The sequence below is a fragment of the Salvia splendens genome, chromosome 21 (genome assembly GCF_004379255.2).
Source record: "Salvia splendens isolate huo1 chromosome 21, SspV2, whole genome shotgun sequence".
In the NCBI taxonomy this organism is placed as follows: Eukaryota; Viridiplantae; Streptophyta; class Magnoliopsida; order Lamiales; family Lamiaceae; genus Salvia; species Salvia splendens.
Window position 1 is genome coordinate 3278544 of NC_056052.1, and position 144179 is coordinate 3422722.

Sequence of the window (144179 nt, forward strand, 5' to 3'; positions counted from 1 at the left end):
TTTTATCCTCCTACCTCCCCACCTGCAGTGGGGGCGCCCTATGGCGCGCCACATCATCATTTTTTTAATATTTACAAAATACATACGAATTTAAAAAAACTAATAAATTAAAATACGAATTTCAAAAACTTCATTTCATTTAATAAAAATTAATATATTACAATGCGAATTAAAAAAACGCAAACTCAGCGACGGCGGTTACGAGCCCACACTTCTTCAATCATGTCGCTCATGAGCTGCGCATGATCCTGTTGGTTGCGCATCGAGGCCAGTCTAGATAGAACCTCATTGAAGCCTAACGGTAACCCTCTATCAGGTGTCTCGATCGACGTGTCAGACGAGCTAGATGCACGGTCATCTTCATTCCAATCGGTGATGCTTCCGCCTTCATTCTCGACTATCATGTTGTGCATGATTATGCACGCATATATGACATCGACGATGACTTCCTTGTACCAGGAACGAGCCGGCCCTTTCACAATTGCCCACCGTGATTGGAGCACACCAAATGCCCGCTCGACATCCTTCCGCGCCGACTCCTGCTTTTGCGCAAATAAAACCCTCTTCTCACCAATTGGGCAGCTGATCGTCTTTAGGAAAACTGGCCACCGTGGGTAGATGCCATCGGCCAAGTAGTACCCCATATGGTATTGGCGTCTGTTGGCAGTGAACTCAATGGCCGGGCCGTTGCCGTTACATTGCTCGGTGAAGAGGGTGGACAAGTTGAGGACGTTAATGTCGTTGTTCGACCTGGCTACGCCGAAGTAAGCATGCCAGATCCAGAGTCGATGGTCAGCGACGGCTTCGAGGATCATCGTCGGGTGGCTGCCCTTGTATCCACTTGTGAATTGGCCTCTCCACGCCGTCGGACAATTCTTCCACTGCCAGTGCATACAGTCGATGCTCCCGAGCATCCCAGGAAACCCATGCGCCGTCTTGTGCATCTGCATCAGACCCTGGCAATCAGTGGCAGTCGGCTTGCGCAAATATGTGTTGCCATAGGCCTCTACTATCCCCCGACAAAAGCGCTTCAGACACTCGCGGCCTGTAGAATCCCCGCAGTGGAGGTACTCGTCAAAAAGGTCCGCCGTGGTGCCAATGCTAACTGACGAATAGCAGTCGTGCACTTTTGCAATGGTGTAAGGCCGGGTTTGCCGATGCCGTCCTCCCGAAACGTGAAGTATTCATCACGTGAAGACAATGTCCGAACAATGCTGAGAAAAAGGTACCGCGACATTCTAAACCGGCGGTGGAAAACAGTCGGGCCCCATCGTGGTTGATCGGCAAAATAGTCTTCAACCAGACGTCTGTGAGCTTCCGGGTGGTCGCGTCGGACATACGTCCTATGTCGAATAGGCCAATGGACTTGCTCAGCCGCCGCTGCCACCTCCTCCTCCTCGCGCTGCATTGCCGCATAGCATGCCGCCATGGCCTCTTCAACAGCTGCATCTAATGCTTCTGACGTTGAACTACCGGACTCAGACGAACTAGAACTATTGGTGTCGTAGCCGAGATTCATTTTGGTTGGATATTGAGAGAGAATATGTAAAGAGATAGTCGATATATTCGTATGTACAAATGAATGAGAAACGAGATTTAAATAGAAAATAAAAAATGCGTGCCATTCACCGCGACCATCGTCCGCGTAGCCCACAGTGGGGCGGACGATGGCGCGGACGATTGCCTATCGTCCGCGGCCATCGTCCGCGTAGGCCGCAATGGGGCGGACGATGGACATCGTCCGCGCTATACTCCGCGCCCTTAGTATAGGGCGCGACGATCGTCCGTGGCCTATGTCACGGGGCGGACGATGCGCGCCATCAGGCGTGCTATCGTCCGCCCCATTGCGGATGGCCTAAGACAATCACTTGACTGGACTAAACCTTCGCCTAAGTCACATAAGTTTCAGATTGTTTACTACTAACCAAGGTAATCGCCAAACTATATATAGCTCCAAAAGATTTCTTAAGATAAAAGCCCTCATGTTAAATCTCAAGCCTTTGAATAAAACTGACTTATCAGTTACTCAATAAGAGACGTAATCAAATGCAAACTCTATATTGTACAAATTTCAAACTATGATGTGGATCGTTAGAAAATATCAACAGATAACAAAATAACAGCAACAAAAATGTTAACACAATGTCAACGGTTGATGCTGTGTTGACAATGTATTGACATTTTTTGTTGCGGTTATTTTGTCATATGTTAACATTTTCTAATAGTCCAAATCATAGTTTGTAGTTTGTACAATATATCGAGTTTGCATTTTATCGTTTTAAGGGATATTTACATTTTTCTCTTCTTTTTTATTCTTTTGCCTCACAAACTACAAGAATGGACCAAACTACCTAACGAAAAATTTGACGAGGCATGCAACTTTTCATTTTAGGGGATTTTTTCATTTTCCCTATTTTTTTTCTCTTCTTTTATTTCCCTTTTTCTTTTTCTTTTTCTTTTCCCTCACAATACAATAATTGGCAAGTTACGGAAAAAAAATCAGTTTTTAATTCTTTTTTAATCACAAAATAGAAGAATGGACCAAACTACCCAACGAGAAATCTCAGTTTTCCAAAACTAAATTCTCCCGTTGGGTAGTCCATTCTTGATTTTGTGAGGGAAAATAATAAAAAAAAAGGAAAAATAAGAGAAAAATAAAAAAATCCTTTAAAATGAAAAATTTGCATGTCTCGAACCTATATTTTGAAAGACATGCGAATTTAATCTCCAAAACTGAAAGGCTTACGAATTTAATCCATAATTTTGAAATCTCTTAATTTAAAACTGCCTTCTAAGATGCCTAAAATATTCTTTATGGGCTTAAGAGTATTTTCCTCCTAAATAATTCAAAACAGTAAAAAAGTAGCTCAAACGATATTACATCGAAGTTAATGAATTTAAGATAATATTTTCAAATGTACTAAAATTGATATTTTGATAAAATTGACGGACCAAAAAACTATTTCCTACATAGAAAAACTAACTGAAATCGAAATAAAAATTTAGGCATGTTATTTTTGGTAAAGAAAAAATAAATAAAAAAAATACTATTGTCGAAAGAGTGATGGAACAACAGCCGTGGGCCCGTGATTGGTTAGAATTGGTTTGTATAATTGCAGATGGCATTTCTGTACACACAAACACATCATTATTCCTCTTCTTCGTCCCCACCACCAACCGCCAATCTCCACCGCCAGAATGTCCTTCGCCGGCATGATCTCACCATGCCTCTAATCGATCTCGCCCTCCGTCGCATAACCACCAATCGGAACAATTTCAGATTCAATCAAGCCACAGAATCCTTCTCAATCGCAGGACAATACACATCCACAAATCACCCCGCGATGGCCGACGAAACGAGCAACAAGGATGCCTCGCAGTGGAAGGCCGATACGACGGCGTTTAGCGTCGGTAAAAGCACAGAGGAGAAGGAGAAGACGCCGGAAAAGTCAACCCCTGCCGTTCCGCCGCCGGAGAAGCCGTTGCCGGGGGATTGCTGCGGCAGCGGATGCGTGAGGTGCGTGTGGGATGTGTACTATGAGGAGCTGGAGGATTACAACAAGCTTCAGAAGGCGGATTCTTAGATTTCGTGACAGGTTCTCTGGATTAGTGTTGATTAGATTTGTTTTCCGAATTGTTCGATTGAATGGTGATTGATGAGTCTGGTTTTGAATGTTTTGGAGCTTGCTATGGGATTCAAATCCCTAATTATAAAGATGAAAAATTGGCTTGGAGTTCATTTCTCGTTAGCGGATGATTTATGACACCGAGTTAAATTCAATTTAGGAGTTCTTCTTTTATCAAGAGAATCTAAGTTATTTGGAATCATAAAAAAGTTGCAGAATTAATATAGAACTAAAATTGGTCATGAAGCACAAATTGATTTACGGCTCTTCAGCTCTTCAAGGTGAAACATTAGTAATAAAGTAAGTTTTTGGAATTGAATCATCAAAAAATAGCATGTTAAACCCGTCTCAAAATTTATGAATATAAACCTCACTGATTTTGTTGTGTTCTGGGAGATGATTCAGAGACCACTACCCCCAAAAATAAAATGATTTAGACCCACAGTTGTATTGGGATCTTTTCCTCAGAGGGAGGTTCCTGCCCCCTCTAGATTCTCTGCTGCAGTGGTATCTTTGATGCTATTCTTCCTCCCAATCAAGATGAATCTGCAAAACTAGTTGGCCGCCAGTCGGATTTCTTAGCACTGAGTATCCCTTCTTGGTTCTTTGAATGGTTTAGGAAGACTTCCCAATGGAGGGACTTTAGAAAGTCTACCACTTCTGCAACTGTGCTAGATTCATCGCGCATGATCAATTTGCCTCCTGGTCTAAGTAATCTGTCAATCTCTGCCATGGCAAATTCCAGTTTACACCTAGAAATGACTCCGTCATTCAGTATTCTCGGCCTGCATAAATAGAAATGCAAACTGCTAGGATGAATTAGAAGTACCTCTTTTTGAGATTTGAGAAAAGATGATCTGCATGTAGGAGATCATAGGTCCTGGGATATGAGCTGAATGATTCGCACCAGTCATGATATATCCCAAAAAGGCCTCGTTCGTAGATTATGGGAAGTGTATCTGGAGAATCTACATTCACCACATTCAAAACCCACAAGTTTTGGTCCTTCAGTGCTGCAGCAAATCTGCAAGCCATTTTTTTGGGTCAGTTTTTCCATGTTGATCCTTCAATACAAATATTATAGCCTTAGAATGTTTTGAATTTTGTGTGAAGCAGCTATATTTAATTATTTACCCTCCGTAGACTGCTCTCAAGTCCATCACATTTCTTACTTCGGACCATTTAATACCCAAATCATTCATGTACACGGTGCTGACCACCTTTTGCCAGTGTTCATAGTCTGATACAAAGTCATCTGGTGCTGGTTTTCCATAAATTCCCATTTTAGATTTGTTAAGCCAGTATGGTGGTGTCTGCAGCCGCTCAGGCCACTCTTCTGGCCATTGCGAGCCTCTCTCGTTTTCTTGGGTAGGTATCTGGTGCATGCATGACTGCAAAGGTATGTACCTGAAAAATATCATTCTACTTGCAATCACACTCCATTATTATTTTCTTAGTAAATGTATAGGAATATCAGATTATTTTTTCTACTCACCATGCTGCATTAGGGTCGTCATCAGTTTTGCACATCAAGGGTTCCTTTTGCTTTCTGCGATTATAGCAATCATTTGAGTCTGGTTTCTGGTAGATAGCAGCACCAATAGAATTAATTTTGTCCTTTTTTATTGTTACGAGCTCCCAACACATGGAAACTGTTAGGCGAGACATTTCTACAAAGGGAAAAACCAAAGATAATAATTGAATATGATTCATGAGAACATGTTTTGAAGTTTGTAATTTGTAAGTGCATCCTAATTTAGGATAGCAAATCTACCTTTCCATATCTGTACATCTTCTTCTAGCTTTTGGTACACTGGAGTTGCTGACCACACAAAGTACCCTCCAGGGCGTAGTACTCTGTTTAACTCCAGAAGTAGAGAACCACCTTCAGTTAGATACCAAATTTTAAGCCATGACTGGAGCATGATAGAATTATTGTAAAAAATAAATGCCAAGCATAGTTGAAAATTAACCATCCACATGCCAAGGGACTCTGCAACGTGCACAATGCACAACGTCAAATACTCTACTAGGAAATGGCAATCTCTGAGATCCCATGACTGCAGATATTGCTGGTATGCCCCTTTCAAGGGCAAATTGAACTTGGGCCTCATGTTCATCTTTTGGGGCAAAAGACATTGTAAGAACATCTCTGTCAAACAGATAGCCTCCAAAGCTAGCTACTCCACAGCCAACATCCAACACTACGTGGCTGTGTTTTCCCCATGCAATATCAGGCACTGCCTATACAAGATTGTGTATATCAGCTTCATTATGATTAATCATGACTTTTTAAGTTGCATGGCGTTTATGATAGTTCATGAAATCTTTTACCTCCTGTATAAAATCAATGTAATGCAGGGCTCCGTAAATAAATTGAGTTCCACCACCTGGGAAAGTGAGGAACTCCCCAGTCACCTTTACCCAGTTCTGATGCCCTTTGTATTCTGCCAGTGATGTGTGAGGTATATTGTTGTACCATATCTGCATCAGTTTACTTCCGAAATCAGGAGCAATAGCAGAGACGATTTCATGATTTTTTATTTTTATTTAGATGATCATTACCTTATCTCTACTTTGAGGCCAGTCGATCCTTTTCTTATACCCCTTTGGCAGGGGAACCAAGCAAGTAGGAGCGTTGGTTGGGCAATGCCTCTCGCGATGCTCATGGTGTGCCCTGCTGTGTATGTTTGCTACAACTTTCTCGTTGTCCAAACAAGGTATGTAGTCTGCACCCTCTGTCACATTGCACAGCAGCCATGTGTATCCATGGTTGCTATTATCTTTGCCATTTGGTCCTCCGTTTCGTCTCTCCTTTTGATTCTCAGACTGGTTTGCTTGAGTAGTCCAAGAGTTCTTCGACTCAGTAGATTCTTTGGGTATCTCAATGCTGTCTTCACTTGTAGTTGAAGCCTCATTGTTCTTGTTGGAGGTCTCTTCATTCATTTTCTCGCTTACTGGTTTTACCTTGCCCGTGTCTTCATCCAAAGAATCATGCTTAACTTCTTCAGATGTTGTCTGTGCTTTAGGCTTATCTGTTTCCTCGGAACTACTGCCATCTTGATGCAAATGTATGGGCGCCTCGTCGTGTTGGGTTTGAGCATGACTTGTTGCTCCATTAGGATCTGTCGACTTTGCTTCTTTCCCTTCTTGTTGCTTCTGTTGTTCTTCTCCCTGTTGATCTTCGTCTATTCGCCTCTGCTGATCTTCATCTGTTATTTCATTCCCTGCGGTGTTTGAACCTTGAGATTCAGATCCACCTTCAGCCGATACATCCTCTGCACCGTGGTTCCCATCATCAGCTTCAATTTTGGTTTCCGAACGTTGATTTCCTTGTATTATCTCTTCTTTTTGAGTCATGGAACTTTCTTCGGAGGTTTGATTCTCGAGCGCTGCTTGCTTCTCTTGCTCTTCCACAGCATCGCTGTTATCCCGTGATTCTTTGGTGTCCTGATGATCCACCTGATCACCAGTCTGCGTCTCGTCATTTTCAATCTTCGTATCTGGTTCGATCACAGCTTCTTCATTACTTTCAACCTTCGCCTCTGGTTCAATCACTGCTGCTTCATGATTTTCAACCTTCGTCTCTGGTTCAATCACTGCAACTTCGTCATTTTGAACCTTCCTCTCTGGCTCGATCACTGCCTCCTCACCATTTTCAACCTTGATCTCTGGCTCGTTCTGGCGAGTTTGTGGGAGCGCGCTGGAGTGATGGTGAGTATGGCCGATGGAGGATAAACGCGTGGGGGTTTTTTCCGTTTTGGCTGGCGCGGTGGGCTGCTGCGACGGTGCGAAGGAATGGAAGGTGAGGATGAGCCATAGACCTAAAACAGATAATCCAACAAAGGCTACGATTGAGGATGCTGCTGAATAACTAGATGTTGCTGAGGGTCGTTTTGTGCCGCGAGCTTTCACTAAGGCCATGATGCCTGTGTAAATCAGAGAGAGAAGAGAGAGATGAAGGAAATCGATGAGGAAAGTTAGTTTGATTTGTGGAGGAATGTTTGCGTCGAGAAAGAATGCTCCAAGATCCACTAGAGTAGGACTAGGAAATTTGTTATAATTTCCATGCAAAATATAAGTGTTACTTTCACAAAATGTATATTTTCACACATTTATACTTATTGTTTATTTTTGAAATTACTTTGTTACCCTGACTTGTATCGTTCTTTTACTTGCAAAAGATTAAAACCCTAACCCCAATGGCCCCCCACATCTTGGCCCGACAGTATTGTGAGGGATGTTCAATCAGAGTACGAAGTGACCGCTATGGGGAGGGCAGTTAACCTACTGTCCTACCAGAAGCCCACCCCTCCAATGACTCGCACTTGTGCGTGGGAGTCGATCCTTGCCCATTCTTGCAACACTGTCTCTCCAGAATCAGCTGCCGCTGTCCCAGCAGGCTTCCTTTCCTTTTCTGTTTCATGTCACCTAGCTTGGCGAAAACCGAGCTCAGTATTAGCTTGAAACAACAATATCCAACACAAAACACAAATTCGGCTTTCAATACAATTTGTACATTTGTGAACATACAATTATTCAAAAATGGAAAGAAAAAAAAAAGCACTCTAGCGTTTGCCTTTGGAATAATTCTATACTAATCATTTAAATCAAATTTTTAATCCTTGTTCCTATTCACTTTCTCTATATTACACATTAGCCCATAAAATCAATAATATTACATATAATTAAATATATTATAAAAGTCAACAATTTAAAAAATCAAAATGAATACAATGAAATACAGCCCAAAGCAAACTCGACCAATTCTCCCCCCCTAAATTAAAGACTAAAGGCTCATTTTGGTCCTTAACATATTGCGATTTTTTTTATTTTAGTCTCTAAAACATTATCTTTTGAATTAGGGCTGGCAACGTGCGGATTGGGTCGTTATCGGGTCAACCTGATAATGACCAACCCAATAAGGCCTAACCTGAACCCGACCTGTTAAAAAAACTGTAAATCCGAACACGAACCCGACCTGCTACCTTCAAATCCGAACACGACCCGCACCCGACACGAACCCGTTATCGACACGATATAATATGGGTTGACACGACACGATAACAACCCGAACCCGATATTACACTATTAAAACCTAATATTACACGTTAAACCTTAATTTTAACCTAATTTACACCATTAAAATTCATTTTATACTATTTAAACCTAATTTATAAGAAATTAAAAAATTAAATTAATATATATTTTTTTAAATAATAATAAAAATAATAATATTATTTCTTAATGGGTTACCCGTAGCCGACCCGCATCCGACCCGAACCCAACCCGAAATTATCGGGTTCTTAATGGGTCAACCCGATAAGGACACGGATCCAATAAGACTTGACCCCAACCCAATAATTTCGTGCGGATTCGTGTCAGATTATCGTGTCGTGTCGAAAATTGCCAGCCCTATTTTGAATTATTCGGTCCCTCACAAATAAAAACGGGTCACATTTGGTCCATTTTGGACGGTTCCGTCAAAAATTTGACGGTTCCCCCCTCCAGCATCTCCGCCGCCAAGCTCCGCCGTACCATCACCTTCGGTCCTCCTCCTCCCTCTTTCTATCTCTGTCATGTCATTCTCTTGCTCTTTTCTTCTCAATTAGAAGTTCCAAATTGAAACATTGCCTTCTCGGTGTCATCCCCCTCTGCCTCAGAATCGATTTCGCGGCACCCTCATTTCTCCTTGGACATGCCGGCTTCCGACTCCCGGTGTTCTGCCGCTGCTGCTCACCGTCAAGTCGTCGTCTCGGCTCCTCTCCCTCTCCCTCGACCCCTCCATCGACCACCTCCCCCTCGTCCAGGCACCCTCCGCTACGGCAACCTCCCCCCACCGCAGTTCCACCTCCTCCTCTCAAATCGTGGTTGCGGCAACACCGGAAGGCGTCGTCGTCACTAATTTTGCCGGAGAAATCGATCGGATACACCCCCGATTGCGGCACCTGCAATTACCTATTTCTGACTTTTTCGAAAATCGGTCAATTTGGGGAAGCAGTGGAGGTGTTGATAGGGATGGGGAGCGCGGGATGCGTCCCCGATTGCGACAGCTACGGGGGATTGATTGCTGAGTTGAGCGAGGCGAGGAATGTGGACGCCGTGGCGGAGGTGGTGAGGGAGATGATGTAAGGAGGGGGTGAGGCTGAGGGATGATGGAAGGTGGACGCCGTGGCGGAGGTGGTGAGGGAGGTTTAGGTTAATTACATATTAGACATTAATAAAACATAATTATTAACTCTTAATCCGGTCAAAATCGAATTAAAATTCGTTGACCATTAAATTTTTGACGGAACCGTCCAAAATGTGGACCAAATGTGACCTGTTTTTTTTTGTGATAGACCGAATAATTCAAAAGATAATGTTTTGGACCAAAATCAAAAAATTGCAATATGTTAAGGACTAAAATGTGCCTTTAGTCTAAATTAAACTCAAATTCTATAATTAATACTGGTATTATGTGGCATGTTCAATAAAATTAACATAATGTAGTCCATTGCTTTTTTGTTTTAAAAAAAGCATAATTTAGCCCATTCCCTCCCCTAAAATTAAACCCAAAGTTTTAATTATGCTCATGCTCAAATATCCCAAAATAAATAAATAAAATCACACTCTAAATTAAAACACTAGCTAGTGTGATTCTTAGATCTACTTCTTCCGGGTACATTTATTTCTTTCTTAAGTTTCTTCATTTTCTTTTCCTTGTCCTATTTTTAAAATACAACAAAAAAATTAGACTTAAATGCAATTCTCAACATTTCTTTATATTTGTGAACGCTACAAACGCAGATACGCATTTTTACTGATCAAAAGTCCACAATTTTACGTTTTTGCGTTATGCTTTGGTATAGGATTAGAGGAAATTTTTCAATGCAAAATGTTTTTTAAGTATCTATTGAAGATGATGAAGCCAAAACGTGACATCATTTAATATAATTAGAATGACGTGATATCTTCCAAGGTTGAAGTATAAATTACTTCAAAAATTAAACACGAGACATGAATGTGATTTGTGGTGGGGGCAACCGCTATCGCATTATGGTTTACTCAAATACATACTACTTCACGATTTGTATTGATTTTGAAATCAACGTATATGAAATGTGTGCATGTTATCCCATTATAGTAGTAAAGTACTCCACCTTCTAATTATACTACTATCATATTACTAACATTACAAAATATTATTTTACTAAATTTGATTTTTTTTTATTTCATAATTACCTATTATATACATTGTCTCACATACTTTACTTTGCCTATTATATAAGTACTTACGTATTTAAAAATGCACTATCTATTTATTTATATATCCATCTATTTATTCATATATAAGTGCACATAGTTGCAAATTTGGTTATACTTACAAAATTTATGGGATATCTATTTATTCATATAAAAGTGCACATAGTTCAGTGTTTCAAAGACCGATATCCCAAAATTTATCTGTTTATTTTAATTTTAAATGTTTTTTTTTATTTTAAAACTACATTCAATGTTTGTGAAAAAATATAAAACTTCGTCAAAAATTTATGGAGTATTTTTTATGACTAATATTCCTTTTAAAAATGAGTATTGCAAAAATATATGAAAGGGCGTATAGTAGATTAAATAAGAAATTAACCACTCATGAAGCTATATTCATATGGTGAAATTGAGTGTTATGATTGCACTAAACTAGAGTTTCATCAGTTCTATACTATCACTAGTTATGATATACAAATGTGAGCAACCATATCTCAATTACTTGCTTCATTTAAAAGCGTTGTATAGTTAGGCCACGAACCTTACAAAAAGTAATTAAAGATGAGATTAAAACCTCAATTTTTACCCACTAGCCGTATAATTAGCTACAATCTACATGATTAATCTAGGCTCATAGATTAAATGATTAATTAAATACACTGACCAAATAATTAATTGTTCAAAATTATTGAACTTTGCCCGTACCTAAAAAAAACAGTAACAACCAGTCAACCAAATAACAAAGCGAAATTGCGTATTAATATTTAATATATTCAGGGATAGAGATAATAGTAGGAGTATTAGGAATAAATTAATAATATCCAAACATTAGATAGTACATGTAGCATTTCTGTCTGATTCAATGATGCTTCAATGCTCGGAATTTTTAGTAGTAACATAGGTTGAAGCGCTTTTTTGACGGTTGAAGATATTTTTTTTATTATTTCTCCGTCCAATTTAGTCCTAGTTTATCATTTTTAGGGTATCCACTATGTGGAGCCCGCAGCTATAGCCGCGGGTTGGGGCGGAGGGCGGGCGGCTATAGTGGAGAAGTTGTCCGCCAGCGGGGCGGACACCGAAATGGGGGCGGTAGGGGGCGGACGGGCTTCAGCCGACTCCGAGTCGAGGACGCGGCGAAATGGGGGCGGACGTGGCTATAGGCGCGGCGCCTATAGTGGCGGCACCGACCGCCGCGGCTATAGCCGATTTTAATTTTTTTTTACATTTTAATTCACCTATAAATACACCCCACACCATTCCAACTATACAGCTATAAAAATTTCTCTCACTACAATTTGGGGTCGGAAATGAACAATTTGTGGAGAGACAACTGAAATGCTCTGATTCAACAGGTGCAACATCAGGCCGCCCAGGAGGAAGCGGCCCGTTTGGCAGAGGAGGCGGAGAATGCGGAGGATGCGATCCCTCGTGCCATTACTCATCGGCGGACAATCCCACGAGACCACGTCGGTGCGCACCAGTGTCTAATGGATGATTACTTTGTGGATAACCCCGTTATCCACCCGAGATATTCCGCCGGAGATTCAGGATGTCGCGACGGCTGTTCAACTATATAGCAACGAATTTGGCGGAGCATTACCGGTGCTTCACCCTCCGGCGTGATGCGGCTGGCCGGATCGGGCTGTCTACGCAACAGAAGTGCACCGCTGCAATCCGGCAGCTTGCCTACGCCGGAGCAGCGGACATGTTCGATGAATACCTACAGATGGGTGAGACGACTGGCCTCACGGTGCTTAGGCAGTTCTGTAAGGGGATCCGGAAAATTTTCGGTGGGGAGTTTCTACGGAAGCCCAACCCGGATGAGTGTCAGCGCCTACTGGATATGCACGGTTCGATGCACGGGTTCCCATGAATGTTAGGGAGCATCGATTGCATGCATTGGGAGTGGAGGAACTGCCCCGTGGCATGGAAAGGCCAGTTCACTACTGGATTCAAAAGCAAACATCCAACAATGATTCTGGAAGCCGTTGCGGACTACCGTCTGCGGATCTGGCATGCGTATTTCGGTGTGGCAGGTTCGAACAACGACATCAATGTTCTTCAGTCATCGCCGCTCTTCAACGAGGAGTGCCGGGGGGAGGGTCCAGAAATCAGCTTCGTAGCCAACGGTACGCAGTACAGTAGGGCCTACTATTTGGCAGATGGGATATATCCGCGATGGCCCGTATTCGGGAAGACTGTCCGCCAACCGGTTGGACCGAAGAAACAATATTTTGCGCGCAAACAAGAGAGTTTTAGGAAGGATGTTGAGCGGGCTTTTGATGTCCTCCAATCGCGGTGGGCTATTATACGGTGTCCGGCACGAGTTTGGCACGAAGATGATGTCGTGAATATTATGTTAACCTGTATCATATTGCATAATATGATAATAGAAGATGAAGGCTTTGCGGCAGAGCGATGGGTGCCGGAAGAGGGCGCAAGTACAAGTCACGGTGTTGCCTCCGCACCGATCCAGATGGGCGTACCACGGAGCAATGAATATTTGATCCAACGCTTCGTTGATATGCGCAGGACCACATCACATAACACACTGCAGGCCGATATTATTGAAGAAGTGTGGGCACGTAGGGGAGGTGGTGGCGCAGTGTAAACATGTTAGTGATTTGTACTAGATTAAATGTAGTGTATAATTTTAATTTAGTGTGTAATTTTAATTTTAATTTTAATTTTAATTTTAATTTTAATTTTAATTTATTATTTTAATTTTAATTTTAATTTTAATTTTAATTTTAATTTTAATTTAATTTTAATTTTAATTTTAATTTTAATTTTAATTCTACTTCGTGTAGTCGTGTTCTTCTAATTACGTATAGCCCGATAAATTTGTTCATAATTACTTGAAACATTATAAAATGAAAGTTGATTATAAAATTTGGGGGCTATTGGAGGTGTCCACTATAGTGGCGGACACAAAATTTTGGGGCTATGGACAACAAAACTGGGGCTATGGACAAAAACTGGGGCGGGGCTATTGGGCGTGTCCGCCTTATAGTGGACACTCTTAAGTATTGTTGAAGGGAGAGTTCATATTCATTCTTGTATATTCACAATGAGAATAGGTATACACCTAAATAGGCAGAGGATATTTTACATATGGTAAGATATTAACATGATTCACCCTAGTTATAAATTAGGAAAGAATAATCGTAATTGATCTCGTGATCTTCGCATATCTTCTGTGATTTCTTCTAACACTCCCCCTCAAGTTAAGTAAGTGGATTTCTCATTCTTAACTTACCCAATACTTCACCAAAACTTCTTGCATCTACAGCCTTCTTGAGGATATCTGCTAACTGGTCCTTTGAACGAACAAATGGAAGATCTATCACTCTTGCTTCTATATTTTCCTTGATGAAATGTCGGTCTACTTCAACATGCTTTGTTCGATCATGTTGTACCGGATTTTCAGATATACTAATCGCTGCTTTATTGTCACAAAAGAGTTTGCACGGCTCCTTTAACATCAAGCCAAGTTCTGTCATTAGCTTCTTTAGCCATAGGATCTCTGTCACTCCACTTTTGATCCCACAAAATTTTACTTTTGCGCTTGATCGAGCTACCACCTTTTGCTTCTTACTTCGCCAAGTCACCAGATTACCCGCGACGAAGGTAAAGTACCCTGCAGTCGATTTTCGATCATTTGGGTTCCCTGCCCAATCTGCACCTGTGAACCCATGCACCTCCAAGTTCCCGTGGTTCTTGAATAAGATCTCGTGCCCTGATGTCCCCTTCAAATAGCGCACAATTCTCAAGGCTGCTTCCCAGTGATCAACTTGCGGCTTATGCATGAACTGGCTGACTACTCCCACGGCATATGCAATATCAGGTCTAGTATGGGAGAGATAGATAAGTTTACCCACCAGTCGTTGATATCTCGTTTGGTGAGTGAGTTCGGCTCTCAGTCAGTCGAAGACCATGATTCTGCATCATTGGGGTCTCTGCGGGCTTGCAATCTAGCATTTCTGTTTCAGCCAAAAGATCCAAAACATACTTCCGTTGGCTTATAAATATTCCCTTCTTGGATCGCATTACTTCAATGCCCAAAAAGTATTTCAATAGGCCCAAGTCCTTCATCTCAAACTCGGCAAATAGGTTCTTCCTCAACTGCCATATTTCTTCCTCATCATCCCCTGTAAGGATCATATCGTCCACATAAATAATCAGACATGTAATCTTCCCTTCTTTCCTCTTTAGGAACAAAGTATGATCTGAATTACTCTGTTTGTATCCATACTTCTTCATTACTTCCATAAATCTTCCAAACCATGCCCTTGGTGACTGCTTCAAACTATAAAGCGTCTTCTTGAGCTTACACACCTCTCCTGCCTTGAATTCCCCATCAAATCCTGGCGGGGCTTCCATATAGATTGGTCGAGTCAGCTCTCCATGCAAGAAAGCATTAGTTACATCAATGGAGAACAGTACACGGATAGTATTCATCTTTGCTACAGGTGAGAAGGTCTCTGCATAATCGACTCCATAGGTTTGAGTATAACCTTTTGCTACTAACCTTGCTTTGTAGCGATCAATCGACCCATCTGGTTTCCTCTTGATTGTGAATACCCAACGGCACCCCACTGGTCTAGATCCTTCTGGCCTCATACACACTTCCCACGTTTTGCTTTTCATTAGTGCCTTCATTTCTACAAGCATTGTCTCTCTCCAATGTGGGATTTTTGTTGCCTCTTTCGCCGTTCTAGGAAGCTCTTCTTCCTCATTTAATGCCGCCATAAAGACCCTTGCCATTTCTGTCAGATTTGCTGTTGCCAAATTCGCCACTGAATATCTGTTTTTCTTCAAGATACGCTCTGGACGGTATCTTTTGGGTGGAATACCCCTGTGCTTTGGTCTGGGAGTATTACTGTCTAGTGTCCCCATCAATAGCAGTATTCTCCGTTGGTTCTGCGTCAGAGTCATTAGAAATATTTGTACTATTGACCTCAGTTTCAATAATTACCTCAGATATCACTGGAGGAGAACTGTTAGGTATGGGTGACTGAGGAGGCTCTGCCGGCGACGAGACAGGCTCAACGGCAGTACTAACTGTCTCTGTTGGTTCCGCAGCAGATTCGCTTGGTGATGACACAAACCAATTTAGGGGTCCACTTGACCTATCATCAATAGTTCTACTCTCCCCCTGACCACTAAGATTGGTATAGTAGTTCTCACATTCCAAGAAATTACAGTTCATGGTCGCTATGATCTTCCTAGACGATGGATCAAAGCACCTATGGCCTTTTTGATTTATTTCATACCCCAGAAAAACACATTTTATAGCACACGTGGAAAATTTTGTTCTCACGTGTTTGGGAACATGAACAATAACAGAGCATCCAAAAATTTTAAGGGGTAGGGTAAGAGGTTCAGGTACATCGGCTAGTGAGGATAAAAGCTGCAACAGAGTTTTCATTTTCAAGATTTTTGTAGGGAGACGGTTCACCAAATAAACAGATGTAGCAACTGCCTCAGGCCATAAAATATTTGGAACATTAGAGTAAAAAAACAAAGCACGAGTTATTTCCATAATGATCCTATTTTTCCTTTCGGCTACTCCGTTTTGTTCGGGGGTATATGGGCATGAGGTTTGGGGAACCAACACTTTATCCACGAAAAAATTTGACATTTCCCGATTGACAAACTCTCTCCCATTATCAGACCTAAGGACCTTTATAGCTGTCTGAAATCGAGTCTCGATTAGTTTGTAAAAAAGGATAAATATTTCATAAACTTCAGATTTGTTTTTTAAAAAATATACCCACGTCATTTTTGAACAATCATCCACAAATAATAAGAAATATCTAAAACCATGATCACCAATAACGGGCGCGGGGCCCCAAACATCAGCATGCACAAGTGAAAAAAGACTCTTAACACGAGTTTCAGTAGACTTAAACGATTTTCTATGACTTTTCGCCAAAACACTAGATTCACAATCAAAATCCTTGAGATGTGAAAAATTAGGAAAAAACAGTTTAAAATAACCAAGAGATGGGTGACCTAAACGTCTGTGTCACAACCAAGTGTCTCGAGTTGCATATCCGTGAGCCAGCATTGCGGCACTGCCTTGGTGAGCCATCTCATCAACATAGTAGAGGCCTTGACGCTCAGTGCCACGCCCAATTATCCTCCTCATCCTGATGTCCTGTAATACACAAAAATTGGGATGCATTAGTAATGTACAATTTAATTCCTTCGTCATGTGGCTAATAGACATCAACTTATGTGACAGTTTGGGAACATAATGACAATTCGACAGTTTTAACGTCGGTGAGATCTCAATTGTTCCACTCCCCTCTACTGAAGTAAATTCCCCATCCGCAGTTTGTATCTGGCTTTTCATAGTGCCACAAAAATTCACAAAATCCTTTTTATCATGTGTCATTGTATCGGTCACCCCACAGTAAAAAATCCACCTGTCATCTTTCTTTTTAGACTTATGTTGTACAGCACATGCAATAGGTAGTTTATGCAATATTTCAAAACTGTTGGGGCTAATAGATAAATCATCACATAGCATGGGGTTCTTTTTCGGATTAGTCAAAGTATGGGGGGCAGATTGCATAATATGGGGTTCGGTTTGAATTTTCTGGAAACTAGGAGGATTAGGCTTAAAAATATAATATGGGAACTGCCGCCCTCTGCTCCTTCGATCAGACCGGAAAACGCCGCCTGCCCCACCTCCTCTCCTCGTCTGCCGCCGTCGTCGCGTGTGGCTCCTCCGTCCGCGACTCGCCCACGGGCGATAGTCTCGGCTCCGTCGATTTCCTCCATTCTAATGGCCAATTTTGCCTTCCCCTTTTGGCTCTCATCCCACCACTCCGGAAAACCGATCAATTTGAAGCAGGTTTCACGGGTATGCTTTTCATCCCACAGTTTGAGCACCATAATTTGGTCTTGTCGGTTTTGGCTGCTCCGCGGCGGTTGTTGGGGGCGGCGAGGTTCTGTCCTGGACGGGGCGGCACTGGTTGAGGAGGAAATCTTGTGTTCCGAGCTCCAAATCCGAGGCCTACTCCATTCGCTGCGCCGGTTGGCTCGGGGTTTGCCGCCGGCATGATTTTCAGCCGTGTGGCTTCCCTTTTCACCCATTCGTACGCGACGTCTACTGGTGGCGCTGGGCTCTCCTTGAGGATATCCCTTCTGGTTCCTTCGAATTGGGAATTCAGTCCCGCCAAGAATTTGTATAACCTTCGGGTATTGATGATATTTCGGTACTCACCGATTCCTTTGTCGCAATAGGTGATGGTCTTGGTTTGGCATCGATCAATTTCGATCCAAACCCCGTGCAGGGTTCTCCAGTAGGTTTCCAGATCCATGTCCCCTTGGACGATCCGGCTTGCCTTGTCTTCCAAATCGTATATCATATACGAATCTGATGTGCTTTGGTACGTCACGGCCAAGCTCTCCCAAATCGCTTTCGCACTTTGATGATGTGCGAAATCTCCGACGATCTCGATTTCCATATTGTCCACGATCTACGAGAAGACAACTAAATCGGTCTCCTCCCACTCCAAATACTCCTTATCGGTTGGTTTTGGGGGTTCTGGCACTCCGGTGATATGCCTTAATGCCCTTCTGCTCCCAATGGCAACTCGCATCAGTCGAGCCCATAGTGGATAATTTCTTCCGTTTAGCTTGAATGCTACTGTAACATTCTTGCTTGCCTTGAGTTTGAGTTCGATGGATTTAACGTCTTCTTCTTCTGACATTTTCAGGTCTCGGTGGTCCTCTGCCTTCTAGCCAGGACAAGGTATATGGCTATGATGAATCTATATTCTGAGCCTCTGCTCTGACACTATGTTGAAGGGAGAGTTTATATTCATTCTTGTATAATCACAATGAGAAGAGGTACACGCCTAAATAGGCAGAGGATATTTTACATATGGTAAGATATTAACATGATTCACCCTAGCTATAAATCAGAAAAGAATAATTGTAATTGATCTCGTGATCTTCACATATCTTCCGTGATTTCTTCTAACAAGTATTCTTTTAGGAGTCCTAGTTGAAATATTTCACAAATGATAATAAATCCCATATACCACTAACATTTTTTTCCACTCACATTTTATTATAAAACTAATATATAAAAGTATTATACATATTTCACTATTTTTTTCACCAACCCTCCTTCACTTTTCTTAAAACTCGTGACGAACTTAAATAGGACTCCTAAAGTGGGACGACGAGAATAGTTAAAATGCTCGAGTCTTAAGAAAGGTGAACTTCAGAAAACAAAGTAAGCAAAAACGCAAACTATAAGGAAACAAATACAACCCCCAAACACAGCAGGTAGGAAAAAGTCAAAAATCCAACAAGATTAAAAGGTGCTCGCCGCTCGGAACCATTGCTGGAAGCTTACCCATTGGCTTAGTCTTTCTTCACGACCATTTCCTAATTTCCTGTATATAATCAAGATATACAAAAGGGTCAGTAAATTTAGTCCACTTTGATAGCATAATAAAAATCCATAGAGTTTCATCATATATCAATTGGTGAAAAGAGGACTAACCATAAGACTTATATAGTTGTTTCAGTTATTTCTTTTCACTGATCTAGGATATTGTTAGGTTTATTTATATTTCAATTGCCAACCTTCTCCCTTAAACATTTCAAGGTGAGTTGTGTGGAAGGTTGGACTTTTTTCTAATTGTGTTGGATTATCCCTTTATTGGATTGATCCAAATTTAAAGTCTTGATATTCAAATTACAAGTTGTTAATCCAGTCAAATTTAAAAATTTGATGACTCCATCCAAAATGGACTAAACCCACACCGTTTTCATTTGTTCAGGATGCAATAATTCAAAAGATAATGTTTTTTTATTAAAATCATAAAATCGTCATATATTAAGGACTATAAATGACCTTTAGTCTAATTTAAATTGTTATAGAGTTAGAGAATAATATGTAGATAAATACGGAGTATATAACTATTTTTGATCGAAAGTTTTGTTAGCATTACATAAAAAGAAAAAAAAAGGACAAAAATGAGTGAGGTCCAGGCACTGAGGCAAAAGCGTAAGCTAGACTTGTCATTAATTACGTACAACGATAGCTCTAAACTACAATAAAAAGTGGACAATATATACATGGAGTATTTTTTTAAAAAAATTCTAACACTCCAATATCTGATTTCTTAAAATTCAATACTTTATTAGTACACGTAAGTACTAAATTTAGATGAAACTTACAAATCAGGACACACTTTATATAGATAAATAATTTATGAATTTTTAAAGGGTTTAGCTATTAAATACATTTACTCCACGAGTTAATCTTTTAACACATACACTAAAAGAAGATCACATTAATTCAAAGAAATTAAATTAAGGGAAGTAGGGTTAGGTTTGTGCTTATAGGCAATAGTCAAATTATAAAAAATAATTGAAAACTGTAATTAATTAATTCAAACGAAATTTTCTACCTAGTGCAGACCAAATTACAATAATAGCATACAAATTGCGATTAATGTTAAATATGGAGTGGTGATCTATCTAGATAGGATGGATATGATCCACAAATTTGTAGATTTGTGTAGCTTGCTTTGTTGGGCAAAGCAGCTCAATAATTCTCAACTTTTTTTTATTGGCATAACTAGCTTTATTAATTTTACCATTCAATTGCTTCTCTCTCAAAAACAAATCCTACAATTGTGAAAATTGTAGTAGCCACCTAAATGCCTACCATTCTTAGCATGGGATCAAAACTTTAATTTCAAAGTTGTAAAGTCAAAACTCAATTTGTTTGTTTTGATACTCAATGTTGGTAGTGACGTGTACGAAGTTTTTGATAGAATAGATTGGTCGAAGCAAAGAAACAAATTACTAGTAACTAAGATGGATAATTACCTTGCTAGAGCATCCCCAAGAGGGAAAGGTACGTTGAGAAAGTATATTAAAAAGGAAATAGGGTAAATTAAAAAGGCAAACAAAAATTACTAACGTTTTACCTTTTCTATCAAGAAGAGGTAAAGATACATTCTCAAAATGAAAGAATGTATAATACCTCATTAAATACACTTTCCATTGGAGCATGAAATTTTACTTTCCCTTGGAGATGGCAGTTATTCATCTTTACCTCATTAAATACACTTTCTCAAAATGGCAGTTATTCATCTTTACCTCACCATTTATCCTTTCCCTTGGAGATGCTCTTAGTGAATAATTAAATCTACATTTATTTTTTGGCTTTAGATGATTTAGTATTTATATGATGGAGCTTAAATAAACTTTCAGATCCCACGAAATTTCATATCAATTAGACAACAATGTAATTAGATCTTTAGCCCAAATATTTCCACAAAATTAAGCAATGATTTTACTACAGATAAATATAATCACATTACCTATTTATCACATACACAACTCTAGGTAGTGTGCTTGTTTGAGTAAAAGCTAGATACATATTGTACTCTACCTAAGTAAGACTAGAAGCATGGGGAAAAAGGTATATTCAATTTTTTTAGAATATGATATATTATGCACCTAGCTAAGTAGATTGTAATTCTATTCGATTGATCTTATAGTAGTTTTCAAATCAATTAAATAAGTTATTTACTATATATTGTGTATAGTATAACAGGTAGGTGAGCAGATAAAATCTTTTCCTTTCCGTAATTGGTTATTGATTATATGACTCAAGATTATCATCACATATATATTATTCTACACATATAAAATGCACTATGATATACATGATAAATTGTTGTATAAAGCATGATTTTTAAAGCATGTGTGCTACGAAAAAAATATGCAAATTGACTTTAAAAATATCAACCCAAGCAAAATTGGCTCAAAAAATACAGTTGATTTATGAAACCCATGTAGTAGTTATTAATATTTCGATACAGAAAAAGAAGTGGATTCGATACATAGTAACGACCTATATATAACATTGGTATTTTGTGTAATTATTTTATGAGAAAATTAAATAAATATGTGGGGGTCCAACTGTTCAAATGTTTTTAATATGCACAGATAAATGTCTGAATCATAGGCAACATACGCAGGTCGGCGGAAATCCGTATAAATTACTCTCTTTTAATTTAAGACATGTAAAATAATGAAAAAAAAATTGAATGTGATTTTTATATTTTTATATTTTTATAATAAAATTAATGTGAGTGAGATAAGTTAATGAGATATTAATTCAGTTATAATTAAAAATAATAATATAAAGATAAAATATTTTATTGAAGATATTTATTGGTAACAAATTGTGATATATGGTAGACAGAAGGAATACTATTTTTTTTATGGTTTAAATTCATAGAGATCAACTGCTTAAATGACCTATGTACCCCTCAGTGTTAAATAACCACAATAATCAATTCCTTAATTTAAATTAATAATTCTTAATTGGTTCCCTCAAAATCACTTAAAACCCTAATTATGAAAATAATTGACGAAAAGTTTTAACCATTTTAGAAGTCACCGTTCTTGGAACAATGATGAGTAAATAAGTTTGCATAATTGAGCACTGTTGATTAATTTTCGTGTTTATATTTAATCACCGTAAATTATGTTGTTTTTTGAATTTTTTTTGTGCGTTTGAAATGAAACATGGCTCTTAATTGTCCTTGCTGCGAGTGATTTAAGTCTGAAAAGAAAAAAAGAACAATGAAAAACAAACAATAATGGAGCTTATACTTGTATGAATTAATGTTATGGGAAGAATAATTAGTGATATTTATTGATGTATCACTCCACCAAATTTTCAAAATTTCCATTATCACACCACACTTGTCTGCGTTTTAGTAATAGTATAAAAAACACTTATTTGGTAGCAATTAATTCTGACGATTAATCGTGAAAAAAATGAACGTTAGTAACATACATTAATTCGTTCAATTCAAAAAACTACAAACGTCAAAATTTGAACGTTGGTAATTTAAAATTTTAATTTTTATTAGAGATCTTGATCTTAACTAGAATCAAGCCAGATTATCTCCCATTCTCCCTGTAAATATTTGAAGCATTCAATCTATTTGTTGCTCCACATTTTCTTCATTAATTCATTTCATTTTTTATTTGATGGATCTTGGTTACTTCTTTAAATTGTTTTGGAATCATGGATTTTGTCGGTGTTTATAGTTTTAGTCTTTTAGAGCTTTGTTGGTTTGATGACATTCGCTTAGCACATAGTACTATAATTCATAACAAATATGTTTTGGAATAAAAATTATTTCCTTATTTTCTTGCAATTTTTGTTTGGTAAGTTTGTATGAATTGACTGGATTTATTTTAGCTTACCAAATTTGTGCGCAAGGATTTGATAAGCACAGTATGATTTATGAATATGCTAAATTGATACTCCCTCCGTCCACGAATAGGAGTCTCATTTCTTTTCGGCACGAGTTTTAAGAAATATTAAGAAAAGTGAGTGGAAGAAAGTTAGTTGAATATGAGTCACACTTGTATATATACATTAATTTTAAATGATATGTGAGTGGAATGAGTTAGTGGAATGTAGAGCCTTATTTTCATTTATCGTAATTATTGACCGGGACTCCTATTCGCAGACAGACGAAAATTATAAAAACAGGACTCCTATTCGCGGACAGAGGGAGTACTACCAAACTTGGATATTATGAATTCAGACGGTGCATATCTAACAAATGCAAGTTGATATGTATTAGTATTAATTTATACTTTGCACACAAAACTCGGGTTTATAATAAATTTGGTATTAGTTGGTTGATTTCGTATCATAATTATTAGGTTAGTGGGTCTTATATATCTACTACTCTATCTGTCCTATTAAAAATGAAACATTTTCTAAAATAAAATAATATTATCTCTATTTTTTAATCTTTCTTACGTTACTCTCTTTTTATTAAGTTACAAAACAACACTACATAAAATTTCATGGTGAAATCCAAATATTTCATATTTTTTGGGAAGAAGAAAGTATGAACGAGTTAAATTCGATTTAGAATAAATTGACTGAATTTATACAAAAACTATCATGGTTGGTAACATTGAAATTTGAAATGAATTGACCGATTCTATAGCAAGATTACTAGGTTTGCAAGTATGGTAAGCCCGATACAATATTAACTGAGTTCATATCATGATGAAGCATATTACACTATATATATTTAAACTAACGGAACATCTCTAATAAATTGAGATAATTTTTAAATACTACTTGAAAGATTAATAAAAATACGTATTCGAGGAAACTCTGAGTCAAGTAATGAAATTGCCTTTATTTAAAGAAAGAGGTCAAAAGTGTAATCCCCTTACTCCATCACAAAAAAGGACCAAACAAAATAATTTCCAACACTTATTATCAACATAAAAAATAAATAATTAAAATCGCTCGAATACGATTCATTTAGTGTGTCACACTCGCATATTAATATTCAAACAGGACCAAAAATAAAAATTACTAGCTCTCAAAAAACATAACTTCAATTTTTTTAAAAAAAGAGAGAATAATATAAGATGCAATTAATTAGATAAAAATGAAAATAATTAGAAGGAGAGTGTACAGACATAAAGCAGCGGGTTTCACGGACGAGGTTGCAAAAGCTGTTTTACCGACACGTGGCATCACTACCAGCCGTAGATTCTCATGCAGATGCACACCATCTTTAGATCACTCCGAGTTGATGATGAAGACACTATTTAGCTCTTGAGAGAGAGAAACAGAGTCAAAGATAGAAAAAAAAAAGAAAAACAAAATTGGTGGTGGCAGAAAGAAAACAAAAAAAAAAAGAAAGCAGTTGCTTTTGGGAAGGCCATGGCGGCGTGGCAGAGCTGTAATTCTGCGTCTTTAATGCAAAATTGAAGAAGCCGATTTATCATCAATCGCCTCCCTCCTCTCTTCAAAAATCTACAAACCCCTCTTTTTTGTCTCTCCCTCTCTCTCTCATAAAACGCCATCCATTCCAATTCCATAAAATTAAAATCCTCTCTCTAAAGAGCTTATTGTTATGTTATGCCGTCTTGTTTAATTTCTCCACATGCAAAAACTCGGCAGCGGTACGATTGTGTCTGATTCGGCCAGAAATCAGAAGCAGTCTGCCTCAAAACCCACATTTCTACACTCCCCAAAACAGCAACAATTAAAGCGTGCTGCTTCCTTATCAAGGCTATGGATGCTCCTCACTCCCAATTAACCACCGCAAAAGCAACATCGACAACATCATGGCCGGCTTTTTCTCACTAGGCGCCACCACCCGCCCCGATCAACAAACCACCACCACCACCACCACCACCACCAACAATAATCCAGAAAACTGGTTTTTATTCCGAAATGAAGAGGTTCCTTCTTACAAGGGTTTCGAGCTCTGGCAGCCCCAGCCCTCGAATCCCCTGCAGCAAGCGGAGAATTTCCTGCAGCGGGAGGCGGTGAGCAGTCACCCGCTGCAGGATCTGTACGCTTCTGCGGGGGGACTGGCGGTGGGGCCCAGCCAGCAATCGCCGAGATCGGGGTTTCTGATGATGAGGAGCGGCGGGGGAGGAGGGATCAGCTGCCAGGACTGCGGGAATCAGGCGAAGAAGGACTGCTCGCACATGAGATGTAGGACCTGTTGCAAGAGCCGAGGGTTTCAGTGCCAGACTCATGTGAAAAGCACCTGGGTTCCCGCTGCCAAGCGAAGAGAGCGACAGCTGCAACATCAACAACAACAGCAGAGTGGTGAGAGGGAGAGGGAGAGGGAGAGCTCCAAGCGCCACCGGGAGTCTCCCAGTCCACTTGTGTGCACTCGCATCCCCTCGACCACCACCACTGGTAATAGAGAAAAACTCACTCAGAAATCAGAGATTAAAAAAAAAAAAACTGTCTAAGCGTCGTGTCAAATAATGCAATTGCGTGTAGCTAAGAATCCGACTCCGTTTCACAAAATCACATCATTTTTCTCTCTACTTTTTTCCAATCCATCACTGTTTTCGGGTATTCCTGACATAAGATTGACGCGAAATCAACCTCTTTCTCTCTCTATACGTGTATTTGTACGCTCAATTTGAAATTTTTGATGAATTAGGGTTGGAATTGGGGAATTTCCCATCGGAAGTGAGCGCGGAGGCGGTTTTCCGGTGCGTGAGAGTGAGCGCAATGGACGACGCGGAGGAGCAATTCGCGTACCAAACCGCCGTCAACATCTCCGGCCATGTCTTCAAGGGAATTCTCTACGATCAAGGCGGAGAAAGCCAGTACATCGCCGGAGAGACCTCCTCCGACGCTTCCGCCGCTCATCAACACCTCAATTTGATCACCGTTTCTTCCGCCACCGCCACGTCAGCCCCAATCACCACCACCTCCGCCGCCGCAGCAGCTCCTTTCCTCGATCCTTCTTTATTTCAGCCGCCAGTTAACAACAGCTTCGTCGCCGGTACGCAATTCTTCCCACGACCCCCAAGATCTTGAGAAATTTCCACCACATTTAATCCTCTCTCTCTATCTCTATCTCTATCATAGTGTGTTTGTTGAAAGGGGAAATTATTGTACTAGAGAGACAAAAAGAAGCAGGAAACGAGGGGATTGTGTTTGATTTTTAGTTCATATTTCGATGCACATCTTCAAATTCTATCTATCTTCTTCTTCCATTTCAATTTACCATAAAAAAATTGTTCCTATTTTTCGCTCTAAACAAGGGCTTGTCGTTGTTTCCTTTTCTGTTTATTTCTATAATACTATTATTTTCTCCTCAGATTACGCCTTGTTTTTGCTTGTTTGAATTATGGATCTGACTAATATATGTATATATCCAGCCATGCAATAATTATTTTATTAATATTTGAAAATTTGTGACAAAACATGTGATTTTGGGGGGTCTTAATTTGACATGAATGTTGTAAGCAGAAAAAGCTTTCTTTGCGTATAGACATGCATGTCTGACGCAGCTTCAGGTGCATTGAGAAAAGAAAAATCTCGAGGGTTAATGTTTTTTGGGAATTACAGTATATATTTATATATGTGTGTGTGTGACTGTGTGTGTAGTGCAATAGATTTTGTGCTTTCTGCAGTTTTTTTGTTCAGAATGTGTCTGCCCTAGTATATGTTAGTACTACTCCCTTCTTTACATTTGTCTTATCTCATCTCACTAATATAAAAATAGTATTCCTAAGTTGAGATTTCTGATACAGGCAGAAATATTCTCCTTTTTGGTCATCATATATAGATTTTCACCCTTGTCAATTTTTTCTAATTGAGACTTACCAAATATTAATGGAGCATGCATAAATGTCATGAGCTGTGGTAGAATTATTATAGTAGTAGTATTGAATTCATTTAGGAGAGTAGTCGGTTTTGCTTGGTACAAGGCTATTAGAATGAGAGTATCGGCAATTGAGCACGCACTATATCGTGCTCAAATAGCGTTCCCCGTGTTGGGTGGAATTTCTCTATCAACTTAGATACAAAACCATCGTAGCCAATGCACAATTGTTGCAAAAGTTAAGCTTCAATAGTTTGTATCTAGGTTGTCGGGCAAGATCATAGACTTCAGACGTATACCCTAGCTACTAATCTTCGTATATTTTAATTGTGTTATTTTCGTTGTTTTAGTGGTTGTGAATAGTATTATTGAAGAGCACGTACGTAATATAGTGCACTAGTGCTCTAGAGTTGTTGATGCCTTAAAAAGATGATGAAATTACAATCCTGTCCAGTCTTAGAAATAGTTAGCTAGATATATGTCTTATGATTTGGAAAGAAGCCTAACAAATTTTGAAAGAATATGTAGTAAATTGGTAATTCAACAGCTCATCACATTCTCATTAATGGTTGTTAGGCACCTCTATTTTTTTCCCATGTGCCCATTCTCCTTCTTTCTCAGTTCTTGGCGAAATTAAGGTTGGAATTTAAGTTTGTCTGTTTCCATAAAATGTAGGCTAAAACAGTCGTCTCATGATCTTATTGCATTCTTTACTGGCTGTCTAGAATTCATGTTGGGAAAAATAATTGAAGAATATTATATAATGTGACATAAGTTCTGTTAGTTTGAAGTTTGAATTGAAATGAGGCAGATTGAGAAACAGCATGCATTTAGGGTCAAATGATTACACAAGGTTTTTAATAGACTTCATTTCAGAAACTGATAGTTCATTTTTTTTCCGTTGGGTCTTGGGAAAATAATTTACTTGAAGAATGCAAATATTAATTATAGCAATATGTATAATGCAACTATGTTTCAAATAATATTTTTATTTTTATATTTAAAATAATCATACAGTGACGTTGCGAATTCATTTATGTGAACTATATATATCTACAATTATATGTATGAGACTGTAAGTAGTTGTGGAGTGTATCTTTGTTCTTTGGAGAAATATTTATAAATAACTATCGACCTACTACTTAGAGGATAACGCTTCACCAACTGAATTGTGTTTCATTGTCCCCGATTACTATACTTTTATCCCTGAATATGAGTCATTTGTTTGCACATAAATAAATTTTACTTAATTAACTAAATTAGGTTGTATAAATAATGTTTCTTCTCGTGATGCAACATTCTCGCATGAATGTTTTGAAATTCGTGAAAAATAATGATTCAATTAGTAATTGTAAACGGCTGGATTTAATGGAGCAAGGGTGATTATTAATTCTAAGTCTCGCTAAAGACTTAGTTCTCCTTTAATCCACACCCTCTATACATCGACATACAAGTATAACAACAAAATGACATCATTATAAGTTAAATTATAGATTTACTATAAAAGTTCATGATCAAATGAAACAACAAAATGACATCTTTTATGCGTTTAAATATCGATTGGAAAATCGCTAGCTAGATCAAAATTCTGCAATAAGATATTGTTCGTATTTGATTAGATATATGCATATATATAATGAAAATGTAGATCATGATATAGATCGTGTCCTCCCCATGTATGCATGTAGGGGGTTTACTCTACAAAATTGTGGTGGGCCTCACATTTTTGGAAGAACCTATGAATTTTATTTCGAGAAAGAAAAAGAGAAAAAGAAAGAAAGATTCGACAGAAAGTATTCTTATAACTTCATATATATAGATTAAGAGGATAGAAAGAATCTCAATAAAGTGACTTTTGTATGTATAATAATCTCGATAATTTAATGTCATTACAATTCGTTTTTTTCACTAATCATCCTCTTTAACAAAAAGTTGTGTATATCTTGTGATTTAGTTGCAAACGAAATTGCTATTTTTTTAGTTAGTACTATTGATCGAAAATTATACCCCAATTTAGGGAAAACAGCCATCTTATATTATTTGTCTTGGAATGTTCAAAAATCGAAAGAAATAAGCATGTAGCACACGTCAAATTCTCATATATCAATCAATATGATTTCGTAGTTTATCAAGAACATTAGGGTTGCTTTGCGTTAGTAATTATACATGTTAACAAATTCTTGGAAGTTTCCCTAGTTAGCAAAAGGCTTTTCTAATGGTTCACCATGATTTATCGACGATCTCACTATAATTTTTAAATGTATTTCATCATGTTTCACTTTAGGAGACATGATATTCAATTAGCTAGATAGGGATGATATAATGCTATAACATGCGTTCATTTAAATATAATACTAACAAATACCATGGTTTTTCTTTTTGTAAAAAAGGGAGTTTTGAAAATTTTGTTTTGCCTCTTTTTTTTATAAAAGCTGGAGGAGAGAGAATTCAAGATCAAACCCTAGCCTGTTATTTTATAAAGATAAAGACAAAATATATTAAAATAAGTTACTAAGTTGTAGTACTATTAATTAAGTGAAGGCTAACTTGTTGGGGCTGAGACCAAATACAGTTACATGCTTCATCATATAGTATAAAATAGTAGTACTGGTTTTTTTATATATAAGTACAATAATAACTTCTTTGTTAAGAATGCTTCATATATTTACTTAATTCAATATCTTTTTATAATGATTTCATGTATATATTATGATAGTGATTTCTTTATGACAATCATATAGTATTATACAAAAAAATACCATTAAGTCAATAAATAGGTCCACATCTACCATCCAAGGCCCAATTATTTTAAGATAGTCCTTAATTAACCTCTCACATGTGATGGAACGTCATAAATTAAAATAATGCCAATCGACTTCCTATTTTTGGGGTGTATCCACGATGCAGTTTGAGTAGGTATATTAAAAATTATATAATTAATCATTAAATTATCTTGTAATCAATATAAGATAAATCATTAGTAAAGCCACACAACATTAACTTGAAGAAGTAGAAGATAAGAATCATTAGGGGGTGGGGAAACGGTCGGTTCGGTTCGAACCGAACCGATTAGTCGGTTAATCGACTCCCTTTTTTTCCAATTACGAGAACCGTAACCGAACCTTTAGTCGGTTCGGTTCCTTGAGGAACCGATCGGTCCTAACCGACCGGTTCTTTGGTTCCACCGAAGGAGAGAGCATCGGCGTGGAGAGTTGGACAGCAGCCACGTCGAAGAGAGCAGCGGTGTGGAGAGAGCACCAGTCTCGTTGTCGCCGGCGTGAGAGAGAGCAGTAGCCTCTCGTTGCATCGTCGGAGAGAGCAACGCAGCGAAGAGAAAGCAGCAACCTCGTCGTCGCCAGCATGGGAGAGAGCAGCGGTGCCAGTGTGCTACGAGAATTTAGATGAGAGAGCTCACGAGATGTTTGAATTGACTTCATTGCAAACACTAGGTAATTTTTTCATGGAATATAAGTCGATGTACCTATATCAATATGAGAATTTTAAGTTATTTGCTAATGATCCATATTTATCTAATACGTTGAAGTTCCAATTTTAATAAACAAAGTAGCTGTCAAGAGATTGGTTATTGAATCAGAGAGATGATTTGTGTTTTCTCTTGTTTGAAATGCATACAAATTATAGGGATATAGAGTTTGGTTTCTATCACAACATTGTTTTTTTAAACTTGAAAGGTGTAGGGTTTAAGAAATTAAAATGAATCTACAAAAAATTAAAATTAAACTCACTAATCGGTTCTTCAGTTCTAACCTTTCGATTCTCGGTTAGAACCGAGAACTGCCTAAATCCTAAATTTATTAACTGGGACCGAACCTTAACTTAACCGAGAACCGAAAAAATAAGGTTCGGTTCTCGGTTAACCAAGAACCGAGAACCGTTTCCCCACCCCTAAGAATCATTATTAATCTTTAAAAAAATAATTTATACATGCAAGTATATACAAATAAGTATAGGATAATGACCAAAAAGTTTATAAACATTTAGCCAAATTTGATTATAGAAATGTTTGATAAATATTGCAATAATGATCATATTTGGATTTATACTAGCAAAATAGACATGCCTCGGATTTCTCAAATGAAAAATTATCATTGCATGATTTTTTTTCAAGATCATTAACTTGTTTCCTTGAAAAGAAATAGATCATCTTACAATATCTTTCTAGTTGTCGGGAGATTTTTTGCATGTCTCAAATTAAAATTAATTCATTTTATTACAATTAACTCTATTATATCTAATACCCTCTCAACTACGTGGAGTGGCCGTAATTATTTGGTAAATGAAATAAATGTTTGTAGGAGGTGAATTAGGGTTTGACCTTTTTATATGAGGAATGACTATAAAACAAAGTTTCTCAAAGTGAATATTTGTTTGTTTTGGTAGTTCCTTAGCATGTTTTTGTCAAGAAAAGAATGGAATGCCCACTAAGTGTTGTGGTAGTGGTAACATATTGCCGAAAGTTAGGGAATGATGTGATTAAAATTACTTGCTTTACCGATGACTATCCCTTCAATCCGTACATAATGCTTTATTTTTTGTAATTTCATACTTTATCCGTTTTATTATTCATTATATCACATTATTCGGATGACATGTTAGCTCGCGACAAGAGGTCATTGGTTCGATTGCCTTTTTTTTGGTATGTAACAATGTATTTCGGGCTATTTCCACAATATCAAAATTACGTACACGGTATCTTATGACTATTCATCTCATCTCGTATTATATACTATCATTATTATCTTGTCCAATGCACTAATTGAACTAAATATGTTCGAATGTTCAATATTCATCAGTAACTTTATAAGTGTATAATAAATATAGTGATGATAAACAATCAAACCAAATTTTATACAACCAAAATAAGGTTATATTAATAATTTGATATATTAATTATATATTAAAATAATAAATATAGTAAGTGGACAAGTTAAAAAGACTTATTAGCCTTTAACCTCATTTTTTATTTTTATATTTGAATTTCCTTTCTATTATTTTTAAAATTTGAATTAAAGTATGCACTAATTATGGTTCCAAAAAAGTAAAAAAATTATACACAAATCATAAATATATGACCACAATATTATGTACTTTTCATGTACTATATATACATCCATATATTTTAATTAAATACATAAATAAACCTATTTTTTTAAATAAATAAATTTTTGGTCGTACAAAATTTGGTCACTTAGATTTGTTTTAATAAATACTCCCTCCGTCCCAGATTAAGAGTCACTTTTTGCCATAAAAGTCCGTCTCAGTTTAAGAGTCACATTTAGAATTTTCCATATTTGGTCATACAATTTTACCCCATTCTTCATCAAAATTACATAAAAATGCCATTCTCTACATTAAAATAAACCAAAATAAAAATCAAACATTTAATTACACACTCTACCATCTCACTTCATTTATTACACACTCCAAAAAGTCAAAAGGGACCCACCTTCAACCAACTCACTTAATTAATTACACACTCTACCATCTCACTTCATTTATTACACACTTCAACTATTTCTTAAAACCCGAGCCATAACAATAAGTGACTCCTAATCCGGGACGGAGGGAGCAATAGTACAAAATATTACTCTCTCCGTCTCACACTACTCGCACCTTTCCTTTTGGGCACGGAGATTAAGGAATGAGTGATAGACAGATTCAACAATTACGGCTGTAGGTATAAATTGTTACTAAAAATAGAAAGAGTGCAAATAACTTGAGACGCCTAGAAAGGAAATAAGTATAAGTAGTGCGGGACGGAGGGAGTATAACTATAGATCTCAAGTATGATGACGCATGACTTGAGTCTCATCTCAATTTACAAACTGAAAATCCAAACATGGATAGAGAATCATGAATTATCATATATGGCAGGAAAAGTAGTGTCTATGATCATCAATCTAATGATTTCTATAATGAAATATCTTGTTATATTATGTATTGTCATTGCAAAAGTATTTTCTTGGATCCAAGATTTCTCGAGCAACAAAAAGGAGGCACCTCGTATTCGTAAACTCCGCTACTATTCGTTCTTGGTTGCGTAAAATATTAAATCTACGAAATTATTGAATATAATATTAAATCTACTTCCCTTTAGCTTTGTTGTTGCTTTCTGCTTTTTGTCTTTTTGCTGTATCTTAGGGTTAAAAACTGCGCTGGAATAAAGTATTTTATACAATAATCAAATTAAAGTAGTGATTGGTCGCCCTAATTTTTATGAAGATTGATTATTGATTGATGGTGAATTGGATACACCATACATGGAAATGTTATGTGGCCACATTATGGCCGGCCATAATAGGATATTTTGGTCAATATACATACCAAACAATTAATAAAATCATAAAGTTATTCATATATTCTGATTTAAAAGGAGTTATAGATATCAAACAATTAAATTATAAAATATAAATCAATAAATTAAAGTTTAAAAAAAACTGAGTGGATATCTAACATAAGAAACGAAAATGAGCTACATATTCAAAGTTCCAAGATGATTTGACGACTTAGTCTTTTATGTGTATTATTTCGGGACAAAGGGTAAATTATTCTTAGATAATTGTTACCGTATATATGCCCTACATTCCTATGTTTCTTGGGTCGATTTTAGGATTGAATTGTACATATATATATATATCTATCTAAAGTTGAGTTTTTATTAGAACAATTTTGTTTGATTTCCGTTTAAACTAAAGTGTGTCGACTTAAAGCTCTCAATTAGTACTACTTCTAAGTGGGAGGTGACGAATTCAAATTTGACCCTCAAATCTTGTAGTAATAGAAACAATGACATATGTGAGATAATGAGAATAAAAGGTTCATCTGGGTTCACCGTGCATAAATTGATGTAAAAGCCAAATTAGCTATAGCATCATTTTGGTCTGATAGCTAATCTGGCTTGAAATGAAGATGTCGGTGAACAAAACTACCATACATTTTTAGTTTCGAGTTAAAACAAAACTACCAAACGAAAAGCTTCGAATTAAGAGGTCTTCATATGCACCACCAAACATTAACCCAAGATGAAAATCTTAGCACACCAAGATAACACATCACGATTTTAATCTAGTCATGACTTATGTTGCCTCGACTATCGAATGGGTGACTAACACCCCACGACTTTAAACTATTTTGATGGTCAAGATAGGACTTTAGTCCCAAACAACTCGTGACAATACATCGGCTAATCCATAGACGTATGTGGTGGTCAATTTTTAAAAAATATCACGTTTAATACTTTTAAAATAATAATTCATCCATGTGGATTGGTATTGATTGTTCACCAATGTGTATAAAGTCTTCAATTGAAAGGCTAATTAGGGGTATAGCTTAGCTAGACACTTGTTTAATAGTAAGAAACACTAATGATCTAGCTAGAAATCAATTTCCCTTTTAAGAGAAAAGAAAGCAATAAATAAATGGTCTAAGTAGACTTGCACTTGCCCAAGATAGAATACATATGACGAGAAATTCAGCAATGAATTGAAATGATTTATATAATTAAATGGGTGAAATACCAATTTTGATAATTTTAGACAAAGGTTGGATATTGTGGGCAGCATGTGGGATGCAATCCAGCTTTATATAGTCACAATGATTAGCTCGATACTCCAAATGTTGAGACGGGGAAGGCCATCTCAAAAGGTGTGGGGTACTAAATAAATTACTAGTGCATAATTTTAAGTTATTTCAAACGAATTATATATTTTATTGGTGTCTTTTCGAAAGAATTATAGTAGTTGTAGTAATAAATTTTATTGGTGTCTTTTCATAAGATTAATAAATTTTAGGGCAAATGAAAAAAAAATCATAAAGTTTGATCAAATTCTGGTTTATTTCACAACATTAAAAAAATGATCAATTATATCTGATATTTTTTAATAGTCTCATAGCAAAAACTTTCATCATGCTATATTTCTAAATTTATCAACGTAACGTGTACGTATAAAAGTTAAAGACATAATTGACTAAATATATTAAATGTCGTTGTTTACATAAACGAATGTTTTGTTTGCATGATATTTTTTGTTTACCAAAAGCATTCATAGTTTCCCACAAATCATTAACTATGAGACAATTAAGAAAAATGTCAAAGTTACGATATAATTGACCATTTTTTAAAGTTGCATGGTTGACCAAAATGTAACCAAACTTCGTGATTTTTTTAATCATTTACCTAAAAATCCATCCATCCCAATTTTGTGTATAACACACCAATGCTATTGTAGGCTTCTGCAATGGATTGTCTCATCTAATTAGGCTGTAAACTTTGTTTATTCTACCAAGGGATCAATTGAAAGATTTTATTCAATATTCGATCTACTAACAATTTTAGATTGATTCTTGTCATGTGATATTCTTGACTTAAATCTTCCTCATTTGAGATTCTTACTTGGAAACGTTGATTTATTACAAAATTTTCACCTTCATACTTTTTTCCAGTGGCATGAACATTAATTCCACATATGCATCAAACATAGAAATTTGGCATGTTACATCTAATCTCCAAAGGCCAAACTAAATTGGGTATTAAAAAATTTACAATAAATTGAAGGATTGACATTATTGCAATATTTGAAATATTCACACATTACTTGAGAATTCACCAAGTAAAATATAGTACTACTAATATAAAATAATAAAAAAAAGGAAAATAAATCATTTAACCACAAACACTAATGTAAATGAAACCAAATCATCAGAAGCTGGTATGAAACTGGTGTATTCAGGTCAATCAAATCAGTAGGCAATTACTACACAAATTCAATAACTTAAAGAAAAAAAATGAGGAACAAGTTCACACTAGAGACATGATATCCCTCCACACTCAAATCACTCTAACCATTTGAAAACAGAGAAGCTGCATCGGTCGAGATTCATATTTTCCTTTGTAAAAGGGGAAAAATGAACACAACTTGAGCTTCATTCATGGCTTTGCTCTTACCAAGTCCATGAATCCACAAACTATCCTATACTGTCATACAGGTTCTCCTTAGGCACCTGTACAAGGTCAAATCTACCTAGCTTTGCACGACATCGGGAATGAAATAGCTGCTGCTCACGAATCATAATCATAAATACTCATAAAAAAGCTACCTTTAGTGATATTTCCTCTAGTATCTCACTTCTTTGCTCGAGTATGCTGGTTAGTTTGAAGGGGCGCATATTGCTTCAACGGAGAGTCGCTTTAGCACGTTAGGACATGGATCTTGCCCGAAGTTACTGTTGGATATGGTCACAGTGCATCTCTGCTGCCCAACGCACTTCTGCAAGGTTCAAAGAGATCAAACAGTTTGAGCATCGGATGACATAGATAAGCCCATGCAATGTAAAGAGAAGACAAAAGTGTACCTTCTCTAAAATGGCGTACGAGTTCGAAGCATGGCAAGCTCCTTGCTGGAAGTTTCCACAGGTTCCAAGAGGAGTTCCAAAGCTAGCAAACTTGATGGTAGAAATGGATTGTCCGGGAGCACAGCGGAGGTGAACCTTGGGTTTGTGGAACGCTTCAGGTCGCCCGTAGCTTTCTATTTGCCAGTTCTTAAAGTTCGGGTGATACTCAGTCATATCAGCACAAACGCTGGATACTGACCTCTTGACAAGAGTGATCCTCGTGGGATCTCCACCAAGTTCTTCAAAAAGTACCAGCACATTTTGGGTCGGTTTTAGCCAAGAACGCGGTAGATGATACCTGCAGGAGTAGTTTTTCAGTCTTTACTCGTAGCTTCTGATTCGTATTACTTTGTTATGCTTTTGGTAGTTAGTAAAAGTCCAATCAAGACCTACCATCTTTGAGTTGGTTGCCCACACCCTTGTTGGCACTTGGTTGGCCGGAAACTTCCTGCGTAATTACATCCGTTGCAATTACCAGTGGCATAAGCTGTCCAGTATCTTCCCAGACTCTGGCCATTTACCCACAATTGGCCTTTGCCCATGCTACTCATGTCCAAAGCCAATGGCTCATCGCCATCGGGTGCTTCAAAATAGGCCTGCGGAGTTTGAATAGAACAAATTCATGATCCACATCTCTTATTTAAACCAGTGTGGTGTCTATACTTTCATTGAGATTTTTGTCAAATGTACCTTATGCCATGTCAAAGGCTGCTGCTTCTGGGCTATTAGTGAACCTTGCATCCACTCAACTGAGGAGAAACTGTTTGGAGAGACGAGATCCATAGCTTCTCCCTTAAGACCGACCTGGCTCAGGAGACGATCATCAGTCTTTAACCTTAAAATAAGGACTATAGTGGAAAATTATGGCGTCTCGTATATATACCTGGTAGGTCCATTTTGCCCAGGACAAATCCAATTTTCCACGGTCAAGTCCAAGCAAAGCAACAGGACCTAAAATCCCAGTGTTCCACGACTCATAATGCCCACCGACATTCTCCAATAAAAAAGATGAAAATGTCAGGATGATTTCACAAAATTTATTCAGAAAGATTACAAAAGTCATAAATCATAATGTAACCAAATCACATGTTTAATAGTTGAAGTAGCTATTCATTCACTCTGATTGTTTGATATACGAATGCGTCTATTAAGATAAATGATGAAAAGCACTAACTGGCAATCCAACAGCCACACTCAGGAGACTAATCTTGTTAGATCCAGCAAGAAAGTTAACTTTTCCCTTGAACGTAAATCTCCTGTTTTGCCTCGTCCCAGAAGCAGAGCCTGGACAACAGAATTAGCAGGACAAAAAAACTTAGCCTTGTGACAAAATAAAGAAATATAACATGATGGGTAAAGCCTTGAAAAATAACAGAAGCAGATTATCTACCAGAGAGCTGTCCATTCACAAAAACATGCAGAGCATGACCAGTTGACTGAACAATAAGAGTCGGGAGCTCCCCACCAAGCAGAGAGGACTCGGATGAACCAATATCAACACTGCAAACACAGAGAAGAATGATAGATACAGTTAAATCTACCATAAATATTGCATTAGGTATAAGAGTTTCAATTATATCGGCATAACAATTGTATACAGATTACATTATTTGAGCTATATGCTGAATTTATTGCTTTCTTCAGCCTCCAGATGATTTGTAATTACTGTGGCCAAGGCGCCAAACTAGAAAATGTTTCAAGTATTTTACAAATGATAAGACGCAGTTGACTCAGGTGGTTCACTAGCCATGTTTAACTTACCTAGTTGTATACCAGAGATAATCAGTAGCATCTCTTGTGACATTTATCTGCTCCAAGAGACCAACAGCAGTGAATGTTGATCTGTCATCAAGAGACGTTAAATCTTCATTGAAAGTTTCCCAGGAGAACACTTCTTTGTTAGTTGGCTGCATTTCCATTTGTGACGTTTGAACTCCAACCTGTGGTACACGCAATAAAATCTCATCTCAAAGGGAGCAATTAAGAATAGGAGATACTTAATTGCATAAAGTAATAATGCCTCTATGAGAATTGGCTTATCACTGTACGAACATTACATACCTTGGCTGTATTAAAGACAACATTTCTGCAGTCAGGTAGGATGCTAATGGACCAAGGCTGAAGGTTGTAGTGCATGTTATTGAACATAACTCTTGCCACGGACTTAGTATCATAGTTAGAAAGAAATGCTGCACAACCGCCCGATTTTGAAGTGTATACATGAGCCTGAAAGAAAAAATCAATGAATATTCAGAGGACAGCTAATGGCAAGTGCATGTGGCGTAAGTATATTAGGAGGTAAGAGGTAGACACCTGTTGAAGACTCCCTAGAGAAGTCACTGCGGGATCTGCTGAAACTAGAGCTTTCTCACATAATTTAATAGCTCTGTGCAGTTCTTTCAAATGACCGTATTTAGGTTGTCGGATCAAACCTGTCAGGTCAAAACACCATGCATTGAGTTTATTTGCTAGTTTCAAATTTGAATACAACTCAGAAGGACATGGGCATAATATTCACCACCGTGTTGTTTGTGCCTTAAGCACAAGCCATACAGGAGAAAGCCTTACTAAGAGAATAAGATCAACTTGTTTTTATTATAAAACATTTTTAACTAGGCTCCTCTCCTGATTATGTACAAAGATTGAATGAAATTGTGAATGCGTTTTATAAAGATTTGGATATTTACAATACAGCCTACAAAGATTATAGCATTTCCAAAACACTATGATTCACTCACAGAATAAAGCATGAACTAGAATTATCTGTACCATATTCATCTAGTGGAGCATCATAATCGTAGCTTGTAGTAATGAAAGGGCCTCCAGCAGAGCGCCCAAAATTTGTGCCTCCATGGTACTGTTTACAAAGCACAATTGTGTGCCCTTGTTAGTTAACTGCCATTACTACTTACTAGGAAGAATGAAGATAAGGCATTGGTCCATGAAACCAACCATGTAATAGTTCAACAATGAGCCTCCCTTCTGTACAAATCTAGCCACAGCAAATGCTAAATCTTGAACAGGCCTCTCGTGAGTTGGACCACCAAATTCTGTAAACCTAATTGTTGATGAAACAGACATTATAAATGACCGAGCCCGAGCTTTTTCATCAGGTAAGCAATGAAAACTACAAGATGATCTATTTACCAGCCACTCCAAGCTTCGGTCCACATTGTTGGCTTGTAAGGTTTGTTGGGGCTGAAAGCATCGCAATAGAAACCATTGCATGTGTTAATCTGCCAACAACAACAGGATAGAATGATAAACGGCCAATCGGCATTGCTTCAGAACTCATTTACGCACACAATTCTTTTTTTACTCTCTTCTATTACTAAAAAAAGTATTCTGTCTAGCACAATAAATTCCAGTAAAACCAATTAGTTAGGACCATCGAGCACTGGAGGAAAATGCTGAGTTTTGCTTGAATAATTTTATACCACGGGATCTGGGGCATCTTCTTCTTTGCACATCACCCATGGTACACCAGTGTCAAGTGCAACAGCCATATTCGCAGCCCAAGTAGCATATTTAAGGCCAGGAGCACCTAGTAGTTTCGCTTGTGGCCCGTACTCATTTTCAATCTGTGTATAGAACACCCAATGGACTTATCTCAGAATATATGACAAACTAAGACGTAATACGAAAACCAACTAAGAAATCGAGACACAGAGAAATTATACAAGTGAAAAAACCACACCTGAGACAATATAATGGGTCCACCCTGTGATTGATACATTTTTTCACTCTTCATGAGATTCACAATTTTCTCAGTAAACCCTTTCATAGCCATCTGCAACAGTATAAACGTAATGCAGCTCAATAACAGTAGCAATCCTCAACAACCTTTTTCAAAGGTCATATTCTATCTCTCCAACTCCTAAAACAAATTAAGAAGTACAGAAGCATTTAATAACCTTGAAAGGCTCATTATCAGTCCTGAAACTGATCCCAGGTACATATTTCAGCCACACTGGAAATCCCCTGCATATACACAGCAAGAGTATTTCAAGATACACAACACACAAAAAAATAGAAAAGGTAACACAGTATCTAACACTTCAAGGCTAACGCCTGAAGCCAAAATGCTGGATTCAGTGACTGTGTGAGATTGTGTTTAGATCTACACAAGATTAAAGGAATTGTTACCCAAAGTTCCATTCAGCACAAACATAAGGCCCCATACGGAGATGAACATACAGCCCTGCTTTCTTAACAGTCTTCACAAACCTCACAAGATCATATCTTCCTTCAAAGTTATACTGAACCACACGCAAACAACACAGAATTCCCACCAAAATTACACCAAGAACAGAGGGAAAAATCACAAAAAATGAAGAAGAGAGAGAGTTGTACATTGCCAGGAGAAGGCTCATGAACATTCCAGAACACATAAGTATCAATTACATCCAGACCTCCCTCTTTAGCCTTGTTTATCAGATCTTCCCACATCTGAGCACACAAATGCAACCTCATAAATTCATCAAGAAATCTCAAAAGGGGCAAAAAAAGATTGCAACTTTACTACCTCAGGAGTGCTTCTTGGGTAGTGAATGGAGCCAGAAATGAGAATTCTCCTCTGGCCATTGATAGCCATAGCCTTTCTGTCATAAGTCACACTGCATTCCACCATCCCACATCCAAGGAACACCGCCATGCAAGCCCAGAAAACCCATTCCAAGAGTCGGCTAGGCTTCATGGCTTCTCTCTCTAACTCACACCTCCCTCCCTCTCTCACTAGAACGGCTCGCTCAGCTCTTGCAAAATGTGAAAATTGTTGGGTTTACGAAGCCGAATCTAAGGAAGAATGTGGGAATGTGGCTAGTTGGAGTGTCGGGAAGCAGAAGAAACTGGGGATTTTAAGATTTTTAGAGATGCAGTTGGAAGGAAAACAGTGCTGCGTTTTATATATACAACTTGTTGTATGTATAGAAAGGGAATTAATTAGTCTCTGTTTACTGTGTGTGAACGCAGCACTCATTTCTCTTTTGTTTACACTTTTTGGGGTTTTTCATTTTGGGGTTTTGATTAGGAGTTAAGACTTTAATTTTTCATAGTGAATGTGGCGATAGAAAAGGTGAGGAATAAATTTACAGACAGATTAGATTGGTGAATAATTTTAAAACACAGCATTAATTAATTAATAGGATAATCCGAGTGATAAGTAGGATTTGACTATTGATTAAACTTTAAAGTGTAACATTCACGTTCCCGTTGTAGGCGCAGTCCTGGATTTCATGAGACATTATCAAGTGATTTGTTAGTAGTCAATTAAAATTAGCATACATTGCGCAATCTGTTCGATTTTCTTTCTATATTCACTATTTTAAAGGAAAGTGTGATTTTCTATTCTATTAGTAGTAGTTTCCTTCTCGTCATTTCCCTACATCACGCACCAAAAAATAAATAATAGAGTACTAAAATAACTATATATTTTTTCAAGCTTTACCTGCCTTAGTTACAATAAAAAATAACTATATATAATTTGGGAAAAATTCTTTCGAAATAAATTTCATATCACAGTTTTATGCGGAAATGATGATAACATGGATATCATTTTTCTACACATTTGGTAGAACTTTCGTATCCCACATTGATTAATGATTAAAAAGCGACTGAAGGTGTCTATTTTAATTTAATGGTAAAGTGTTTAACGTTTGATGTAAAAAATTTCTAATTTGAGTCTATTGTGACAAAATCATTGCAAATTATGTTCATATTTTACTAACGAATAACCGATAAAATGAGATTAAATGTATGGATATAATAAGAATGAACAACTATATAAATCACAAGACATAGAAAAACATAAGAATGATTGCAATAAATAAAGATATAATAAAGGATGAAGGATTTAGATGGATTGGGTTTGGATGGTGAAGCCTCACCGACGGAAATTTAAGTTTCATAAATAAATCCTCAAGAAAAAGAAATAAGAAGTGTGAGATGATATAATATTAAAGGAAGGTGAAGAAGCTCAGATTAATGCATGTGTTGAGTTTGGGGCCAAAATGGCAAATTAAATTGGTCCACCCACCACTCCCCAATCATCATAATGTGAAATTGCATCTTCTTTTTTTCTCTTTTAATTCCATTTTTAAAACAAATTCTTATGTGCCCTTTTTCAGTTGTTGAAGGTGTGTCGGTTTCATCACAAATGAGACACCTCAACTAATCTTAAGAGCATCCGCAATGCCGCCCTTCCCGGCGGACGTCGGAGAGGCTTCAGGGAAGGGCGCGCGGGACGTCTAGCATTGGAGCGGAGAGGGGCGGACACCCCCGTGGCTTGCGGACACGGGAGGGGCGCGGTCGTTGCGGGACGTCCGTGCCGACGTCCGCCATTGCGGGGACGCGCGGACATCCGGCGCGGACTTCCCATTTTTTAATTAAAATTTTTTTTACTATGTATATTTTTTTAAATAAAGTGGTTGCAATTTCTCCGTATTTGTGTTGAAATTTTAATTCCGTAAATTGTTTAATTTGGTGAATTTGTGAATTTTTATTATTGTGGAAAGTCCGTCGGGGTATCCTTGGGGATGTCCGCCACTGTGCAGTGGGATGTCCTTATGACGTGGCAGTGCAGTAGGAAGTCCTTAGAGCATCTCCAATAGGTTAGGATCAAATAGCCCTCAAATAGCCTTCACACTGCCACATCATCAGCACTACAATTCTCCTGCCACATCAGCTTGCCACATCAACTGGACATCAAATAGCCCTCACATAGCCTTCACACTACCTATCCACATCACTAATAACAATTATATAATTTAATTTACACTCGTATCAACATACGGAATTTAATTTACGAGACAAATACGGGAAATTCGAATAATACTATTAAAATTTAAAAAGTACATTAATTTTAAAAAAAGTACAATAATTTAAAAAAAGTACAAAATTTTAAAAGTACAATTAAAAAAGTACAATATTTCTATATGGAAACATAAAACATTCAAGAATGTCTCTATAAAAGAGAGACAACCTAGAATGATTTTTGTCCCACATCGAATGTGAAACATAAAACATTCAAGGATGTCTCTATAAAAGAGAGACTACCTAGAGTGGTTTTTGTCCCACATCGAATGTGGAACATAAAACATTCAAGGATGTCTCTATAAAAGAGAGACAACCTAGAATGATTTTTGTCCCACATCGAATGTGAAACATAAAACATTCAAGGATGTCTCTATAAAAGAGAGACTACCTAGAGTGGTTTTTGTCCCACATCGAATGTGGAACATAAAACATTCAAGGATGTCTCTATAAAAGAGAGACAACCTAGAATGATTTTTGTCCCACATCGAATGTGAAACATAAAACATTCAAGGATGTCTCTATAAAAGAGAGACTACCTAGAGTGGTTTTTGTCCCACATCGAATGTGGAACATAAAACATTCAAGGATGTCTCTATAAAAGAGACACAACCTAGAATGGTTTCATAATTCGCAAGCCCATTAAATATATATGGGCTATTACGAATTTCTTGTATAAATTTATTTGTAAAAATTGTTTTTAAATATTAAAAACAATTTTCATAAATAAATAGTATTTTTTAAATTTTTTTTTAAATTCGAATTTTTAAAATTCGAATTAAAAAAAATTAAAAATTTGACGCCGGTTTGACGCCGATCCGAGACCTACAATGGCGCCCGTGAGGATCGGCGTCAGCGCGGGAATCGGCATGGCGACGCCGATTTTGACGCCGATTTCACCGACGCCGGTTCCAATGGTTCGGCGTCAAACGGGCGTCGGCGAAAAATTGGCGTCGCGGTGGTGACGCCGGTTATTGGAGATGCTCTTATGATGTGGCAGGAGGTGTTTTTGGGATGTCCGCGGGGATGTCCGCCGGGACATCCGCACCACTGTGGATGCTTAATATCAAGATAATTTGGTGTCAGAAATCAGAATTTGTGTCACTTTCTTGTTCTCCATTAATCTTCACGGGTTCCCTTCTCCATCAAACACCTCTTTATACAACATATTACATATTTTTAAGAGATACCCTTTTGTGAAATTATGTTTTTTTATCAGTTTTGGTTTGCATTTTGTGATATTCTTGATTGAGAGATTTAATCTTTTGTAAAAGTTACAAACATGTGAACAAATTCAGATTAGCTCAACCAATACTTTTGGAATCTTACACGGGTTTCATGGATTACTAATTCTTTATTGGAGCTTGAAACTTTTGAGATGAAACCACAATTCACGCCTTAGTAATTTTGTTGCTTAAATCTGATTTTAGCATTTTAAAAATAAAATATATAATTAAATTTTAATTTTCTTAAAAAACAATTGAAATACCACAACAATCAAATATGTTAGTTGTCATCTGATATGGACCAAATATAATAGAAGATCTTATTTCAAAAGACTAGTCTGTTAGGAGAGAGATCTCGTGCAGTTGTTCTTACAACCGATGTGGAGCATTGAGTCCGTAACACTTGACCCACCTTTAAAGGCCCAACATCCTCGTTGGTTACGGCTGGTTCTTTGCTAGATCACTACTTCGTGGGCCTCCACTTTGAGTTCTTAGTGGTCACGACAACATTGACCACGGTGGATTCTTTGCCCGGCCAACGTGCTTATGTATACAATGGAACATAGGTGGCATGTGTTTCTCTATTGCATCGTCATGCTTACATTTTTTTTTATATACTTAAATAAGCTATTGGTATGTTACCAAATTCTTTCTATTTGATTTTTGGCTTGCGTAATAGTAATTAAAAATTTAAAAAAATAATACTCCGCACTAGTTAAAAATTAAACAATGCTTTTTGAATAGCCAGACCAATCAAAAAACGCCAAGATTGATAAAAGGCAAAGGAAGGCAGTGACTTTAGGTGGGAATCCACTTTATAGTTAATGATTAGATTTCAACTAATGGTGATTTAGTGAACTAAAATAGGTGTGGGAGTGATGATGAGTGAGAGAGTGACATAGTCAACCAATTAAAGAATCCTAACTAAGGTTCATATTAATTAATTAGTTAATTAATAAACTTTGGATACTAGTTTATGCTCCACTTTAATTTCTTTGTTGGTGGGAATGCTTTTCCCATATTCGATTACACTTTCTAAGCTTTCAATGGCGCCATCCACGGAAATTATAGAGTTTGTGGGTACGACTAAAATGGGTCGAATCCTTTTTTTACCCACCCATTGACTATTTATCAAATTAATTTTGGGAAAATTATGATGCAACTAATTAATTAAGTTTATTTATTAAAGCTACCAAAGTGCAAGTTGTACCACGTTAATACGTTTGACAATTTAGGTTTTTTAACAAAGGATACGGTTTCCTTAATTACAAGAATAAGAAACAATTTGTGCAAAACTAAGAGCATGTTTGATAGAGATGATAGTGCAAAATATTAAAATAAGACAGACTTTGAGATAAGAATTTAGTAACGTTGTTTGGTAGATTTGATAAACAAATAAGATAGGATCCCATGAATTGATTTCTGAAACTGATCTCCAATTCACAAACAACAAGAGTCAAAACTCAGAGATCAACGTTTATGCTCAAAGTCACTATCGAAATTTGAAATGGAACAAAAAGAATCAAAACATAGTAATCGGAACTTCTGGGTGTCGAAACCCATAAATCGCGCATCGATGGCGAACGCGGGAAATCCAACTGAATTTCACTAAGCCGAAAGTGAAAGATCATGTACCATTTTTTTGCAAAAGTGAAAGATCAGATACCAGTTTACTCAATTAAAAAAAGCAACAAGATACTAGTACTACTTTTATTTTTATCAACATTTTATTACTATTTAAATTTGAACTCATCATGCCGTGTCGTATCAATTAGGATGAGTTCATGTAACTTTCGTTCTTTGTGTCATGTCTATGCTTTTATAAACCTTATTGGGTTCAATTCGTCTTAATTAAGTAGGTCATGTATATGACTTATGTCTTTGATTGATCTTATGTTATGACGATGTACTTACATCAACATGATGCCCACAAATTGTTATTCCTATGTAAAGGGACAAAAAATCGAAGGGAAATAAAAACAGTGGGGCTGCCCCAATTGGAGATTTTATCAATATTCAAAAATTTAAAAAACTTTTATCAAGAACAAAATCAAACATAAGAATGTGTTACTTCCTACTGGAGTATGGAGTAGCTAGTTGTTATGCGCATTAAATACCACTGTATTTATTATGATATCTAACCCACCGAAATAAATTTGGGGCTACATACATACAATATTTAAAGTCAGTAGGGAAACTTCTGAAATAAATTCAATTCTCAACAATGTTACCGAATTCACAGAAATTATATTGCTCTTGAATTTTACATGTTCCTCAAGTTTTCTCGAGCATCATATAGAAGTTGGGAAACTAGTGAAGCTTATAATTTTCCTACTATCAGATAAAAAAAATACCTACTTTATTACTAGTATACTTTGTGCATGGGAAAATACTTGTTTTGTTACCAAAATGTAGGAAATACTCAATTTGACTAGACTAAACCTAATGCAACCGTCATATTAGTATACTTTTCAGACAAATTCTTAGAATTTTTTTTATTTACAAAAAATCCTTACAAATGATCAATTGTTGTTACACATGCTCATTTGTTGACAAATTAAAACGGTAAGTTTCTTTTGAACGGCTAATCCAATTTGCGACTCTCTAATCCTCAAAAAATGGATTAGTATAATAGTATTGATTTGTAATGATTTCATGGATAAATCAAAGTACCTAACCATTTTTTTGAAAAAAAAAGAGAAATGGGTATTTTATGTTTTTATAGAACTGTTATTTTTTTTATAGAACTGTTACTTATAATAACTGTTGCCTTAAAAAAAAGCATTTTCTCCTTCCCAGATTAGTTGAGCGTATTTCATTTTATTCGTTCATTTTTTTATTTTTATCTTTATTTAATCCACTAACAACAATTTCCATAAATTTCATGCACAAAGCAAATCGCCTAAACACGGATGGGGTATTAGCTTAATTTGGATTTGTTGAGTACAAACATATCCCATATAGAATGAGTGAGGGAAGTTGGAAGGTGTATATAATTTCAGTCAAACCTCAATTAGTTTGATGCCTTTTAAGAGTGACCCAAAAACAAATCCGTGCGAGCTTGACCCAAAGCGGACAATATCAAACTAATGTTGATATTATTGCAGTTGTCGATCCTAATAAGTGGTATTAGAGCCTAGGTGGCTTTGGGTCGGGCCCTGAAATCCTAACAAGTGGTAGGGTCGGGCCCTGAAAGACTCAGGTTAGATTTGGGCCCTAGATGACCCAAAGGCTAGGGCTGGAATGGCCGATGTTCGTGTCGTCTGCTTTCCCGATGTGATCTCGGTTTGATGACCCAAAAATAAATCCGTGCGGTCTTGACCCAAAGCGGACAATATCAAACTAATGTTGCAGTGTCTACGATCATAACACTATTAACGTAAGAAAAGATTAATTTAAAAGAGTGATGATAAACAACCAAATTTTGTACAACCATAATAAGATTATATTAGTAATTTGATATATTAATTATATGTTAAAATAATAATGTGGTTAGTGGACAAGTTAAAAAGACTTGATTAGTCTTCAGCCTCATTTTTTATTTTTAATTTTCATATTTGAATTGTCTCTCTATTACTTTTCAAATTTGAATTAAAATAGCATTAATTACATTTTTATGGTTCAAAAAATGTAAAAAATTTATACACAAATTTGATGCAAAACGTATGGAGAAAACAGATTGAACGGAGAAGTAATCAAATAAACCCTAGTTTATGAGAAAACGAAATTAATATTATCAAAATCAACTGTGTCCAAAAACAAACACAACGCTATTTATAAGCGTCTAGAAACCCTAGAAATTCAAAAGGAAATAAAACGCAAAATAGAAAATTAAAACTAAGTCCGAAAAAAATAGTAAAATGTCAAACGATGTCAGATGACCAAAATCTATCGTCCATCATTGCGACATGTCGCATGAGTTTGATTCCAAATCGCGATTCGTATGCACCGTGCGAATTTCAAGTCATTCTAACACCGAAGGTTGTAGCCCGATTTCTACGTTTGAACTGCATCACAAATCATTAATATATGACCATAATATTATGCACGTTCCATGTACTATATATGCGCCTATATGTTTTAATTAAATGCTTAAATAAACCGATTTTTTCTAAAATAAATCAATTTTTGATTGTATAAAATTTACTGAATTTAAAATATTTTAGTATATCTCAGGTGATTTTTCAACAAGGTTATCGATTCTATTTTTAAGAATGACGTAGGATTTACCCATCGACAGTTACACTAAGTTACATCAATGCCACACAAAAACGTGGCGACCGTAATTAAAGGAATCAACCAAAATCCAAAATAGTGTTTGCATATGATCAAGAACCCCATCATAGTCGTCATTGCTTTATGAAATTATGAGAGATAGAGAGTAATTTATGTAATGTTCAGTGGTTTCATAATTTGGTCCCTAGACATTCTAGACAAAAACATTTTTTACAATAAATTCTTAAGATGTTAATGACTAGTACTAATTGTCTATGTACTGTGATTGAAATAAGTACTCCCTCCGTCCCGCACTACTTGCACGTATTTCCTTTTTGGGCGTCCCAATTTACTTGCACTCTTTCCATTTTTAGTAAAAATTTTCACCTATAGCCGTCATTTTTTACTTTCCTATACACTCATTCCTTAATCTCCGTGCCGAAAAAGAAATGAGCGAATAGCTCGGGACGGAGGGAGTATTAGTACGTACAAAAAAAGGGTAATGATGTGGTCTATCAAAAACAGAACAGTAACTAACTTCTTTATTACAAGATGCATGCCAATGAGTAGTGTCAGTTACACAACGGTTAGAATTATTCATCATTCATGTTTTTGTCTGTTTTTGGATTATTCTCATTGCACGTTATGTAGACATGCCATCAAACAAACATCACTTCTGTTTAACTGTTTATGTATCTATGCGTAACAAATTATAGTAGTTAGCATGAGTTTTAGAAAAATTAGACATTCATGGGTGTGTATTAATGTATTATGATGATGAATTGTGTCTAAATGACAATAAGTGAAGTATCCATTTAGTAGTTAGTGGTATAAATGATATAAATGTATGGCATGCCATAGGATTTGCTAATTAACACGCATTTAATTTCTCCACCCATTTCTATGACAAAAAATTCCCTAGTCTAGGTATACCACATGGCAATAAATGACGTGGTATGCCCCACCAATATTATGTTGCCAAATGGAAATACACATGGCATCTACTTCCAGCTAGAAGCATAAACAATTTGGAAAGAAAAATGCATTTTCATTTATTAAGGAAACTATCCCTAATGATATGCATTTTCTTTTAATGTGTATACTAAAATTAAGAAGATAAAACTTTAGTAGACATAATTATGTAGTATATTATAATTACTTAACAATAAAAAACAAATACTATAAAATAACCAAGAGAAGACTAAAATATATATATAAAGAAATAATCTATTAATTATAAAAATAGCCAAAAACATATTTACTTGACTAAAAGTAAAAAAGATGGAGCTTGCGTATATACAGTGTGTGTATATATGCTTATATATACTCATATGAGAATTGTAAAAGTTTCCTTAAAACATCATATTATACCATTATAAGCATTTGGCCATGTATGCTATATATTCCCATTTGGCAAAATAATATTGGTGGGGCATACCACATCACATTGCCATGTGGTATACCTAGACTAGGGAATTTTTTCTCCATTTCTATTACTTAATTAATTCTTTTTTTGGTGACCCTTAAATTCCCTAATTTATGATTCTTGGTTCTAGATCATTCATTATGTCAACAAAATGGAGAATAATATGAATAAGTGCCAAAATCTATACAGTGCTTTTGCTTTTTTCTTTTTTGGTAACCCAATAGACTACAATGATACTGATGTCCTTCTAAGAGTTAGGCCCAAATTACACCAAATGCTATTATGATTTGTAACATAAACTGTCTGCAGTTTAAAATGGCATATAATTCTTTCTTCCTTTGAACTGCATGTGATTATGTGAAAATATAGTACATTATCCATGTAGTTTGGCTGTTTGGGTCATTTCTGGTTCGTCTCATAACAAATCATAAAGTTTCATTTTTTTATAATTATCCCACAAAGAAGTTTTCCCGCAAATACGAAGCTAAGGTGATACAAACATGTATTTCACTACAAAAAACTGTCAATTTACCGGTGAAAATTAGTAGCAGATATAGTATGTTGCTGATAGTAGCAGATTGGGGGCGGAATATCCGCTAGTAATTGTACTAGCGAAATTAGTAGCAAATTTATGGTGGATTTTGGTTCCTCAATCACGGGTCATAATTAGCAGCGTATATAGCAATAGATTGATAATCACTAGTAAGTAGCAACGAACAAATGTTGCTAGTAATAAATTACAGACAAATTTTGTTGGTAAACATTTACCAACGGAATTACAACGGACTCATTTGCACTGCTAAGTAGCAACAAACAGATTTCGTTGGCAATAAATTACCAACAATATTGCAGCGGATTAATATTCACTAGTAAGTAGCAACATACAAATGTTGTTGGTAATAAATTACCAACAGAATTACAACGGGCTAGTTTGCACTGCTAAGTAGCAACAAACAAATGTCGTTGGCAATAAATTACCAACAATATTGCAACGGATTGATATTCACTAGTAAGTAGCAACAGACAAATGTCGTTGGTAATATATTACCAACGGAATTACAACGGTCTAATTTTCACTAGTAAGTAGCAACAAATAAACGTCACTGGTAATAAATTACCAACAATATTGCAGCAGAATGATATTCACTAGTAAGTAGCAACAGACGAATGTCATTGGTAATAAATTACCAACGTAATTACAACAGAACAATTTTCACTAGTAAGTAACAGCAGACAAATGACACTGGTAATAAATTACCAACAATATTGCAGCGGATTGATATTCACTAGAATGTAGCAACAGACAAATGTCGTTGGTAATAAATTACCAACGGAATTACAGCAGAACAATTTTCATTAGTAAGTAGTAATAGACAAATGTCGTTGGTATTAAATTACCAACAAATTAGCAACAGTAAATGGTCAGTGACTAGTTAACAACAAAAAATGCACTGGTAATAAATATTTAACAAAAAGTTGCAAAATATTACTTTCGTATTTTAAAATAGCAATTATTTCTGTTTTAGTCCGTCTCTTAAAAATATAAACTTTCTAACTTTCTATTTCAGGGAATCTTTAAGCCTCTATACATCAATTTATTTACCACTTATACCACTACAATAAAGTGAACCCCACAATCCACTAACATTAATTCCGTTACTTTTTCTTTTGCTCTCTCTTACTTTACCAATTTTTCTCTTCTTGTCTTACTTTATCAATTGTGCATTAAAATCTGTGCCCTTTCAAAAGTTTCTATTTTTCCAATTGTGCATTAATCCGTGCCGTTTCACAGATTTCTAATTTTAAATACGGAGATAGTAATTAATAATAACTCCAACTTATATTATTATTATTATTATTATTATTATTATTATGTGCGTTAATTTAGTATAAATTACTAAATATTTATAATAAGTAGAAATTTTCTATCATACTCCCTCATCGGTATACAAGTGATTGATTTTCCCTTTTATGTTTGTCTCAATAATGATTGATTTTCCTATTTCACAATAAAACAATATTTTTGTTTCTTAATTATTTTATTCTGTCTTTATCCCTCCCACTTTTATTCTCTCTCATTTAATTCAATAGTATGATTTTCTAAAATCTACTCTCCAAGAGAAACCAATAATTTATAATAGTCACATGACATTGCTAATGAAATTTATTATAATAGTCACAATACAAGTCGATAGTGAAATTTATATTTTGAAATCTATTACTATTAGTTAATTATGAGTTATGTATTCTATTTCTTTCTCATTATTGAGCTTTTTGAATAAAACTAGTAAGGTAATTATGTACATGTATATATTATCTTAATTGGTAGTGACCTTAATTTACTAATATTTGTGTAAATTGTAAATTTCAATTTTTTTATTTATACTATAATTTTTTTTATTCTAATTGTAAAAATCTTGATCCAGATTAATGATCTACATTAAAGTAAATCAAAGTTGATACATTGGGGTTATTCGGTTGACAACTTAATCATAGATGGATTGTCATGGCAACCAAACGACACCATTATTATATAGTATAGCATATTCCGCAATATTTAAATCACAAAATAAATAACAATCATTCAAACTATATCCTTAAAGTCATCGAATTATTAAAAATAAACTATAACAAACTAATAACAAAATAAACTAAAATATTGAATTAATAAATTATTGTTAAGAGGAGAAGTGATTAGTGTAATCTACTTATAATAGTAATTTAGTAATACTCTACGCAATATTTATTTCCTGTTATTTAATTTAGTAATACTCACGCAATATTTCCTTTTATTTGTTTTATAGGGCTCATTCCATCTTATCACTTCCTTCTCTTGTTTTTGTGTTGAATTGATGGATAATAGTTAATTAGTTATCGTATATGCAGCTATCTATGTATCTATCTATTTGTGTGTATGTGTTGAGAATTGATGTAGAAATGAACAGTTTTTTTTGTTTTCAAAATTCTGATAATTCTGACTGATATGTTATGTTTCTATTCCATCTCTGCAAACTCCAAATTTTAAATCTATCCCTGAATTTCAATTTAGTAAATACACTTCACACATACCATACTCCTTGTTCCAAGCTTCAAAGAACTGAATTTGTTTGGCTGTCATTCTTATACTTAGTAGATTTCTAATAAAAGAGAAAGAAGAGCAAGTTAAAGTAGATACTGTACATCAGCATGCTTTTAGAATCTGCTTTTGATAGGAAGTTAGGAACTACTAACTAGGTAAGTATTGAAGAAACATAGTACTCTATTATATTTGCTCAACTTATATTGGTGCTTGGATCCTTTTGATGATTGTTTTCATTAATTTTAATTTTAAAGATTTTTCAGGTACAACACATTCGAGTAGTAAACCAGCATATATGGACAAAGACAGAATTAAGTGTCCGTGTAGGAAGTGTGATAATAAGTTGTATAAACCAACAAACGAAGTTCGACTTCACGTTTATAAGTCTGGTTTTGTAAAGAATTACCACGTGTGGAGGTTCCAAGGCGAAAAATCAAGCCAGTCAAATAGGAATTCTTACATGGAAATGAATAATGAAGCACCTGGTGCATACCATGCAATGGTTTTAGAGGCTGCAGGTCCTCATTTTAACAATGATAACACAGAAGAGCCACCTAATCTTGATGCACAGCAACTTTATGATATGTTAACTGCTGCCGATAACGAGTTGTGGCCCGGTTGTAAGAAGCATTCACAGTTGTCATACGTGGTTCGACTAATGAGTTTGAAAGCAGAGTATCATTGGCCAGAGCGGTGTTATGATCGGGTAACAGAACTAATCAAAGAGGGGTTTCCAAACGATGATGATTTATTGCCAAATAGCTTTTATAGCACGAAAAAATAATTGCGTGGCATAGGATTACCTGTAGAAAAGATTGACTGCTCCCCAAATAATTGTATGATATTTTGGCATCATGATAGTGAGTTACAACTATGTAGATATTGTGGGGAATCACGCTATAAAGAGCAATATATCGATTCTACAACGGGGAAAAAGAAGTAGGTGGCAATGTCAAAGATGTATTATTTTCGTCTAACTTCTCGATTGTAGAGACTGTATGCATCAAAAGCTACAACAGAAGAAATGTGTTAGCGTGCTTCCATCAACTGATGATGGAGTTATGAGACATCCCGCAGACTCTCCAGCATGGAAACACATCAAGAGTATTTTTCCTGAATTCGCGTTAGATTGTCGTAATGTGCGACTAGGTCTTTCAACGGATGGTTTTCAACCGTTTGGCCAATCAGGGAAGCAATACTCTTCCTGGCCAGTTATTTTAACGCCTTACAATCTTCCTCCTTGGCTATGTATGAAGGAACATTTCATGTTCCTCACTGTTTTAGTTCCTGGGCCACGTAATCCTAAAGATAAGTTGGATGTTTTTCTGCAACCATTAATAGATGAACTGAAACGACTATGGGAAGTGGGTGTGCCTACCTATGACATTTCCTTGAAGCAAAATTTTCAAATGAGAGCGATGTTGATGTGGACCATAAGCGATTTTTCAGCATATTCTATGTTGTCTGGATGGAGTCCCGCTAGAAGATTAGCTTGTCCTTATTGCATGGAAAAACAATGATGCATTTACGTTAGAGAAAAGCGGCAAACAATCATGGTTTGACAATCATCGAAAATTCTTACCTACGAATCATCCATTTCGAAAGAATAAAAAAGCTTTTCGTAAAAACAAGATGATCTTAGTTGGACCACCGGAACCAAAGTCTGGAGTAGAAATCTTAAATGAGATAGATACATTGGGTCTAGTAAGAGTGATGGATGACTACAATGACAAGAATAAGATTGTATCAAACCGTGCTAGATCTGGATGGAAGAAAAGAAGCATCTTCTGGGATCTCCCTTATTGGAAGGAGTTGTTGATTCGACTTAATTTGGATGTAATGCATGTTGAAAAAAATGTGTTTGATAATGTATTTTATACTGTGCTTAATGTCCAAGGGAAGACTAAGGATACATCAAAGTCGAGAGAAGAGCTGAATCAATATTGTGCAAGACCTGAATTAAAACGTAATGGGGCAACTGGAAAGTTTCCAAAAGCTTCATAAACCCTTGACAATCGTGACAAGAAAGTCTTGTGTGAATGGGTCAAGGGTCTTAGGTTTCCAGACGGGTATGTGTCTAACATGGGTACATGTGTTGAGTCGAGGAAGGCTAGATATACTGAGCCAGATGGACCTAGCACTGGATACAATCGAAATTATGGAGGCTCATCATAAGTCGCAGCGAAATCTCAAAAGTTGGTAAGTATTATTTACATATATATAAATTCATATAGTACATTTATTATTTGTAGTAATGCTAGTATTATTTTATTTTGATAAATAGGCGGCGGAAAAATGTACTCCTATCAGTGACTGTGCATACGAAACATTCATGGTACACCACAACAAAATGGAGAATTCACCTATAAGAAGACTGCAGATTAGATGTAAGTTATATTATAATTATGTATTTATATTATATAATTCACTTATTATGCGTATAACATGTATTATCATTCACATTAACTAGGCAAGAGTGAAAGAAATTGTTGCCACCCTAGGTGAAGATGCCAATACGAATGAAATCTTTATTAATGAGGTTAAGCGAGGTCGGCTCGAAAAGAAGAGAAGGATGGTTGGAACGGGAGACTTTGGACCAAACCTCGTTGATAGTTTGTCTGCATACACTACAGCAGGGACAAGCCAACAAGTAGACCGTCAGTGGCAATCTGAGATGGGACAGAAATTTAATGCAGAGCACGAGATGCGAATGAAACTAGAAAAAGAAGTGAAGTTGATCAAAGAAAGGATGGATCAATACATGACCCAGCAGTCCCAGCACTCGAGTCACTCTACTGCCCGGTCTGGTCGTGATGATTCTACATAATTAGGAGATTGTTATCTGCTTTTTAATTTACAATCTATTATAATTTAAACTCATAAACGTATCAGACTTCGTGTTTTTTTTGGAAAAATACATTATTAGTTTTTTGGGTTTTAAATACATTATTAGTTTATCAATTATTATTGTTGTCTACAAATTGATGTTCATTATTTGATAATTGTTGGTTTGTTGTAAGTTGTTTGTTTTAATTGGATAAGCAAAGGAATAATTGAAACAATAATGTGTAACTTGAACTTAGTAACGAAATACCAATTGGTGATTTTTTTAAAAAATTATCAAATTAGAGGCGAATTGGGCTTGCTGCTAATTCGTTACTAATAAATAGTAGCAAACTTAGTATGTTACTAAATTTTTTGCATTGTATTTAGCACGAACAATTTTAGGGTGGATTAGTGTGTTGCTAATTCGTTGCTAACAATTTGTAACGGACTAAGTTTGTTCCTACTTTTTTCGATCCCTTTTTTATGCCAATAATTTAGGAGCGGACTTGGAGCATTGCTAATTCGTTGCTAACAGTTTGTAACGGACTAAGGTTGTTGCTAATATTTTCGATCCCTTTTTGATGCCATCAATTTAGGAGCGGATTTGGTGTATTGCTAATTCATTGCTAACAATTTGTAACAGACTAAGTTTGCTGCTAAATATTTCGATCCCTTTTTGATATCAACAACTTAGGAGTGGATTTGGTGCATTGCTAATTCGTTGCTAACAATTTGTAACGGACTAAGTTTGTTGCTAGCTTTTTCGATCCCTTTTTTATGCCAATAGTTTAGAAGTGGATTTGGTGCGTTGCTAACAATTTACAACATACTAAGTTTATTGCTAAATTTTTCGATCCCCTTTTGATGCCAACAATTAGTAGCACAATTTAGGTAGTTGCTAAATTTTAGCAGCAAGGAATTTAGAAGCAGCGTAGATTTGTTGCTAATTCGCTGCTAACCAATTTTGCTAGCGGAATTATGAGAATTAGCAACAAAATTTTCCGCTAGTAAATAGAGATTTTTTTGTAGTGTTTACGGGCGGACACACATTTCCCAAACTAATTATTTTTAATTTTCTAGTTGTATAACAATATGTTTATATTAGTATTATGTTAATTCATGTGTAAAAACCCTTATCAGAATAATACTCAGACTAAGAAAATATAGTTTCATATAAAATTTAGAATATAAAGCTTCATACTATAACAATTTTCTATATCCGCTCCTGCATGTATTAATGGTGATGATGTGGATGACCGATGGCACTCCAACTATCAAAATTAATCACACTTTTGTTTGGCATTTTCTAATGACTTCTATTTCAGATTTAAAAAATTAACTCATAATTTAATGAAGCGAGCTCCCACAATTTTTTTTTCTATCTGAATAGCCAAAGAATAATTTGACTAGTTTTCCTACTTGAAAAATTGGTCATTTAATGAGATTATATATTGATTAAAAACAATAATGGTGTTGAAGATTTATACTCCCTCCGTCCCGTGCTACTCGCACGTTTGCTTTTCGGCACGGAGATTAAGGAATGAGTGTATAGCAAAGTCAACAATTGTGGCTGTAGATGATAATTTTTACTAAAAATGAAAAGAGTGCAAATAACTTGGGACGTCTAGAAAGGAAATAAGTGCAAGTAACATGGGACGGAGGGAGTACTGTAGCAAAGCGCAGGAAAATGAGAAAAGGCGTGATTGGCTGCACATGAATTGCACTTCATCGTATTCCTCGGTCTTCATGGGCCCACCAACACATGATTCCTCCAAACCCAATTATTAACGCCGTCACCCACCGTTTACAATTTGGCTGAAAAATTAACCGATGTTAAATAATTACTACGTATACAAAATGTTTATGGTGAATTAAAATTGGCCAAAAATTAACTTCTTTTAAAATTGACGCATCATCCAAAGTTTATGGTATTTTTCACAATTTTTAAAGTTTGTGTGAAATACCAATTTTAGGAAAAAGTTCATGATTTTCACACCAAACACTACATAGTTGTAGGATTCAACAGTAAAGAAGGAAAATAAACGAAATTTAAAATTTTCAATTTGATTGTCAAGCTTGTAAAGAAAATAATTGAAACCGGCTATATTTTTACGCCATTCACACGACTAGCTCGTGTGTTGCAAACGACATGTAATCGACCAAGGCCAACGTGTAGGTTGCACGCGCATAGAGAATAAAGCGGCATGCTCAGCTCGGGGGCAGCAATAGCGTGCACAAGGGCGTACCGTGGCTATTGCTCTAATGTACAGATATTTTACAATATACGTACTCCCTCCGTCCATGAATAAATGTCTCATATTTGACCGACATGAATTTTAAGAAATTGTTTGACGTTGCAAAGAAAATTGGAAAGAAAAAGTTAGTGAAATGTGAGTCATACTTTTATATATTAGTTTTATAGTAAAATGTGAGTGGAATGAGAGGTCCATCTACCAAATATAGTAAAAGTGAAATGTGTCTTTATTGCGGACAGATAAAAAAGTAAAAATGAGACATTTAATAGCGGACGAAGGGAGTATGTTTCACGAGTATTCACTGTTGAGTCTCTCTTTCTTTCAAGTATTTGTTTCAATTTGCACAAATTCTTCCCTTTCATCCTCATTTACACTCAAAATCAAATCAAGTCAATTATCATGGAACCATCACCAGTCCCCTGCTTCATCTCATAAATTTCCCAGTTGAAAGCTCCTCAATGTACTATAATAGTGTTTCTCCCCTTAATTAGAAAATCAGCAAATAGTCTTTCTCCCTTGTTATTAGAAAATCAGCAAATGTGCTATAGGTTGTAAATTTTTAAATGTAAATTTGTGGTCAAAAGAGTTCGCAGAGCATCATTTATGCCTGAATTCGGTTGTAAGTATTTACAAATTCAGGCATTATAATATCAAAATAAGGACATCAGGATATGTTTAAAAAATTGACACTTGTCCAATTTCTCATTTAACATTAGATCCAATTTTGTCAATATCCTAAATCTATACAAGTTGAAGTAGTTGCGGATTCTGTTTACATAAAAAGACACAAGTTTGTTTCATAATTTATATGCAATGAATGAATGATGATGGGAAGTGATGTGAATCACCAAAGAGTGAAAGCCAACGGCATATGGATGCACGTAGCTGAGAAAGGATCAGGTCCGTTGGTGCTGCTGCTCCATGGCTTTCCAGAGACGTGGTTCTCTTGGCACCGTCAGATTGACTTCCTCGCCGCCCATGGCTACCACGCCGTTGCTCCCGATTTGCGAGGTTTTGGCGATACCGACTCCCCCCTCTCCCCTTCTTCTTACACTTGGTTCCACATCGTCGGCGATCTAGTTGCCTTGCTTGATCACTTCTCTGTCCACCAGGTTATACATCTTTCTCTCTTGCTTGAGTTTCTTTTTTTCTATGTTTTTTAGTCAAATTTTGGTTCGTCCTGCAACTTTATATATGGTTCTAATGAAGGAATAAACTCAAATTTCGTCATTCATATATGGAACACGTGAAAACTATTGATGTGTTGCATATATGTCATGTAATTTGGATTTGGATCCCCTGCTGTGCTGTGCACATAGGGGATAATAAAAAAATATATTTTTTTTATTATTAAAAATTGTTTTGTGAGTGTGCACACTGTGCACCGCAGGGGATCCACCCCTGTAATTTCCAATAGTGATAATTATTGATGTGACGCATAAGTGTGTTAAATATTTTGGCGGCTTTTCAATTGCATTCACTGTACAATTTCATGTTTTTAAGCCAATTTCTAAATTACGGAAATAGAATTTGCCCAAAATTCATTGTTTTTCTCGCATTTTGCGGTTCCTTTTTGGGCTATTATTAATGGAATTGGGTATGTGAAAAAGGCATATGTGGTGGGGACGGATTGGGGAGCTGCCGCTGCCTGGCATATGAGCTTGCTACGCGCCGACCGAGTCAAAGGAACCGTAGCTCTTTCCGTTCCCTTTACTCCGCGGTTCGCTAGAGCTAAACCCCTCGAATCAATGAAGCAAAAGTACGGGGATGGGTTTTACGTTTGCCAGTTTCAGGTAATTAATCACGAAGTTTGGTCAACTTATGGTCAAAATAAGTTTGAAAACATAACATCAAATCACGAAGTCTCAATTTTTTATGGTCAAAATAAGTTTGAAAACATAACATCAAATCACGAAGTCTCAATTTTTTAATTATCTCATTCGTGTACAAAACAACGATGGTGAACTTAGGAAGCAGGAAGAGCAGAGAGGGCGTTAGCAAGGTACGACTGCGCGACAGTGATGAAGAAGTTGCTGCTCATAAACAAGGCCGAAATGGTTGTGGCGCCACCCGGAACCGAGATCATCGACTACCTAGAAACGCCTTCGGTGCTGCCAGCGTGGATCACGGAGGAAGAGATTAACGTGCTAGCCGAAAAATTCGAGGAGTCGGGCTTCACTGGCGGTTTCAATTACTACCGAGCCCTAAACTTGTGAGTCACTACATAATTATTGTAACATACATATCTACTATATAATATATTTTTGGTTAATTAATGTGATGACAGAAACTGGGAGCTGATGGCGGCGTGGCAAGGGGCGAAGATTGGAGTTCCGGCGAAGTTGATTGTGGGAACGAAGGATATGGGATACAGAAGCGGTGGTACAAAGGAATACATTGAGAGCTGTGTCTTCAAAAGCTTGGTTCCAGATCATGAGATTGTGGTTCTTGATGCTCATCATTTTATCCATTTGGAGAGGGCTGACCAAGTCTCCCAAGAAATCTTGTCCTTCATTCTCAAACTCTCTTGACTTGAAAATAATACAATGTCAACTTTGAAAAACCGAGCTGGTGAAAAATGAGACATTTATTAACGGACTGAGGGAGTATTCCGAAAACGTATTGCTCCTAAAAAGATGCAACATGTTTTTCTATATATCGTCCAAAATTTCGATAAAAGAACGTGAATTACGTTTGGTTTTGTGTTCCTTGTTGCATATTCGGGTATCGACTTGGTAAATGCAATGTGTTAATAACCGAACTAATTAGAAAATCGACGGAATTATCTGTTCATGATATAGTCAGTCAGACTGATTTTTAGCTACTGATTAGACTGAAATAATGTACTCCCTCCGTCCCGTCCCAAGGAAGATGACCCTTTCCTTGGGCGGCACGTGAATTTATGCGGCAACGAAATACATCAAGGCTTATGAAAGAATGGAAAAGGAGATACAACTGAATCAGAGGCACATTGCTCTGATACAGAAGGAAATGGAAGCTAACAAGGCTGATGCTGACAAGTACACAAAGATGGCTGTTGATGTCGAGGTTCGAGTTAAAGCTCTAGCAAGTCAGAGCTTGGTTCATGGTCTTCTTTAGTAGTATTATCTTCCCCGCCCCAAATCAATCTTTGTATGCACTACTGCGTAGTGAATACGAAGATTAAAACCATACATCTATGCTTCTCTCATAGAGAAAGTAGTCTATATATTATTCGAGTAAGAGGTCCACAGATGTTATACAGAACAATCAAGCTTCCCTCAACAGCACATCAAACACAACAAAAAACATATCTTCTTATTTGTTAATAACCGGATAGCCAAACTCGGATATTTTAAGTATTGACAGCTCTGCAGTTCCTCCGAATCTCCCCCCTCGAGCCTGTGAGTGGAGATATACTCCCCATCTTCACGATAGACTTAGCGTACTGCTGAAAGAAAGCCTCGTTGCTGGCAGCAAACTTCCTCACCAGCCCCAACGACATTTTATTACGCGTCGCCAGGACTTCATCCGAATTCAACATGGCCTCGGAGCTGAGTATGTTCTTGAAGTAGTTGTTGTCGAATTTTGCTGGGGTGATGAAGTCCATCACGAACAGATTCTGATCTCCACCTGACCGGGGGCATCCTGTGCGTAGCCTGGCTGCGTAGTTTTGGTCCATGGTGAAATCGGGCTGCCCGTACAGCCTCTGCCTGAAGCTCGTGCACCTCGAGTTCCCTATGGTGTGGCTACCTGAAAACGACGAAAACCATAACTATTATCGTGCATCACACGGGATACACACCTTATTTACTTATGTTAGTACCGGACAGTGCCACGAGATCAACTATGTCTAGGCCGACTCGTGTATACGTGGAGAGGATGGTCTGGAATGTGTTGTTCGGAGCAGGAATGTTGTTGTTGGCGCCGCTGAAATTTGCACTTCTTGAATCCCTTCTCCCCAACTGAACATCCCAGCTAGGCCCACCAGCCTGTTCACAGAAACAAATATCGATGTAAAAAGAGAACTGAAATCACTATAGTAGTCTAATAACCTTATTTTCACCTTAACGGACCAAACAGTATATTTAGGCCGAAACAGAAAAAAAAGGCATAATGTTTTTTGTTATTACAAGAACAGTGGATTCTCTGGCAGCAAGAGCTATGATGTCAGCGCAAGAAACTGTCTGAGGGCAAGCTTTCTCGAGGGCCGACTTGACCTGATCGAGGACATCAAACCCCCGAGCAGAGTTGTTGTTCGGGACAGCGCCCTTTTCACTGACTATGCCATTGCCAGAGTCCAAAAGCAGAGATGCATCACATCCCTGCATCTCATTTCACATTGGTCAATACTGGCGAAAGAAATAGAACGGTTGTAAAGAGAGAACTGAAACTACTATATACAGAACCTGGACGAAGCAGTCGTGGAAATGAAGCCTGAGTAGTGAGGCAGCCATACGAGGCTCTCGTGCAACGGCTCTGGAGACAACGGAGTGTACAATTTTATGGGCTTGTGGGCATGACCGGGCGTAGAACTGTGGCGAGAGAGAGCCTCCGTTGCTACTCTGGGAGAAGCAAAGAGTTGCGAAGGCGAGCACGACGATGGAGATGATCAAGTTGATGGATTTGGAAGCCATTGTTTGTTTGTTGCTACTGTGAAGTTGAGAGATTTGGTGTTGAAAGAGTTTGTGTGATCCAAGTATTTATAGAGATTTGAGAGGGAAGTTGGTGGGATTAATTTTGAGTGTTTTTCTAATTTTTTTTCTTTGATGTTGATTGTGGTAAGAATTGTTTTATTTTATTTTTACCAGAATTGGTATTAGGAATTACATATTGGAATAGCGTATTTACGGCTTGCTTAACGTAGAAAAAATCATACGGTTTCAAAACTTACAAATGTTACAATACTTTTATCTTGGAATTCAGATGGTTAATTTATTCTTAATTTTTGGACACGAGGATTACTTTTTTTTGAGTGATTGCAAATTCTTCTATAAGTTGTATCACTATTCATAGCAAAAAATTTTTCATTCTACTTCTCTAGCATTTTTTTTGTAAAGATGACAGTTCTTTAGAGTAAAGTGTTCACACTGTATTTATGTGAAACATTACAATCTTGTTTAAGAATTGAAGATGGCAAAAAAAAGTCATGCAATGAAGGTTTATGAATTTAAACAAATTGAATTTGGAGATCGTAACTCTCAACAGAAGTTAAATACATTAGATAAAAAAAATTCACACTAGATAAAAAACAAAATAAAAATCAAGAAAACAACTTTCATAAAGAGGAAACCGTGTACAAAAATAGTCTCCTTCATACATATTCCCTACCAACTAACAAGTCGGATCCTCAATCGAAGTATGGAGTAACCTGTGTATTTACATAATTACATCGATTGCTACATATCAAGAAAATCCAAAAGTCGATCGAATATCATAATGGAAAATTTAATTATTCCTTTTAAACAGGTGAAAACTTACATTTTTTCGTGAATTTTCATACACATTTTAGCACTTTCATCGTCCATAAATAATAATCATGTTTTTCTATTTTGACATGTCCATTAAAATTAGTCCATTTTCATTTTGGTATGTGTATCTCTGTAAATTGTATTCCATTTTCCTTAGAAAACGGTCATTTTTGTCCCATCTTTTGGAACATTTCTCTAAAATTATCCCATCGTTCAAGTAATGATCATGTAGTACCCATCATTTCATCTATCGGAATAATCGTCCTGCAATAAATTTCTAGCTATCAAAATATCGACGTGGCATGTGTAATTAGGGGTATACAACGTGTAATTTGGGTAATAGAAGTGTAATTTTGGTGGTCGCATCGATATTCCAATTATTAGAATTTTTTTGCATGACATTTTATTCCAAAAAAAGAAGCAATAGGTATTAAATGTAATAATTACTTAAACGGTGAGATAATTTTTTATAACCGCCTCAAGCGATGGACAACGTCAACTCTTTGTCTCATTTTCTTTCTATCTCTATTGTATTTTGCTAATTATACATTAAACCTGTATCATCCAATATCAAGCATATTGGTATCGTAAGAAGAGTATTTTTCAATATTCTAACTTCGATCCGAAATTTTCGGGTACCCGATCCCGAAATTCCCAAAATGCAATACTCGATACCCGACTCGAATTTGATTTCGGGTATCCAGTCCCGATTGTAATTTTGATTTTTTTTTTGAAAATTAACTACAATGTTTTACAATTTATTTAATAATTATTTAGTTCGAATGAATTCAATACAAAGTTGAAGTAGTATTCAAGAGAAAATAACTACAAACTTTTAGACATAAAAATTTCTTATAATAGTTCGAATTTAATAGTAAAATAACTACAAACTTTGAGAAATACAAAATTCATAAGTTATAGTAACATATTAACATCTTTCATCCATCCACAACAAGAAAATAAATTACATTAAAAAAATAAATTACATATTAACATCTTTCATTCATGCACATGTAATTAAGAAATTAAATTACATTTTTCATCTTCCATCCATCCACAATAAGAAATTAAATTAAATTACATCTTTCATCCATCCACAATAAGAAATTAACATATTAACATCTTTTATCCATCCACATGTAATTAAGAAATTAAATGTAATTTAATTATAATAAAAACATAATTTATTAATTTTAAAAAAATAAATCGGATAATTCGGATATACCCGATTTGATACCCTATCATCCAAAATTCTCACTACCCGATCCCGATCCGATACCCCGAAAAATCGGGTTTCGGATATCCAATTACCCGACTTTTTCGAGTTTGGATATCGGGTATCCAATACCCAGTATCCATTTTGACAGGCCTAGACGAGATGATTCAACCGTTACAGAGGGAGGAAACCATCTAACTTATTTTTGTTTCTTTGAAACAAGAATGTATAGCGTGCCTGATTTATACATGCCTAATTGTCACTTTATTTCCTTTTTAACATAATGTTATCTCAAATCTTGTATGTATGGATGAAATTTAATTTACATTAGGTAAAAAAGTTTGAAATAAAAACAGAGAGAAACAGACAAAGAATCCAAACAAGCCACTTATGGCTTGGCTGAAATCCTAAGGTGCCTAATAACTCAATTTTGGAAATTAGTGTGTTAATTGTATAATTAGGTTAGCAATCCATACTCAAAAGTGGTCGACTGTTTAACAATCAAGGTTTCATTGACCTAACAGCTTATAACAATCAACAAACACACCTAATTTTTGGCATTTTGTGTCTCTCATTGAATAATGATTAGCATGCATGCTACACGATCAAAGTTTAGGGAATTACTTAGTAATGTATATAGTGCATAACATGTTCAAGTTTTTATTGGAAACACAAAGGAATCACTTCTAATATTAGAATCCGAGTCCAAAGTTGGGTGAAAATTAACCTAGATTAAATGGGAAACAAACCTTTTAATTTAAGCAATGAAATTTATGAGACATTAAATTTATCATTTATTGATTTGAATTCCTAAGATCCTAGGCCCGCTCTCTCACTATATCCCTCTCACAGCTTGTTGTCGACGACACCACTGTAACTTATTTGGTGTTGTCGGTTCTTTCGGTGTCGATGTTGCTATGTCCAAAAATGTAACTTTGCATTCACCCATTCATCCTCTAATTTTTTCTATATTTCTTCACCTCTCTCACAATTCCTTATCGTCGATGTTGTAGTTGTTAAACTGTGACGGGGCCAAACAACTTCTTTTTAGGTTTCACTTCAAGCGTCAAAATCCCGACTTCACCATTATTGTCTTTCATGCTTACACGTAGTTGTAACACAGAGCCAGAAATTAACCCGTTCTTGGGTTTTCAGCGTTAAAATCCTGACTTCGCCATTATAATTTTTCATGCTTACATGATTAGGTTTACTTAATATATAACTATAAAGTGCAATAAACTTGAAAACAATAATCAAACAATTTAGATCTTCAACAATTTGGTTGATCTCGCCAAAATCTAAATTATTTACTTCTAGGTTATACCACGAGCAATTTAATTAGTACTACTATTTGATTAATCTCGCCAAAATTTAAATGTTTGCTTAGTTATAGACTTCTAGTTGTATTAATCGGACCAACCCACTCTAAATACCTTCGTTTTGACTTGTCTTGAAACACATGCCTGACCCAAGCCCATTTCAGGCTCGGCTGAAAATTAGGAGTATATTTATTTATGGTTTTTAATTTATACTTATAGTAATCATATTTATCTTCTATAATAAAACATTTTTAATTCTATATGAAAATATTTACTTTTATTGTTAAAGTTTGTAGTTTTCTTGTTTTTATTTTTAAAATATTAGTAAGCCTATTTCCTTAACTAGGATTAATAGTATATACTAATGATAATATTTATTTTATATGAATTCAACGCAAATGGGTTACTTTTGTTTATATATTGAATATTAAATACAAATAAAAATATAAATGAAAATAAAGTTAAATATTTTTCTAAAACCACAGCGACTTAGTCGCATCTCGCAAGCTTGGACTAGACTGGGCTGGGCCTACCTTGTGGTAGACTCGAGCTGAAGTGAATCTAAATAGTAGGAGTATTAATTAATCATAATTAAGACTAATTAAACCATATCTGGATTGATAATTTCTTCATTAATTTACAATAAATACTACTATATTCATACATAAAAAATAGTCACTTTTTTTAGTTACATCTTTCTGTGATGTCACTCCAAAATAACACATTTTTAAAAAAGGATATTAGTCCCTAAAACCATAAACTTTGATCAAATTTTGGTATTTCCTATGAACTTTAAAGTTGATCTAAAAAATCACAAACTTTACATGTCACTCCAAAATAACACATTTTTAAAAAAGAATATTGGTCCCTAAAACCATAAACTTTGATCAAATTTTGGTATTTCCTATGAACTTTAAAGTTGATCTAAAAAATCACAAACTTTACATTTTGTTTGTTATTTCCCATGGCAGACCCAAATAAGATTACTTTTTAAGTTCGTGACAAGTTGGATAAAAAACTACGTAGAAAATCACGTTGATTTAATAGTGCCAAGTTGGATAAAAAAATGCACCGAAGTTGGTTGGATATGGTGATTGACCTGCCACGGGAAATAACAAACAAAATGTAAAGTTTGTAATATTTTAGACCAACTTTAAAGTTCATGGAAAATACCAAAATTTGATCAAAGTTCATGATTTTAGAGACCAATATTCTTTTAAAAACTAAAACACTACTCTTTCTACTTCATGTTCTCTTAACACACTAAACAACACTGCATAAAATCTAGTGCCAAAATAATAGTATTTAACTTTGAATTGGACAAAAATAGTGGTATATATTATTCCAAACATCAACCTTCTATAACCATACACTGCCGCAGTATATATAGAGTTTATAATTCTCAAGCAGCAGCTATAAGAAAGTATGCTATAGCAATGACTTGACATACATTCTCAAACCAAAAAATTAATTAATCCACAACAAATTACACATCATGAACTTATTTGTCTCATGAAAATATTTTCAATCAACGACTCAATGGATCTTCACCACAACCTTCAAAGCCAACAACAGCAGAGCAGATTTTGATTCCTCTTTTGCTGTCCTTCGTCGTTACTTCGCTTGCCTGATCGCCTTCTTCTGCGCGTAGAATATTTTCCGGAAACCTCAATATATTGCACTGGCATAGGCAGCTTCAGGGTGGTAATAGAGCATCTCTCTCAACATCATCTCCCTTATAACTGGTTCCCCGATAGTCTCATCTATATCGACATTGATCTTGTACTGGGCCGGAGGGTTGCAGTTCGGATCGTACAAACCAGCAATGTAAGGGTGGGAGAGAGCCTCAGCAACACTAATTCTTTTTGTAGGATCAAATACAAGCATCCTCTCCAACAAATCTATCGCCAAAGTGTCTGCGTGCGGATATAAAGAAGAGAAGTTCACTTTTCCAGGAAAGTTGAGCGACTGCACATACGCCCTTGCCTTTGCATTGTCTATAAACTCGAGATCAGCTTCAGGTTGGCTGCCAAGTACACTGATGATAAGTCTGAGTTGACTGAGGCTGTCGGTTCCCGGAAAGATTGGTTTCCGGCCAAGAATTTCTGCCAAGATGCATCCCACGGACCAGATGTCAATGGAGGTTCCGTAATTGTCACAGGAAAGGAGCAGCTCTGGTGCACGATACCATCTCGTGACAACATATTCAGTCATGAACTCTCCGTTGTCTCTGCTTGTACGTGCAAGTCCAAAATCACATATTTTGAGCTGGCAGTCTGCATTGACGAGGAGGTTCCCTGGCTTCAGGTCCCGGTGAAGAATGTTCGCAGAATGTAGATATTTTAACCCTCTAAGCAGCTGCAGTCAATCAAATTGGTGTATGTAAGTAAGCATTGTTGCATCCATACATAAATGTAACTAGAAATGCTTGATTTGGAAAGGAAAACTGTGAAAACAAAGACAAATATAATGAAAACACATTCGTTAGAAAATCTACTTCTTCGTCTAGTTAATGCACGAAGAGAACGTTTGCACCTTAATTTATGCACTTCACACACAAAACCTAGTATTTTGCAGCTTACGAATCATCAATCATGTACGAAAGAATCCAAACAGCTTATGAATCATCGATCAATACAAACACAAAGCTCCTTAACATCAGTCACAACCACAACTCAATAGATATGCACAAATCATAATATCCTTGAAAACTGATTGTTATTGAAACGAATACGAATGCTAACAGCAGAGAAGAACAGAGCAGCCAATCACCTGAAAGACGAAGTACTTGCAATGGTCATTCGACAAAGGCTGAGGCGACTTAATGATCTGATGAAGATCAGAGTCCATCAGCTCGTAAACCAGATAAATATCCTTAAAACCCCTCCAGTTGCTCGGCATCATCACATCCTTGAGGGCGATCACGTTCTCGTGCTTGATGCAGCGCAGCAGCATCAGCTCCCGCAGAGTCCTCAGCGCGTCCACGAGATTCCCAAACACATTGTTGATCTTCTTGATCGCCACCCTCTCGTTCGTCTCCCTGTTTATCGACGAACAAACCACCCCATACGCCCCCCTCCCGATGCCCTTGATGGGAACGTATTTCGTGTCGATTTCGAACAACATATGCCACATTGTGAAGTAATGCTTCCCCATCGGCCTAAATCCATTTGGGGGCTCCACCGGAGTCGCCATTTCACTACACATATCAATCCCCAATATTACACAGATAAACCCTAAATCCGTAATCCATCACAATTAACAAATTCATGCGAATTACTACGATTAAATTGAAAAGGGCATATTTTTAGAAAGGGGATTGATGGATCTGCGAATTTCTGTGATGGATCCGCGAATTTCTGATGTTTGTAAATGCTGGTAGAGAATGAAAATGCAGATCACGACACAGAGAATTTACGTGGTTCGATTTACTGAGGTAAATCTACGTCCACGGGAAGAAAAGAGGGCAGAGTTGTATTGCTTGATCTGTTTTCTACAGCTTACAATACAGACTTGCTATTTTGTATTTTATCTCTAGGGATCGAGAGAATGTCTAGAAGCTAACCCTATCTATCTGATCTAGGTTCTATTTATACATTGAATCAAGATCGTGGCATGCAGCCATTTACTAGGTAGTGGATGTCGTGGAGATCGTGGCGATCTTGCATGGGTCCACTATCCTGCATGAGTTAATGACTGCTTGACACCACTAAATAGATCGTGGGTGTAGTGGAGGTCGTGGAGGTTCTGCATGAGTCCACTATCTCCCAGTTCGGTCGAATACTGAGACCGAACTGCTGAATTATTGCCGAGCAGCTTTTGCCGATCTGAGAGTAGAGCTTGATGCCGACCTGAGAGCAGAGTTTGATTGGTTGGCTTTTACCGAGCTGTAGGCTGGGGCCGAACTCTTTGGTTGTGCCGAACTGAACTCTTTAGTCATGCCGAACTGATACTCTTCCTTGGTCTTTAGGCTGATGGGCTTTACTGCTGTTGGGCTTGTTTGGTACGTACTCCATCACTACCCCCCCCGAAAAGTGAAGTGAATCACTTCGGCATTCTGGATAAAGGTACGGGGTAAGTTGATGTTTGTCCTCGGTCTGATGAAGTGAACTCTTCTTTGACCGGACTTGGTTTGTGTTCTAATTTGGCGAGTTTTATCGCTCGGATCGAACTTTCCGTTGTCCTAATTTGGGGATCGGACTTTCCCTTGTCCTAATTCGGCGAGTTTTATCGCGTGGATCGGACTTTCCCTTGTCCTAATTCAGGCAAGTTTTATCGCGAGAATCGGACTTTCGTTGCAGTTCGTTTCAGACGAAGTGCTTGATTCTTAAGCTGAATTGCGGTCTTGTATCCTCTTTAGAAGCTTGGACTTCACAATCGTTGGCTTATTGCAGCTCGTTTCAGACGAACTGCTTGTTTAAGCTGAATTGTGGTCTTGTATCTTCTGTAGAAGCTTTGACTCACAATCGTTGGCTTGTTGCAGCTCGTTTCAGACGAACTGCTTGTTTAAGCTGAATTGTGGTCTTGTATCTTCTGTAGAAGCTTTGACTCACAATCGTTGGCTTATATATGTTCTAAGAAGGGGATCAGCCTTCGAAGAACAAGATACCTCAGTAACATTTGTAAGAGACGACACGCACAGAGACAGACAAAACACACAGACAAAACGCACAGAGACAAATAAAGACCAAGTAAACCAAATAAAGCACATTGACCGAACAGGACTCAAGACTGACTGACCGGACTGTCTCTTACAAATGGAACTTTTTGAGGTTGGAAATGTGCCATGTTCGGGGTACCTGTTCTCCTGACATGTGAGCCAATTTGTAAGACCCTTTGCCGAGGACTTCTGACACCCGATACGGACCTTCCCATGTGGGTTCGAGCTTGCCCAGCTTTTCTGCTCGGCTTACTTCGTTGTTTCTCAAGACGAGATCTCCCACTTGAAATTGCAGCTTCTTCACCCTTTGGTTGTAATACCGGGCTACTTGCTCCTTGTACTTGGCTGCTTTTATGCATGCCAATTCTCTTCTTTCTTCGGCAAGATCTAGCTCGGCTCTCAGTCCGTCGTCATTCATTTCTGAGGAGAAATTTAGAGTTCGGGGACTGGGTACGCCGATCTCCACCGGAATTACGGCTTCAGTGCCGTACACCAGACTGTACGGAGTTTCACCGTTGGAGGTTGTGGGTGTAGTTCGGTAGGACCATAGGACTTGAGGGAGATTTTCTACCCATTGTCCTTTGGCTTGTTCTAACCGAGCTTTTAACCCTTTCACCAGGATACGATTTGTTACCTCCGTTTGTCCGTTTGCTTGTGGATGAGAGACCGAAGTGAACCGCTGTTGAATTTTCAGCTCTTGGCACCAATTCTTGAACGTCTTGTCGGTGAACTGAGTCCCGTTATCCGAGATGAGGATGTGGGGTATGCCAAATCGGCACACTATGTTCTTCCAGACGAAGTCCAATGCCTTTGAGCTCGTTATCGTAGCTAATGGTTCAGCTTCCACCCATTTCGTGAAGTAGTCCACGGCAACGATAAGGAATTTCATTTGCCGAGGAGCTTGAGGAAGTGGTCCCACTATGTCTATGCTCGCATGAAAGGCCAAGGGCTTTGCATAGTGGATAGATCGGTCTGCGGCATCTTTGGGATATTTGCATGGATTTGGCACTTCGGGCATGTCTTGACGAGCTGTACTGCTTCTTGTACCAAGGTTGGCCAATAATATCCCCATCTTAGAACTTTTTTAGCTAAAGCTCTAGCTCCGATGTGGCTACCACACGATCCTTCATGAACTTCTCTGAGGATGTAGTCCGTCTCTTCTGGTCCTACGCACCGCAATAACGGCTGGAGGTAAGACTTTCTAAAGAGGACTCCTTCATGAAGTTCGTACCGAAGTGCTCGGCACGTGATCTTCCGAGCTTCTTTCTTATCCTCGGGCAATTGTTCTTGATTCAGATACTGCAAGATCGGCGTCATCCAGTTCGGCGAGCTGGATACTGAATGTACCTCGGCTTCATCAATGCTTCGATGCATTAATTCTTCCGCCTTTGAGCTCGGATCTGAGGCCAACTTACTTAAGGTATCTGCTCGGCTATTTTCCGCTCTGGGAATGCGGATTATCCGAAAATAGGAGAAACTTCGGCTGATGCTTTGCGCTTTGTCCAAATACTTCTTCATTCTCTCGTCACGAGCTTCACTTGTACCCAACATGTGATTTACTATGACTTGTGAATCACAATGGACTTTGAGAGATTTGACGAGTAGTCTTTGCGCTAACTGGAGTCCGGCAAGGAGGGCTTCGTATTCGGCTTCGTTATTAGTGGTTGGGAATGAGAACCGAAGTGAATAGGTTACCTCGTGTCCATCGGGAGCGATAAGCAGAATACCAGCTCCACTTCCCGTTTTATTCGAAGCTCCATCTACGAATCCGCTCCAGCAGTCCGGCGGCTCTACTTCGGATTCCAAGGGCTGTGCTAGTTCGGCATTTTCAGAATTCTTCTGTTCGGCAATAACAGGGATTGCTTGATCGAACTTGGCCTCTGCAAGAAAATCTGCCAAAGCTTGTCCCTTGATGGCTTTCCGAGGTAGGTACTCGATTGAGTGTTCTCCCAGCTCTATGGCCCATTTGGCGATTCTGCCTGATGCTTCTGGCTTGGTCAAAACTTGCCGAAGAGGCAGATCGGTTAAGACGCATACCTTGTGAGCATAGAAGTATGGCCGCAGTCTCCTTGCTGCATTTACTAACGCCAGAGCAATTTTTTCCAGAGGTTGATACCTTGTTTCTGGACCTCTTAATGCTCGGCTTGTAAAGTAGATGGGAGACTGCTTTAGGCCTTCTTCTTGTACAAGCACCGCGCTGATGGTTTGATCGGATGCCGCTAAGTATAAGAAAATCACTTCGGCATCTGTTGGAGCAGAGAGAATTGGAAGTTCGGCTAAATAACTTTTGAGCTCGTCAAAAGCCTTTTCTGCTCTATGACTTCAGAGACGTTTTAGTCTTCTCGGCAGGGAGAGCGTCAATAGTCAGGATTACTCCATCATATTGCGGCTCGTCATCGTCTTCGGGGTCCTGTTGCTTTTTCGGATCCTGAGGAGCGCAGTTCGCACCTCCCTGCTTTTTGTTCCTTTTCGGCTGCTTGCTTTGGTATTTTTTTTAACGTCCCTGCTTTCACAAGGGCATCAATACCTGCAGCCAAATGTCGGCACTCCTCGGTATCGTGACCGTAGTCTTGATGGAAGGAGCAGTATTGATCCTGAGGTCGGCGTGAGGCCGATTTCGTCGTCCGCCTTGGCTTTTCGAACATATCGGAATGCAGTTCGAAAATTTCCGCTCTTGACTTGTTCAATGGTACGAACTGAGCGGGCGGCTTCTCGGGATTGAGACGGGGTCCCAATCTGTCTTGCACCGGAGTCCTTTGAATCCTTTCAAATGGAGTCCGGCGAGGATGTCCCTGATCGCTATGATCGGGCTTCCTTCTGTCTCCTCGGGACGATGAGCTGTCTAACGACCGTTTGCGACGGTCTGCCTCATCGGCCCGGGAGTACTGGTCCGCAATGTCCCACATCTCTTGAGCTGTTTGCGGACTGCATTCCACGAGCTTTCTGTAGAGAGCTCCGGGCTGGATTCCATTTTGGAATGCCGAAATGATAAGTAGATCGTTGAGATCATCTACTTGTAGGCATTCCTTGTGGAATCTCGTCATGAAGTCGCTGATCTTTTCGTCGCAACCTTGACGTATAGAAAGCAGCTGAGCCGAAGTGCTTCGGGCTTCCGCTTTCTGAAAGAACCTCCTGTGGAAAGCATCCATTAGATCTCGGTAGGATCTAATGCTGCCTTGAGGAAGGCTGTCGAACCACCTTCTGGCGTTCCCGATGAGTAGCTCGGGGAACAGCTTGCACATGTGGACCTCATTGAGACCCTGGTTCGCCATATTATACTGATAGCGTCCCAAGAAGTCATGAGGATCCACTAGCCCGTCATAAGTCATTGACGGTGTCCGGTAGTTCCGCGGCAAAGGAGTTCGGGTGATATCGTCCGAGAACGGAGTCTTTAATGCTCCGTACATGGCGAACCCGACATCTCTTCGGTACGGAGGAGATGGAGTTCTCCTGTGGTTCCGGTACCGAGGAGGAACAGGAACATGTCGGGGTTGAAGATTCTTTCTCCTGGAAGACACGTCTCTACTGCGGTAGTGACTTTCATGTCTGGATGAGGAGGGAGAATCCGCCGTTGTCTTCTCCGGCTGTTGGCTCTTCTGCAGGAAGGTTAAGAACTCATCCTGCTTTTCAGCCAAGAACAGCTTGACAGCTTCATTTAAATCGGGCTGCTGGGAAGACTCGGTGCGACGACTCCTGGAGTGGCTTGTTCCTTCTTCGTGAGAACCGGAGGTAGATGTCTCCCGAGGCCGTTTTTCAGACCTGCGAGCTGGACTAGCTTTCTCACGGTTATCACGAACGGTATTACGGGTAGTGTGTGATCTGGTATGCATTTTTTGGGGTGGAAAAAGGGTCAAAAATTCGCTTTATCACAAATTTGGTTCTTCGTTTCCCACAGACGGCGCCAGTGATGGATCCGCGAATTTCTGTGATGGATCCGCGAATTTCTGATGTTTGTAAATGCTGGTAGAGAATGAAAATGCAGATCACGACACAGAGAATTTACGTGGTTCGATTTACTGAGGTAAATCTACGTCCACGGGAAGAAAAGAGGGCAGAGTTGTATTGCTTGATCTGTTTTCTACAGCTTACAATACAGACTTGCTATTTTGTATTTTATCTCTAGAGATCGAGAGAATGTTTAGAAGCTAACCCTATCTATCTGATCTAGGTTCTATTTATACATTTGAACCAAGATCGTGGCATGCAGCCATTTACTAGGTAGTGGATGTCGTGGAGATCGTGGCGATCTTGCATGGGTCCACTATCCTGCATGAGTTAATGACTGCTTGACACCACTAAATAGATCGTGGGTGTAGTGGAGGTCGTGGAGGTTCTGCATGAGTCCACTATCTCCCAGTTCGGTCGAATACTGAGACCGAACTGCTGAATTATTGCAGAGCAGCTTTTGCCGATCTGAGAGTAGAGCTTGATGCCGACCTGAGAGCAGAGTTTGATTGGTTGGCTTTTACCGAGCTGTAGGCTGGGGCCGAACTCTTTGGTTGTGCCGAACTGAACTCTTTAGTCATGCCGGACTGATACTCTTCCTTGGTCTTTAGGCTGATGGGCTTTACTGCTGTTGGGCTTGTTTGGTACGTACTCCATCAGGGATTACAATCAAACATACCTATGTTTGGAATCTAAGCTTTCCTTTCCCTTCAATCTTCCACCTTTATCATTTCCAATGGAGGAGTAAAGCGAAAGCTTGGAAATTCCGCCGCCACTCCACCGATTAAACAGGAATCCAAAGCTAATTTATCCTAAATTAAACCCTCTTCACCGATTGTAGGCGACCAAACAGAATTAGCGAATAAATTAATAAAATTGATCATGAGTGTAGAGGGGTTTAGAAGGGACAAAGGGGAGGATATAATTGAGCGTGGTAGATGACGATCTTCGCCACAACGCACAAGCATGACAGCTACGACTCTTTTGCTTCTCTCTCTCTCTCTATCTGAAAATTGTGCGAGTAGAAAGAGAGAATTGTGGAGAATTAGGCAATTTCACTTTCCGAAATTAGTTGGGTTGAATAGATAAATAGAAAAGGAAGTTTCTTGTTTGGGAGATTCGAGTGAAATGGAAGTGTTCTTGGCGTGATTGTTTCAACTTTGAAAGAGGTGAAATTTGGCACTTCCCACGTGGATACATTTCACATGCAGGCCGGCGGCTTTGCGATTTCCGGTCGCTATTTTGCCAATCAATTCCTTTTATTTTTAAGATACTCCGTCCCGTCCACGATTAAGAGTCTCACTTTGACCGGACACGAGTTTTAAGAAATGTAAAAAAAAAATTGGTTGAAAAAGTTAGTGGAATGTGAGACCAATTTTTTTATATTGGTTTTATAACAAAATGTGAGTGAAGCGAGTTAGTAGAATGTGAGACTTACTTATAAAAAATAAAGTGTGAATCTTAATTGGGGATGGACCGAAATGGAAAAGTGTGACTCTTAATCGGGGACGAATGGAGTATTAAATTAAATGGTTTCATTGACTATATAAGAAGTTCCTGCAAATGCAGCCTCCATATTTGACCCATTACAGATTTTCACTTAGTATAGATTTATTAGTTAAGATATACCGTATTAATTTTGTATTAAAGTTTGTGCTATTCATAATTAACATTATTTTTTATGAACGAATATAGTAGTATTAATATAGTAGTTGTTGAACTTCTAAATAATTGGATTGGACCTTCATAGTTGGTGAAGAGGTGTCACTTCTTCTCTATTTCCTTTGTCACAATTGATGAAGGTTTGTGGAAGGAATTTACCTCACGGCTCGTCTCATTAAAAACGGAAGAAAAGACTTTTATTTAGTTTAGTATTGGTACTTATAAACAAATTAGGATCTCATTTAATTGGCACGTGTTAAGCCTAATTTCCACCATAATATAAAGTGTTAGTCAAGCAACAATCTTATTTATTGTGGTGATTAAGTGTAGTAAAATACTAAACGAAAAAAGAATTGAATATTTTATTTTTAAAAAAAATGTAAGTTTAATTTATTCTTAAAATAGAAAGTGACCGTTTCATTAAAACAAAATCTTAATAAAAATGATCAATTTGAACACAACTAAATGAGTAATAAAATATTGTTAATCATTATACGTACCCAATAAATTATACTACTCCTCAAACCTTAACAGGGTAGTGCGATTAACATGTAAGTAATCAATAATCCAAGATGTCGAATCAGTACGATTGAATTTGATAACCAATTAATTAGGCTTACTTAAAAAATGGGATTCTCTCATATATTTATATATCCATAATCCGATCGCATATGTAATAGCCGAAAAATAAATGTGAAACATACATTTGTCAAGGTTATATTCAACCGGTTTTTCCTCTTACTTATAATATGTCTCTATTAATATAATCAAAATAGCTATAATGTCAGAGTCATGACATATACATTTATATGGTTGGCCAAGTCTACCTAAACGATAGGAAGAGACCTTATAGATGATTCCGATCCATTTAACGAATTTATTATATTTGGAGATTTATGTGCAATAAAATAAATCGTTGAATAAGGTTTTATATTAGTGCATCCAACAAGGATCCCACTGCCTACCCACCCCTCCTATCACTCTAGGGCTACCCATTATAATTTAGAAACACGAAAAATATAATTTACTATTTAGTAGTATTATTTAAATGGCAACCATATGATTGGAAGCATCTACATTAAATTTGCCAATGCTATCTTTTTATCTGATTTAGATTATGTTATACAGTACTCTTTAGAATGTGAAAGAAATGGAATATGACAAAATTAGAAGAATAATGCTTCTTCACTTTCTTCTCTAATATGCCAAGAATTATTTCCATTTCTTTTTCTTTGGTAGAATTAGTATACTTAATTACTCTCTTTTCTTCTCGAATTTTTTTGAAAGAGTCAGAAAGATTTTAACCTATAGAAAAAAGTAGAAGATGGTAATCATTTTCTATACTGTACCATTTTAGACTATTAGGCCATACTAAACTTATTATATATATGTTTACTAAATATTGTAAGGTTTAATGTTGAAAAGTACAATTTCCTTTGTTAAGTTTAAATAAATTTTGGACATAAGATAAGAGAAGTAGTACTACTAGTTTTTAATTTCATTGAACTATTGCTTTCGAGTTATCGGGCCAACGTGTATCAATTGGGTCGGCAAGACCAAGCCGTTGCCCAATCGGCCCAGCCCATTTTTTGATATTTTGGATAATAAAATTTCTATTATCGAAGCTAGTATATATTTTTAGCTGTATTCACATCTCTACACGTGTATATATGCTGAATAATTAGAATATTGTGCCTTATAATGTTGATAAATGTATATGCATATGCCATGCACCACAAAGGTACATTTGATATCACAAGACCTGTATAGTTCATTTGGTAGAGGTTGTGTAAATATATATCGATAGCAATGGTAAAAACAAGGAAATTAGTTTAAATGAATAAAAATTCATTTAATTTCGCCTCTCTCACACCACTAGCGGATCCAGGATCTAAAAATGCAGGAGGCAAAATTAAAATTTATCGGAAGCTAACGGAGGGAGGAGGGGCATCGTCGGAAACTATCGGAGGGGGCGACAATGTGAAATTCACGTCCGGGTTCATAGTAGAAGGTCGCCCCCTCATGCCCCCCGGATCTGCCACTGTCTCACATACATTATTAGCCGAAATTTTCACTCTCCTATTCGCATTTCTTTAATTTATTCTGAGCTCACCACACCCTCTGAGTTAATTATAAGGGTTTTAAATTAGAGGGAACATCTTTTTTAGTACATCAACTATTTTAAATGAGCAAATTTGGTCAGTAACATTTCAAAATATCTTTTGAGGTCCATCAACTATAAGTTAATATCAATTCAACTACTTTTTGACTATTTTCAATATTTTCATGACCAAAGTACCCTTAAGGCCATGATGGCAATTCAATCTATTTACCCTCTCATTTTCATTAAAGAAGTATATAATTTGGGATAATTGATGTACCAAAAAATATGATCCCTTTAATTTTAATTTCAAAATAAAAATATCTTAATGATATTAATATTCTATTACTATTAATTATTTACGTTTAGTTTTACTTATTTGTAATATTTTAAATCATTATACCATATTATATATTAATAGTGAAATAACTTAGGTATAAATATATGTAAACATTATACTTTGTATATAAAAGTAGTTCAATTTATTAGATGAAATATTAATTTTTCAATCTTAAAGCTATACATAGAAGAATATGTTATTTTTAAGTGCAATACAAATTGACATTTAAATATAAATTAAAATTCATTAACATACACAAAATCTTAAATAATTCAAAGAGCTAAGTTTTATTTTATCTACTCTTATGTAGTAATTGTAGTCTAAAAAAATTAGTTGAAATAATCAATAATCAATTTAATAAAAAAGACAATGGCATTTCTTAGTTGAATATATGATTAATTTAAATCTATGATTGTTTAATTTAATAAAAAAATAATAGTTGCTATCAATGGTTTAATATCACAATGTCGCTTCTTAATATTATCATTAGGTCATTTACAACAACATCATGAAAACTGTTCATAGTTCTCATATCTATTCCTTTAACTATTCGTGAATCATATTTTTCTACTTTATTGAATTTTTATTTTAATGTAGTATATATTATATATTATGATTAACTTAAATTTTCAGTTTAATAAAATTATGAGATTCATTAAAATAAAATATTTATCTTAATTTTATCTAAATAATTGAGAATGTAACCATATAAAAGTATTAACTAGCACTACAAAGTAATATCATAATATTCAAATAAGGTATGGTATGCATTAATAATAATAGTATAATAAATTATTAAACTTAATCCCAAATAAATTAGAAGAAAGAAGAAAGTGGATGCGTAGAGAAAGAAAAATAAATTACATACTTTAATGAAAATGAGAGGGTAAATAGATTGAATTGCCCTTCATGGCCTGTAGGGTATTTTGGTCATGAAAATATTAAAAATAGCAAAAAAGTAGTAAAATTGATATTAACTTATAGTTGATGGACCTCAAAAGATATTATGAAATGTTACGGACTAAATTTGCTCATTTGAGATAGTTGATGTACTTAAAAAAAGATGTTCCATCTTTAAATTATTTTGTTGGAGTTTTAGAATATTTTAGATCGGCTCAAAGTTACTATGTCTTGATATAAGATAATCACCTGAATTGAAATATAAACTCCCACTCTATATAGTTTACGGTAATAAGAGATTAATTACAACCACATTATACCACAAATTGCTAATACGAACAAATTAAGGAAATCCCTATCAAGGATAGAAGGTGACAACATTTTGACATCATGCTTGCATGTGTATGTATATAAATGGCCATATCTCTTGGTCTGAGGGAATTACAATTATCTCAATCAACAAATCTATGTGACCAAATTTTATACAACCAAAAACTAGTTTATTTGGAAAAAAATAGGTTTATTTATGCATTTAATTAAAATATATGGATGCATATATAGTACATGGAAAGTGCATAATATTGTGGTCATATATTTATGATTTGTGTATAATTTTTTTACTTTTTTGGAACCATAAATGTAATTAGTGCATACTTTAATTCAAATTTTAAAAACAATAGAAAGGAAATTCAAATATAAAAATAAAAAATGAGGTTGAAGGCTAATAAGTCTTTTTAACTTGTCTACTTACTATATTTATTATTTTAATATATAATTAATACATCAAATTATTAATATAATCTTATTTTGACTGTACAAAATTTGATTGTTTATCATCACTTTTTTGACTATATCAATACAAAAGTGTTTGAAATTTATTTTGTTCATCACTACCATGATTTTTTGACTCTATCAATACAAAAGTGTTTGAAATTTATTTTGTTCATCACTACCATGATTAACTGTCGTGTTCTGTCAGCTTTATCCAAAATTCAAGAAGCAATTCAGAGGATACTTTATGTATAGATCTTTCGAGTCCAAACAATTCACATTGAAATATAAGTATGTCACATTCCAACTTACTGATTTATATATAACGAAAAGTTCCAAAATCATAAATTTATAATACCCCAATATTTGGTGTATATAGGTGATGGTTGGGCGAATTTTTGATGGTAGTAAATGCAGGTAATAAATACAGATCACGACACAAGGAATTACGTGGTTCGATTTACTGAGGTAAATCTACGTCCACGGGAAGAAAGGAGGGCAAGATTGTATTGCTTGATCTGGTTTACCAGCTTACAAATACAGACTTGCTATATGATATTTTGTGTCTAGAGAGCTCTCCATGTCTATCTGATCTAAGTTCTATTTATACATTGAACTAAGATCGTGGCTTGCATCACCACTAACTAGGTCGTGGCTTACATCATCACTAATTAGGTCGTGGCTTACATCATCACTAATTAGATCGTGGATGTCGTGGAGGTCATGAGATCCTGCATGGGTCCACCACTAAATAGATCGAGTAGTGGAGGTCATGGAGATCCTGCATGGGTCCACTATCTCCCAGTTCGGTTGAATACTGAGACCGAACTGCTGAACTATTGCCGAGCAGCTTTTGCCAATCTGAGAGTAGAGCTTGATTGGTCGGCTTTTACCGAGCTGTAGGCTGGGGCCGAACTCTTTGGTAATGCCGAACTGATACTGCCGATCTGAGAGTAGAGCTTGATTGGTCGGCTTTTACCGAGCTGTAGGCTGGGGCCGAACTCTTTGGTAATGCCGAACTGCTTTGGGCTGATGGGCCGTCACTGCTATTGGGCTTGTTTAGTACGTACCCCATCACTACCCCCCCGAAAAGCGAAGTGAATCACTTCGGCGAAGCGAGTCACTTCGGCATTCTGGATAAAGGTACGGGGGAGGCTGACGTCAGGGGACGTGCCTTGCGCGTGACTGCATTAAATGCGACAGTAAAATCCGCCCGTTGAATCCTGAAAAGGTGGGATTCGAAACGGTGCGATGATTTTGAAATCTTCTCCGAATCTGATAAATACATCCTTTCTTCATCAGTTGAACACTTTTGCTATTGCTTCTTCTGCATTCTCTCTCTTTTGCGTAAAAATTTCCTTCCGCTTTCAAGAATTTCTTCAGAATTTCTTCAGACTTTCAAAGAGTAAGAACTATGTCTTCTTCTTCTTCTTCTGAGTCAGGTAGCGGTAGGAAATGGGGTAAGGGGTCTTCTAGCCGGAAAGAATCCGGGGAGAAGACCGTAGAGTATTTTCACAGCATCTTGAGTAAGGATACTGTGATATCCTTACACGAAAAATATTTTTTTCCTGGGGGGAAGGTTGCGATTCCCGACGACCTTCATAGGGCTGACTCGCCGCCGGAGGGTTACGCCACCGTTTATGAAGCCAGCTTGGAATGCGGGCTTCGTTTCCCTCTTCCCCCTGCCTTTGTAGAGCGGCTTGATTTTTTTCAACTCCCTTTAGGTCAGGTGACTCCGAACTCTTGGAGGCACTTATCGGCCTTTGCTGCCGAACTGCGTAGGCTAGATAAGGATCTGTCTCTGAGGGCAATCTTTAATTTCTTCCAGTTTAAGAGGAAGGGATCTTGGTTTTACTTGATCCCTTTACAGCCCTTTAGAGCCTTTTGTAAAACTAAATGGCCGAAATGGCAAAATCGTTTCTTTTTTTATAATAGGACAGCGGCTCTGGGCTTTCCCTGGAGAGGGCCGAAGTCCGTGATTCCTCATCCTCGGTTAGAACGGTTGGACGAGCTCGAGGGCGAGCTCAATAAGATTCCTATGATTAGGAAGCAGTACCTGGAGTCTGAGCTCGTCAAGGGCGACTTCGTGTTCGACTCCTCGTCTTCGGACGAAGAGGCTGAGGGTGAGGATTTCTTTTTTATGCATTACTGCCTTGACGACGAAAACTAACCTTGCTTTCTTGCTTTTTGGCAGTGAACATGCTAAATAAGATTAGCCGCAAATCCTCCGAGCTTAAGGAGCCGGAGAAACAGAAGGCTACCAGCTCGGCGCCTGATGCCGAGAAGAATCCGAAGAGGCAGAAGACCTCTTCTTCGGATCCAAAAGAGCCGGAGTCCACTTCGGCAAAGAGGAAGGGGAAGACCCAGAAGCCCCCAAGAGCGCCGGAGAGAGACATCGTCTTGGCGCCCCCTTCGGAGCATGTCTGTGAGCCTTTTGCATGGCCAACGGACTTTGCCGAGGTAACTTCTCTTCTTGATTCTTTGGCTTTGCTTCTTTCCTATGTTTTTGTTGCCCCTCGGTTGACTTTTTCCTTTTTCCATTTTCAGAGGAACGATATGCTCTCCAAGCTCGTCGCCGTTGAACTCTCCAAAGCGTCCAACGATTATGCTGAGATGCAAAGGAAGTTGGCGGCTGCTCGTCATCAGGCCGAACAGGCTAAGGCAGACTTTGAGAAGGCCAGAGCTGCTAGGATCTCGGCCCAGGATGAAGCCCAGTTTGCCAAAAACCAGCTCGTCATCCAGCGAGAGCAGACGAAACGGAGGGATGCTGCCGCCGTGGTTGCCCAAGGGGAGGTTCTCTGTGCTTTCGCGGAGAAACTCTTTCTGAGCAATCAATTTTCGGCCTTTGTCGGTGATCTGCTGAAACTGATGACCGATAATGCCGAGCAGGGGCCCGAAGTCGTCCTGCCGCTGTACGGCCGAGAGATAGCAGCTCGTCTCCAGAGTCTGCCGCTCCTTGAGGAGCTTGCTTCGTCCTCGGTCCTGCTTTCTGCTGACCGAGTTCGTAGTTGCCGAGTTGACCGGGACGAGAATATGGAGGCTATCTTTGCCTCCTTAGGGCCAGTTTCACCCGCTCCAATTTTCCACGGAGAGGGTGAGACCGAGCAGCTTGATCAGCAGACCGGAGACAGGCGGGCCGAGCAAGAGGTGCTGCTGATCGGTGATGGGGGCACCGAGCAGGCTAGGGGGAGCAGGGAGGCCGAGGCTGAAGCTGAGGCAGACAAGGAGAAGGAAGCTGAACCTCACCGAGGAGCCGGAGACGAAGCTGGCGGAGTATGATTTCGTCTCCCTTCTCTCAGTTTAGTTTCTTCCTTGTAAAATGGCCTTGAAGCCCTCCTTGTGTAAAAAATTTTTTTCTTATGAATGAAAAAATTCTTCTTTCTGCACTTGTGTCTTCGTATAGCTTTTCGTACTCTCTTTTACTCCTGTTGTGGTTTACTACCTGCTCGGTAAAATGAAATGCCGAACTGACATAGCAGCTTTGTATTCTTAACTCTTAAGGAGCTGGAGGTACTTCACTGGAAGCGGCTGTACTCTTCCGCTTTAGACGAAGCTGAGAAAAAAGCCATAGCTGACCAGATGAAGAATGACGAACTCTTGGCTTGTTTAGTGAAGCTGGAGGCCGACAATAAGGACTTAGAGTCCGAAAAGAAAGATCTGGAGGCCGAACTGAACACTGCCGTCGCTGAGAGGACTGCGTATGAGGATTTCATCTGCAGGCGCGGGGGAATGACCATCTCTGAAGTTCGGGAACGAGTTGACGAACTGTGGGAGGAATATCATGTACTCCGGAGGAACAATGCGCTGGAGAGCTCGGCTTGCCAACAAGTCGTGAAATCATTGTGGCGCTGGGCTTCTCGGTACGACATCATTCTTTCCCGGCGTCCCTCAATCGAGAGATTCCTTAGGCATTTCCCGCCAACAGATGGTCGCACTCCAGCTCGAACCTCTGATTCACTTGCTCAAAACCCTACTCCAAGTCAGCAACGAACTCAGGAACAACCGGAGACGTCAAGACGAGGACGGACTGAAGTTCGCAGAGGAGCGGTGACTATGAGTGAGCAAGATCAGCAAATGATTCGTGAAGAGACTCTTCGCCGCCGAGGTGCTAGAGCTTCCCGGGCTCAGGGAAGAGACGGTAGGTCGATTAGAGCATCTCGTCGACCTGCTTATTCTTCAGCTGCCCGGAATGACCGAACTCGGTTTCACGAGGATTTTGTGAATAGATGGCTCAACTTTAGCAACCATGGACAGTAGAATAGTCCTTTGTAATGGCGTAACGCCTTCTTGTAGGGCAGCAGAATTATATGCCGAACAAGATTTAATAAATGAAATTTTCATTTCGCTTCTATCACTGCGTATTTACAGCTCAGCGAAAATTTCATCGTGCTCGTCCTCGGTCTTATGAAGTAAACTTCTTTGACCGGACTCGTCCTCGGTCTTATGAAGTAAGCTTCTTTGACCGGACTCGTCTTTGGTCTTATGAAGTAAACTTCTTTGACCGGACTTGGTCTTCGGTCTTATGAAATAAACTTCTTTGACCGGACTCGTCTTTGGTCTTATGAAGTAAACTTCTTTGACCGGACTCGTCCTCGGTCTTATGAAGTAAACTTCTTTGACCGGACTAAGCTTGTGTCCTAATTTGGCGAGTTTTATCGCTCGGATCGGACTTCCCTTGTCCTAATTTGGGGATCGGACTTTCCCTTGTCCTAATTCGGCGAGTTTTATCGCGTGGATCGGACTTTCCCTTGTCCTAATTCGGCGAGTTTTATCGCGTGGATCGGACTTTCCCTTTGTTGCAGTTCGTTTCAGACGAACTGCTTATTTCTTAAGCTGAATTGTGGTCTTGTATCCTCCTTAGAAGCTTGGACTCACAATCGTTGGCTTATATATGTTCTAAAAAGGGGATCAGCCTTCGAAGAACAAGATACCTCAGTGACATTTGTAAGAGACGACACGCACAGAGACAGACAAAACGCACATAGACAAACATGAAAAACAAGTAAAAAACAAAGCATATACCCCTAGGACCGAACTAGACACAAGACTGACTGACCGGACTGTCTCTTACAAGTGGAACTTCTTGAGGTTGGAGACGTGCCATGTTCGGGGTACTTGTTCTCCTGACATGTGAGTCAATTTATAAGACCCTTTGCCGAGGACTTCTGACACCCGATATGGACCCTCCCATGTGGGTTCGAGTTTGCCCAGCTTTTCTGCTCGGCTTACTTCGTTGTTTCTCAAGACGAGATCTCCCACTTGAAATTGCAGCTTTTTCACCCTTTGGTTATAATACCGGGCTACTTGCTCCTTGTACTTGGCTGCTTTTATGCAGGCCAATTCTCTTCTTTCTTCGGCAAGATCTAGTTCGGCTCTCAGTCCGTCACCATTCATTTCTGAGGAGAAATTTAGAGTTCGGGGACTGGGTACGCCGATCTCAACCGGAATCACGGCGGGCGGGCGGCTTCTCAGGATTGAGACGTGGCCCCAATCGGTCTTGCACCGGAGTCCTTTGAATCCTTTCAAAAGGAGTTCGGCGAGGATGTCCCTGATCGCCAAAAGGAGTTCGGCGAGGATGTCCCTGATCGCTATGATCGGGCTTCCTCCTGTCTCCTCGGGATGAGCTGTCTAAAGACCGTTTGCGACGGTCTGCCTCATCGGCACGGGAGAACTGGTCCGCAATGTCCCACATCTCTTGAGCTGTTTGCGGACTGCATTCCACGAGCTTTCTGTAGAGAGCTCCGGGTAGGATTCCATTTTGGAATGCCGAAATGACAAGTAGATCATTGAGATCATCTACTTGTAGGCATTCCTTATGGAATCTCGTCATAAAGTCGCTGATCTTTTCGTCGCGACCTTGACGTATAGAAAGCAGCTGAGCCGAAGTGATTCGGGCTTCCGCTTTCTGAAAGAACCTCCTGTGGAAAGCATCCATTAGATCTCGGTAAGATCTAATGCTGCCTTGGGGGAGGCTATCGAACCACCTTCTTGCGTTCCCGATAAGCAGCTCGGGAAACAGCTTACACATGTGAACCTCATTGAGACCTTGGTTCGCCATATTATACTGATAGCGTCCCAAGAAATCATGAGGATCCACTAACCCATCATAAGTCATCGACGGAGTTCGGTAGTTCTGTGGCAAGGGAGTTCGGGTGATATCGTCCGAGAACGGAGTCTTCAATGCTCCGTACATGGCGAACCCGACATCTCTTCGGTATGGAGGAGATGGAGTTCTCCTGTGATTCCGGTACCGAGGAGGAACAGGAACATGTCGGGGTTGAGGATTCTTCTTCCTGGAAGACACGGCACTACTGCGGTAGTGACTTTCATGTCTGGATGAGGAGGGAGAATCCACCGTTTTCGTCTCCGGCTTTTGGCCCTTTTGCAGGAAAATTAAGAACTCTTCCTGCTTCTCGGTCAAAAACAACTTGACAGCCTCATTCAAATCGGGCTGCTGGGAAGACTCGGTGCGATGAGTCTTTGAGCGGCTTGTTCCTTCTCCGTGAGAACTGGAAGTAGATTTCTCCCGAGGCTGTTTTCCAGACCTGCGGGCTGGACTAGCTTCCTCAGGGTTATCACGAACGGTATTATGGGTGTTACGTGATCTGGTATGCATTTTTTTTGGTGGAAGAGGATCAAAAACTCGCTTTATCACAAATTTGGTTCTCTGTTTCCCACAGACGGCGCCAGTGATGGTTGGGCGAATTTTTGATGGTAGTAGATGTAGGTAATAAATACAGATCACGACACAAGGAATTACGTGGTTCGATTTACTGAGGTAAATCTACGTCCACGGGAAGAAAGGAGGGCAAGATTGTATTGCTTGATCTGGTTTACCAGCTTACAAATACAGACTTGCTATATGATATTTGATGTCTAGAGAGCTTTTTTTCTATCTGATCTAAGTTCTATTTATACATTGAACTAAGATCGTGGCTTGCATCACCACTAACTAGGTCGTGGCTTACATCATCACTAATTAGGTCGTGGCTTACATCATCACTAATTAGATCGTGGATGTCGTGGAGGTCATGAGATCCTGCATGGGTCCACCACTAAATAGATCGTGTAGTGGAGGTCATGGAGATCCTGCATGGGTCCACTATCTCCCAGTTCGGTTGAATACTGAGACCGAACTGCTGAACTATTGCCGAGCAGCTTTTGCCAATCTGAGAGTAGAGCTTGACAGCTCGGCTTTTACCGAGCTGTAGGCTGGGGCCGAACTCTTTGGTAATGCCGAACTAATACTGCCGATCTGAGAGTAGAGCTTGATTGGTCGGCTTTTACCGAGCTGTAGGCTGGGGCCGAACTCTTTGGTAATGCCGAACTGATACTCTTCCTTGGGCTTTGGGCTGATGGGCCGTCACTGCTATTGGGCTTGTTTAGTACGTACCCCATCAATAGGATTATAAGAAAAAAAAGGTAAGAATAAAAGGAAATAATAGTTTCTACTATTAACATTGTTACAAATACTAATGTATAAAAACATTTCATGGCACACGAAGTAATGATGTTAACTTACGACAAGACTAGCACTTCAATTTGCGTGTGTACTTGTGTTATGAGATGAATGATCACATTAATTAATCCTCAAAATAAGATGGTGAAATGGTGTGGATGAATGATACTATATGCTTTGGAGTGTCTGAGAATTTCACTAAATAAAATAATTTTCAAGGAAGTGGCTTTAAGAAAAGAGAGAGAGAGAGAAGATCGATAAGAGCATTAATCTATAATTAAATTGCAATAAGAAATTGTACTTTTCTAATCTACTACACTTCTCTAATCCTTTTTATTTATTTACTCTTATCTTGACATATTGAATTTATTTAAACCTAACGTAAGTGTATTAATCACATAATAATCAAGGGTAGTTGCCGGTAATTATAATTATCGTCATAAAAAATTCCAATAAAATACACTTTACATTACATTAATTTATTTCAGCATAACATTGAATTAACTTCAGCTTAATACAAGCAGAGTGAGATATTTACCTGTTCCATTTGCTTTCATGCAATTTTTCTTTAGGTAAACATATGTAATTAAGACTTCGTTAGAATCATCATAACAATATTTTTAATTTGATATATAGTTTTCAAAAAAATTATTAAATTGAAAGTCTTATATAAAATTTAAAGTTTTAAAATATTTTAGGAGAAAGAAAATGGATGCAAATTGTCATTGAAAACGAAAAACATCATTACAATTCTAAAACATCATAAGATCGAATTTTACTTTACATAAACATCGCAAATAGCAGGAATCACCCAATGTCTTGCGAGAATCAAGTTATTTCTACAACTGATTTTACATTAGCTAACAAGATTACACTTAGGTGTTATAATCGTTGCCACGTGGCATTAATCACAACTGCCTAATTTTTAAACCCTGATAGTAATATTTGATCTTAGTTCTGCATTAATATTATTAATTGTTCAAGTATGTATAACTAATTAAATCTTTTAAATTTTATGTTACATATATAGTATATTCACGTACAACTCAGTGATTGAGGAATTTGTTATATTGAAATGTTTGAGGGCAAAAAAGAGAGTATATTCACGTACAAAAAATAGTAAACCCTAGAGAAATAACAACATATTCACATGATCCATTTTATAGATCAGGTGAAATAGATTTTTCATTTTCGAAATATATTGCAGGAAAAGAAATTAGTAGTCTGATAAATATTACTAGGACTAAACCAAATATATTGCAGGAAAAGAAATTAGTAGTCTGATAAACATTACTAGGACTAAACCAATACTAAAGTAAACTATATTATATACACAATTAATAATACTATTTCATTTTCTTTGTTTTGTTTGAAGTATAAGTGAGAGAGAGAGCCCTCATTTCTTGAAAATCAAACACTTCAAAGGGCTATACATATAGGGAGAGAGAGAGAGAAGACTTGTTGCTTGTTGATTGAATCATTTAGTTATAGTTGCTTCAAAGATTATATGATGGAGTCCTCAAACTTATATGAGTTGCAACAACAGCTTGCTTCTTCTTTAGCAACAGCTCAATCCACAACTGAACTACCATCCACACACCAATGGAATCCAAGCTTACCTCTGTATGCATCTCACTTTCCTTTCTACCTAAACCACACACAAAAATCATGTCATATAATCCCACTTTAATTTTTAGGGCACCATTATTAGACTCTAATCAACGTTATTCTATATATGATCTCTCTTGTCATTTTTCGCAGGAACAACGACGCGTATGATCACTACATGAATCAAATCCTTCCTATGTCAGCAGCTCAAGTCACCACGAATAATTATTTTGGACACGAAAGGTGCCCTAATCCGATCGATCTTTGTCACAGTAGCTCAAGCCCATTATTCTCGTCTCAACTCGGTTGGAATGTTTCCCCATCTCCACCTTCTGCTAACATTGATTATGTATTGGATAGTGTCATCACCTCTTCTTCAACCTCCTCTTTCACCAATTACTCCAACAAGGTATACTTAATTCCAAAGTGATGTACATGCTATATAACTACATTAGTTCCCATCAATTAATATTTCTATAATTAATTACAAGTGATTGTGCATGTAAGGATAAAGCTATTTCCCGGACAAAGAGGGTTTCTAGTTCATCTCAGAAAGATGCAGCATCAAAGAAGAAGAAGGCAGCCTCGTGTACATTGCCTAAGGTGACATACCATACATCATACTACATGAAATTAATTAATTGATTAGATATAGTTATACTTATATTGCTGCATAGTATTTACTTACTTACTTACTTACTTACTTACTTAATTAATTAATTAATCATATATGATTGTGTTTTGTGAAATTGATGTACAAATATTGAAATGGAAAAGGAGAAGATAGGAGACAGGATTGCAGCTCTCCACAGACTAGTGGCTCCTTTCGGCAAGGTAAATATAAATCTTATATAAGCACATACTCATGTCTTCATCATAATCCACTCACCACTAACTAAAATATATTATATATATGTAAATAGGGGAGCGTTATTCTCCTTTTCACATCTTAGATCCTTTTTCCTTCTTAATATTACGCGTTAGATCTAAGGCATCAACGGATCAGATTGATTCTATAAAACTGGTTCCGTGTTGCATTATAGAAGGTGGTTGTATGCATTACAGGGTTATTATTGACATGTGACAGAAAAGTAACTGCCACATTTTGGTATCTGCGAATAATGCACTACATGGTCACGAGTAATGCATATAATTGACTATATAATGCACAATATGTGAACTGCAATGCATACGAATAAGATGTACCATGTTATGATGTTTGGACACACGTTTCTTGTTTCCCTTAAGGGTTTAATAAGCTTAGGGGCTAGGGTATAGTACGTAGACACGTATGTAATCTTCACATGGTAACGAGTAAGGGATATAATTGACTATATAATGCACAATTTGTGAACTGCAATGCATACGAACAAGATGTGCTGTGTTATGATGTTTGACACACGTTTCTTGTTTCCCCTAAGGGTTTAATAAGCTTAGGGGCTAGGGTATAGTACGTACGCATTAATAACAAATTATAAAACGATACGAATAATTCACCAAATTGTCACGAGTAATGGATGTTATTAACTATATAATGCACAATATGTGAACTGCAATGCATACGAATAAGATGTACCATGTTATGATGTTTGACACGCGTTTCTTGTTTCCCCTAAGGGTTTAATAAGCTTAGGGGCTAGGGTATAGTACGTAGACATTACTAACAAATTGTTGTTATGGGAATATACGTATGTGCATTATTTGTTTTAGGTAGTGCATTATGTAGCTGCTAATTGTCATTATCTCAGTATATTATGCATTATTAGAGGTATTGTGTATATGGGTTAATCAACGGATTGAAGATTACATACGTGCATTTAGTAATGTCTACGTACTATACCCTAGCCCTAAGCTTATTAAACCCTTAGGGGAAACAAGAAACGTGTGTCAAACATCATAACATGGTACATCTTATTCGTATGCATTGCAGTTCACATATTGTGCATTATATAGTTAATAACATCCATTACTCGTGACAATTTGGTGAATTATTCGTATCGTTTTATAATTTGTTATTAATGCGTACGTACTATACCCTAGCCCCTAAGCTTATTAAACCCTTAGGGGAAACAAGAAACGTGTGTCAAACATCATAACACAGCACATCTTGTTCGTATGCATTGCATTTCACAAATTGTGCATTATATAGTCAATTATATTCATTACTCGTTACCATGTGAAGATTACATACGTGCCTACGTACTATACCCTAGCCCCTAAGCTTATTAAACCCTTAGGGGAAACAAGAAACGTGTGTCCAAACATCATAACATGGTACATCTTATTCGTATGCATTGCAGTTCACATATTGTGCATTATATAGTCAATTATATGCATTACTCGTGACCATGTGGTGCATTATTCGTAGCGGTTTCCAGCCATTATTAGATTACTATTGTACCCTCATAATGCACAAAATAGGACAAATAATGCAACACGGGATTAATTACCCAATGTTGATCTTGATCGTCCATTTCTCTAATCTAATGGCTGATATTAAGAAGGAAAAAGGAGGAAATATAGGAAAAGGAAATGAATACATCCCTATGTAAATAAATGTATATATATTGGTGGAGCCTTATAAAGTAGTACATATTTTATAATATTGGCCATGTTTTTGTATAACATTACTATTCTTTTTGGTAATGGGCAGACAGATGCAGCATCTGTACTAACTGAAGCTCTTGGTTACATTCAGTTTCTTCATCATCAAATCCAGGTTAGAATATATATACATTCCCATATATTTTTATTGAATATAATGTCAATAAACTAGTTTTTCTTGTTTACATTCAGACATTGAGCATGTCTTGTATAAAGCCATCCCAGAGCAATCACCTACAATGCTTTCAACGGGTAAGAAAAAATGTATATACATGTATGATACACACACACTATATTGGGAAGGATCAAAGAGAATGATAAATATTCGTAAGAATTGAGAATGACACATGAATTACGCATGCATGATGCATATACAAGGAAAGTCCAAGTGCATGAGAAATTCGCGAATAAGTATATAGGTTTTTAATCCCATAATTGGTAAATTATTCGCAAAATCTCTTGGTCAAGGAGTCTAACGTGCTTATGTATTCGCGTAATTCGTATTTATGAGTCATTCTCAGTTCTCACAATAAACCGAATTTTCACTATAGTTCAAATAATAATCTTCTTATCATAAGAATTATGAACAGTCTACAATAAAATTACTAGTTACTGTATTATGATAATAATAATGTGCATCCGTTTAAGAAATCTAGTGTTACTAAAAAAGTGCATGTGTGTTTGGATTTTTAATATGGATGCACACTAATTTATAGTAGTCAAGAAAGTTATAGGTCCAATACTAATCAAAATAAATGAAAAGTTACTATTTGAAACATTTCTAACATCCATGGAAACTATATATGTTCCATAAGTAGTCATAAAAATTAATTTTTTGCGTTATTGTATGTTATGAAAATGACTGCCGAAAAGTTTGATTTTCTTTTTTAGGTAGTAATTTATATTTAGATACAATAGCATTATAAATTAGTGGATAATTAATTTTGGACAGGTTTCGAAGGGGAAAGAGTGTTGGGACGCAAAGCAAGTTGATCTACAAAGTAGAGGGCTTAGTCTTGTGCCCATTTCTGTTGCCGCCTACGTTTCTTCATCTAGTAGTGTTGGACTCGATTGATGGCATCCCGACAACGACGATGACGACAGCGACAGCGACAACCGTGTTGATGAATAATTATAGAAATTCATTAAGTTGCACAAAGATAATTAGTTGCTTGCCGCAAATAATCGTACCTTATGGAATGCATACATGAATTTTCTTGTTTATGTTGGTAGTGTTACATTATAAGATAACTAGAATTGACTAGATTGTTGCAATCAATTGGATTACACTTGTTAAAACTTAATTATTGACCACTAGATCATCTAATCCTAGGGCCAAGATTTAGGCTGCATTTCTGGATTTAAATGCATTTTTATTTTGATCATCTCCCTATACGTTCTGCTGACCTTTTTCACCGATTTTCCTTTATAATTCTCAAAATTTGCGTTGAATCAAAGTGGGACACACAGAAGAAAATAGTCACAGGATGTTGCATTGTGTAGTAGGTTGTTCCCAATGAGTGATGGGGTAAACCGACATCCTCTCACAAAGTGAGCATATGAAGGGCGTATGATGAATATGTTCAAGTGGCTTTTGCTCTGCCTTTTTTTCTTCGGGCTTCTTCGGTTCTGGCTTTTTCTCTTGCGGTTTCGGAGGGGGCCCGATACTCACCACTTCTGCAAATTTTCCAACTTTCCTTGTTTTCACTATTATCTCATATGGATCTGCATCACCTGTCACACTTAGTGTTCCCTTTGCTCCATCCACTTCCACTTTATCAACTCCTAAACCACATTCATTTACAAGGGAATCTTTATTCATTCACACATCACAATTCAATCAAATTATTCTCATCATCTAATAACTCACATCTAATTTTTCAAATGCAATTTACTCATTTGTTATGTGTGATCTGCATGCTATTGCGCGAGAACATGGATTTATTCGGTGAACAAAGATAGTGGTAGCAGAACTCCATGAACACAAAAATAAATTGAAATGAATTAGTACTAGTTAATAACATGAAGTACCTGGTAAGCCTGATACAGCTTTGAAGATGTTAGTCTTGCATTTGTTGCATGATATGTTGACCTTCATCACAGTCTTTTGGACCATCACAACTGCTTTTTCTATGTATTAATTTTTGATATATTGGTAAACTCATTCATTGCCATGAATTCATCATGGATAATAATGAGATGGATCGTCTCGGATTATTTGCCCTTTTTGTTATTTGGTCTTGAATCTCTTGATACAAAGGACAAATACCTTTGTTTATATCAAATGCCTTTGGTTTTCCAACCTTTGATTTGGCATTTTGTATATTGATTATCTATCTTGAATTAAATTTTGCTTGTGCTAGTGAGGTTTCAGTTACATACAATACCAAACTTCGATAAAATCAAAGCATGTATTAGTTTTTGGTAGTGAGCTTTTTCAAGTCTGTTTTTCTTTCTTTACAATTTGGTGCTATATCCATGGAATTATAGTATTTCTTATATAAGATAATACTCCTTTCGTCTCACATTGATTTGACACATTTTCTGAGAAATGTGAGCTCTTTTTCATGTAAAAAAAAAGTTTAGTTAACAAAATAAAGGAGTGGAGAACGCAATTGTGTGCAATGAATAAATTACGTTAGTTTTTTTGTTATTTATAAAATTTCCAATTTAGGCAGTGGTCTATTTTTGAAAACAAAAAATCCGAATAATGTAAAATTACCCATTGAAATTGGAGCGGAGATAAAAGATCGGTCCCCCCCGTGACCCATGGGCCATAAATTTTTAATCAGCCAATTTCAGCCCATTTTTTAAGCTACAAAATGTAAGTGATTCTGTTCACATAAATCACATGTTAATCACTAATTGACAATCCAAAATAATACTATAAATAATTAATAATTACGAAGGAATCTACTACATACATCTGAACCAAATGGGACCTGTTCTGACAACGTTTGAAAATCTGCTTTTTATAAGTACTTCGTCAATAACAATGTTCAATCATTATTCAATTAGAGTTGAATTAGTTTACAATTTGCTTTTTGTTCCCTAATTTTGGGTTTCAAAGACTATTGATAAGGACTTAACAATAACATGATAGGTTCTCAACGGTGAATAATTATTCCCTCCGTCTGCAATTAGGAGTCCCATTTCTTAGCGGCACGGATTTTAAGAAATGTTAAAAAAAGTGGGTGCAAAAAAGTTAGTGGAATAGAGGTCTCACTTGTATATATTAATGAATTAGTTGAAGGTAAGACCCTATTACCATTTGTGATAAAAGCTAACCGGGACTCCTCTTCGCGGATGGACTAAAATGGAAAAAATGGGACTCCTATTCGCGGATGGAGGGAGTACTCTGATACGAGTATATCTATAGAATATTATCATATCTCTATTATTTCATATATTATTGATTTAGCATATCTTTCATATTTCTTGATCACTAAGTTAGGTTATTATGGAGTATTATAAATAGGAGTCTTTGTTATCTTTTAAATCATTCATTGAAGAAATACAATTTATCCAATTAACGAGCAATTTGGTGCTCGTTAATTCACCACTTGCTGAAATCTCGTGAACACATGCACATCCCTGCTCAATGGTGAGCACCGGAGAAATGCTCGCAAAATTCTTCAGACTTTGCAATCTTAAAGTAGTGACAGAATTCGCGAGATATTCTATGTCATTACGCCTATAGTTTTCCTATAAGAATTAATACTTTAAAAATATCTCCGAAGGTGTTTAGCATTTTGTTTTTATACGATAAACTTGGTAGTATTTCTTATCTCCATTAGTTTGCTTTTATAATTGGTATTTGCCGTCTTTTCTCGTTAAGAGTCATGACTAAATATAATGGTAGTATAGTATAGTAATATAAAAAAATGTGTACAAATTGATTTTATTAGAATTGAACTAAATTATTAGTATTAAAAGGTGACTAAATCTCATCAAAATTCTGTAAAAAACTTTTAATTTCTTATATAAAAAACATTGACTAGAAATGAAGCTTAGAAAACGATTCAAATATTATTCAATATATCATCTCTTAACTGTAATAGTAATGATTTGGACAAATTTACTACATATGATCTAGTGAAACAAAATATCATTAACAGTGTAGTTAAAATATAAACCACATTTCAAATACTGGCCAATAAAATTGCTGAAAAAATACAAATCGGATTCCTAACAAATGTTGATTTCTGGATTACAAGATAGCAAAACCGGGCGTAATACAATCCAAAAGAAGGAATACAGAAGAAAGAACTGAACTGAAATTACAACTTAAAAAATGAAGCAACTAAACCAGTATGGTATGATAGCCGAGTCGAGGAGGCCTCTTCCCGCAAGACGAGATACGCCCCGGTAGTGCTCTCGGTTTGGCGTGTCGTCCCCAAAGGTAAAACGGCTACGTCTCTTTTGATGCAGCACCGCAATCAGCAGAGCTCCGACGAACTGGATAGAGGAGAGGGCAGAGCTTCGACAGAAGGACAATGCAGAGAGAGGGAGAGAGCTTATGCAGAGAATGCTTGTATGTGTATCCTAATGCAGTGGTATGGCTAGCCTATTTATAGGCCAAGCCACCATGCAGGGTCAACCAAGCCATGAAGGCTCATCACGGCAGATTCGTAACCGACGGCGGTTACAAGCGTGTGGCAGGAGTGTGCCATTCGCGTGTGGAGCGTGTAGATTTCTCACGTGGCAGCCGTGACTGTGCCTCGCTTGACGACGTGTCAAGCCACTTGGATTGTTGACTCGGCGGTGGTCTAAAAAGAATAGTTTGGGCCAAGCACCAAGCCCAAAGACCAATTGCCAAGATCCAAGTCCAAGATCAAGATCGAGATCGAGATCGGGATCGGGATCGGGCTCGGGCTCGGGCTCGGGCCCGAGGCCGCGACCACGACCACGGGCACGGGCACGGGCTCGGGCGGGCGGCGGCGGCGGCGCGCGCGTGTGCGCGCGTGTGGGCTCTTTTACCCATCTTGGTCCACTATAATTATTAAGTAACATAAAGTCACTTAATTTATACACATTAAAAGATGTGTTAATCATCCAATGTGGGATAATTAACACTAGTTAATTATTCCCTAAGCTCCAACTCCAAGCTTTAATTAAAAGCTAATTATGCCCAACTTTAATCCACTATTTCTCACTCACCGGAAATCGGATTTGAGAAAGTGAATATACTACATTTATCTACGTAAAATGTAGATCGACGCTATGTCATTTAATTTCACAAAATTAAATGTCTCGTCACATTTATTATTTGGTCAAAATCCATTGACCGGGCATATTTAATCCATGATTTTTACAATCCCCCACATGAGTGGAAATAGCCAAATGCATATGCATGCAGACACAAGCTCAACCATCGAGAGGTATATAAGCATAAGAATAGGTAGTTGTTGGCCTTGAACCTTCCATAGTCGACACCATCGGATACACAGGCGGCTTAGTAGCGCGATGCTTTGAACTAATCCCCCACGGCGTGCACCGAGACAATGGTGTTAACGATTATACACCTCAACCTCATCCGTTCTCACGTTTTGTGTCCATTGCGGTCTTGGACACCTCTTTGGATTCATAAGTGTGTTTTATGAAGCGATCACACTTCACACTTACATAGGTGATTCTTAGTCAAGTACCTTGCCATACTTGGTCTCTTTGAGAACTCCATCTCTTTGAGATCCTTAAGAACCATTAAAAGTCATAGACTTAGCCTTTACCACTAGGCACGTTCTCTAACACTTTATTGCTCTCTAGGGAATAGATATAGTTGAGTGTTTCTCATGAACTCTCATAGCTTAGTTGTCCCTTTGAACCAAGTTCTTGGGATCTCCAGTCATCATGGTTGGGTTACCACTATAATAGTTCTTTAGTTTGTGGATTTCAAACCCATTCCCTCTAGCAACTTGTTCATTTGATCACGGTTTAACCCTTTGGTTAGCGGATCCGCTAGATTATCTATTGACTTCACATAGTCAATTGTAATCACCCCTGTTGTGATCAAATGTCTCACGGTGTTATGTCGTCGACGTATATGTCGAGACTTACCATTATAGAAGCCATTGTTTGCCCTTCCAATAGCTGCTTAGCTATCGCAGTGGATCAGCACTGGTGGCACTGGCTTAGACCAACATGGAATATCTTCAAGGAAGTTCTTAAGCCACTCGGCTTCCTCACCCGCCTTATCTAAGGCAATGAACTCCGATTCCATTGTTGATCGGGCTATACACGTCTATTTTGTGGATTTCCACGATACAACACCATCCCCAATAGTAAAGACGTATCCACTTGTTGAAAGTGAGTCTCTATTATCGGATATCCAATTGACATCACAGTACCCTTCAAGTACCGGGGGTATCTCGAGAAGTGTAGCCCAAGATTTTGAGTATGTTTTAAATATCTCAAAACCCTCACAAGAGCTCTCCAATGCTCTTTGCTTGGATTGCTCGTGTAACGACTCAGCTTGTTCACGGCACAAGCAATGTCAGGTCGAGTGCAATTAGTCAAGTACATAATGCATCCGATCACCCGTGCATACTCTTCTTGAGCAACGGGCTCGCCTTTGTTCTTGCTCAAGTGAACGTCGAGTTCAATTGGAGTCTTAACCGACGCGCCATCATAGGCTTTGAATTTATTCAATATCTTCTCAATATAATGTGATTGTGTTAAGATGATTCCATCAGACGTTCTTAGAATCTTCATTCCAAGAATTACATCGGCTAGACCCATGTCTTTCATGTCAAAGTTTCTCTTTAACATGGCCTTTGTATCGTTAATTACTTGAGTGTTACTACCCAAGATTAACATATCATCAACGTATAGACACACTATAACATGGCCGTTATTAGTGCTCTTGATGTAGACACATTTGTCGCACTCGTTGATTTTAAACCCATTTGATAACATCAAATTATCAAACTTCAAGTGCCACTGCAATGACGCTTGTTTCAATCCATATAGAGATTTTACTAGCTTGCATACCTTTTTCTCTTGTCCAGGTACTACAAACCCTTCGGGTTGTTCCATATAGATTTCATCTTCTAGTTCACCATTTAGAAACGCGGTCTTTACATCCATTTGATGAATTTCAAGATTGTGCAATGCAGCAATAGCGAGAAGCACTCGGATAGATGTAATCCTTGTTACAGGTGAATAGGTATCGAAGAAGTCATGTCCTTCCTTTTGTTTAAAACCCTTTACTACTAATCGGGCTTTATACTTATCCACTGTTCCATCGGCCTTAAATTTCCTTTTAAGTACCCATTTGCAACCTAGAGGTTTCGCACCTTCAGGTAGATCTACCAACACCCAAGTGTGGTTTAGCAAAATTGAATCAATTTCGCTTTGAACAGCTTCTCTCCAATGCAGCCCGTCTGGGCCAGCAAAGGCTACTTTTATCGATGTTGGTTCTTCATCCAACATGAAAGCAATGCAGTCAGGACCAAAAGTTTTTGGTGTTCTGACTCTATTACCACGTCTTAGTACTGTATCTTTTGGATCGGGCCTTGCACGTTTGCGCGATTCAGGTTCCGCATCCGCTGATTTAGAACTAGTGGCTTCTTCTTCCACTGGTTTAGAACTAGTGGCTTCTTCAATTCTTGTCTCAGAATTGGTTGAGACTTTTTCCTTGTCTTTGCAAGGAAATGTATTTTCGAGAAATACAACATTCCTCGACTCAATTGTTGTTCCTACTGTGATAGTCGATATTTCAGACTTGTGAACAACAAATCGATATGCACTACTGTTAAGTGCATATCCAATGAAGATGCAATCAACCGTCTTAGGTCCGATTGTAACTTCTTTGGGCGGAGGAACCATCACCTTTGCCAAACACCCCCACACTTTGAGGTATTTGTAGGATGGCTTCCTTCCCTTCCACAACTCATAAGGAGTGACATCTTTTCCTTTGAGAGGGATCTTATTCAAGATATAGTTGGCTGTCAAAACAGCTTCCCCCCACATGTTATGTGGTAATCCTAAAGTTAGAAGCAGTGCATTCATCATCTTTTTTAGAGTTCGATTTTTGCGTTCTGCAACACCATTAGATTGTGGTGAATATGGTGCAGTCGTTTGATGGATTATACCACTTTCGTTGCATAATTCCTCAAACGGGGCTACATATTCGCCTCCTCTATCGCTTCGAATCGTTTAGATTTTACAACCAAGTTGATTCTCAACTTCGTTCTTATAACTTTTGAACGCTTCTATTGCTTCATCTTTACTTCTTAAAAGATAAATGTAGCAATACCTTGTGCAATCATCTATGAAAGTGATAAAGTACTTTTTACCACCTCTAGTTTGCACCATCTTTAAATCACATACGTCCGTGTGAATTAATTCAAGGGGTTTTGTGCTTCGTTCAACCGAGTGAAACGGCAACTTAGTCATTTTTGCTTCAAGACAAATTTCACATTTATCTTGGATATCCAATTCATTAGCCTTTAGTAAATCTAAATTTACTAATCTTTTAATGGCTTTTGAATTTACATGTCCCAATCTACAATGCCACAAATTTGAACACTCAATCAAGTAAGAGAAAGTAGATGCTTTATTTTTATTAGCCAAAGGCTTTGCAACACTGCGAGTTGCCACACTAAGCTTGAAAAGCCCATCGGTTACATAACCTTTTCCGAGGGATTTTCCAAACTTATACAAAGTAAACCTATCAGACTCAAATACAAGTTTAAACCCCTTATTAACTAGTATTGATCCTGACACTAGGTTCTTACGGATGTCCGGGACATGCAGCACATCCTTCAAAGTGATCGTGACGCCAGACGTCATCATGAGAATCACGTTACCAAAGCCAAGGACTTCGGACGATGCTTGATTCCCCATGTTGATCTTCCTCCCTTCAGCAGCAGTGTAGGAGGCAAACCTGCTCCTATCTGAGCAGACATGAGCAGTAGCGCCGGTGTCGATGTACCAGCCACCCTTGTTATCCACAAGGTTAACCTCTTCGGTGACCACAGCAATGAGGTCGTTTTCATCCCAGTCCTTGAACTCCTTCTCAACGACGTGGGCAGCCGGCTTCTTCTTCTAGCTGCGGCAGTCTTTAGCAAAGTGGCCTTGTTTGCCACATTTGTAGCAGTCGCCTTCAAACTTCTTTGAAGGCTGCTTTCCCTTCCCTTTGTCATTTGGACGGTTTGGGCGAGGGCGTTTGTTGGAGGGGCCGCCCCGCTCCAACAGATTGGCTTTGGCTTCATTTAGGGTGAAGCCCTTAGCCTTTTAGTCACTTTTGAGCACATCAGCCTCAATGCGCAACTTCACGATCAAGTCTTCAAGGGTCATCTGCTTTCGCTTGTGCTTAAGATAGCTCTTGAAGTCCTTCCAACTAGGAGGAAGTTTGTCAATGATCGTGCACCTTAGGAATTTGTCGGGCAAGGTCATCCCTTCAGCCACTAATGCGTGGATGATCATTTGGAGCTCTTGGACTTGCTCCATGATGGGTCGAGAGTCGACCATCTTGTAGTCCATAAATTTGGATGCTACAACTTGTTCAGTCCCTGCAGCATTATCTATGCTGTATTTCTTTTCTAGGCTTTCTCACATTTGTTTAGATGTGGTTACATTGGAGTATACATTGTACAAACTATCATCTAAAGCACTTAGAATGAAATTTTTACAAAGATAATCTCCTTTCCTCCAAGCCTCATAGTCCGCCATGACTTCGAGCCTAGTCTCTTGGTCGCTTGGCGCGGGCGGCTCGTTTTCAGTGAGAAAGTTTGCGACGCCTAATGTTGTCAAGTAGAACAACATCTTTTGGTACCACCTCTTGAAGTCAGATCCTCCAAACTTGGGTGGTTTCTCGGCAGGTGGCATCATTCTTGATGCCAAAGGTGCCACAGTTGGTCCATGGAAGGGACCAATTCCGTTGCCCCGAAGGAGCCAACAACATGGTTGGGCATAGAGCCCCCACCATTCATGTTGGGCATAGAGTCCGCCATGGTCATGTCGGGCATAGAACCCGTCATGTTCATATTGGTCCCGGAGGAGCCAATACCCGTGTTGGTCCAGAAGGAGCCAGCACCCGTGTGAGACCCGGCGGCCCCAGCACTCGATCCATTAAAGGATCCGAAGGAACCACTAAAAGTGGAACCAACTGTTCCACTGGAGGTGGATCCGCCAGTGAGCCCATGGGTGTTAACATACACCCAAGGGGTTGTTGATGAAGATGGATAGAACCCAGGGGTTGGCATCGTCGACGGAATCGATGAAGTGTTGACAGGTCCAGTGGTCGCCATGGTGGAGGGAATGGCAGCGGCGGAGGTAGCAGCGACGGTGTTGGAATAATTAACACTAGCACGGCCACGAGCACGAGCACGAGCACGGGCACGGGCACGGGCTCGGGCTCGGGCTCGGGCGGGCGGCGGCGCTCTTTCACCCATCTTGGTCCACTATAATTATTAAGTAACATAAAGTCACTTAATTTATACACATTAAAAGATGTGTTAATCCTCCAATGTGGGATAATTAACACTAGTTAATTATTCCCTAAGCTCCAACTCCAAGCTTTAATTAAAAGCTAATTATGCTCAACTTTAATCCACTATTTCTCACTCACCGGAAATCGGATTTGAGAAAGTGAATATACTACATTTATCTACGTAAAATGTAGATCGACGCTATGTCATTTAATTTCACAAAATTAAATGTCTCGTCATATTTATTATTTGGTCAAAATCCATTGACCGGGCATATTTAATCCATGATTTTTACAACAAAAACATAAATATAAAATACAAATCAAGTATTCTGCAAGCTAGGGGGCTTCTGACTCTAAAAAGTCAAAAAAATGAAAAATGGTCACATGGAATTATACCCTAAATTTATAATCTGAACACCATTAATGTATCGAAATAAACCCAATTCTGCCCATATATATAACTCTTAAAAATTGAGGAGTGAACTGCACCAAAGAGCCCTGACTTTTCGCCTTGTAACATCAGTGGCCCCTAACTTTTAAAAATACCAACATAGGGATCTGACAAAACATATAATCACAAATCGTGTTTTTTCGGACCATTAGACCCTCAGGGCCTGTAAGGGCAAAATCAGGCTTTTGCATGGCCGTCAGTGCTGTATCAGCTGCAGCACTGTTGACGGGACATCGAATTGCAATTGGTGTGACAGGTTGCATTGCTTGTTGTCCCCTATTATTTTCACACGCATGAATTGCAATCGGACCTGCATTGAAATTTCACAAATTTTTGCCATTACAAAACATTTCGCCAGGCTTCTCTATATTTTTTCCATCCAATTCCACCTTCACTTCTTCAATTTGCCATTTCGCCAAAATAATTAGCCTCTGCCTATCGCCTCTGCCTTTCACGCCATTTTAATCCTTTTCATCAATGGCTCCAAAACGGAGACGAAGTGCTGCTGGAGCGTCCTCTGCTCGTAGTTCTTCTAGGCAAAAAAAAGAAGCCGGCGACGCCATCGTCTTCGTCACAATCACCTCCGGCATCACCTAGACACAGTAGAAGGGGTCGGGGACCGGAGATAATCGACGTAGACCCAGAAACGTGGAGCATTCGCGATCCTCTGCTTTATTTCTTCTATCCGGAAGAAGAATATAGTAAGTTCAAATTTAAAATTGGTTTCAAGGTTTTTGATTGTGATTTAGGGCTCCGAAAATTGGTTGATTTGTGAAACTGTTTTGATGTCCTCGTTTGGGAAATTGTTTGGACTGTGATTTAGGACTTTATATGTGAAAAAAGTTGGTTTAAATATAGACGTTTGCTAACTCTGTACAAACCATAACAGGGGACCATCCCGGGATGTTTTCCGTCGGTTTTTATCACGGAGGGTCAATCTTCGAAATCAATGGAAAGAAGAAGTATGTTGGGGGCAATTGACATTCTTTGACTATTGCTGGATTCGTCAGTTCGATTTCGTAGATCTGGCAGGCATGGTAGTGCGGTTGGGTTACAATAGGAACCTCATATGTGAGTTCTATTACGTTCATCCAACGTACAGTGTTGGTTGTAGTGGCGTGGAAATAGGAGGCCCATTGCTGCCCATAATTGACGATGCACATCTGGGTCCTTTTCTCAAAGTCGCGGCTACTAGCACAAAGCTAGTTCACATATATGTTGTCGAGATAACACAGGCGGCCGCCTTGCTGAAGAAGCGAAAAGAAGAAGCGGAGGAGTTGCTAAAATTTGTGAATGCTAGTAAAAAACCCACTGTGGTCATTGAAGAACTTGACGAACCGAACCCAATTGTGCCGAAGAGTAAACCGAAAAGGAAGAAACAACACCAGGAGGAGCAGAGGAAACCATCGGCACCATTACTGTTGCTTGAGTGGTACCCTAGGGATCTTGAGTTTGAAGAGTATTTGACCACGAGTTTAGAAGACAAACATCGCGAATGGAAGAGGCAAGAGGAGGCTGCCCGTAAGAATTTGATGGATGCATTTGCATCATGTAGTGCAGAGCAAGCAGAAGCTGTTGTGTTTGATGTTGAAGGGAATGAACCAGTGGTTGGTGTTGTTGGACAAGGAGATGTCCATGAATGCGAATGTGGAGTTGAGGTAGAAGACGTTAATGAACAAGTTAGCCATGGTGAACACGGTGTACAACATGAGGTTGAGGTTGAGGTTGAAGACGTTAATGAACAGGTTAGCCATGGTGAACACGGTGTACAACATGAGGTTGAGGTTGAGGTTGAGGTTGAAGACGTTAATGAACAGGTTAGCCATGGTGAACACGGTATACAACCTGAGGCTGAGGTTGAAGACACTTGTGAACAGGTTAGCCATGCAGAGGTTTGTTTCGGATGGGTTGAACAATTTGTGTCAGTGATGATATGAATAGTATGATTTGTATGGTACAGACTATTTTGTAACAAACTAGTATTTTGGTGGAAGTAAAGTTCTGTGGAAAAATTTTGGTGGTGGTATTTTTGTGGATAGCGTACGTCGCTTTGTGATTTCAATCATATTTGAGTAACTTCATTTGTGATTTCAGTGATAGTTTGGTAGTATTCATTTGTGTACATGGTTTGTGATTTCAATCATATTTGAGTAACTTCATTTGTGATTTCAGTTTGGTAGTATTCATTTGTGTACATGGTTTGTGATTTCAATCATATTTGAGTAACTTCATTTGTGATTTCAGTTTGGTAGTATTCATTTGTGTACATGGTTTGTGATTTCAGTTGTGTAACCTCATTCGTGCTTTCAGACATATATGAATAGCAACAAAGCAAAGCGTAGTCGATCAGGATTTCAGTTTGTGATTTCAGAAATGAACCACGGAGTGAACACGACATAGCATTGTTATAACAGTAGAAAAATTACAATACATAAGAACAAGATTGTGATTTTTAAGCGTCGGAAAGTTGTTGCCATCTGACCAATTTTCACCGCCAATGCGTCACATTCTTCAGTTTTCATACCCAGTTGTAGCTTCAAGTCTTCAAACTCCATGGTTTTCAAGCGCAATTTCTCGTGCAGCACACCTTCGAGTAGAGATTTGCTTCGAAGTTCAGCTTCGAATTGGTCTCGCTCAAGTTTCACTCTCTGAAAATAACTGTCTTGACTTGGGGATAGACTCGCATCAAACCATCGAAAAAACTTGCAGTCATTGTCCTGCATAATAATTTCTCATTAATCTTTATGCCAACAAAATTAATGGGCAACACGATCAAAATACATGGTTTTAACCTTCCATACATGGCAGCGATAGTAACGTCTACCCGGGTTAGCAGCCGTCCTTGATGTAACGAGCTCGGCCTCAAGATCGTGATTACACTTCACAATTTCTGGACGAGGCCAATTCCAATTGAAGCTTGAGCCGAACGATTGAGAAGAAGAAGAAGAAGACATTGCGTAACGACCTGAATTCAGTTCGACAATACAAAAATCAAACCGACCAAGAGTTGCAAAAATAATTTTCAAATGCCCGACAGTAACCATACAACCAAAAACAATCAACCAACAATTGCAAAATAAAATTCCAACGGAAATCGCCTAAAACCCTCTTTGATACCCTAAATTCAGCAAAATCCAGATGAAATCCACTAAATTCGAGATCCCGAACGGCTGGCGAAGATATGAAATCCCCTAAATTGCCCGATGCCGAAGAAGGTAAAATCGCGTATACTGTTTTGAGAGGGAAATCAGAATTTGAGTAGGACTTGAAAGGGGTAGATGAAACGAAAATGGAGGGAAGAAATAATGAAACATAATTGAAAAATATAAATGGAATTATGATTACACAGGTGCTTGACAAGACCGCACCTGCAAATGCAGTCATAGGGGTGCAGCCTAATGCAATCAAAAGGTCTAAACTGCCCTTCACCCCATTTGGGCATTTTCGTCCGAAAAATGGCAATATATACACGATTTGTGATTATATGTTTTGTCAGATCAATGTGGTGGTATTTTTAAAAGTTAGGGGCCTCTGATGTTACAAGGCGAAAAGTCAGGGCCTTTTGGTGCAGTTCACTCGAAATTGAGATATATACCTGATTCATGATTTTGATCAACTTCGGCAACTGTACGTTCCATCATTGATGATATCTAGTTTTGGTATCCAAAAAAAAGGACAAATTGAGTGCGATAAACAAAATTGCTAAATGGACTATTTTTTTATGCATATCACGAACTAGTGGCTATAAATAATTCATTTTCTACAAGATATATAAACAATAGTAGTATAATTGAGTAAATGGCCCGCCGAATCGATAATCATTGCAGTTTTGCATAGGTTACGAAGATTCCTCGGATATATACTTTGTCCCGGCATTATTATTGTTATTATACTTACTTTATTTATATTATTATTATTATTATTATTATTATTATTATTATTATTGATTCATTATATTGACCAAATAAAATACTACTCCTTTTGTTCCATAGTATAGAGTCATTTCATTTCTGCACTCGTTTTAAAAAAATAATATAAATAGTTAAAGTGAATAAAGAATAAAATAAAATAGAATAACATAAATAATACTCTTATCTACATTATTTTTTTCCTTTACTCTTTTTTATTTTAATTATTTATTATTATCATTTTAAAATAAATACAGATGGAATGAGATATAAAAAGGAGGGAGCATGAAGCTGGTATAAACACCGGCCATGAGTTCTCTATACACAAAATCAAGAACACGTTGAGCACGATTTTTAAAATTAAGTCAAACAAAGTGTCTACAGGTTTTAGATTGATGTGATAAAGCTCACATGGTATTAACTTAAAATCAATTATCGTGGATGGTCGGAAAATTTATAAGCAATTATGAGAAGTGGAGTATTGCATTAGACTTGTATAACCTAGTAATTGTATTTTCTTGTTACAACAACGTGAGATATTCCCTCCATCTGAAAAAGTTTGTCCCATGTTTCTATTTTTATTTGTCCCACGAAGTTTGTCATATTTCATTTTTACTATTTTAGGCAGGAGACTCTACATTTCACTAACTCATTCTTACTAAAATTAATAATACATACAAAAGTAGGATTCACATTCCACTACTTTTATAACACGCTTTCAATTACATCTCTTGAAGTATGTGCTGGATCAAAATGTGACATACTCTATGGAATAGATGGGGTATTTTTTTATTTTGTTTCGACATGTTGCATGCACTACTATACTCCCTCAATCCATCTTTTAAAGAACCATTTTGTCATTTTAGATTGTCCACGATTTATAGAACCATTTACTTTATTTCAATTTTAGTATGAGGACCTCAAATTCCACTAACTTTTTACACTCAGAATCCAATATAAAACTAATACTTTAAATGAGTCTCACATTTTACTCACTTTCTCCATTTAGTATTATTTTTCTTCACAAAATCAAATATAAAACCTTTGCCGAGGTAAAAAAAACTCTTTAAATATTGAAGGGAGGGAGTAGTTCATTACGTGGAATTTTAAGGATCATAAAATATGGGATTCAGATTCAACAATATTCATTGTGTTTGTGTGCATCCCATGTGTTCTGATTCTCAACCTAGAATATGGTCCAAATCATCAGCACATGTATTCTCAAACCTAGAATGTGGTCCAAAGTCTCATCCCATAACAATAACTACTTTGCCACATTATTATCACCTAACACAACATTACACATCCACACTAATATACATTCTTGTTACCACAACACCAATATGCATGGCAAGTTAATATGCTCCATCAGTACTTTAAAAAAAATAGACAAAACTTATAGTAAATGATAGTACATGTTTTAATATGAAATTGATCTAATAAGAGAGATGAGAAAAAGTAAGAAAGAGAAAAAAAGACAGTAGAAGTGGATTGTGAGGTTTAGATTATTAATGGTGTATACTGGTTAAAAACTTAAGATATTTAGACTTGATTTAATTTTGGGGGACGGCCCAAAATGGTAAAACTAGTCTATTTTTTAATGACGGATGGGTACTAGGGAAGATGAATAAACAAAACATAATAAGAACACACATCTTATATCATTTTTGGTTATATCATTCCAAGATAGATGAGTTATTTATCGTGCCAAACGGTTATGTTCTCATTGAAAATAAATGTTACTCCATCATTTAAAAAACCATTTTGACTCGGCACGAGTTTTAAGAAATTGTTTGACTTTGTGAAGAAAAGTAAATGTAATGTGGGACCCCTTTTTCCGTCCCAAAGTAGATGTCACACTTGGGAGATGTCACAGGATTTTAGGAGATGTTATTTTGTGTGTTAAGTGGTGAGAGCAATATAATTTTATAACTGATGTGAGAGAGAACTTTTTCCAAAAGAGGAAATGTGACATTTTTTGTGGAACAAACTAAAAAGGAAAGTGTGACATCTACTATGAGACGGAGGGAGTATGTTACGAATGCACCAACCCCATCGGCCAGGACTGTAGCGGGGGAGGCGGCTGGCGAGCAGAGGCCGGAAGCGCCAGCCGAAGACGAGGAGTGAGCAGAGAGCGACACGGAGAGAGCGACGCCGGAACCGGTGACTGCAGCGGCGCCGAGCAGAAGCTTGAGGCCAAGGGATCGGTTGAAACCTCCCAACCGACTCCTTTGTTAGTTAGAGTCTGTTTTGGTTATTTCATTATTTTTGTTATTTAATTATTTTTGGTAATTGTTTAGTCATTATGGAATTTACGTTTTTATTATTTCCGTCGGGTTTTCTTTGTTAGTTCTTTCCCGATATAGTTAGGATATGTCGAATCAACCCTAGGGTCCATAGATTATAAATAGGGCTATTCATTGTTCCATCAAGATTATTGAATACATAATTATTTGCCCAAGATATTAGCGTAATACTCTTGAACCCTAAACTCTGCTGACGAAGAACGATCTTCGCGCCAGAATTGAATTCAGCCGCCGACCTTCACGTCGAAGGCGCCGGAATAGTAGTGTTACTTTGGAAGATTGGGCGGAATCTTCACGTTAAGAGCAGGAGCCTCTTAACAAGTGGTGCTTTCATCCCGAACTAATGGATGTACCGGACGTCAACAGCCCGTCTCGCCCACCGCTGACAGGCGGCAACGCGACGGAATTGGGGATCGGGTCTTCGCGCCGCCAATCGGGGGTGGTGTTTCGGGAGAACGCTGGTTATTTGTGACGGGGACGTCGACCCTCTCAAACAGGGTTTTGATCGAATTATGTCTCGCTCTGATCAATTGGAGATGCGTATGGATAATTCCGATCGACAGATGGATGATTTGGAGGGTCCGCCCAGGCAAGAGGATGAATTTTCGGCTGAGGAGTACGACTCTGATGATCGAGAATATCGCTCTCATCGCGATGCTGATGCCCAACCGAAGGGCTACAACCCTCGTCACCAAGTCGGGTATCGGGGAGGGCGACCACCACGGGGGGACGATGGGATATGCAGCGAGGGCGTGATTTTTTTCGCCGGGAGGGGGGAGCATCGCGCGGTACACGCCCGCAGCGCACGACAAGTTGGGATCTCCCAACTTCACGCATGAGAGGGGGTCCTTCCCTCCGTCGCCCTACGACATGGGACAGCCCCCGCCAACGGGAGCAGGCTTCTTTTCGCCATAGTGGAGAGGATAATACGGGTGTCACTATGCGAGCGCCGCACTTTGACGGCTCTAATGCAACGAACTGGATAGCACGTGTGGAGTATTACTTTAATCATAAACTGGTACCCGAGGAGGATAGACTTCATTACACAGTTATGCTGTTCGAGCCCCCGACGGCAGAATGGATTTTTAATTATCAGAAGAACAACCCCTACGTCACTTGGCCAGAATTTTTGGAGGACGTCCGTCACAGGTTTGATCCTCAGAGTTTTAAGAATTACACTGGTCCTCTAGCAAAATTAGTACAGACTGGATCCGTTGCGGAGTACCATAACACCTTTGAGAGGTATTTAGACAGAGTCCAGGGTCTTTCGGAGGAGTCGTTGATCCCAATCTTTATTGAGGGTCTTAAACAACCGCTACAGGAGACGGTGGAGTTACAACAACCACAATTGTTGGCCGAGGCAATGGCCTTAGCCCTACGGTTAGCAGCGAGTCAGGAGCACCGGGCGCAGCAGACCTCGACGACCCCGAAACGCCCGTGGTCGATCCGTGACTCCCCGAATCCTGCCGGGATACCCCCAGCAGCTCGGCCCCACCACCATCCGGGGCCCCCTTTCCAACTCGAAGATCGCGCCGATCTGAGTTTCGCTAGCAGAGAAATCAGAACATGTTCCAGGACATGTATGCGCGGTAAAACTGTTATGCTATGTGAGGGAGGATGATGATGATGACGGCACGCAACCGGAGACCGAGTGCCAATTACAGGATGATCATGTTATCACGGCGGACTTATCTCACTTACACTCGTTGACCGGTAACAGCCGATCGAGACCGTTTCGTGTGACAGGAAACATTGGTTCCACGGAGGTGGGCGTACTTAATGATACGGGGAGCACTCATGACTTCCTGCACCCGCGTATCGCAGAACGCCTCTAGCTCGAGTTGACACCGATTCGCCCTTTTAGGGTGTATGTAGGCAATGGAGCGTCGTTATTGTGTTCACACGTGTCTCGTCGAACGAAGTTGACTATGCAGGGTGTACAGTTTTTGGTAGATTTGCATATTCTTGAAGTGCATGGGGCGGACGTGATCCTTGGGATGGACTGGCTCGAATCACTTGGCAAGATCTCGGCCGACTTTGTGGGAAAAACATTGGAGTTCCGACAGGGGGATAAATCGATTGTGTTGAAGGGGGATAAGCCTGGCCCGCAACAGTTGTCGTTGCACTCGTTGATGCTGTTAGCGGTTTACTCTCCGGCCCATGAGTTTTATGAAATTGTTCCATTGGAGCCCGAACAGGAGGCGGGGGAGCTGCTCACTATCGACGCCTCCTTTCCGCCTGATCTACAGCTACAAATTAGAGCAATGTTGGAGACTCATGAGCAGGTGTTTTCCCTACCGGTAGGAATGCCGACAAAGCGGCCTTTCGATCATAAGATCCATCTGCTCCCCAATACCAAGCCAGTTAACGTGCTCCCGTACCGCTACCCTTATTTTCAGAAAAACGAAATTGAACGACAGGTGCAGGAGATGTTAGAACAGGGGATCATACAGCGCAGCCAGAGTCCTTTCTCTTCCCCAGTTTTGTCGATTCGCAAGAAGGATGGCTCTTTTCGGTTTTGCATAGATTATCGAGCCCTGAACTCGGCTACTGTTCCGGATCATTTTTCAATACCCACCGCGGATGAACTATTTGATGAGTTAGGCGCGGCCAAGTACTTTACGAAATTGGACTTACGATCCGGCTACCACCAAATCAGGATGCATAGAGAGGATATTTTTAAGACTGCATTCCACACTCATGATGGTCGTTTTGAATTCTTAGTCATGCCCTTCGGATTGACCAACGCGCCTTCCACTTTTCAGGCAGCTATGAATGGTATATTTCAGCCCGTCCTTCGGAAGTTTGTTATCGTGTTCTTTGACGATATTTTGGTCTACAGTCCGTCACTGAAGGCCCATTGCGAACACTTGACCAAGGTTCTGTCGTTACTACAGTCCCATCAGTTCTTCGTAAAGTTGACGAAGTGCGTGTTCTGCAGCATTACTGTCGAGTACTTAGGCCATCTCATTTTAGAGGGTTTATTGAAGACGGACCCGGCGAAATTGGAAGCTATGATAGCTTGGCCTACTCCGCGGTCGGTCAAGCAGTTATGTGGTTTTTTGGGGTTGACCGGGTATTATCACCGATTCGTCGCAAACTATGCCATGATTGCGGTCCCTCTTACTGATCTATTGAAAAAGGACGCCTTCGAGTGGGATGCTGCGGCAGCGGACGCCTTCAAAGCTCTCAAGTTAGCTATGACGTCGGCACCGGTGTTGAGTCTGCCCGACTTCTCAAAGCTTTTTTGTATTGAAACGGACGCCTCGGATGTCGGCATTGGAGCAGTGCTCATACAAGATGCTCATCCTATCGCCTTCTTTAGCAGGAAATTGGGGCACCGTCGACGAGCTGCTTCCACCTATCACAAGGAATTATTTGCTATTGTGGAAGCTGTCCAAAAATGGCGCAGTACTTGTTGGGGAGGGAGTTTGTAATTCGTTCTGATAAAAAGAGTTTGAAGGAACTATTCCAACAAATTGTTCACACGCCGGATCAGCAAATGTATGTCCGGAAGCTGATGGGGTACAAGTTTAGAATTGAGTACAAGAAGGGGATATCGAACAAGGCGGCGGACGCTCTCTCGCGTCGCGAAGATGGGGACGCATTACCGGATGAACCGGCGGCTTCTTTGGACGACGATACCATCGCCGGAGCGGCGTTGTTGACGGCTGTGGCCCACCCACGACCGCGCTTGCTGGATGTCCTTCGCACCGAGACAGCGTCCTTTCCCGAGTTGGTGAAGCTGACAGCGGAAATCAAAAATAAGGAGGCCACAACTCACCTATCATACACAGATGGTCTGATCTACTTTGGTCGCCGAGTCCTTGTCAGTCCGACATCTACCATGAAGAAGTTGCTTTTGGAGGAACACCATTGTACGCCACTCGCGGGCCATCCCGGACATGAGCGTACATTCCGTTTGCTAGCAGTGGGATTCTACTGGCCCAAAATGCGAAAAGAAGTGCGGGAATTTTTGGATGCGTGTGTCGTCTGTCAATCTACGAAGTATTCGACACAGAAACCGGCCGGCCTGCTGCAACCGCTACCGGTCCCGTCACAGGTCTGCCGCAATCCCGGGGATATACTACCATTATGGTTGTTGTGGATAGGTTGTCCAAATATGCTCATTTTGCAGCCTTACCCACTCGTTTTGACGCCCTGCGCGTAGCGCATCTCTTCGTTAATACAGTGGTCCGTCATCACGGATTTCCAAAGACTTTAGTGTCGGATCGTGACCCGGTTTTCTTGAATACAGTATGGGAAGAAATCCTGCCACTTAGCGGCACGAAGTTGAACTTCTCGACGGCCTATCATTCGCAATCCGACGGCCAGACGGAGAGTCGGAATAAGGGACTAGAGCAGTACCTCCGCGCATTCACCGCGGATCGCCCCTCGACGTGGTTGAATTTCCTCCCTTGGGAAGAATTGGCGCTGAACTGTTTCCATCATGGGGGTCTCGAGACCTCACCATTTCGTGCCCTATATGGCCGAGAGTCGCCAGCCTTGGTTGCTGCTCCACCGTCGGCCAAGACCCCTACCAACGTGGCGGACTTGATTAGAGAACGTGGGGCACTCTTGGTGGAGTTACGCCGGAATCTTCAGGGCGCACAACAACGAATGAGCGCATCGGCTAATAAACATCATCGTCATATTGAGTTCGAGGTTGGAGACTTTGTATGGTTGAAACTACAACCGTATCGACAGTATTCGATCGCCAAACCGATTTCGGCTAAACTGGCAAAGCGTTTTTATGGGCCTTTTGAGATATTGCAGAGAATAGGTCCAGTGGCGTACAGGTTACGTCTCCCCGAGGGGAGTCGAGTGCACAATGTCTTTTATGTCAGTCTATTGCGAGCTTTTGTGCAGTCAAATGAGGCGGTTCCCATGCCAGACGAGTTCAGAGGACTCAGGCCCATCGCTCGGCCGATGAGCATTTTGGAGTCTAGGACTATGTGACACGACGGCAAGGCGGTCGAGCATGTTTTGGTGCGTTGGTCGGACGGGACGGACTCACCTTCGCGGGAACCACTGTCAGATATCCGCAAGCGATTTCCTGATCTTCCCCTTGAGGACAAGGGTGCTGCTAAGGGGGGGGGAGTTGTTACGAATGCACCAACCCCATCGGCCAAGACTGTAGCGGGGGAGGCGGCTGGCGAGCAGAGGCCGGAAGCGCCAGCCGAAGACGAGGAGCTAGCAGAGAGCGACACGGAGAGAGCGACACCGGAACCGGTGACTGCAGCGGCACCGAGCAGAAGCTTGAGGCCAAGGGATCGGTTGAAACCTCCTAACCGACTCCTTTGTTAGTTAGAGTCTGTTTTGGTTATTTCATTATTTTTGTTATTTAATTAATTTTGGTAATTGTTTAGTCATTATGGAATTTACGTTTTTATTATTTCCGTCGGGTTTTCTTTGTTGGTTCTTTCCCGATGTAGTTAGGTTAGGTCGAACCAACCCTAGGGTCCATAGATTATAAATAGGGCTATTCATTGTTCCATCAAGATTATCGAATACAGAATTATTGCCCAAGATATTAGCGTAATACTCTTGAACCCTAAACTCTGCCGACGAAGAACGATCTTCGCGCCAGAATTGAATTCGGCCGCCGACCTTCACGTCGAAGGCGCCGGAATAGTAGTGTTACTTTGGAAGATTGGGCGGAATCTTCACGTTAAGAGCAGGAGCCTCTTAACAGAGTACTAGTTTTATAATGAATTGTGAGGGTAAAACGTTTGTGTAAATGATTCTTTAAATCATGGATAACCTAAATGACAAAATGACTCTTTAAACAGTGGATGTGGGGAGTATAAAATATTATACTTTTCATTCTTTTATATCCATTTTACATGTTCCGTAGAAAAGTTCCTAAAACATAGTATGACTTCTTCATTCTCGTCACTCCAATCAATGGATAATACTATCAATGGATATTAGGAATTAGTGGATAATATTATTAGGGGATATTAGGGTGATAATAATATCATGGAAAGAGTTAGCTAGCATAATAAATTTTGTTTTCTATCTTACAGAAGATGGGATAGAAAACTTGGGAAGCATTATTCCTATCTTGTTAAATATATTTGTTAGAGTACTAAAGAGAACACAATATATGGCCAGTATGGAAGGAAATGAATTTAGATAAGAAATAGAATGTTATATGATGAAAATTAAATTGAATAAATTAATAAAGAATTATTATTGGTATAGTTGTATTTATTTATTTTTATTATTTTACTATATATGAATAGAAAAATTGTTGGAAATATTATAAAGTTTGGTTAAATTTTGATATGTTCATTGATGTCATCGTCGAAAAGTTAAACAATGTCGTCTAATAGTAAAGAAATATCATTTGGTTAATAAAATAACAATATATTACATGCAGGCAAATCACTTTTTTGGCTATGGGATATTGTGAACAAATCTAAACTTCATACTTTCCAACTAATTTTTTGAATTGCAGGACTAATAAGAATTTGACCAAACTTTAGCAGAAGTAGTAGTATTTTTTTTTGACAAATTGCCTTATTAAAATATTTCCAAAATAAAAATGAAATAACTTAGCGAGGAGAATAGAAGGAATATGCCCAGTCATCATTGATAAAAAATTGGAAATAGATACATAAATGATAAATCAGCAATATTCCTTGTCCACGTACCAATTGTGCCGTAATAATGTTAGAAAGTAATGATATACTCCCTCCATTCCTTGTTAATAGATGCATTTCTTTTCGGCACGGAGTTTAAGAACAGTGTGTTAAATGGATGATGAAAAAAGTAAGAGAGAATAAAGTAAGAAATATGAAGTGAGAATAAAGTAAAAGAGGGAAGTACTTTTTGCCAAAATTAGAAATGACTCAATTAACTTAGAACTTCCCAAAATAGAAAAATGACTCTATTAATATGGAACGGAGGGAGTATCTGTTTCCTTGCGTGAGAAAGTGAATGACAGAGACCTAATAAAAATTAAACAAAAATAATGTGATCAAAATTGAAAAAACAATTTAGCAAGACACATTCAAATATGATTTATTATTGACAATTAGTATTAAATAATTATGTGTCAGCGTCTGTAGTTTGTTACATTATTTTTATATTAGAGTAATCGTCACATAAAAAGACATAAATATTATAAAATTATAGTAGCAAAATGAAATCATGTAATTATATGATGTGTGCAAATGTTATCATCATCCTCGCACGTAACTGTTATTGTTTGATGATGTGGTCCACGCCGTCCATCGTGAAACATACTCACAATTTAAAATTAAATTAAATACGTCAATTCTATTTATAATTGAGTTAATGTAGCATTATATAATATCACAGATTATCCGTAAGAAAAATAGGCGTCCTTTGATAGAAATCCATGGGTTCCATCTTAAAACCAATTAGTGATAAGAAGAGAGGCTCATGAGACTTATATAGTGGATTAAACTCTTTGTGTACACCGATGTTGGATATTATTATATTCATTTTTATGTTTCAATTGCCAACACCCTTCCTCAAACCCTTCAAGGTGAATCTTGGAGGGGTTGGACTTTTTTATGATCGATTGGACAATCGGCCCAATCTTTTTTTTGATCGGTTGGACCACTGACCAAATTTTTAGCCCAGTTATACTGTTGGGTCAGTCATTTTTTTCGGTTTCAGCCCAGATATACTGCTGGGTCAGTTAAATATGACCCACAATCGGCTACCCGCTCTGATACCATGATAGAAATCCATGGGTTCCATCTTAAAACCAATTGGTGATAAGAGGAGAGACCCATGAGACTTATATAGTGGATTAAACTCTTTGTGTACACCGATGTGCTTATTATATTCATTTTTATGTTTCAATTGCCAACATCCTTCGATTGCCATGACTAATTATGTATGATAATTCATCTAGGATTAAGATGCCATGACTAATTATGTATGATAATTCATCTAGGATTAAGTTTGTGAGATTATTTTAGTTGAAGGAGTCACTATCTATGACTAATTATCACATGATTATCCATCTATAATTAATTTGTGAAATTCTCATAAACCAAATACTATACATATTTAATCTCAAGATATAATCTTTCAATAAGAACATGAGAGAGAAAATAACTTTTTTTTAAATAAGATTCGTAATCTAACTAAGTAACATATTCGTAATCCATATATACTCCAGCCAGCTATAATATACTGAATTGAGGATATTTTTCGATTATTTGATAATCATATTTCAATATCGAAATAATTGAGTTATTGTTGTCAACATCAAAGGGGCCACTGGGCACTAGATTGTCGTGCTAACCAATTCAATTTTATTTTTTTGTGGTTTAGGTCGGCAGCAATTATAATTATGTAAGAAAAGTGAATTCATCATTTAACTTTGTGGTCACTCAAATATTGTTGATCATGCTGTTCACGATATTTTTTTTACCGAAGACAGGCAAGGGCCCTTGCCTTAGCTAACATTAACAAGGACAACTTTTTTTTGTCCATTTTTAGTCCTTTCATTTCCTGACCACAGAGTACTTCCCTTGACTTAGTGGTATACCTAATTTTGTTTTATAGTGGTATACCTAATTTTGACTAAACTAACATAGAACTTTAGGCATCATTAAGCTTTGAAAATCAAAACTATTTTTTCAATACCATCCCATATCAAGCTTGAAAGGCCATAACAAAGTTATGTGTGTATATATATCAATGAAGAATGCATAATATTATTGTTTTTAAAAAAGAAAATTGACAAATACTATGATACTCCATTTTTTATTTTCAACGAGTAAGAATGCACAGTATATATTTATTTATTAAGAATACGAAAGGGTTATATTAGTTGGCATGAATTATGTTTTTGTAACGTTTGCATTAGACGGGCGGATCTACAGGATATATTGTATATTTTATTATTTATTTTTTTCAATTTCTCACTAAATGCCCCTCTACAAATTCTTACATGCTGATTTCATAATTCAAATATAATGCAAATAAAATAAAATTGTGATTCAAGGAGATTTGAGAATATTGAAAATGGAGAGGTTATATGATGCCACCATGTATAACGATAAAGAATCCATTAATCCTATTCAAAATCGAAAAAATTGGAAAAAAAAAATCAGAAAATCGTCTATTTCGGTTCAACAATTGTTAAAGTCCTTCACGGGCTAGTTCTGGTTCGACCTTACGCGGAACCGGAACCAGACGGTTCGGAAACCACCATGCCCCGAAACTATCGGGCCGGGATCACTAGCTCATCGTTGAACATACATTACTCAAAATAAAAGATTTACTTCAAGAATCATTCTGCCATTTTCACCATAATTCCAAACTCGAATTGATCCTATATAGTAATGTTGCTACTAAATGGGAATTGAGACTATCAGCGATTTATTGTCATTCCACTCTGGCAGTAATTATCCAAAACTTTTTATTGCTTCAAAAAAATTTTATATTAGTTCCTTAAAAAATATTTATTTTATTATCTTATTGAAATTAGTACTTTTTTTTGAACCGGCACACGTCATATATATTATATTGGGATGGTTTTGTTAAACTATCGTATCAAATTTTTATAATTGGTTTTATAAATTTAAATCGGGGCCACAAAGACCATATGTGTTGCAGCTAGCTATCTGATTGAGATAGAGTTTATCACTTGTCAACATAAAATTTTATACATTTCCAAGAGGTTAAAATCATAGTTGTTGTATTTAATTGTGACAGAAAATATTTTATATACTAGTATAATATTGACCCACGTTATTAACACTCGATTAAATTAAAGATGGGTTTGCCTGATTAATCAATCCTATAAATTAATGGTGATGTAAATTCCCGTTGATTATCACGTGTACAAGTGATAATATTAATATGAAGAGCAAGAAATATTTAAATATTCTAACATCCCTTGAAAATCTATCTATCAAAATAAATGAATATGAAATATTTTCCTAAAAATAGAAACTTTTAAAATGGTAAGAGTTTTAATATAAAATTGGTAAAATAAGAGTAATATATAAAGAAATATGGGTTAGAGAAAAATAGGTCACCTCATTAGAGAGAAAAAAATTTCTGAAAAGGAAAGTTTCTATTTTTAGGGGACGGACCAAAAAAGAAAAAAATTCTATTTCCATTTTTGGTCGTTCCTTAAAAATAGAAACTTTAGAATCTTTCTATTTTAGGACATGAACCCCACAATCCATTAACTCTACTTTCACTAATTTTTCTCTTCCTCTCTTACTTTACTCATTTTTCTTTTTCTCTCTCTTACTTTACCAATTCTTCTCATTTACTTTATTAATTGTGCATTAAAATCATTGCCGTTTCAAATGTTTTTATATTTTGAATAAGGAAGGAGTATAATTAATCATATTGGTATACAAGGTATAATATTGACGGAGAATACACAATGATTGATAAATTGTGCAAGTTGAATTATTACAGGTAGACTCGAGAACACCGTTAAAGCTAAACACAAACCACATCCTATTAAGGAAACTATCAATCCGAACACAAATTAGACTTGCTATATGTTGGAAATATTGTAACCTTTTACACGGGCAAGCTCTTGCTATTACAAAAGAACCAAAAACTAGAAAGTAAACAAAAAAAAGTAAATTCAATTAAAGGAACAAGATGCAAACTATGGTTTTCTTCAAGTCGAGTCGAGGTATCCCTCTCTCCGCAAAACGAGATACGCCCCGGCTAGTGCTCACGGATTGGCGCAATGCCCCCAAAGATGAAACGACTTTCCTCCTACCGAGTTGAAGCACCTCAAACTCGTAGGCACCGGCGAACTTGAATTGGAGGCGAAAACTGAGCATTGCAATGCTCCTAATGTGCACACTAGAATGCTTGAGCTAGAGAGAAGAGAGAATGATTTGTTGGTGTGTAATTCCACTCTAAGATCAAGCCTATTTATAGGCTAGAGGAAACACTTGAAAGGCCTTGCAATCAAGTTATCTCTTTATGTATTTGGGGGTTACCTAAGATGAAAGGCCATAGGTCTTGGCCACATCAAAGGTCTCCCACATTTTCCACATGTTTCCAACAATCCCCCACATTGGTTAGAGCGCTGCAAGCTCAAACCAACACACGACATGTATGCATGTATGCAGACTCTTTTGGTCAGTTCTCGAGAAACGATACTGCATTTGGAGAGGTAACTTGTGATTTTGAACCTTCCATAGTCAACACTATCGGACATACAGGCGGGCTAGTGGACGCGATGTCTTGAACTATTCCTCCTTGGTGTATGCCTAGTCAATAGCATCAACACAATATTGTCTCAACTCCATCAGTTCTCACGTTTGTGTCCGTTTCGGCCGTGGAACACCTCTTTGGAATTCATAAGTGACTCACACACACAAAGCGACCTCACTTCTCACTTACATAGGTGATTCTTTCATGAGTATCCAACCATACTGCATCTCCTTGAGATTTCAAGAACCATTAAAAGTCAAAAGACTTAACCTCTTACCACGTGCAGGTTACAACACTCAATGCTTTCTAAAGAATGGACGAAGATTAAATTCTTCTGAGTGTTATAGCTAGATTTGTATAGCTTCGTTTTCCCATTGAAGCAATCTCATGGGATCTCCAATCGTATGGTTGGGTTACCACTATACTCATCTTTTAATATATGATTTTCAGTCTCATTCCTTTTAGCAATTTATGCATTTGATCATGGTTTAAACCTTTTGTTAACGGATCCGCTAAGTTATCCACTGACCTTACATAGTCAACTGTGATAACACCACTTGTGATCAATTGCCTGACGGTATTATGTCGCCGATGAATATGTCGAGACTTACCATTATAAAAGCCACTTTGTGCTCTACCTATAGTTGGTTTGCTATCACAGTGTATCAATACTGCGGGCACTGGCTTCTTCCAACATGGAATACATGCTAGGAAATTTCTGAGCCACTCGGCTTCTTCCCCTGCTTTATCCAATGCGATAAACTCAGATTCCATGGTGGAACGAGCAATACACGCCTGTTTCGTTGATTTCCACGAGACAACACCGTCCCCCACAGTGAACACATACCCACTTGTCGAAAATGAGTCTTTTGAATCAAAGATCCAATTTGTATCATAGTACCCTTCAAGTACTTGGGGATATCTTGTGTAATGCAGCCCAAAGTTAATAGTATACTTCAAGTATCTCAAAACTCTACACAGAGCTTTCCAATGTTCCTTGCTAGGATTGCTCGTAAATCGGCTCAACTTGTTTACAGGACAAACCAGATCAGGTCGAGTACAGTTTGTGATAAACATCAAACTTCCAATGACCTTTGCATACTCTTCTTGAGCAACAGAATCACTCATATTCTTGCTCAGATGGACATTGAGCACCAAAGGAGTCTTTGCTGGCTTACAATCAAACGAGTTGAATTTCTTAAGCATTTTATCAACATAATGAGATTGCGTTAAGACAGTTCCCTCATTAGTCCTCAATATTTTGATTCCGAGAATCACATCAGCTAGACCCATATCTTTCATATCGAAATTTCTGTTCAACATGTTTTTATCTCATTAATAATGGCACCATTGTTGCCCATTATCAACATATCATCAACATACAGACACACAATAACAAATCCGTTATCTGTGTTCTTAATGTAAACACACTTATCACATTCATTAATAGTGAATCCATTTGCGAACATCACGTTGTCAAATTTCAAAAGCCATTGTAACGGTGCTTGCTTTAACCCATATAATGACTTTACCAGTTTGCATAGTTTACGCTCTTGTCCAGGCACAACAAACCCTTCGGGTTGTTCCATATATATTTCTTCTTTCAGATCACCATTCAGAAACGCAGTTTTCACATCCATTTGGTGAATCTCAAGATTGTGCAAAGCAGCAATCGCAAGAAGCACCCAAATGGAAGTGTTTCTCGTAACATGTGAATAGGTATAAAAAAGTTATACCTGTCTTTCTGCTTAAAGCCTTAGACAACTTGGCGAGCTTTGTACTTATCTATAGTAACATCGAGCTTATATTTCCTTTTCAGAATCCACTTGCACCCTAAAGCCTTACAGCCTTCGGGCAAGTCTACTAACACCCGAGTGTTATTTCTCATGATGGATTCAATTTCACTGTTGATAGCTTCTTGCCACCACGCTGCGTCTGGGCCAGACAAAGCTTCCGCCAATGACTTTGGTTATGAAGTCTGGACCAAAAGTCTTAGCAATTTTAACTCTTTTACCACGTCTTGGTTCTATATCCTCAGGACTTGACCTCGTCCTTTTTGGAGGATTAGAACTAGTGGATTCATCCATCATTCTTTCACTAGAACAATCCTCCTGCTTCTTGCAAGGGTACACATTCTCAAAGAATATAGCATTTCTTGACTCAATTGTTGTTCCTTCAGCCACGCCAGGCACAGCTGATCTATGGACTAGGAAACGATATGCACTACTATTAAGTGCATGGCCAATAAAGATGCAATCGACCGTTTTAGGGCCTATTGCAACTTATTTCGGAGGAGGCACTTCTACCTTCGCTAAGCACCCCCACACTTTGAGGTATGAATACAAAGATTTCTTGCCTTTCCACAACTCATAAGGAGTCACATCCCAATTTTTTAGTAGAATTTTGTTCAGGATATGATTCGCTGTTAACACAGCCTCCCCCACATGTTTTGGGATAAACCATAATTAATCAACAGAGCATTCATCATCTCTTTAAGTGTTCGATTTTTTCGTTCAGCAACTCCATTTGACTGGGGAGAATATGGAGCCGTTGTTTGGTGAATTATACCCCTTGCATGACATAATTATGCAAACGGAGCTACATACTCACCACCTCTATCACTTCAAACACACTTAATTCGACAATTAAGTTGATTTTCGGCTTCATTTTTGAAGTCTTTAAACTCTTCAATTGCATCATCTTTACTTCTTAATAAGTAAAAGTAACAATACCTTGTGCAATCATCTATAAATGTGATGAAGTACTTTTTACCACCTCTAGTTTGCACAAATTTTAAATCACGTATGTATGAATTAATTATAGAGGTTTTGTGCTCTGTTCTACCGAGCGAAACGGTAGCTTGGTCATTTTTGCTTCAACACAGACTTCACATTTCTTTTGTGAGTTAAACTCGTGAACTTTTAGTAAATCAAGATTCACTAATCTTTTTATAGCATTTAGATTTACATGTCCCAATCTATTATGCCATAACTCAGAGCTTTTAATCAAATAAGAGGATGTGTCATCTTCCTTATTGCTTATTCATTTTTCACGGCAAATGACCATAACATTCAGCTCAAAAAGCCCATTCACTAGGTGACCTTCACCTATGAACTTTTCATACTTGGTCAATATAACCTTTTCACACTCAAATTCTAGTGAAAATCCATGATTTACTAGAAGTGAGTCTGACACCAAATTATTTTGGATGTCTGGGACATGCAGCACATCCTTAAGGGTAAGAACCTTTCCTGATCCTAATTTTAAGAACACATTACCCACACCAACCACCTTAGAAGAGGCTTGGTTTCCCATACGTACTTTTCTACCTCCAACAGATTGTAAGTAGAAAAAACGCTTCTCTCGGAGCACACATGACATGTGGCACCAGTATCAACAAACCATTCATTTGGATTATTACCATGGTCCACGTCGGAGATCATTGCAATCACCTCGTGATCTTTGTTGTTTATAACAACACGTTCAAATAATTTGCACAGTATTGTTTCCAACAATAAGTACACAATTATATTGAACCAAATGTGCATTGATATATTCATCAACCCATGCATCCCAATTACTACTACCGAATCTAAATTGGTCTCGCTTGTCAAATGACAAACGATAAACACAATTCTCAAGAGAATGGATCTCAAGGAATTAACCATTCCGTAGCCCATGAACATTGCGACTGTTCGTTTCTTCATTCCAGCTTCGGTCGACATGATTTCAGCAAGAGTACAATATCTCGTATTGCGATTGTTAGAAATATTGTAGCCTTTTACACGGGCAAACTCTTGCTATTACAAAAGAACCAAAAACTAGAAGGTAAATAAAACAAAGTAAATACAATAAAAGGAACAAGATGCAAACTATGGTTTTCTTCAAGTCGAGTCGAGGTATCCCTCTCTCCGCAAGACGAGATACGCCCCGGCTAGTGCTCGCGGATTGGCGCAACGTCCCCAAAGATGAAACGACTTTCCTCCTACCGAGTTGAAGCACCTCAAACTCGTAGGCACCGGCGAACTTGAATTGGAGGCGAGAACCGAGCAATGCAATGCTCCTAATGTGCGCACTAGAATGCTTGAGCTAGAGAGAAGAGAGAATGATTTGTTGGTGTGTAATTCCACTCTAAGATCAAGCCTATTTATAGGCTAGAGAAAGCACTTGAAAAGCCTTGCAATCAAGTTATCTCTTTATGTATTTGGGGGTTACCTAAGATGAAAGGCCATAGGTCTTGGCCACATCAAAGGTCTCCCACATTTTCCACATGTTTCCAACACTATATTCATATCCCAGCACAATTAATACACGACACATACTCGTTAGCGACATGATTCTATTCGTGTTGACATAACATGATAACATCACGATAACAATGTGAACCTGATATATATGATAGCGATGAACCCGACACAACAATCACAAGATAACGACAAGAAACTATTCAAGCGTCTTGTGAATGAGATTTTACCTGGCAACAATATGGTAGTAGTAGAGATTGTGCGTGTTCATGTTGTTTCATCGCGTTGTATCAAAAATTGTTTGTCATAAAACGTACTTCCTCCGGTCCATGGTAATTGAGTCGTTTCATATGCAGTGCTCGTTATATAAAAATGATACAATAAATAATTAAAACATAGAAAGAATAAAGTAAGAAAAAGAATTATATAAAGATGAGTAAAAAGAATTATATAAAGATGAGTCTTCTCTACGTACTCTTCTCTACATCTGATCTAATATATATTCGACAACGAAATTAAATTTCCATTTAAGTATGCCAAGCAATACAACTTATTGTATGGTAGGGAGACTTGTGGTTCAAAAGAAATTAAAATGTACCAAACGGCACAATTTATTGTACTAATAGAGATGTGTGGTTTAAACTTTAAACTGCCCACATTATTACCCACCCCCCACCCCACTCAAGGAAAGAAATAATCCAAGCTTGATCCTGACATTAAATGAATTCTATTATATCATTTTCCATGGATTTTAGCTTGAATTCAGAAATATAATAAAGGATGATGATGTTAGTCGGATGACGCATAAGCAGATGACGAGAAGCCTCTCCTTTCAACGTTACATTTTTTATTTATTAGTATCTTATACCCCTCTATCTCAAGTTACTTGTATCGTATTTCATTTTTTATTATTTCAAGCTACTTACTCTATTTTTTTATATAAAATTTATTCGCTCATATACTTTATTTTATATCCACTTAATTTTTAAATATGAATTTCTTAATATTGACATTCGATTAATATTTTAATTAAATGAAACACTAAGACAACGATGTACCTTTTTTTTTCTTCTTTACCCCTTATTTAGTTTGAATCATCCATCTATGTACAGTATCATCTATGATTGTCAAAAAGTGAGCCATTTATATTATGGGACAAAAAGTTTAAGAAGTTAGTGTGTAATGAGTTAAATTATGAGATAGAAGAAAGAAAAAGTAGAATGAGAGAATAAAAAAAGAATAAATTAGAGTAAAAGAATAAATAAAGTATGAGAAATAAGAGTTGATTTATTGCCAAAAAAGTAAATGTCTCACTTAGCTTAGAACGCTCCAAGAAGAATACAGTCTTATTTAGCCTATGACAAAGGGAGTATAATATTAAGTAATAGTAAGTCTTATTTTTTTAAAAAGAACAATTTCATTAGTATAATTAATATGCCAATTGTTACATATGACGAAGAGGGTATAGAATTAAGTAATACTAGTTCCCTTTAAAAAAAAATAAAAATTCTTTTTTTAGCCTGTTTCATAAAAATAGAAACTCTCCTTTTTAGAAAATGGACCCCACAGTCCACAACACTCATTCCACTTCTTTTTCTATTTCTCCTTCTTATTTTACCTATTTTTTTCCTTCATCTCTTTTGCTTACCAATTTTGCATTAAAACTTATGTCGTTTCCAAAATTCTTATTTTAGGAATCAGAGGGAGTAAGCCTTATTATTCAAAAAAGACAATTTCATTAATAATTGATATGTCAATTGTTACATATGGTAATTGGGTTAAGTTCTAGCGCTGTCAAATTGAGGGTCTAATTGTACACTATGACAGCGATAGATAGTTATACTATTTGGAACCGAGATATATTGTTGGATTTATAATAAGTGAAACACATTGGAAACCAGTGGCCACACGTAAAATGAATCTAAAAATATATCTTTTTTCATTCATGTAATCGTCGAATGTTTACGGATAATTTTTAATACAATCAGAATAAACGAAATTAACGGGTCAGTTATGATGTTCATACCTTAGCGGGTCGTTTCTATAACGACATGATAATTTTTCAGGTTTGATTCGGATCGGATTCAGTTAACTGGTTTGTAATGAATATCCTGATTTTAATTCCTTATTTTCACACTCTTTCTTATGTTCCATTCCTTTCATTCGTTGCCATACCATGAACTCCACCACCACATGGTCACCGCACAACAAAATTGTTGAATCAGTCCGTGTCGTTATCGTATTATTATCATGTCATGTTAGTCTTAATAGGAATCAACCGCTAACGAATTCGTATTGCATGTAGTAGGACATATTCGAGTTCAGATTATTAGTTTCCTTAACATATCGTGTTCGAGTTTGACCTTAATAGTATCATTATCCATCGTAGAATCATTAGGTGAAAATGCTATTTCACACCAATACATATAAAGTTATTATTTCAAAATTTCCAAATCAAAATTGAGAAGATATAGCTTCCACCTAAACTAATTTATACCCCCCCTCTTATAAATTACTACTAATATTGAGGCATGTGTACTAATACTGATTCTCAGAGTCAAATTAGAATATGTGTATTAAATATCACCAAGTAGTATTGAGGCATATTTAATACTGATGATCCATCCCCAAACATAAATTAGAACATTGAATAATTTTGTCTGTGTAAAATAATATCAACAAGTAGGACCATTCAAACATATTGTATTTGTACGTATGGTTCCACACCCCTTCCTCGAGTAGAACTACCACACCACCTTCTATAAATAGGCTATATCACCCCTTCCTCTTTACTCACTTAATACAACTAAACACACACACACAAATAGATATCTAGCTAGAGAGATTTGTAAAATGGAAGTAGTTCAAGTACTTCGCATGAATGGAGGTCTTGGAGATACCAGCTATGCCACCAACTCTCTAGTTCAGGTATTTTGATACGGTGAATAATTCATCTATTTTGAAATTATATGACCTAAAATGCGTGTTTTTATTATGTTCTGTTTATTTATTTTTTCTACTAAACTGTCCATATTAGTACTATAGGACCCGGTGCATATGTTGAAATTTTAAGGACCATTCAATTTTCTTTTTTAACAGAGAAAGGTGATTTCGATGACGAAGCCGATAACGGAAGAGGCAATCACGCAAGTTTACCGCAGTGTCGACGCGATAGCGAACCGCTTCTGCATAGCGGAGCTGGGCTGTTCGTCCGGGCCGAACACTTTGGCGGTGGCGGCGGAGCTCCTCAGCATTGTTCACCAGTTGAGCCGGAGCCACGGCCGTCAGCTGCCGGAATTTCAGATACTGTTGAACGATCTCCCGGGGAATGATTTCAACTCCATCTTCCACTCCTTGCTGCCGCAGTTCCGGGCTGAGCTCAGCCAACAAATGGGATCTAAATCGGCTCCTTGTTTCGTCTACGGAGTTCCTGGCTCATTTTACGGTCGCCTTTTTGCCGCGAACAGCCTCCATTTTGTGCACTCTTCTTACAGCCTCATGTGGCTCTCCGAGGTAAACCCTGTCAAGTCCCTTTCAAAACCCTTTTTATGTTTTTTCAAAAATATTATTGGAAATTATCAAAAAATATTGTGGGTTCTTATCAAGCCGGTCTTTAAAAGACAAACATGAGGAGTATATTCGTTTTCAGGAGATGGTTCATTTTATAACTCTTCTCAATTAGAATACCAAACCATATGGAGTATATTACTTAGTTTGGATATTTATTAATATCATTTGGCATCTCAAAACATATTAATTTCTTACACAATATTAGTTGGTTAATCATGAATGTCAGTTTCTAACTCAATATGAGTAACTGATATGTTTTATATTGTCAATTGATATTACTGTGTCAGCAAACTGATACTATTGTTTGGCTAATTTTACATTAAAACTTGTACTCCATAATTAATCGATGAATTTACTTGGTCATGAAGGTGCCTGAAGGGGTGGAGAAATGGAACAAGGAGGAAATATACATCGGAAGCAGAAGCCCAGCGCCGGCGATAAACGCGTACTACAACCAATTCCGGCAAGATTTCCACACTTTCTTGAAATGCCGGTCAGAGGAAGTTGTGGGAGGCGGAGCAATGGTGCTTACTATTCTTGGGCGGAAGAGCGATAACGCCGCGAGCAAGGAATGCTGCTATATTTGGGAACTCTTAGCTCTCTCTCTCAAGGAAATGGTGTCAGAGGGAGCCATCGATGAAGAGAAGCTCCACTCATTCAACATCCCTCAATACACTCCTTCCCCGGCTGAGGTGAAGAGGAGCGTGGAGGAAGAGGCCTCCTTCGCCATCAGCCGCCTCGAGGCCACGGAGATCAGATGGGCCGATTGCGGCTGCGGCGACAGCGGCTACGAATCGTACGATGTGGCGAAATGCATGAGATCGGTGGCGGAGCCGTTGCTGGTGGAGCACTTTGGGGAGTCGATAATCGATGAGTTGTTCGTTAAGTATCAGAGAATCCTCACCGATCGAATGTCCAAAGAAGAGACTAAGTTCGTCAATGTCACTGTTTCTCTTATCCGGAGAGGATAATGACGATCATTCCTCCATCGTTTCTCTGCATATTGATTATGTAATCTCGTGATCACTCTGTTTGTTGGTGATTTTAATATTAATGTGGTTGTTATGTAGTGTGAAAGGTGTAATATATAAAATTAAAGCCACCTTTTAAGAAGCTTTCAATAGTAAATTTATTGCATATGATATCGTATACTTAATGATATTAATAATTAATTAATCGTGTTAATTGTCTTCCCTTTATGTCATAAATAAAAGATTAAATGTTTTTCTCTAAGTGAGTTTCTTTCATCAGATCCACGTTCCATATATCTCTCAATCTTCCAACGGTCATATATAAACTAAGGCTTCATCATCAACCTTTCATCTGTGAATGCAAATAAGAGAGAAATTATAAAATAACTAAAAATGATGTCTAAAAAGTTATATATTGTTGGTATGTAGTACTTTATTAAATAGGAGAAACTGATGAGAATCAAATGAAGGGAAACAAAGTATTTTTTGTCTTTTTTTGGGGCCGAGGGACAATATTGAAAATACTGGTATGTTTTTATATTTTCATTTTCCATGTATTTTATGGTGATATTTTTCCTAATTCAATGATGTAAATATCCAAAATGCATTTTTCATTAACTAATTTTAAAGTTCATTCAAGATAAAAAATAAATATAAAATGCAGCTAAGTTAACGTTGCATGGAAAATTCATAGCATAAAAAATAAAATGCAGCAGCAGAGAGAATGTTGCAAGGAAAATTCATTAAAATTCACAATTTTTAGTTTTATATTGGTAGATAGTGGGCTTTCATATTTTCCATATATTGGAAGTAGGAAGTAGGCCTAGTCCAACGTGTAACCCATTGTTTTTTAGAGCACTAACTCTGTTAACTTATCCCCTCTTCTTCTATATCATACTATCACTCATTTATTTCAAAATTGAGCTTAGCTACTCTCAAATTGTCTCCCCCTCAGTCTTTGTTAATTAAATATAGTCATAAAGAAAGGTTCCATTTAAAAAAAAAATTAAAAAAATTGGTGCGACCAAGATCAGCTTCTTGACACTTTAGACAGAATCCAGATCTAACTCTTTTTTTTAATTCCTCGTCGACGTCGGCACGGGGGATCCAGATCTAGGGTTTAGGGTGCGAAATTATAACCATCAGTAACACTCCCTCTTATTCTTAGGGTTGATAATTTTTTATACGACATGATAATCCGACATGATCCGTGCAAAATTAATGAATTTGGGTCAAGTCCTATTAGATTCGTGTCCTTATCGGGTTGATCTGTTAAGAACACGATAATTTTCAGTTGAGTTCATATTGGAAACCCATTAAAATTAATATTATTATTTTCATTATTTTTTTAAAAAATATGCTTTGTTTTGATTTTTTATTTTCTTGTAAATCAGGTTTAACTTGTGTTAAACAGATTTTTATCGTGTAAATTGGGTTTAATAGTGTGATATCAGGTTTCAATCGTGTAATTTCAGATTCAGGTCGTTATCGTATCGTGTCCATGGGCCGACCCAAGTGAGAAGGGGGAGGTGCTTAAGCCCTCATTGATATTATTTTTTAAACCGTTTTCTATTAACTTTTTAAAAAATATTCAAGTTTAGGACTATAAATTATCGTGTAAAAGCCCCTACTAAATTAATAAAAAAATATACTTTAAAAAAATTAGAAATTTCAGCCCTTATTGATAAATATTTCTGCGTCCGCCCATGAATTCGTGTAAACCCATATTATATCGTGTTGTTAATTGGATTCATGTCGGGTGCGGGTCGCGTTTGAGTCTCAAGGTAATAGGTAGGGTTTGTATTCGGTTTAGGCCTTATTAGGGGATAATTACCAGGGTTGACCCAATAACAATCCAACTCACATGATTTGTCATCCCTACTTATTCTACATCAAGCTCATTTTTCATTTGTTGATTTTTTATGTATTATTTCATCTGTCCCATAGGAATATGCATTTTTTTTCATTTTTAGCCTGTGCCACAAGAATATGCATTTCTCATTTCTGGAAAGTCTTTTCTCTCTAATGAGGTAAGACCTATTTTCCACTAACAATACTTTAATTACTTTTTGTCTTTTATCTTCCTCTTACTTTACCAATTTTATATTAAAACTCGTGTCAAATTCAGGGACGGATGGAGTAGCCGGCAAAAGCACTCTGACCCTTGATATACTCAAGTCTAATGTTATGAGGCAATTTCTACGTTTGCTAAATTGATTGCATCTCCGATTTTACTCGCCCAATTTATCTTCAGTTACATGCTCAATCATTTATTGGCTCTGAACTGAAGATGTTTTTCAATATTTGGACCATCATACTTAAATATACATGCTCAATCATTTATTGGCTCTGAACTGAAGATGTTTTTCAATATTTGGACCATCATACTTAAATATCGATATAATTAACTTATTGGTTTCAACATCAAAGGCCCACTAGATTGTTAATTTTAATTTGACTTCAACATCACCTATATGTTTATGTTGGAAAATGATTCATCATTTAACATCGTCCCCACTCTGCTCCTATATCATTTAATATACCTCGATTTCTACAACTTTTTTGTGACAGAGGCCAATTGCTTACCCGATTGGGATAACCCTTTTAGATATTTGTAGTTGCACTTTGATGAGAGCACTTCGAGAATATCCTCTATCTACCACATATTTATAAAATGTGAGGATACACTAATATCTTACAAAATATAGTAAATTAAATCTAATAATACTAAGCATAATGATACAGTGAATCGATAAACGATAGAAAAATAAGGTACATCAATACTAAATTAATACGAAGGATATTCCTAAAGATGCGCTCGTATCAACTTTCCTTGGCAAATTACCTCTTGCTTTCGGGTAACTTTTCTTAAGGTATGGAGAAAATGATAGTCATATGTCAAGTAAAGATAATTTATATACTCCCTCCGTTCCGGAACAGGACTCCAAATGTAAAAAAAAGTGAGTTGAATAAGTTAGTGGAATATGGATCTCACTTATATATATTAGTTTTATAACAAAATATGAGTAGATTAAGTTGGTGAAATGTAGGGCGTACTTACCATTTAAGGTAAAAGTGAAATATGACTCTTATTGTGTGACGGACCGAAATGGTAAAACATGACTCTTATTGTGGGACGGAAGGAGTACAAATAATTTCATTAAAAAATATTATGAAATGTAATCTAGAAATACCAATCTCTGTGTCACACCCGAACCCCTCCGACATATACAAATTTAAGTAAAAAAATCACATATTAATTACATCACCCTCCAATACTATGATTGCAAAAATTCTATATCAGCACATGTAACCATAAACATTAAGTATCATAAACAATTTCATATCCATATGAATATGCCTCTCTGATCAATTTATTATTCTGTGACAAATCAAGTCTGGTATCTGCCCGGGATTCCTCTATGATCCACAGGTCCTTCTGTAATTGGACTCATAGGTCCCTCTATAATTAGACTCGAAGGTCCCTCTATAATTTCAGATCCAGAGCAAGACTATCACAAATCTTTTAAATCACATGATTCATGTACGTATTTAAAACACATCAATTCTATCCACTACATACCCTTATTATATGCTATCAAATATATAAATATATCCCTTATTCAATCATATTTCCATATCATATGATTCATGTACGTATTTAAAACACATCAATTCTATCCACTACATACCCACATTATATGCTATCAAATATATAAATATATCCCTTATTCAATCATATTTCCATATCATACTTTCACCAATCATATTTCCATATTGTACTTTCACCATGTAATCAAAATATTCACCCCAACATATTGCAATCATCAATATAATACATATACAACTAAAAGTATTATTTATACCCCTTGATACGAAAGATAATCTAACTGCACTGTTTTCCATATGTAACTGTCGATCCTCACCTTTTTCCTCTTGAGCCTAATTCCTAAAAATTTCTTTTTCTACAATTCTCGTTCTTTTCCTTTTTTTTCCCTCTCCTTCCTCTTGCAACATATGAGACATAATTCTATACAATATATTTATTTAACCGACTTATTGGCTGTGATACATTTTACATGATTTACATGAAATAGCCAATATTGTGTGCACGTTTTTATGTGATGTACACGTATAGGTATATTATAAAACCTACATATAAAATTGGGTGACTAACCTTTTCCATGCAAATACACGTGTATACACTTATATAAATATAGAAGCATTTAACAAATTTTATTATATAAGTTAATTCTATATCATTACATATTTGGATGCACAAAAAAATACTTCCATGCACACCTTTACGTTTATTACACATGCATATACGACTACTATTTTACCAGAGTTAAAATAAGGTTATTATTTTCTGATTTTCATATGTTACATTCATTCCATTTCTCGCCTTTTTTACCACCACAAACTCAACTACCACACTGTCATAAGGTAATATCTCATTCATAACACACCTGAATTGTTCCGTGTCGTTATTGTGTGGATTTTTTTGTCGTTATTGTGTGGTTGTTGTGTCAGGTACATGTCGTTATGATGTTGTTATATGTCATGTCAAACAGAATAGCATCGTGTTGCTAATAGATTTGTGTCGTGTGCATGTCGTATTTGGATTTCAGATATAGCAGGTCGAGTTTGTGTGTGAGTTGAATATTTCCTTAACCGGGTCGTGTTCGAGTGACCTTAACGGATTGGATTGTTATCAAGATAACCCGACAATAATCCAACTAGTATGATCTATCAATACTAGAATCCTTTGTGTGGAAATGCAAATGCTAGTATATAAAAATTATTATCTCAATAATTCCGAACTCAAACTTCAAAAGGTATAACTTCTACCAAAACATATTTTAGATCATTAATATCACCAACTAGGATCATTAAACTTAGGCATGCGTAACTAGTCCTTAAAGTCAAAGCCAAATTAGAATCTATGTTTTTAAATATCGCCAACTAGGATTATTAAATTGAGGCAAGTTAATAGTGATCCTCAAACCTAAGTTAAAACATATAGGTAGGATCATTTTGTGTATTTAATTTAATTTCAGCCACTCTTCCTCGACTAGAACTGGCAGATCCCATCTTCTATATATAGGCCATATCACCCCTCCCTCTTTACTCACATACAACAACTAAACACACACATATATAGATATATAGAGAGAGATTGGTAATATGGAAGTAGTTCAAGTACTTCGCATGAATGGAGGTCTCGGAGAAACTAGTTATGCCAACAACTCTCTAGTTCAGGTATACATAATTAATTTGCTTTTTTGGAGGGTCATTTGTGTAACACTATCTCCGTCCCCGAAAAATAGTCTTGTAATAGTTGACACGTGTTTTAATGCAAAATATATAAAGTAAAAGGGAATTAGAGAGAAAAAAATGATCGAAATAGTATTACTTATTAGTGGAAAATAAAACTCAAATATGAGTACATATAATTTTGGTGGGCGGTATGAAAAAACAAGATTTATTTTTCGTGGACAGAGATAGTTGGTTGGAGCATGCAGTATAGTAATAGTACTACAGGATCCATGCATATATTGAAAATTGAAGGACCACCAATTTTTCTTTTCTTTTTTTTTGACAGAGAAAAGTGATTTCGATGACCAAGCCTATAACAGAGGAAGCAATAACGCAAGTTTACCGCAGCGTGGACGGGATCTCAAACCGTTTCTGCATAGCAGAGCTGGGCTGTTCGTCCGGGCCGAACACTTTGGCGGTGGCAGCGGAGCTCATCACCACTGTTCATCAGTTGAGCCGGAGCCACGGCCGTCAGCTGCCGGAATTCCAGATACTCTTGAACGATCTCCCGGGGAACGATTTCAACTCCATTTTCCACTCCTTGCTGCCGCAGTTCAGAGCCCAGCTTGACCAACAAATGGGTTCTAAATCGGCACCTTGTTTCGTTTACGGAGTTCCTGGCTCATTTTACGGCCGCCTTTTCGCAGCAAACAGCCTCCATTTTGTTCACTCTTCTTACAGCCTCATGTGGCTCTCCAAGGTACACTCCTTAAGTCCCTTTCAAAACTTTGTTTTACTATGTTTTTTCAAAAAGTTTATTGTTGGAAATTACTCTCTCCGTCCCTGAAAATTTGTCACTCATTTCCTTTTTCGTCCGTCCCTAAAAATTTGTCACCTTTCACTTTTACCATTTTCGGTAGTAGACCTCACATTTCACTAACTCATTTTCACTAACATTTTATTTTAAACTAATATATAAAAGTAGAACTCACGTTCCACTAACTTTTTCAACCCACTTTCTATTACATTTCTTAAAACTCGTGCCGGATCAAATGGTGCCAAATTTTAAGGAACGGTGGGAGTACTATAAAAAATATCACGGGCACTTAATAAGCCAAACAGTGAAGTTGGATAATGAGGTGAGGATTTGAGTATATTCTATCAACGAACTAATATGATTTTCAGTTTTCAAAGTTCTCATTTTCTTCTCAATGGAACCACTCCCTTATTTTTGAATATGCATAATTGTATGTGATAAAAGGTAATGTATTTACCTTTGTTCACAAAATGGCAATCAATAGTCAATTTTTTTCATTTTGACCAGCTCTATAAAAGTAAATAAGTTGTCTCACCTATTTATCTACTCCATTATTCACTAATACTCAATATATTAATTATTTTATCTTTCTATTAAAACTTCTACAAATAATTAATCGATGAATTTACTTGGTCATGAAGGTGCCTGAAGGGGTGGAGAAATGGAACAAGGAGGAGATATACATCGGAAGCAAAAGCCCGGCGCCGGCGATAAACGTGTACTACTCCCAATTCCGGGTAGATTTCCACACATTCCTGAAATGCCGGTCAGAGGAAGTTGTGGGAGGTGGAGCAATGGTGCTTACTATTCTGGGGAGGAAGAGCGACAACGCCGCCGCGAGCAAGGAATGCTGCTATATTTGGGAACTATTAGCTCTCTCTCTCAAGGAAATGGTGTCAGAGGGAGCCATCGATGAAGAGAAGCTCCATTCATTCAACATCCCTCAATACATGCCGTCGCCGGCGGAGGTGAGGAGGAGCGTGGAGGAGGAGGGCTCTTTTGCCATCAGCCGCCTCGACACCTCGGAGATCAGATGGGCCGACTGCGGCAGCAGCTGCGGCGGGAAGGATGTGGCGAAATGCATGAGATCGGTGGCGGAGCCGATGCTGGTGGAGCACTTTGGGGAGACGATAATCGATGAGTTATTCGGAAAGTACGAGAGAAGCCTCACCGATTGCATGTCCAAGGAAGAGATGAAGTTCATCAACGTCACTGTTTCTTTGATCCGGAGAGGATGATTCGTCGCTACATTATTTCATCTACAATTTCCGGTCTTTTACTTTAACAATTACGCATAAAAACATGTGACATGGAGGATTTGCATATTTCTATAAAAAGTAGTACAAAAAATATTGTTTTTTTTTCAAGTAGTACGTAAGTTTAAAAATTTTATATCAATATAAAACATTGAAAGCATTTTGTACTACTATATCACAATAATTCAACTCAAATGTGAGACATTAAATTTGCGAGGTTGAAATAATGTCTCATATTTTTACTTTGTAGTAAATTTATCTCTTTTAATGTGGAACACTTAATGGTATTAATTAACAGTGGTAAGTGTAAACTATGGGTTATATATAGAGAGAGATAAAAATATATAGAAATTTTATGTGTTAGATGGCAAACGCACTCTGTCCCTTGACCTTCTCTAATGTTTTGAGGTAATTTCTATGTTTGCCAAATTCATTGCATCTCCGATTTTACTCGCCCATTTCATCTTCAATTACATGCGCAATCATGAATCATTTATTGGTTATTACTGAATTGAAGATGTTTTAATTTGATTTTAGGACCATAATACTTAAATATCGAAATAACTGGCTTATATACCAACATCGGCTTATTGATTTCAGCATCAAAGGACAACTAGATTGTCAGTTTGCTTTATTTTTCTAATTAGGTATCAATTATTGTACCCTAAATTCATCAGAAATTATGCCTTATGAATCTAATTTAGGATTCAATTACTATACCTTAAATCCATCCATCCAAAAATTATTACTTGTGAACTCAAATTACTAAACTAAAAAATTAGTATAATCATCCTTTATAATTTTTCATATTTGATATTTTACACATGTATTCATGTCTATTTTAAAAAAATCCATAATTTGGTCGAAAGAATGGTTGTAATGTTGAAGCCCAAGATATCAAATTCATGCTGCTCGAAAACCATCACCTAAAGAAATTTTACGTAATATTTTGTTACCATTCCAAATATTGAAATCATTAATATAGTTTGAATTATTTTTTATTTTAGATTTAATTATTTTTTCGTTTAGGACTTGTTAGAGTTTGTTTAAATACTACTACTTCCTAGTTGTTGGTTTTGTTTCAATAATGTTATAGACCAACATATTTTCTTTTGGCCTTTTTATGTTAATGAAATTTACAACAAAATCAACTAAACCAAGTAGAATTGAAACAAACTCAATCAGTCCTAAGCCATAATCTATGTTAATTATTTCAATCTTTTTGAACTGGATTCGACTCCCCACCTCCTTTGTGTGGCAATTTCAACTTCTTCGGTGGATGGTTTTCGAATAACAAGAATTTGATATCTTGAGGCTTCCAAATTTACAATTATTCTTTTGAATAGATCATGGACCTCTTTTCTCAATTTGTTTTATTTTTCACTCAAATATGAAGTCTCAGCTAACTTTTGATGGGACCAACCACTCCGATGAGAGCCTTTGTCTCATCGAATGTTTTTGGGACTATGGGTGTCGTGCTAGGCATATGTGATTTATGAGACATATATGAATATACAGGTCAAAAATTAAATGTAAAAGTTTCATATAGTATAAGCATTTAATATAAGGAAAATCAATTACAATTTTGAATTTTCGTACAAATATTTCATATTTCTCTGATGAATATACTAATTTGTAGGTATAGTAGTTGAGTTGTTAATTAGATTCACAGGTCATAATTTTAGGATTAATGTATAAAATTAAAATTAGGAAAAGGTATTTTGAAACAAATTCCGTAATTCTAGATAAACGTTTTGTATATGTACTTAGAATAGGAAAATATATTTTGAATACAAGATTGATTTTCTAAAAATTTGACATACCCTCTAAAACAAAATTTCTATTTCAAATCCAACACTAATGAAAAATACCGTTCAATGTTTTGAGTTTATTAAAATAGTACTCTTTACATTCGCTATTAGGAGTCTATTTGCGTTCGGCATAAATTTTAAGAAATATGAAGTAAAGTGGGTGGAAAAATGTAGTGGAATGTAAAATCCAGTTTTATATATTAGTTTTATAATAAAATATGAGTTAAATGGATTAGTGCATGACCTACTTACCATTTATTTATAATAAAAGTGAATCAGACTCCTAATGATAATGGCAGATGGATGACGTTACAACAATGAATATTTGTATATACACTTAATTTATTACTCCATATTGTTGTTAAATAGTGTGGATGATAATTAAATGGACTTCCTAGTGTACTGTGTAGCAATCACTCAAAAATCATGAATTCCGACTAAATTTGAAATCTAATACCTAAAAATAAATTAAAATGATAATTGTTACTCTCTCCGTCCGTGATTAAATATCTCATATTTAATCGGCATGAGTTTTAAAAAATTATTTGACTTTATGTAGTAATAAAATGTGACTCCCCAGAATTTCATTCCTTTCTTTCGAGAAAAACCGGATTTATAAGCTTAATTAATTCTCGTTTAGAAGGCGTAGAATTTTCGTTGTAATTTTCGACTTGGGAATAAATTAAGTATTGATATTAAAACAAAACAAAGTGCACGGAAAATTGTTCAAAAATAAAAGTAAATGATATGCTTTCATTAGAAGAGCAATTTGAAGATACAATTACATGAATAACGGAGATACTAATAGTACATGTTTACAAATGTGAAAGAGGCAACACAATCTAGAGGATAACCAAATTAGTATAGAAGCCAAGGAGATACAAGAGTGTGTTCTTTTTCTTCTTCACCATCTCCTTCCCTCTCGATTGTTGCCCCACAAAACTCCACCAAGTGTGGACAGCCATGTACCTACAAGTGAAACACCAAAAAGGGGTGTGAGAAGTAGGCTTCACAAAATGCAAGGTGGGAGACTTCTTCAAAATAGTAAGTATGCAAATCTATGTAATACATCATCAATCTCCCAAGAAAGAATAAGAACAAGAATGAGCAAGGAATAAGCTCATCACTAAGGCCTTTTAGAGGCAACTACATATCCTCTCCCCCCATCGACCAAGGCCAAGATGACAGCCAAGAGAGGCAGCACCAAGGCTTGCATCAATTTAGTATGATCCACATTATCATAAAGCTCAAAAGGGGCTAAGCTTGTAGCCAAAAATAGGAACACCAATGCCCCAAATCCTGCCACAAGAGGCCAAGGAGTGGCCTATAAATACAGCCATCACCCCTTTCCTCCACACACTCATTCGGCCCCCAAGGTTTTCGGGCGTGAGGAGCGACTGAGGGAGGAACGGGCGGCGCAATGCAGTGGCAGCAAGGGGAGGAACGGGCGGCGCAATGCAGTGGCAGCAAGGGGGGCAGTCACAAACCGAGAGTGTACACCAAGTGAGGTAATTCCCTCAAAACCCATCACTCTCTTGCATCATGTTAGAACGATAGATAGCCGAAAGTAGAAACTCAGCTAGGATTTCCACCACAACATGAGCAAGTACCACGATTAGGCAAACTCGAGAGTAGCCAAGAACAAGAGCTTAAAACTAGCCGCAAACAATCAATAGGAAATTGCGAAGCAGGGTTAGCCAAGCAACAATGACAGTAGGAAACAACTTGTAGAACACCTTCCAAATACCAAAACAATTAGTTTTCTGCAGTAAAGCACCAAGATCAGCAATGCCTCAATTCCAGAGACATAACAGTGGTAAGCATCAATAGATAGAACCAATACTTAGTCAAACTTTGAACCAAATTCGAGCCAGTGAACACCAAACTTGAGTGGCCGAGTTTTCAAACAAAGACATCATCAATAGGGAACTCCAAAACTCACGGAATAATTAACAGAAATTAAGGGGGTAAAGGTGAGGGGGACTCAGCTTAATCGCCGAAGGAGGCGGCGCTGCCTGAGCAGCAGCGACGACGGAGGCCGCGTGAACGGCGGGCGGACCGGCGACGGGCGAACGCCGACGCGACGGAGGCAGCGGCGGTTGGTATCGACGCCGTGGAAGGGAGGCGACGCCCCCTTCCTATCGGTAACTTCGCAGGGAGGCAGGGACAACGAGGACGCCCCGGCGGTTGCCCGGTGGTCGGCGAACTGTCAGGAAGGAGGAGAGGCGCCGTTTCCCCTCGGATTGAGGGTTTCGATTTGGAGAAATGGTAGGAGAGAGCCGAGGGACGGCTGGCGCTGGTAGAACTCCGGCGGATCCGGCCGACGGAGGAGTTGCCGGCGGTCGACCGACGTCGAGTAGGGGAGATGGACGGCGATCTCGCCGATGAAAGGAGTAGGAGACGCTGCTGTGTTCTAAATCAGGGATTTGCAAGGAATCGGGGAGAGAGGAATTCGATTCGGGGGAAATCGAAGCAATCCAAGGCGAGCGTTCGCCGGGAAATCGAGAAGAACGAGAAAAGGAGGCCTGGAGAGGAAGACGCTGCCTTCTTGTATTCTCAATTGGAATTAGAAAAAAATGAGGGAGGAATGTGAGGGGGAAAAGGAGTATGAATGTGGGGCTGCCCATTTTATTGTATTGGGCCACTAAATTAATTTAGATTGGGCTATTTTAATTGATTGAGAAGAATTGGGCCTTCAATAAATAAGTGGAAACTGGGTCGCTCCTTATGGAGTGATGGAAGATTACTAAATTTTGTTGGAACAATTAAAAGTGTTTGGGCCGAGATTTAATTGTTGGTTCGAATCTATACATATATAAAAGTTGAGTTTTGGGACGTTTTGAATAGCTATTTTATGCAAGGGATGTAAATGCAATTGAGAAAATTATTATATTTAAAGTAAGTAACCGTCATATTTAACATATTAAATTAAATTAAATTACTTACAATCATTGTTTATTATAAAATAAGTAAAATCATTAAAATGCCTTTCAATTTGAACCGATATAATTTCGGTATATTTATAATTGGTATAAATTGAGCCGTTTTCCATGATTGAACATTAAATTTGTGGTAATTCATGTATTGTGTTTACAAATAATAATCACTGAATTAGTTCTTAATAAATTGTATTTGGCATTTGCATTATTTCATTTATTTATTCATGGTATTTTAAACAAATTCTAATTTTAAAAAATTTATTAAACTATCCTCCACTTCGAACCCATTTAATGTCGACAACAGTCATGTTTAAAATATTATATTAAATTACTTATAATTAGCATTTAAATTGCCTTCTATATTCAATCAATTTAATTTTGCTAAGAGAAGTATATTGTAACTGTCAGAATTGTATTAATAATATTCAATGCATTGTTATACTAATTACCATATAATAAGCATTATGTATCCAATGAATGGCATTATTATGACATAAATTCCTATATAACATCATTACTTGAAAAATATATCACGATATTATTATTATCATAAAAATATATGAAGGACGGTTGCTTATTCATGTGAAATAATATAGAGATTGCACATAACAATTTTAATCTCACAATTCTTGAATCATTCTAAAAATACATTTAGAGTCATTATTAAGAGCCAGAGCACTAAGCGTTTTTTAACGGCTACTCTCATAAATTCAAACGATCATTGGATTATAATTAAGAAAATAAATATTTTTATTCTTTCTGATCAATGGGAAGTGAAAGGTTTTAGAAACTAAATTAACTTTACATCTCCATAGATGAAGGTTATAAAAGAGGGTTTATCCAAAGAATATTTCAAAGCAAATATTTTTTCCGTCGTTGAATATGTGTCCTTTTCCTGCATTGTTTTTGCACAAATGTAATCAAAACATTATTTTGTCAAGGAGTATTCATGATATATCATGATATACTATTTCTATATTTAAGTATCTCATAGGGGCAATTTGGTAAAATTTCTTCTATATACTATGGAGATGTCGTGCGTAAATGTTGTAAATACATAGATGCATATAGGTGAGAGAATGCTACCGATTTTGATAAGTTCTAATGTATGGCATCGGAGGTAGTATGATAGTCAGTTGTAGAGAATTCTTCTGATGTTTCCAATAGAATTTGATTGTTTAAATTATATTTGTGTAATACCATAGTGATGTCGTGTGTAAATGTTGTTATACATATATGCAGAAATCGGAAGGGAAGATGAGTGGTCGTGGTGGTGCGAAGAATAGCATTTCTGTTTCTCATTTGCCATAGGCAAATTTTTTTGGCAATTATGATGGAGGAGTTGGATTCTTCTTTAGGGTTTATTTGTGGCAAGAATGAGTAGTTGATTATTTGATATATTTGTGTTCTACTATATTAATAATTAATGTATTGCATTAATCATTGTATGTTTTTAGTACGTTATAGTTTATGGTACAAATTATATATTTGTTATAATATCTATAAGTGTTATTTTGTGGTGACCCATTATGTATTTTTAAAATTAATTTTTGTATTAATGTACAAATGCTAGGTCAATAGTTCATTTTATTCTCTACGTAATTTTGTATAGTAGTAAGTTGAGTTGTTCTATAAATACTGATTCCAATAATAAAAAAATTTATTCTATCTTTTATGTGTGTTATATTCATATTAAGTTTCGTATACTCCTTTGTTGTTTTATGTATTTTTATCCTATTCAATCTATATATCATTATGAACAATACAAAGAAGATGAACAACTATCATAACCTTTACATTTTTTTTGCCGCAATCACAAATAGAGAACTTGCCACAAGGAAGAGAAGAAAAGAATAGATGTACCAGGAATACATTCAAGAAAAAATAGTGAATGGTACGTTACATTTATTCAAATATTTTTTTAACAAATTCCTTTTAAATTTTTTTTGGATACTATAGCTACACCTTTCCATTATGATCGTTGTCCAATTTATGAAAATTTTTAGCGTGAAGTTACAATCTTGTATTCGTGAAGAAATCAAACTTACTTGACTTTTTAGATTTTTTAGTATAATATCATTAGTAAAAGCTACACTATTTTAAATGGATACATAAGTACTACTCCAAAATAAAATAAATTAACTCAATATATACATGTAAAATAAACATGCATCAAATAATAAATTAATTGGAATGTACATGTTAGGATATATCTTATCAAATTAGTAGTGTAATATAATGCATGTATTCAACATAAAAACATAAATTCGTGGATTAATATAATTAAAAATGTTGATGATTGAATAAGAAACTGATATCATGATATAATATAAATTCGTGGATTAATATAATGCATTTATATTTTGAATTGTTTCATAATAGAACAAACACGGAATTAGTTAGAAATAATATATTTAAATTTTAAATTATATAAAATCAAAATGATTTTTATAATTATAGTACTGTTAGTTGATTTAATTATATAATAGTTTATTTGTATATAACTAACTGATAAAAAAACCACACACGAGATTATGATTTTAGATTTTTTAATGTTAACATGAGCAGATTGGGATGTAATGTAAAACTTTGTACTCGATCATCTATGTTGGATAATGAGTATCTATTACTATAAAACCCCCAAAATAGAATAAGTGATCAACAAAGTAAAATTGAACTGGGGCGGA

The 144179-nt window shown here is 37.5% G+C and overlaps 10 protein-coding genes across 11 annotated transcripts; 5 read left to right on the forward strand and 5 right to left on the reverse strand.

The window, feature by feature from the left end:
• Positions 1-4161: 4161 nt before the first annotated feature.
• LOC121785326 (probable methyltransferase PMT27) lies at positions 4162-7792 on the reverse strand. Its single transcript, XM_042183710.1, has 8 exons — positions 6192-7792; positions 5961-6110; positions 5600-5870; positions 5401-5511; positions 5122-5296; positions 4761-5033; positions 4456-4650; positions 4162-4411 (listed from the first exon to the last, which is right to left on the reverse strand). Exons 1-8 carry the CDS (start codon positions 7548-7550, stop codon positions 4162-4164), a joined length of 2784 nt encoding a protein of 927 aa, XP_042039644.1. The 5' UTR covers positions 7551-7792.
• A 16589-nt stretch (positions 7793-24381) lies between these two features.
• Positions 24382-26548, forward strand: LOC121783796 (protein EXPRESSION OF TERPENOIDS 1-like). The gene is made up of 2 exons (XM_042181978.1): positions 24382-25629; positions 25883-26548. Exons 1-2 carry the CDS (start codon positions 25044-25046, stop codon positions 26263-26265), a joined length of 969 nt encoding a protein of 322 aa, XP_042037912.1. The 5' UTR covers positions 24382-25043; the 3' UTR covers positions 26266-26548.
• A 9209-nt stretch (positions 26549-35757) lies between these two features.
• Positions 35758-41438, reverse strand: LOC121783795 (beta-galactosidase 3-like). The gene is made up of 19 exons (XM_042181977.1): positions 40992-41438; positions 40820-40915; positions 40613-40725; positions 40381-40447; positions 40164-40256; positions 39904-40047; positions 39614-39702; positions 39419-39524; positions 39236-39323; positions 38780-38898; positions 38528-38692; positions 38228-38406; positions 37857-37966; positions 37641-37750; positions 37350-37460; positions 37157-37270; positions 36860-37062; positions 36428-36764; positions 35758-36342 (listed from the first exon to the last, which is right to left on the reverse strand). Exons 1-19 carry the CDS (start codon positions 41160-41162, stop codon positions 36223-36225), a joined length of 2535 nt encoding a protein of 844 aa, XP_042037911.1. The 5' UTR covers positions 41163-41438; the 3' UTR covers positions 35758-36222.
• Positions 41439-58961: 17523 nt separating this feature from the next.
• On the forward strand, positions 58962-60958 carry LOC121783955 (epoxide hydrolase A-like). The gene is made up of 4 exons (XM_042182140.1): positions 58962-59415; positions 59914-60096; positions 60274-60515; positions 60591-60958. The coding sequence occupies exons 1-4, from the start codon at positions 59125-59127 to the stop codon at positions 60832-60834; spliced, it is 960 nt and encodes a 319-aa protein (XP_042038074.1). The 5' UTR covers positions 58962-59124; the 3' UTR covers positions 60835-60958.
• Positions 60959-61451: 493 nt separating this feature from the next.
• Positions 61452-62943, reverse strand: LOC121783912 (peroxidase 72-like). Its single transcript, XM_042182098.1, has 4 exons — positions 62692-62943; positions 62416-62607; positions 62109-62274; positions 61452-62035 (listed from the first exon to the last, which is right to left on the reverse strand). The coding sequence occupies exons 1-4, from the start codon at positions 62917-62919 to the stop codon at positions 61638-61640; spliced, it is 984 nt and encodes a 327-aa protein (XP_042038032.1). The 5' UTR covers positions 62920-62943; the 3' UTR covers positions 61452-61637.
• A 4661-nt stretch (positions 62944-67604) lies between these two features.
• Positions 67605-76092, reverse strand: LOC121783313 (mitogen-activated protein kinase 7-like). Of its 2 annotated transcripts, XM_042181345.1 has the most exons (3): positions 75573-76092; positions 69061-69487; positions 67605-68646 (listed from the first exon to the last, which is right to left on the reverse strand). In XM_042181345.1, the coding sequence occupies exons 2-3, from the start codon at positions 69481-69483 to the stop codon at positions 67957-67959; spliced, it is 1113 nt and encodes a 370-aa protein (XP_042037279.1). In that variant the 5' UTR covers positions 69484-69487; positions 75573-76092; the 3' UTR covers positions 67605-67956. The 2 variants fall into 2 exon arrangements, with proteins under 2 accessions (XP_042037279.1, XP_042037278.1); XM_042181344.1 differs by lacking the exon at positions 75573-76092 and having other exon boundaries at positions 69061-69495.
• A 13529-nt stretch (positions 76093-89621) lies between these two features.
• On the forward strand, positions 89622-93604 carry LOC121784564 (transcription factor bHLH110-like). Its single transcript, XM_042182724.1, has 7 exons — positions 89622-89749; positions 89888-90143; positions 90242-90337; positions 90512-90568; positions 92388-92453; positions 92531-92590; positions 93291-93604. Exons 1-7 carry the CDS (start codon positions 89634-89636, stop codon positions 93411-93413), a joined length of 774 nt encoding a protein of 257 aa, XP_042038658.1. The 5' UTR covers positions 89622-89633; the 3' UTR covers positions 93414-93604.
• Positions 93605-93818: 214 nt separating this feature from the next.
• Positions 93819-94454, reverse strand: LOC121784718 (heavy metal-associated isoprenylated plant protein 43-like). Its single transcript, XM_042182931.1, has 2 exons — positions 94370-94454; positions 93819-94123 (listed from the first exon to the last, which is right to left on the reverse strand). The coding sequence occupies exons 1-2, from the start codon at positions 94452-94454 to the stop codon at positions 93819-93821; spliced, it is 390 nt and encodes a 129-aa protein (XP_042038865.1).
• A 33224-nt stretch (positions 94455-127678) lies between these two features.
• On the forward strand, positions 127679-129552 carry LOC121783570 (salicylate carboxymethyltransferase-like). The gene is made up of 3 exons (XM_042181683.1): positions 127679-127797; positions 127969-128382; positions 128808-129552. Exons 1-3 carry the CDS (start codon positions 127723-127725, stop codon positions 129408-129410), a joined length of 1092 nt encoding a protein of 363 aa, XP_042037617.1. The 5' UTR covers positions 127679-127722; the 3' UTR covers positions 129411-129552.
• A 4875-nt stretch (positions 129553-134427) lies between these two features.
• Positions 134428-136953, forward strand: LOC121783603 (S-adenosyl-L-methionine:benzoic acid/salicylic acid carboxyl methyltransferase 3-like). The gene is made up of 3 exons (XM_042181728.1): positions 134428-134672; positions 135016-135429; positions 136128-136953. The coding sequence occupies exons 1-3, from the start codon at positions 134598-134600 to the stop codon at positions 136722-136724; spliced, it is 1086 nt and encodes a 361-aa protein (XP_042037662.1). The 5' UTR covers positions 134428-134597; the 3' UTR covers positions 136725-136953.
• The last annotated feature ends 7226 nt before the right edge of the window (positions 136954-144179 follow it).

Coding starts and splice junctions, on each gene's coding strand:
- LOC121785326 (XM_042183710.1), bottom strand. CDS start 7,550: ATGGCCTTAGTGAAAGCTCGCGGCACAAAACGACCCTCAGCAACATCT. Junction 5,512..5,599: donor AGTCCCTTGGCATGTGGATG/GTTAATTTTCAA, acceptor ATCTAACTGAAG/GTGGTTCTCTACTTCTGGAG. Junction 4,651..4,760: donor TTGAGAGCAGTCTACGGAGG/GTAAATAATTAA, acceptor AATGGCTTGCAG/ATTTGCTGCAGCACTGAAGG.
- LOC121783313 (XM_042181344.1), bottom strand. CDS start 69,495: ATGTGTAGTGAAATGGCGACTCCGGTGGAGCCCCCAAATGGATTTAGG. Junction 68,647..69,060: donor GCAAGTACTTCGTCTTTCAG/GTGATTGGCTGC, acceptor GATTGACTGCAG/CTGCTTAGAGGGTTAAAATA.
- LOC121783955 (XM_042182140.1), top strand. CDS start 59,125: ATGATGATGGGAAGTGATGTGAATCACCAAAGAGTGAAAGCCAACGGC. Junction 59,416..59,913: donor ATCACTTCTCTGTCCACCAG/GTTATACATCTT, acceptor TATGTGAAAAAG/GCATATGTGGTGGGGACGGA. Junction 60,516..60,590: donor TACTACCGAGCCCTAAACTT/GTGAGTCACTAC, acceptor ATGTGATGACAG/AAACTGGGAGCTGATGGCGG.
- LOC121783795 (XM_042181977.1), bottom strand. CDS start 41,162: ATGAAGCCTAGCCGACTCTTGGAATGGGTTTTCTGGGCTTGCATGGCG. Junction 37,461..37,640: donor GTGTGGCTGTTGGATTGCCA/GTTAGTGCTTTT, acceptor TTTTTATTGGAG/AATGTCGGTGGGCATTATGA. Junction 37,271..37,349: donor GGGCAAAATGGACCTACCAG/GTATATATACGA, acceptor CTCCTGAGCCAG/GTCGGTCTTAAGGGAGAAGC.
- LOC121783570 (XM_042181683.1), top strand. CDS start 127,723: ATGGAAGTAGTTCAAGTACTTCGCATGAATGGAGGTCTTGGAGATACC. Junction 127,798..127,968: donor CCACCAACTCTCTAGTTCAG/GTATTTTGATAC, acceptor CTTTTTTAACAG/AGAAAGGTGATTTCGATGAC. Junction 128,383..128,807: donor GCCTCATGTGGCTCTCCGAG/GTAAACCCTGTC, acceptor TTGGTCATGAAG/GTGCCTGAAGGGGTGGAGAA.
- LOC121784564 (XM_042182724.1), top strand. CDS start 89,634: ATGATGGAGTCCTCAAACTTATATGAGTTGCAACAACAGCTTGCTTCT. Junction 89,750..89,887: donor TGGAATCCAAGCTTACCTCT/GTATGCATCTCA, acceptor CATTTTTCGCAG/GAACAACGACGCGTATGATC. Junction 92,591..93,290: donor ACCTACAATGCTTTCAACGG/GTAAGAAAAAAT, acceptor AATTTTGGACAG/GTTTCGAAGGGGAAAGAGTG.
- LOC121783912 (XM_042182098.1), bottom strand. CDS start 62,919: ATGGCTTCCAAATCCATCAACTTGATCATCTCCATCGTCGTGCTCGCC. Junction 62,608..62,691: donor TCCACGACTGCTTCGTCCAG/GTTCTGTATATA, acceptor AATGAGATGCAG/GGATGTGATGCATCTCTGCT. Junction 62,036..62,108: donor TGATCTCGTGGCACTGTCCG/GTACTAACATAA, acceptor CGTCGTTTTCAG/GTAGCCACACCATAGGGAAC.
- LOC121783796 (XM_042181978.1), top strand. CDS start 25,044: ATGGCCGGCTTTTTCTCACTAGGCGCCACCACCCGCCCCGATCAACAA. Junction 25,630..25,882: donor CCCCTCGACCACCACCACTG/GTAATAGAGAAA, acceptor TTGATGAATTAG/GGTTGGAATTGGGGAATTTC.
- LOC121784718 (XM_042182931.1), bottom strand. CDS start 94,454: ATGGTCCAAAAGACTGTGATGAAGGTCAACATATCATGCAACAAATGC. Junction 94,124..94,369: donor AGCTGTATCAGGCTTACCAG/GTACTTCATGTT, acceptor AATGTGGTTTAG/GAGTTGATAAAGTGGAAGTG.
- LOC121783603 (XM_042181728.1), top strand. CDS start 134,598: ATGGAAGTAGTTCAAGTACTTCGCATGAATGGAGGTCTCGGAGAAACT. Junction 134,673..135,015: donor CCAACAACTCTCTAGTTCAG/GTATACATAATT, acceptor TTTTTTTGACAG/AGAAAAGTGATTTCGATGAC. Junction 135,430..136,127: donor GCCTCATGTGGCTCTCCAAG/GTACACTCCTTA, acceptor TTGGTCATGAAG/GTGCCTGAAGGGGTGGAGAA.